Below are 144,179 nucleotides of genomic sequence, written 5' to 3' on the forward strand. Positions count from 1 at the left end.
AAAAAAGAAAAAAAATATAAAAAAAAATAATAATGGTTGTTATGAGATGTGGCATTATTAGTTAATGTTAAAAGTTAAAAGTGTAATAAGAGTAATAAAAGCGATCATTTCTATATGTGATAATATGGAAATGCAATTGATGTTATCTGAAGTTTATTGTTTAAGTTATTACTGTATTTCTAAATTGTATTGTATTTCTAAAACTCTTAGATTGTAAAATCTGAGGGACCACTATGAGGTAGAAATGGTGTTAAGGTAACTCTTGACCTACAGTGGGTCTTTTATTGATAAAGATGAGATAATTTGATAACTGTTAAATGCCTAGTGAGGTGTATTTGGTTATAAGACTATGATAGCAGATTTTATTTAAAATCTTGACTATTATAAAAATGTATGGTGGTTTAAAGTTATAGTCTCAACATATTAATGATGAGATGAATGATTTTCTGTACAAAGTGACTTAGAAGTACATCCATCTAAGTTGATAATGGGTCGTTTCAAAGTTTATTGCAATTGTGAAAATAATTTTATAATGTATGCCCTGTGGTAATGATGGGGTTGGAATCTGGGCCCCAGAAAGGAAAAACCCTGGACTTTCCCACGTGGCCAAATCTCTGGCATTCCCCTGAGGCTATAACTCTATCAACTGGGCTTTCATTGTGGCTACACCCAATCTCCCCTCCATTGTCTTGCCTCCCTGTGGCCCCAGACCACTTCCCACCCTTGGTCCCACCTAGGCTCCATTTCCCACCCTTGGTAATTCTATTCCCACATGGCCAAATCTATGAATAATCCCATCAACTAGCCTTTCATTGTGGCTACCAGTAAAAAGACAATGATGGGCTAGCATAGATAATAGGAAAAAAGCCAGTCTATAGGGGTGGGAATGGTCCCAGGAGGCTGTTGGACCGGGTAAAAGGGTTCAGAAAGAAAGAAAGATTTTTATTGGATCTGTTTCAAGTTTTAATATACTGCTTACTTGTTTCTGAATTTTCTTATATGATGTAATCTGGTAAGCAATTGTATTAGTTATGTTGCTGGAAGGGCAATTTCTTTTATAATCTACTATGTTGTTAAACTAATTGTGCCTTCAGGGAAAAGAGAAAAAGGAATGAATCCAGGCTGTTGGGGCATTCTATATGGTCCTGTTTTGTAACATTTCCTTTTAAATATTGTAATTTAAGAAATGAGAACTTCCAAGTTTTGTCTATGTTTAAAGGGAAGTTTTAGCTGGGATTATCTGGCTTTCACTTATGAAGTTTAAAATTGTTAACTAAGCTATTTGGAGTTATTGTTAAGTCAAGCACTGGTAAAAATATTTTGTATGTGCGTGTGAAAAGAAACCTGGTAATTATGCAAAAAGAGAGATTTTGTAAAATCTCATAATTCTTATAGGCACCTTTTGACTAGAGAATTTAGGTAATTAGGAATTTTAGGGTAATTAGGAAATTGTAAGCTGTTTTTGAGAAAGGGAGATACTTTCATAAAAAATATTTTGATAAAATCTTTGATATTCTTTTTGAGGGCCTACTAAATTTCTATTTTCAAGAAAATTATGTCCAAACCAACTACGAACTTAGAGTTTCATTCCTGGGTTTGTTGTGTCCTTGGACTGGACTTAACTGGGTGTTTTTAGAGAAATAGTCTCAATGGAAGCAGCATCAGAGATCTAAGGCTAGTGATTAATACTAAAGCATATAGGCTGTAAGTAGCAAAGATCTTACTGTTTTGATCAGAATTCATTCCATGGCCTAGCAATAGTTAAAATTACTGTTTGAACTTATCATATGCATAGGATTCAAGTCCTAAAAGTGTCTCATTCTTTCAGATTAAGAATGGTTAGAAAGGAATAAATATGCTTGACAAACAGGGAGGCAAATTTATTTAGAATAGCCACTTATGATCTCAGTGGAAACTTTGATTTACTCAGGACTAGGAATTTTACTTAGTTACTAGGAATCAGAACATGTGTAAGAAGTTATACAAACTACTTAGAACTCACTTTGGAGATGTTCCAGAATTAAACTATATTCCCACCTGAAAACACTGATGAGGGGAATTTGCTATCTAAGACCTTGGGGACTGTTAATGAACTATTATTCTGAGTCTAACTCCAGGTATGGTTAACAAGGGACTGATTGAGCTACTAACCCATGAAATCAGCAACCTACAAAGAGGTTTGTGAGCTGCATCTATGAGCTGCAAGAGGGTGTTCTCATGGGAAGTTCAGGAGAACAACTTTTCGGCATGGCTGAGGTAGGATTCTCCTGACTCAATTTCCCCACTATGGCACCTGGCAGACTTTAAGCCTGGCTCAATGCAGTTGGTCATATATGTATATATATATATATATATATATATATGTGTGTGTGTGTGTATGTATGTATATATATGTGTATATATATAGCTATACATACATACATACATACATACATATATATATATACATATATATATATATATATATATGTAACTTCTGCCTGGAGTTGACATGACTCTAGAGAAGCATTGTTCCCTTACTTTGGTTATGTTCTTTCATGGCAAATTCCTACAATCATAAGTTTGTAAGCATAAATATTGAATCTATTAAACAATAGATTGATGCAGGAACATCTGAGGCTATAGGAAGATGTAAGTATAAGATTGAGTTATTTGGCCTAGAATTTCAGAATTAAGTATTCAGTCTTGACATCTGTTACTAGTATATTCCTGTTTAAGTCAGGATCCTTTAATTTCTCATAATGGTTATAATAAGGTCTGGAGGTTTGGAGGTTCTGGGACTCCAGGGTCACAACACAAGGGTTCCTCCAGAAGGAGTTCAGCCCAGGTCTTCTTTCGACCAGGGGGAAAGTTTGTTGGAGATAAACCATATAGGCCAGTTAAGTGAAATATAAGGGTTTTCTGGGGTCTATAGACAAATGGGAGCCAGATTCTCTCTGGGGCCAGGGGCAAAGGTCTTGGCTTGGATCCATATCCCATCATTAGCGGATAATTAGCCAAGAGATTGTGGAAGTAGGATATTATTCTATTTCTTAGTTAATACTTAGTTAATATTAAAGTTGTCTCAATTTGTTACAAATTAATGTTAAAAGAGGAATAGCTTGTGACTTATCTTGTAAATGCCTTGAAAGAAGCATCCATTTTAATTAAGGATTATTTATTTGTACATGATCAGAAGTTGGGACTGTTTTAGTATTTGATATGTACTGGTTTTAAATTAACTATATATTGGAGTGTGTTAGTAATTACTTAGTGGAATCTCATCCTCCTGATGGGGAATATGAATAGTGAATAATGAACTAATGCAAGGTATGGAACTAGAAGTAATTCAGAGTGTAAGGCTAGGTTCTAATTTTTCTACTTTGAGTTTCTTAAAATATGGCATTTGGCCAAGGTTCCAATTTTGACCTTGTAATAGTGGAGACATGGGGGTTGAGTTAACTTTCATTATTTGCCCTAGTTATTGGCAAGATAATTTAAAATTGTGTTAAGATCAATCTTGTAGGAGAGAGAGCACACAATAAGGAGGATCTCTGCAGGAGGACAGTCTGCTGGACACTATTTGAATGGCACTTGAAACCAGAGGACTTCACCAGATGATGTCCAGAATGTCAGACAGCTGTAGGAGAAGAGACTTCTGAAGCTTCAAATGGACAATTTATTGTTACCTTTAGGTCTCTGTATCTGTACTTAATAAGGGGACTGCCCCCTTTATAATTTATCAATGTGTCATTCACTTTCTCCCATATTATTTCAAGTCCCCAAAATCCCCTGATGAAATGTTGCCCAGTAGCACAGCCCCAGATAGAACCATCACTAAGGCATTGCAAAGTTTAACCACTTTTAGCTGAGGAGTTGGCAGAGAACTCTGAGATAGATAATTAATTAAAGGGATGGTTAGAATATTAACTGCTGTAGGATGTTGTATAGTTCCATGCAATAAGGGACTAGTACAGCGATTGATAATCTCACTAAAGATTATCCCAGTAGGACCCACAGTGGGAGTTCAAAGGGCAGGCTCTGGAAATATAAAGATGATGATTGAAAGTACCAATGAGACTTTCCACAGTGATATGGCTTATTCTGAATCTGTTAAATTTAGGGTTTTAAGGGAGCAGGTTTCAGCAAATCTGGGGAATAATGATAGGGAAACAAGGACTATGAAAATGGGGGTGTGGTATGATAGTATAAAACACGGTGACAAGTGGGTTGATGAACTATATCGACAATGGTGTGAGAAGTCTTCAGACATTATGAAATGAGAGGGGGGACTGAATGAGATGTAACCTCTGTGAAGACTTCTCAGGGTGGTGATGAAAAGACTATCTCGAAACTAGAGACAGGCTCTGAGAGAACAAACAGGCCATAAGTTTAAATTACTTAAACCTATAGGAATTTGGCCCTAAAAACTCCCTCCTGATTGCCACTGTCACGTCAGCATTAGGTATACTAAATAAGGACATGTATGTTTGGATTGGCTATACCCTGTTTCCTTGTTCTTTTGGAATGGGAAAGATTTTCGTGCCTAGAATGTAAGCCCACCTCCCAGCCAATGGCAGTAAGGGATAGTGGCGGGGTGGGAGTTTCTTGTTTGCTGTTAAGATGTATAACCTTGCTTTGTCCTTTGTGCCTCGCCTCTCTCCTGCTGGTAGTGTACTGGAGGAGTAGATGCCCCTTCTCATGAGATTGTAATAAAGAGTAACTTTTTGCTTCCACCTTGAGAAGTCTCTGAGTTTAATTGTGTTAGAGTTGCTGTACCACACAACCCCTTTCCCTTTGGAGTTTTGTTTTTAGTTCCTTTTCCTTTCCTGCTTTTATCTGATTGTATAATAGTGAGTATGTTTTCTTTAATTTTTTTTTTTTGTTTCTCTTCTTCTAGATTGTTCTTCACTTCCGTGTAGTTACATTCCTAATGCATTAATTTTTTGTTTCTTTGGCGAGACTTGCCATTGCAGATTCCAGTTTCCTTTTCTGCCCTTTATTTTTGTTGTATAAGCAATAAATCTTGCTCTCATAATTTTCATTTCTTTTTTAAACCACTCAGAAATGGTGTATTGTATGGTTTCATGTTCTCAAATTCTCAGAGTCTTCTGTCTCATCAAGTATTGGATCATTTTCCTTTGTTTTATAATATTCATAGATACCTGATCTCATTTACTAGATCTGGAGATCACATTTCTTTCTGCTTTTAATATTTTCTCTGTTGAATTATTTTCTTATGTTCAAGGCCTTTGGATTTTCTTCTTCCTGAAATCTTTGGTAATTTCAGTTCTTTCCCCTTCCCAGATTTACCTCTATTGATCACTTTCTGACTCCCTCCTCTTTGGTGGTGGTTTTCTTGGCGGCTGAATCTCAAAGCTTTTCAGCCTAGTCCAATGCTAGGCAATTCACAATATGCCAGCCTAGATAGCCGCTTCAAGTGGCTTTTTGGTGAACAGAACTGACTTTAGCTGGATGCAGAGTACCTTCCCTCAGGCTTAGTTGAATGTTGTTCCCCTCCCCCTACCCCACACCACTGCCCACACACACACTACATCTTGTCCTGGTGTCTTGATTGACTTCTTCTGTTCTTCAGTTCTCCATTCTGGGAGAGCTGCCATGAGGGTATTGTGGGGTTAATTTTTATAGTTTGGGTTTCTGAGGCTCTGGGACAGACCTGAACAACTTGGCAGTATGGAGGGGCCAGAAATAAAATAGGCTAAACTTCTTTGGGTCATAGATAGGTTTTTAGCGGCTCACTTTCCAAGTAAAGGTATAATTAGTGATTAAACTATTTTGCAAATAAACCATATAAAAAAAGGGAAATTTCAATTAATATAAATTAATCACACTTATTATTTAAGATTTTTATTTATCATGAAATCGCTCCTATCAGACTAGAGGTATGGTTGGTTGCCATGTGCCACATGACAAACAGGAGGCAGTGCACGGCAACCCACCCGCCAAGTTACATGGTAGACACAATAGTAAGTAGTGTAAGATGGATTAAGCGGTGCATGGACAAAGGACCCATTACATCTTTACTTTCTTTTATAATCTCTACATTTTTCACAGGCCATCAGAGATCCTTTGGCGGGCCAGAAGTGTCCTGTGGGACATACATTGTGCAGGCCTGCTCCGGGTGGAAAAGGGAAAAGGGATATGGCATTAAGCTCTATTACCAATCCGGTTGTGTGTTCTGCCTCTTTCTCTCTGTTCCTGGCTGTCTTGCAGAGATCTTTTATAGCACAGAATGCTGCAGTGGTGTTGGCTGTTGAGATCCAGTGAGATTTGTAGTCTGTAATGGTGCTAAGGCTCATTAGCTATTTGTCCTGGCCTCAGCAGACTTCCATAGCCTGGAGCTGGAATCTCCATAACACTGGAAAGTAAGAGAAGAGACCTGCAGGTAAGGTTGGACTTTGTAGCAAGCTGCTATGGGTTGGCTAGTGCTGCCTCATTGCTGGTAGTGTGAGGTAGGGGTTCTGAGTGAGCTCAGTGTAGAAGTCAGTTTGTGGGTTTGTTTTTGTTTTTGTTTTACCTTCTTTTGCATTCTAGATGTCCTAAATCATGGATTCAGCTGAAATGTCTTCATCTTTGGTGCATAATTTCTATTTTGGAGAGGTTTCAGAGGTCAAGGGGAATCAGAGAAAATGTCTAGTCCTGCATCTTGTTTATCAAGCTATTATATTCACTTCTGATATTTTTTTGGGGATGTGTGTGTGGTTGTTCTTTTCATTTACATTATTGTAGTTATTGTATATAGTTTTCTTACCTCCACTTACTTCATACTGTATCAGTCATGTAAATCTTTCTATGCTTCTTTGTGTTCATCACATCCATAATTTCCTACAGCACAGTAATATTCAATTACTTTGAAGCACCACAACTTTTTTAGCTATTTCTCAATCTATGACCAAGGAGATGAATTCTTTACCAAACAAAAGATAGAGGCAATTACAAAAGATAAAATAAATAACATTGATTACATGAAACTGAAAAGATTCTGCATGGACAAAATTAATGCACCTCAGATAAGTTGGGAAGTAGTCAAATAGGAAAAAATCTTTGTGAACAATTTCTCTGATAAGAGTTTGATATTCAAGGCATGAGCCAGCTAGGTGGTGCAATGGATAGAGTGCTGGGCCTAGAATCAGGAAGATTCATCTTCTTGATTTCAAATATTGTCTTAGACACTTACTAGCTGTGTTACCCTGGGTCAGTCACTTAATTCTGTTTGCCTCAATTCTTCATCTGTAAAATGAGCTGGAAAAGGAAATGATGAACCACTCTAGTATCTTTGCCTAGAAAACTATAAATGGGGTCACAAAGAGTTGAACACAACCGAAAAATGACTAAACAACAAAATCTAAAGTATGCAAACAATTTATACATAGATATATCTGTAGACACAGATATATCTACATATAGATATACACACACGCATATATAAGTATGTATGCATACGTACACACACATACATACATATATAACAAATAACCATTCCCTGATATACAAGTGGTCAAAGAATATGAACTCATAGTTTTCAAAAGAAGAACTGCAAAATATTCACAACCACATGGAAGAATGCTCCAAATTACTAATAATAAGAGGAATGCAAATCAAAATAACCTTGTGGTTTTACTTCATACCTTGAAAATTGCCACAGTTGATAAAAATAGCAACAGTCAGTATTGGAGGGATTGTGGAATGACAGGCATGCTAATTCATTGTTGGTGCAACTGTGAAATGGTATAACCATTTTGACAAGAAATTTGGAATTATACAAATGAAGTGAATAAAACACCTATATCCTTTAACCATATTCCATTACTTACTGAACTTGTACCCCAATAAAGTCAAAAGAAAGTCCATATCTACCAAAATATTTATAGTAGCATTTTTTGTTATCAAAGAACTGGAAACAAAATGATGTTCATAGACTGGGGAATGTCTAAACAAATTGTGCTACATAAATATAAATGGAATATTGATCTTCTGTAAGAAATTATATATATATATTTATGATATCAGAGAAGTATGGAAATATCTATATGAACTAAAGTAGAATAACATAAGCAGAACTGAGAAAACAATATATATATATATATATATATAACTAATACAATGTAAATGGAAAGAATCACCACACACCAAAAACAAAAAATTCAAAAGGAAATGTAACAGAATTATGAAGATCAAGTATGACTCAAATGAAGAGATATGAGAGGACACCCTCCACTCTATTCCTTTGTGGAGGGAGGAGATCCACATTGTGTATTCACTTTGTGTTACACACTGCAAATATTTATGGATTTTTTCCAATATATTAGTGAGTTGTATTGATTTTTTCCCCTTTTTAAAAAAAATACAATTTGTTTTAAGAGATGGCTGTCGGGGCAGGGGGAGAGGCAGGGATACTTGGGATAACTATGATGATGCAAAAAACAGAAGACATCAATAAAAATGCATTTTTAAAAAAAGCGGTTTAATCAATAACAAATAGCTCCGTATAGTTGAATGACAGGAAAATGTAGAAGAAAAAATTCCTACCAAGATGATGCCATAGTTGAATGAATTAACAGCAGTTAATGTCACTGTAGCAATAATGTACTCGCAGTCATAATGTGCAGTGTTTTTAGAATCTTATGGAACATACTTGGTTGGTTAAAAGAGGGAATCTCAATAGGAATAGCATACATCAAATGTAAGATTTAGAAACAAATATTTATATGGAAGAATGAGTAGAAAAACCCTTAAAATGAAGATTATTTTAAAAATGCCCCCCCAAATTTAAAAAAAAACCTAGTAAAAGGAAAAGTCCTTAAACTTAAAAGGACTCACAAAACTTAAAAACTTCCAAGAGTGAGCTTCCAAATGAAACGTTTTGACGCATAGGAATAGCCTTCCTCAGTAGCTCTAGGTGACTGACTTGAAGTAGGTATTCAAAGTGATTACCTGGTTAAACCACCAGGTGGTGCTCTAGGTTCAAACTGCTCCAGATAGGCTCACGTTCAGTCCTTCAGTGGTGTCCGACTCTTCCTGACCCCATGGACCATAGTACACCTATGCTGTCCATAGAGTTTTCTTAGTAAAGATAATAGAGTGGTTTTCCACTTCCTTCTCTAGTGGATTAAGGCAAATGGGTTAAGTGACTTGCCCAGGATCACACAACTAAGAAGGGTCTGAGGCCAGATTTGAACTCAGGTCTTCCTGATTCAATAGGATCATATATGATCATAAATATAGAGCTGGAAGATATTTTAGAAGTCAGATAATCCCATCACTCATTTAATAAATGAGGAAACTAAAGCCCACAAGGTAGTTGACTTGCCCAAGATCGCACTACTATGTAGCAGAATCAGGATTTGATTCTAGTTCTGATTCTAACTCAGGACTTTTTCTACTTTTTTAACCTGACTCTTTTCACTTAGACTGTGCAGGTTTGCACAGTACTTCAGTGAGCCACGTGCTTAGTACCAACTGAGCATGCTTAGGCCATTCCTAGCTCTATTTGCCTTGTCCTGCCCCAGTCTGAGGGGAATGAAAATTCCTGTCATAATTTGTAACTAGTTTGGCGTGTTTCTCCCAGTACCACAAAACTATTATCTCTACCAAGTTCATATGACCTGAAAAGATTATACATTGACATGTAGATTAAGGAATATTCACTAAAGAAGAATCAAAATTAACATAATTCAGGGCTAGCTTTCCAGAGCAGTGAAGCATTTCCTGAGGAGATTCTGAAATCTCAGCTCCTCCAGAATCTTTACTACAGTGAAGATAAAATTAGGAATATAAACTTTAAAATCATAAGCAACATGTTTCTTATCAATCTTAGAAGGGCTGGGAATCCCAACTGCCCCTACCCATTCTTTTTTTTTTTTTTTTCCTCTTTTTGGGCTAGGCAATGGGGTTAAGTGACTTGCCCAGGATCATACAGCTAAGTAAGTGTCAAGTGTCTGAGGCCGGATTTGAACTCAGGTCCTCTGACTCCAGGGCTGGTGCTCTATCCACTGCGCCACCTGGCTGCCCCACCTATCCTTTTGCAAAAGGTGATTCTCTGGAATGACAAACTGGCATGTTGTGGATTGCTCCCTAAGGATTTAGGTCTCAAAAGTTAAGGATGAGGGAGAGTCTTTTCTCACCACATTTGTTTCCTACTTCTTTTCTGTACCTATAGTGGCCACCACTCAATGTATACAGCGGCTGTTCCATGTACTTCTTACAGACGGCTAGACAAAGCCTTGCTGGCTATCTGGTCACGGGAGGGGCCTCAAGCATCAGGCTGGTGTCTCCTACTGAAGGTCTCTGGAGTGTTTTCATGTGTCTTCCCTTGGAATCTTCTCCTTAAAGTATGATTCCTCTCCTTCCACATGTCCCTTTCATTCTGCAGCATTAGAATGACCTTAGGTGCTTTCTTTACATTGAATAACCTCAGCAATTCTTCTCCAAACTTTTTACTTTGAATGGAAAAAAAATACAAAAAAAAAAATCCCTGCCAAGTTAAGGTTACATTTGTACAGAACAGATTGAATTAAAACTAATTATCTGAAGGTTATTGATGTTAAAAATAAGCCATTGTTTAGGGATGCTGAGAGTCAGGCCCAAGTGGTTTGCCTCTGAGACAATGAAATTATGATTTAAGCATGACCTTAAGTATAATTTAAGGATGACCTTAAACATATGCACACACACATATGAGCTATATATATATATTAATATACATACTATATATATATTACATATATTTATATATTTTTATATATATATGTATGTATGTATGTAATAGGCAGCTAGGTGGCGTAGTGCTGGGCCTGAAGTCAGGAAGACCCATTGTCCTGAGTTCAAATCTGACCTCAAACACTTACTAGCTGTGTGACCCTGGGCAAGCCACTTAATCTTGCTTATCTCAGTTTCCTCATCTATCAAATGAGCTGGAGAAGGAAATGGCCAACCACTCCTGTATCTTTGCCAAGAAAACCTCAAATAAGGACATGAAGAGTTGGACAAGACTAAAAAATGACTGAACAACAACAAAAAGGAGAAGAGGGGAGAGAGAGAGAGAGAGACAGAGACAGAGACAGAGAGACAGAGAGACAGAGAGAGAGAATATAATGGGCTGGTTGTTCAATGAACTTGTCTCTCCAACTGCATATCATAGTTTAGAATATAGATATTCTTTATACATTTGGTTTCGAGAGATTATGTATTTAATTTCATTGATCTGCAGTGTTTCAGGTCAACATACAGTCAGCACAATGCCATGCACAAATACGGTAAGGGTAAAAGGGCAGAGGAAGGGAAGAGAAAGGAAAACAGAATAAGCATTTTTTTTTTTTGGTTAGGCAATGGGGTTAAGTGACTTGCCCAGGGTCACACAGCTAGTAAGTGTTATGTGTTTGAGGCTGGATTTGAACTCAGGTCCTCCTGACTCCAGGGCCAGTGCTCTATCCACGGTGCCACCTAGCTGCCCCTGAATAAGCATTTATTAATCACTACTAAGTGCTGTGTTAAGTGCTTTATAAATATTATTTCATTTGATCCTCACAATAACTCTGTGAGGTAGGTACTACTGTTATCCCCATTTTATAGTTGAGGAAACTGAGACAGAGGTTAAATGACTTGCCCAGGGTCACCCATCTAGTAAGTGTCTGAAGCTAGTTTGAACTTAGGTCTTGACTTCAGGCCCAGCTTTCTGTTCACTAATGAGCTCTGTTTTTGACACGTTGCATTTGTGATGTCTCTGGGACATTCTGTTCAAAATATTCAGATAATTGGTGACAAAGGATTGATATTCAGAGGCTAGGTACATAGATGTGAATCATCTGCAAAGAGATTATAATTAAATCCACAGAAGCTGATAAGGCTAGCAAGAGAATTATAAAAAGGAGAGGTAGTAAGAGAGAGCCTTGGGAATACACATAGTTAAGGGGTGTGATATGTATGCTGAGCCAGCAAAAGAGATGAGGAAAGAGCTCTTTAGATAGGAAGGAGAAGAATCAATAGAGTAGTGTCAAAGACAAAAATGCAGAGAGAAGATGATTTCCCGAAAGAGAGGGTGTTTGACAATGAAACATGTAGCACATAGATCAAGAAGGATAAAGACCTAAAAAAGACCATCAAATTTGGCAATTAAGACGTCATTGGTAATGTGGGGATTTTCAAAATTGTCTGATCTGCAAGAAAAAACCCACTGAGGCAGAGCTCTGAGTCCATGACACTTTATTAAAGGGTCCATGGTCCCCTCTAATGAAGTGGACCTCAGATCTTGCTCCCAATCTGAGACGTCCACTTCCTCCAGGGCCTTAGTTTTTAGTGTTTGATACCCACCCAGACAATACAGGTGGAATAACCAAAAATACAGATGTCCTTGACCCTCCAGAGGGTCTACATAAAATACAGAATCTCATTGGTTGACAAATAGGCTAGTGAGTAGACCTTAACAGAGCTATCTTGACCTTCTAGGAGGTCCTACCAAAGCCATTGAGCAGGTTCATGGGGTTGGGCTGATGAGTGGATGTTAAAATATCTACATGGGCTGATGGGCTGATGGGCTGGTTAATGGGCAGGCTGCCGTCTAGCAGCCCAAATGCTTATGGACATCTCCCCATGTTGGGCAATAGAGGGATCACAAGGGACAGAGGGACAGAAAAAGAGCTGGAGGACTTCCCATGTAATTGAATCACTTGATAACGCTGGGCTTGGTCATCATAACAAGGAAAAACAAGGGTGGAGGTTAGCGTCGTATGATTGAGCAAGTGAATTTACAATCTGCAGTTCACAGCTCTGAGGCCTACTATCAGCACACACGATCCCTACCCCTATGGAATCATATTAAACTGATAAATACTAATTGGAATAAAATAGGGGCCCAATAAATTATCTATCACAGTAATGTTGTATTTTAAAAAAGTTAAATAAGCTTTATTGATGCTTTTTGTATTAACATCGTAGTTATTTTTGGAAGTAACTCTTCCTCCTTACTTCCATACGTCCTAAAATACAAAAACAAAAACAAAACAAAACAAAAAAAGAAGGTAGCTAAGTAGAGCTAATCAACAGTGCCAACTGTGTCTAACAGTGCATATACCATTTCACACACACACCCCCCCTCTACCGCTCTACCAAGAGGAGGAAGATGACTGGTTATTTATCTCTTTTCTGGAGTTAACACTGATCTTTATATTTCAGAGTAGTCAATTGGGATAATCATTATTTTTACTCCAAATCACCACCTCCAGGACTGCTTATTTCCTTCAATGATTTTATCCTTCTGCTATTCTCCTAGGTTTGCAGCTATACTTGACTCCTCCGTCTCTTTTCCCTCGTCTGGTGAATCACCAGGACTTTTCTTTCTTCTTTTATAATGTTTCTCAGATCCATCCTTGTTACTGTCTGTGCCACTGCCACTGATGCTCCCCTAGATGGAGTCTTCTTACAAATCATTGATAACTTTGGAGAGAACAGTTTCAATTGAGTAATGAAATGAACAACCAGATGGCAAAGGATTGAGGACCAAGTGAGCTGAGAAGTGGAGCTGATGAGTATGGACAGCCTTTACTCATTGGTCACCGTGCTGGAACACAGAGCCCACCTTCTAAGGACCAGAGCCATTTGGTGCTCTTGGGCAAGGGATAGACATGGGGAGTAGAGGGGGATTTTCTCAATGGTACCTTCACAACTGCTATTATGGGTACCCGGGTCATGATTAGGATATGTATGCCTTGAGAGGTAAATATCCTATGCAGAAGGGGGCTTACAAAATTGCAGTGGGGGAAGGGAGGCTATTAGCCCTTTTAAGTTTCAGTCTTGCCCTAGTTGAACATATTCAGAAGAGGCATCTTGTTAGAGGACAGTCTTTTGCTCTGTTATCTGTCACAAACAATAGATACAATTCGATTCACAATTTCTTATTATCACCTCATTTCAGTCAGCTGTGTGACTATAATGATGTAGTGTGCTGTAGAATATACTTATCACTGTACTCTTACTCATCTTTTTTGGAGGTAATTATAAAATACAGGATCTTTCTTTTTTTAACCTTTAAACATTTTTTCTTCTAAACATTGTGAACCTAATACTCATTAATAAAGAAATATTCCAAGATACAAATGGTAGTAGTCATTGAATAGGGGTGGTGAGTAGGGTTGTTTAACCACTCTCTTTTTCCCAGACTCATTGTCTAGATGTATTTCCTGGTAATAACACTTCCTAATTGTGGAAAAAGGATCAAAGGATATGTAAAACTACTCTCTTCAAATTATCTCTACTTTTCAAAATTTTGAATCCTCAGTCAGAGACATCCTGTGGGAAACCTCAGTGGTGTATCTATTTTTTTCCTCTCCTCTGTGGATGCTCTGCCTCAATTGCCTCATTACTTAAATATACCATCAAAAGAGATGGAGAATTGAAAAAAATTTTCCTCTTTCCTTATTGATGCTTAGAGACTCTCTTCCTGGGCCCTAGTCTGACCCTTGTGATAACTCTGTCTTTCCATGCTATTCAGCTCCATGCAGCTCTTTCTAACTTCCTTTTCTTTAGCTTCATGTGTCTTCTACAAATCTCATCACAAGCTGAATTCCTTTTCCAGTCTGTCTTTTGGACTCATTCTAACTCATTTTTAAAAAATTATTTTTAAAAATCTGCAAAAATCTACCTTCTTTCCTTCTCAATTCTCCCACCCCTTCCCTTTGTCTCCCATATTGAAGAAGAAAAAAAAAAGCCAAATCCCTATTAAAAATATGAGTAGTCAAGGAAAAGAAATTTTTTCCATTAGCCATGTCCAAAAAACAATATGTCTCATTCAGCATTGAGTCCTTTAACTATCTGTCAGGAAGTAGGTAACATGTTTCATCAAGAGTCCTTTTGAATTCTAGCTGGTCATCACAGAGTTCCTAAGTCTTTCAAAGTTGTTTGTCTTTACAATATTGTTGTTATTGTATAACTTGTTCTCCTGATCTGCTCACTTCACTTTGTATCAGGTCATACAAGTCTTCTCAGATTTGAAACCATACCCTTCATCATGTCTTACAGCACAACAGTATTCTAACATTTATATACCATAAGTTATTTAGTTATTCTTCAGTTGATGGGCACCTCTTCTTTTTTTTTCTTTTGTTGGTTCTCTGCCAATATAAAAAAAGTTTAAATATTTGTGTATACTCCTAGTTTTTTTTTTTTTTATTTAGGACCAATCCCTTCCCTGATCTATCTTTTCTCTTATTCTTCCTTCTACCTTTTATCTCTTATTTCCCTATTGAGTGAAATGCATGTCTGTACCCAACTCTGTGTGTGTGTGTGTGTACACATCTATGTATTCTTTTGCCTTTGACCATTTCAGATAAGAGTAAAATTAATGTGTCAGCTCCTTTCCACAACCCTTCCTCCTTGCTTGTATGGACTTCTATTCTTGCACCCCAATTATGTGAAGTATTTTTCCCTAATATCCTTTCTCCCCCAGTCAGTAGATTACTCCTCCCTTCCTTTTCTTTAAGATCATCAAGATTTAACAGCCCATTCAAATGCCTTCTATCTAATTGGACTCCCTCTATGAATCTTGATGATGATAGGGTTCAAAGGCATATACATATCATCTCCTAGCTTATCTTTATTTAGTCCCTTATGATTGTTGCTCATGGTTGTCTTTTTATGGTTCTCTTAATTCCTGTATTTGAACTTCAAAGTTTCTATGTAGCTCTGGTATTTTCATCAGAAATGTTTATATGTCCATTATTTCATTGAAGACCCATTTTCCTCCCTGTATGACTGTACTTAGTTTTGCTAGGTAAGTTATTTTTGGTTATAAACTTATATCTTTTGCTTTCTGGAATATTGTATCCCAATTTTCCACTCCTTGATAGTGGTGGTTGCTAAATCTTGTGTGATTCTGAATGTAGTCTTTAGTACTTGGATTCTTTCCTTTTGGTTACTTGTGATATTTTGCCTTTGATTTGGGAGCTCTAGATTTGGCTGTCATGTTCCTGGGAATTTTCATTTGGGATTTTCCTTCAGGAGGTAACCAATGGATTCTTTCTATTTCCATTTTGCCTTCCAAGAGATCTGGGCAGTTTTCTTTTATGATTTTTAAAATTACAATGCTTAGGCTTTCTCTCTCTCTTTCTCTCTTTCTCTTCATGACTTTGAGGTATTCCAACAATTCTTAAGTTTTCTCTTTTCAATCTGTTTTTAGCTGAGATTCCTTACATCTTTTTTTCTTTTTAAAGTCTTTTGACTCTGTTTTAATGTTTCTTGTTAGCACATGGAGTCATTAGCTTCTACTTGATCCTTTCTAATTTTGGGGGAGTTTGTTGCTTGGACAAGGTGCTGCACTTCTTGTGCCAAGCTGTTAACTCTTTTTCCAATTATTTCATTCGTTTCCATTTTTTTCTCTAGTTTACTCATTTCATTTCTTAAATTTTTTTTTTGCTATTTTTTGTAACTGTTACTTCATCTATTGTAGGAATTCTAGTTGAACTAATTGAATTTCTGCCCATATTGTGTTTTTATTTGAGGCTCTGCTTGTCAATATTTTGGAGTCGTTCTTTTCTTCTGGGTTTGAGTCTTGAGTATTCCTGTCGTCATAATAGTTATTTATGGTGGGATTCTTTTTTTGTTTGCTCATTCTTCTACCTTATTTCCTGACTTTTGATGTGATGTTAGGGCCAGGCCCTGACACACTACTGGAGGGAAGGTCTGGGTTAATCCTTATTTTCTTGAGGTTTTGAATATTATGTTAGATTATTAGCTCAGGCTGAGAACCCGCAAGCTTTCAGTGCTTCCAAAATGGACTGCTCCAGGGCAAGATTTGCTTTTTGCTTCTCTAGTCTGAGTTCCGAAAGTTCCTGACCTGGGTTTGAGTCTGAACAGTAGAACTGTGAACTTGCCCTGTTTTTTGGAGTTTCAGTAGACTGCTGCTGGAATTAACCACGATAAGCAAGCTGGAAAGCTTTGTTGGTTCATTGACAAAACTTTAAGTTTCCCTTTGGTCTCTGGTTATTCCTCTACAAGCTTCAGACATTCTTGTGTCTATTCTTCCTGCTTTTAAGTAAAGGAGATGGCCATTGATCATGACCTTGTGAACTTCCAAGGGTCATGAGAGTAAGCTACCAAGGGGTCTGGGAGTGGAATCTTGGCCACCAAGTTTTGTAGCCAGCCAGTCTAGCATTAAAGCCCTGAAGAATGACCTTTGACCTTTGGGACCCAGCCAAGGGATAGCTGAGCTATGTACTCATCCAGTTGCTATGCTGAATTTAGACTTAAACTTGTTGGGACCACTGTTATGTAGAAATTGTTTTCAGTCTGAGCCTACTGTTTCCAAGGATTGAGGTGTTTAGGGAAGAATATGCCCCCAAGCATTGAGGGAAAGATTTGTAACTTCTTTGCTTGCTATATCTTTGAAGTAAAATACCTTTGTAAAAACTTTTTTTTTAAGAAAAGCAACAAAAAAGCAGCACACACACACACACACACACACACACACACACACACACACACACACACACACAGCCAAACCCAAATCAGTAGTCAAACTAACAAACAAAACCACTCTCTCTAACTATCCTGTGTTTTTATCTAGGGTCTTATTCTGCCCCCCCCCCATAACTTGGGGGATTGTGTATTTCTCTTCAAGCTGTTACAGCCTCTCAATGGGTGTGAAAGATCTATGGAAAGGATACACTTTACGTTTACTTTATTATCTATATTGAAGCTCCTTCTTTCACCTTGTGATCTGGGAACTGCAACCCAGTCAGCACTACCATTACTTCTAGAAATAGTGGATCGATTGACCATCTTATTCTGACTTTCCAGAATAAAACATTTTTTCCTGGTTACCACTCCCTTCTATGTGTTTTCTTCCCTTATTAAAATGTAAGCTCCTTCAGATCAGACACTTTTTTTTTACATTTGTATTTCCAGTGGTTAGTATAAATTCTGGTACATAGTGTGTAAAATAGATTTTATTCATTAATACATAGCCTGAATGCTGATGGAGAACTCACTGCCCCCCCCCCCCAAAATAACCCAAAATAAAACAAAACACCGAACTCCAGTGGCTTCCTATTGCCTCCAGGAACAAATACAAAATGCTGTTTGGTATTCATAACCTAGAATAGTCTTACTTCCTCAATCTTCTTACACCTTACTTCCCAGAAAGTACTCTTCAGCTCAGTGATACTAGCCTGCTGGCTGTTCCATGAACAAGGCAGTCCATCTCTCAGCTTCAGGGATTCTCTCTGGCTGGCCCCCATGGCTGGAACACTCTCCCTCATTTGCTCCAAATACTGATCTCTCTGGCTATCTTTAAGTTCTTGCTAAAATCCCACCTCCTAGGAGAAGTCTTCTCTAGCCCCTTCTTAATTCCAGTGCTTTCCCTTTGTTAATTATTTATGTATCCCATTGTGATCTCATTGATTCTCTTTGAGTATGAAGGAAAAACAACCTGCATCTTATAAATAGCTTGCTTTGTATATTTTTTTTGTGTTGTCCCCCTCCCCCCATTAGATTGTAAGCTCCTTGAGGTCAGGGACTATCTTTTGCCTCTTTTTGTATCTTTAGCACTTAGCACAGTATCCACCATACTAGGCACTTAATAAATGCTTATTGATTGAATAAGCATTTATTAAATGCTTACTATGTGCTAGGTTAAACCAGATACTTTGTTTGTTTTGACTTATAGGCAGTTCTTGCCCCCAAGTACAGCACCAGGAAACTCATTATCACAGAGACTGCATCAGCTTTGGTACTCATGCCTCAGTATACCTCTGATTGGAGGGCAGGAAGATAGAGCAAAAACAAACAAACAAACTACTTCCAAAGCCCCCATTCAAAGAGGACCCAGAAGCTCAGGCAACTCCTCATTTCCCACCAGTTGCACAGTTTAGACATGACTCCACTATTATGGCTACCTTTCACCTTCTCCTCACCTTCCCCTTCTTTCCTGCTTCCTTTTGTGCTTTGTCCTCCTCCACTAGATTGTAAATTCCTTGGAGTCAGGGATCGTTTTTTTCTTTTTATTATTTGAATCCCTAGCCCTTAGGAGAGGGCCTGTCACACACATAGAAAGCACTTAAATGTTTATTGTATTGTATTGTACTGTATTGAGGATACAAATGAGATAGACGAAACAATCCCTATTTGAGAGGAGGATTCCAATGGAGGCCAAGAGAAAGCTCTAAAACCCTAATTACTTAAGGAAAGTAGCTAAAGCTTGGTCCTTCACTGGCATTTGGGAACTGGGGAGAAGAGTTCATTTCCTCCAAGGGCATTACGAATTTTGGCATTCCATAGTTATTGTGGCTGGCTTACCATGTCCTTTAATTAGGGCAGCTAGGTGGTCTAGTGGGTAGAGTGCTAGGCCTGGAGTCAGGAAGAATCATCTTCTTGAGTCAAATCTGGCCTCAGACACTAGCTGTGAGATCCTGGGCAAGTTATTTAACCCTGTATGCCTCAGTTTTCTCATCTATAACATGAGCTGGAGAAGGACATGGAGAACCACTCCAGGATCTCTGCCAAGAAAGCCCCAAATGGGGTCACAAAGAGTCAGATATGACTGAAAAATTACTGAATAACAACAATGAAAATGCCCTTTAATTAGAGAAAGCCAAATAACTTGTTTTCATTAAAGAGCCTAATTGCCCTACAGCCTAGGTCATAAGTCCAAAACAATATGTGGAAGAGAAGGAATTTTGTCCTTGGTTAAAAAAAATATTACTTGAGATGGAAAAAAAAACTATCTTCCTTGGCAAAGAAACAGAATAATGCTATTGTAAAACAGCAAACCACCCAATTCTGTGTCAGGCAAGACAATAAGTCCTTCAAAGTAGATGGGGGGAGGGAGGATGCTCAAAAATAACAAGATATAAGTGGATTAACCTATATGTGATTATTTATCTGCCTTAAAAATAATAGGCTGGCAAATGTCTAACTAGCTTTTTTTTTCAGTATTTACTTAAGTCATCAAAATTGGATGGTGACTTATATAGATTTAAAGTTTACTAAGTGCTTTTTTTCCCCCACAACATTCTGGGAAAATAGTTAGTACAAATACTGGAGAAGCAGAAACTTTCATAGCCATCTCCACATCATTCTGCCTTCACTCTTATCATTATCCCAATCTTCAGATAGGATCTGTGGTATGGGAGAGGAATTCACTAGGATGTGAAAGTGTTGCTCATTAGCACCTCTAAAGTTTATTTCCTTTTCAGGAGAAGTAAAAATCAAAGCATAGCACTATGAGTCTATGGGAATCCACACAGAACTCTGTGGGAAGGAGAATTATGCTGATATAAGCAAAGGCTATCATGTCCTTGCTGCATTTTTCTACATTTCCTATGGGGTGAAATAAAGACTGTCCACTATCTCTTAAGTTCAGTTACTTTGAGTGCTTGTATGGAAAAGAGACCCTGTTATCCATATTGGTAGAGACCTAGACATTAAATAAACACGAACTCTTTTTGGAGATTTCCTAGATTAAATTCTGTATGGGAGATAATATAAGTCAAAGATATTATGACCTTTCTTGAGTACATCCCCAAGAGTGAGCCTGGACTGTATAAGCTCAGAATTTGGGCATCCTAGGCACAGGTTACCATAGGTTCACAGAATATTGATATGTCTTTTTAGTACAACTAAAAGTTAGAAAACTAACATTTCAAACTCTCAGCTTTATAAACAAGAATTTTCAGAGCAAACTTCTTGACCGACTTTTAGTTTTCTCACCTGCCACAAGCATGTCTCAGTGTTACTGACCACTGGACTATTTTTCATGTGAGATGAATTAATTTTTGATTTCAGTGTTTCTTGATTTCCACTAGGGGGACCAAGCTATGATATCATTCATTCTATTGTGTCCACAAGCTGTAGAAGCCAAAAGCCATTTCATTATTACCATCTCAATATCACCTACATTTCCTTCTATTTTCTATCTCTAAAACTCTTTTAAAAATTACCGGGATACAAAAGTGAATCTAGAAAACCCTGTGGGCCTATCTTAGCCTGAATGTTTGTATAGATGTATACCAAATCACATTAGATTCCGTGAATAGGCTGTTGATCCAATGTAAAAATGCGAAAATCTTTTTTGAAACCTCCAACTTCTTATTTTAGTGTGGAATGAATGCATACTTAATCTTACTGTAAACAACTTAAAAGTCTGTGACCCAATGATCCCATTGTGCATTTTGAAATGTAGTTCTACAGTATATTGAATTCAATTCATATATTTTCTAGATTTAAGTTTTCAGAGATGATTGCTGGGAATAATTTACCTTTATTCCCTTTGATCCCCATTTAAAATCATATTTTAATATATATATATGGAATATCTAAGTTCATATGTAAAAATTGCATCATCTTTTACTTAAAGTTCTGTGTTGTATCTCTATTGCATATAAGAAAGGTAAACAGGTGCCCCCAGTCTTCTGGTCTCCTCTTCCCACAAGCCTAGAGGAAAAGGCTCCCATGAAGGACCTCGAACACTGCCTGCAGGTGGGACTTGGCAGGAAAGGTGGAGGAGTAGGGATCTATATGTGGGGAGTTGCAGGGGGCAGGGTTTAGCAACACAATTTCTGTCCAGCTACACTCAGGCCTGGCCCCTTTCTTTAACAGTGGCTTCTTCTACCTGCCTCGTTTATCTCAGCTCTGAGTGGGTTCTTACAGGGTTCCTTTTTCCTTCCAGGTTCAAGCTTCTGTTACCTGAGCCTCGAGGGGGGGTCCTCTTGGAGTTAGCCAACTGACTTTTAAAGGTCACCCTGAATCTGGCCTATCCTAGGCTATTATTTTGCTCTTTCTGATTCATTTATGAAATTGATTTGCATTTCATAAAAGGATCACTTGCCATGGTTCCACCTTTTACAATTAGCTTATCACCTCCTTGTGGTCGTGTATCTTATATTAGGTCGTGGGCTTTCAAGGACCAGAACTTTACACATGTAAGTCAGAACCGTAACTACAAAAACAACCTACAGGATTACAAAGTGCTTTTCCTGAAATGACCCTGTAACACTCAGCTGTTAAGTTTTTCTCCATAATTAATAGAAAGACTTGCTTTGCTGGAAATTTTCTTCATATTATTAAATAATTTTTATTATTTTTTTCTAACAATTTTCTTTATTTTCTTAGAGCCCACTTATATTTTATGATTTTTGTTAGTGTTGCAGGAATGACTAAAAGAGACCTTGATTTGGCATGATTTATAAAGGAAGAATAGTTTGCATTTCAATTTTATTTTTCTTAATCCCAAATCAAGAGTTTTGAGTAGTCCGACAGAATTTTAAACACACCATCATTTGGCATTTCTTTGCCGATTTTGAGCAAGTCCTATTTTCATACCAGCAACTCCAATTTTAATCTTATCACATGAAGATAAAAATCACAGATTCATATACATTTAAAATTTTCCTTCTTAATAAATGGAAACCACAAGGAATTGTTTGTGAATCTATCTTTTGCTACTATGTTCAGGTAAGGTAATGCAGGAGCTGAATGTCCACTAGATGCCACACTTCCTTTGCAGAGTAAAGCATAGTCTGTACTTCAAGACGCAGCCAAGGTTATGGTATCCACAAGCTTTCAAGAGCCCTCCTGGCTGCTTCTTCCCCTTTATCTGCTTTACCACCTCTAACTACAAACAAAACAATTCGGTCCCAAACCTTGTATCCTATCAAGATTCTGTTATATTAATTAATAGCTTCAAGAAGCATTTCTAAACCTCCCACTGAAAACCTTTCTTTGCTTCTGCATTAGAAGCAGATATTTGCTGATCTTCTAAAAAGAAATTAAGGCTATGAAAATACCTCTTGGGACATGTACTGCTTTTGTCTTTAGCAGCTAAGGATACCTACCTCCTTCTTCAAAAGTCTGCCTTAACTCAAGTCAACAAATATTTTTTAGGTGCCTATTACACGACAGGCACTGTGCTAAGTTTATTGATTTGATTTGCTTCTTATTTTTCCTTTTCTATATGGTTTGTCCTACTTATTGACTTTTCTATTTTTAACTAGTAAAAATAATTTTGATAATCATTGCTTTATAGTATAATTTTAGACCTGGAAGAGAGAAGCTAGGTGGTTCTGTGAATGGAGTGCCAGCTATGGAGTCAGGAAGATTCATCTTCCTGAGTTCATGTCTGGCCTTAGATACTTACTGGCTGTGTGACCCGGGGCAAGTCACTTAACCCAGTTTGTCTTAATTCCTCATCTGTAAAATGAACTGGAGAAGGAAATGACAAACCATTCCAGTATCTTTGCCCAAAAAAAACCCTAAATGGGGTCACAAAGAGTCAGCCACGACTGAAAAACAACTGAACAACAGCAACAAAGGGGCCCAGAAGAGCTACTTCTTCTTATGCCTATATATTGTTTTTTAGTATTTCTTTTGCTATTCTAAACCAATGAATTTTGTTTTTACTTTGTCTAATTATGTAAAGTATCCCTTTGGTAATTGAACTGGTATTGCACTAAATCTGTAAATTGATTTTGGTAATATAATTTTTATTATATTGGCATGACCCAGTCATGAACACTGAATATTCCTTCAGTTATTTAGTCATTCTTTATTTCATTAAAGAACATTTTGTACTTGTAGCTCTACAGTTAAGTGTTCCTTGAAAGAGCAACTTCCAGATATAGAATGCATTTTGTAGTCATTTTGAATGGGATTTCCCTTTCTATTATTTCTTCCTGTGTTTCATTATTGTTATATGCAAATGCTATTGATTTTTTGTGAATTTATTTTTTACTTATTAGTTATCAGAACTACTTATGGTTTATGCATCAATGCCATGCTTCTCTAATAGAATGTTTTCCTCAAGTTCACAATGAAGAACCAAAAGGAAAATCATGCTTTTATTCAGCATCCCACCTTTAAAAGTCAGTGAATCTTGATACAGCTATCAATATAAACAATATCAATATCAATATCAATATCAATATAAACATCAGCATGTTTATATCACACTTTCTTATTTTGGAATGCTTTGACAAATTTTATCTGCTTGTATTTGTATTCCGAGCACAGTGTCTATGCTATAATACAGAGCAACCAGAAAATATGCACTTAATCAATGCTTGTGGACTTGACTCATTTAACCCTCAAAGTGACCCTATGGGGATAGGCAGTGCAAATCCACAACACATGTTGCAGGTGAGGAAACTGAGGCTTAGGTTAAGTGACTGCCCAAGATCACCCAATTACTATGTGGCAGAGCTAGGACTCAATTCCAGGCCTTCTGGCACTAGCACAGTGTTGCTCTCCTATATCATTGTGCCTTACAGATGATATTATCTCAAATAAGCATATTAAAGAGCAAGATTCCCAAATGGTGCATGCCTTTCCTTTTAAAAAATTCCATAAATGTCTTTGGTGTAGTTTTCATTTAATTATCATGAAGTTAGTTGCTTGTATTTTATTTTCATTTTATCGACTTTTAAGAAATAATGAAGGTCTTTTAATTATCTTTCATTCCATTTTCTTATGTAGGGATTCTAAACATAGAAGGAATCATGGCATCGTGAACCAAGGATGATAAGCCTTTAAAATAAGAGTCCTACACTCTGCTTTAAGACAAGCCCAGCTGAGCTACTGGGACTGTGAATATTTAGTTGCACTCAAAGTATTCAATGAACCAATGAATTATTGAGACAGTGCACAGAGAGAGAATTGATAATCAGTGTGTAGGATAGAAAAAGTATATAGCAATAATAATATAGTAATCATCTGATAGCATGGTGCCGTTAGCCTTACTCTATACAGATTAATTTTCACATAAAGAATTCTTATTTATAAAAAACTATACCTTTATTATCGTCTACCTCACTCTTTTGCAAAACCTGGAGAGGAATTGGTTACAATCTCAATAAGGTATATGTAGTAAGTGTGTTTCCTCCCTTACTTGACCTGACATTGAGCCAGACAGAAAAATTAGTGATTTGACTGTTTGTTCTGTGCAACGTCATTTCTAAGTTAATGGAGTAATTATGCTTGCGAGCCAACAACTCTTAAGGAGCAGAATATATCTTTGAGATTAAATTTTAAACAGTGTTTCATATATTAGGACTAGTTCCTCAGGTACACAGCAGAATACTCACATTGAGAATGCAGTACCTTTTGTCAGTGGCAAGATTGCAGAACAAAAACTTGCTAGCTCTAGCCCTTTCCTTCTAGCTAAGTAAAGCTAGAGGTATTTTGTATGAAACCAGGTAACGATCAGAGTTATGATGGAAAAGATAGATTTAAAGCATAACAATTTTTCTGGGTTGCTGTCTGGATCTGAAACACTGAAGAGATGAAATAGCTGTTGGGGCTAGAGGGTAAAATACCTGACTCTACTTGCTCCGTAATGGTTGGGAACCAGAAGATAGCAGTGGAGGCTGAGAGCCAGGCAGTGGTAGCCCAGCAAAGAAAATAGACCATCAGTGGGCCCTGGCAAATGGTCCCAGCCATATGCAGCACTAGAGAAAATGGTTTGTAGTATAATGACATCAGCAGCCAAAGAGATGACACTATGGGAAAGTAAGTAAAAACAATGGATGCAGAGAGACAGTTCAATGAGTTTCCGTGGACATATACATTCCCATGTCACATATACTCTTTATGTATTCTCACTACTACAGCTAGAGTGATTATGAAAAAGTCTGCTCCTATGTGTATGTAGGAAAATTTCCTTGTTATTTATTTTTCTATGCTGTTTAAATATCATCTGCTTTGAATGAGATTGTCCTCAGCTTATTCTGGTAAAAGAAAAATGGATGGAGGCCAATGGCTGTGGTTTTGAGTGGATGCTAACCATAAGCATACTTTGAAGCTGTGATGGCTTTCAAGGGTTGAGCAAATGAGAGACTCCTGAGTTAGACATAAGATGCGAAGGAGTTTATGAACTGGAAAAGATTCTGCATCATTCTAAAACAGATAACCATTTTAGCCAATTCAATTAAATAGCGTTGAATAACGGGTGACTTTTGTGTTCAATATTATTAAGGACTAGTGTTAACATTTTTTGCTGGTAATTTTATATACTTATTTTTATACATCTAACAAATGGGAAGCATACAAAAAAATTAAACAAAGGAAACCTAACAGAAATTTATTCTATGAGAGTTCAGCATCATTAAAAGGGGTTTCTAGAAACCTGATTAATAACTTCTCTTGCCTCTTTAAACTGGACTTTCTGAACTGAGAACAAAAGGAGTGGACTGAACCAATCCCAGTCTTAAGAGCTCTCATGCCTGCACACACACACACACACACACACACACACACACACACACACATACACACACACAAACCCGACAAAAATATTCTAATAGGATACAATATTTTGTTTCTTTTTCATATCACTCCTTATAGGCATTTTAGTATTCTTTAGAATATATTTAGTATTACTTTGCCAAAATGCTGTCGTTTATATTATCATTTATTTCTTTGTTGAGTAAGTAGACTCCACCCAAAAAGCAAACTTTCCATTTAGGTTTTTCACCTATATCAGATATTGCAGAAGCAGCATTGGTCACATTGTTTTGTTACCATAATCTTCTTGTCAACAAAATTTATTGAGCACTCTGTTAGGTATTGTGGGGAGTTGCAAAGAAAGGAGTAGGTATAGGTCCTTTCCTCAAAGATTTTCTATTATAAAGTGAGAAATCAAATAAGCAAAATGAGTATAGTGTATTTGGTAGGTGTTCATTGAGAGCCTCTCTTCCTTCAATAGAATGGACAATTATTGCCTTTAAAGGGGAGCTAGGTGGCACAGTGGATAGAGTACCAGCCCTCTAGTCAGGAGGACTTGAGTTCAAATCTGGCCTCAGAAATTTATTAGCTGTGTGACCTTGGGCAAGTCATTTAACCCCTGATTGCCTCCTCCCACCCACAATTGCCTGTACTTTGTTTAAATCTGTACCCTTTTTAATATATTTTGGAAATAATCTTCCAGTAGCTAACAAAGATATAATAAATAAAAATTATTTAAATATCTGTCTCTCTGGTTTTCTGTCTCTTTAGCTATAAAAAAATAGAAAAAAGGTAGCTTCACTTTGGACTAAAATGTTTTAATATGGTACTGGCAAGAAAAAAGGTAGATAAATGAGACTACTTCTCAAGATTTCTTCAACCTCTATAGTTCTATGATAGCTATTGTCCTTAATATGATATTTGAATCATGATCAAAATTTTAAAGGGATTAATATTAAGATCTATTGATCTAGTAATACTGCTGATATTCTGTCAGGATAGATTGCTGGGACTAAAGAGGCTTCACAAAGGGTCAGAAGGCCCTTTTATTTGGTGTGTTTATGGGAAGGCTCAAAAGTGACTGAAATGGAATCAGGAGAGCAGGATGCAGGGATGACAAGGGAAGGGTCTTAGTGCTATCCATTGATCCCCTCATATTGGGGCTGGAGCTGACACTTCCAGACTAAGGTAGTCTACTAACTCTTGTACCCTGGGATAGGAACTGACAGATCTAAAACAGGACTGGAAAACTCAGGGAAGGATATAACCTGGATATGACCATGTCTTTACTACAATAGTCTTTAGGTCATGGAGGCGAGAGTGAGTCTACCATGGTCTTGTAAATAGCTGTGTTTTAGACGAGATGCATGTTTACATCAACCTCTTTCTGGGACTCTTGGGTCAGACAGGTCAGGCATCTCAGGGAGCTGATCTGCTCTCTTGATCAGAATCACCTATCTGTTTTATAGTGAGGGGAAGAGTTCTGCTTAACTTTGATTGGCTCCCCATTTCTGAAGCCAAATCAGTTAAAGGGAGAGGGTGCTAGGGAAGGAGGAGGGGGAATAGTTGTGGAAGAGAAAAGCTAGATCAGAAAAGCAAGAGGTTTTTCTGGATCACAATATAGCCTAAGCAGTCCAATGGAAGAGGACTGAATTCTGGTTGATAAGGGTCCTAAGGTCTATTTTTGACTGCTACGGAAAAACTCCGTAACATCCTGTAAGTCATTCAATCTTTCCTGCCTTTCCTTCTTATGAATGTAAGTAAGGGTCACCCTGGAGTATATATATTCCAACTTGTTGGATTTGAGAATATAAGGGTGTTTGCTCAGTTCATATATAAATGGTCCGTTTCATCTTTAAAATTCTGACTATTCTAACATATGGTTTTGTAGACCTTTAGATGGGGATCATCTGGTCGTGGTGGTATAAATGTTCAGATTAAATGAGTTTAGTTTTTCAGATTGTGAGGTGAGAGAACATCTGTGGGAAGGAGTGTGAGCAACAGTCAAAATCATTCAGATGTCCTAGATATTGTTATTGTTGAAACAATGCTTGTAGATGAATATTTAGAGCAGCTTTGAATGGTTCCGCTTGCCAATGATACAATCGTAAGAATTGTCATTTAAGACCCTTTAAATCAAGCGATTTAGTATAACCTGCCTTTTGTCCCCACCCAACAGTTCTGGGAGTATGCCAGAACCTCTCAGCTGACTGGGAAGGTTTACCCAGGATTCCCCAAATGCCTCAGGTCTGGCCCCTGACTTTAAGCTCGAAATGGAAGCTTGTGGGGGAAAAGAAAGAGGATTGGCTGTAGGAAAGGTCACGCTTGACTAAAAGTGGGATTGAGGTAGCTCTTTCTTGAGGACTGTTAAAGATCAGGACTGAGGAGCTGAAGCAGAGCGATGGAAACAGACATGAGTAAAGGGTAGGTCTTGGGTCTGATAATATAAGCAAAACTTAACCCTACTTCCTAACTTCCTCTTCCTGTGGGAGTTGAGGAGAGGAATTTACAATTTATTGCTTGACTATTTACTTCCTTCTTTCCTTGTCCTTCTAGGCTTTTTGAATGGATACCTAGTTGGAAGCTTTCTTTTCTAAGCATTTATTTTAATTTTTAAGCTGTTTAAAATGTGATAAAACTTGTTGGCCAACAAAATCCGTGCTGTTTACTGTGTTTATTGAATAAGCATAAAGGGAGGAATTTCATCTTTTAGAGATTAGAGAAACACTTATTTCTTAGGGAAGGGGTGTGTGTATGTGTGTGTGTGTGTGTGTTTGTCTGTCTGTCTTGTCTGTCTGTCTGTCTGTAGGGGGAGGGGATGGCAATGGGCAAAATGAGGGAAGAGAAAAAGATCAGAGCTACCAAACAATCAATAATCATTTATTAAGTACTTACTCTATTCTAGATAAAGTGCTAAGCACTGGGGATGTGAAGACCAGAAAAAAACAGTCCCTTCCCTCTGGGACTTTAGATTCTTAATGGTGAAGACAGTGTTGAATATTAAGAATAACCAAGAGAGGGAGAGGGCTGATATTATTTCTAGTAAGTTTTGCAGAAGTTCTCAAGACCAATAAAAATACTTTCAGAGAGCACAAGCCAAGCAAAGCTCTGAGTATCGGGGAATCCTAAGTCCCCTTGTTTTCTGTGGGTTGAAAAAAATATACTGCCCTTAGAAAGGAGTAGTGAAGACCTTTCACCATCATGTAATTAATTCCTTTCTCTGAAGCTGTTAGACTTAAGACCAAATAGCCCTTAACTTGCTCACTAAGTTCTTCTCTGGTGGTTGCAAAAGAAATGAAAATTTTCCTATTTTGCACTTAGTGGATGGAATAAACAATGTACTCAAAGATTCTCATTTGATTACATACTGCACAGTATGTTGTTAAAACTGATGTTGGGGAAGGTTTATTGCCTTGAAAAAACCAATTGGGGGCAATCAGTTGATTAGCCAAACTACAAACGTTTGTGCCTCCTATGAGCTAGGCACGGTGCTAAATACTAGGGATAAAAATACAAGTCTAATGAGTGAAGCTAATGAAACTCTCTACATTTAAGGAGCTTACACTCTAATGGGAGAAATAACAAGGATATATATCTATATCTATATCTACATCCCCATACATACATATTGTTGTTGTTGTCCATTTTTGAAGAGGACCAAAATGACATCACTATGCCAGAGTCAAGTTTTAGTGTGTCTGACTGTGGCTGATCAGACCAATAGGAGCTCAGAATGTTCTACCACAAATAATACATAATTTAATAATAATACATATATACTTATATGGGTGTACACATACACAATACACAATGCATACACACACACACACACACATATATAGATAATTAATATAAAGAGAATAGATCCAAATAAATACAAACAAGTTAAATCAAGGTAGTTTGGGAAGGAAGACACTAGATAGGGGTTTGAAAAAGTCTTCATGTAGAAGATGGAGCTCAAACTGCATCTTGAAAGAAGAGAAGGGCCCTATGCAGTGGAGGTGAGTAGGAAGTGTATTCCAACTACGGAGGAAGGCCAGAAAAAAGGCCTGGAGATGGGAGATCATATGTGTCATATGTGGGAGACAGAAGAGAAGGCCAGTTTGGTTGGATAACAGAGCTGGATAACATGTGCAATGACAGTGGAAAAGGTTGAGGCCAGGTTCTTAAGGGCTTAAAAGTTAAACAGAGGAATTTATGTTTTATCTTAGAATCAATTCAAAGCGACAGGAGCTTGATGGGTAAGAGAATCACAGGATCAGAAAACTCAGTGCACTTAAGGAAGATCACTTGGGCAGCAGATGCAGGATAGAATTGAGTCTCCTCTTAAAGAGACTTCAAGCAGGAAGATCAATTAGGAGGCTGAAGGAAACATCTAAGCAAGAGCTGATGAAGGCCCTGAAATAAAGTAGTATCTGTGCAAGGAGATATAAAGGGTCTGATTCCAGTGATACTATGGAGCTGTCAAAACAGAAAGATTTGAGGAGTGATTGGATATGAGAGGTGAGTAATGCCAAGGTTGAAACATGGTAGACAGGAAGAAGGGTGGTTTCTTTGACAAAAATTGGAACGTTTGGAAAAGGGGTAGGATTTGGGGAAAAGAAAAAGAGTTCTGCAAAAAAGATCATTGGTATCTTTGGAGAAAGCAGTTTCAGGTGAATGATGACATCAGAAGCCAGATTGAAAACAATTGAAGTAAGGGGAGAAGAAGAGGACAAAGGGAAAGTTTATTGCTTAAGGAAAAGTAATAAGTGCACATATTAATGTTATTGTCAACATCTGAATAAGCTCATGATATTTCAGGACTGTTTCTAAAACTAAGTTTTTTGGAGATTTTTTTTATCAGGAAGGAACTTTTACTTGTGTCTTCCTAAAAGATTATTTGTTGCTTTTCATGTTTTTGTTTTAAAAGCTACAATATTTTTCTAAATAAAATATTTATTCCTACAAATAGCAAATATAAACATGATGAAACACATTTTGTTTAGATACTCATACTCAGGGCATGCTAATATGTTGAGTTATTTTTTTTTTCATTGATTTGATTTTTTGGCCTGTTGGCATTAGTTAACTATAATTTATATCTCTTTTGGAAGTTCTTTTGGAAATTAAATTATAGGTTAATTCCCTGCATAGAAAGGATACACAGCAGCCAGTGTGGCATGATTTCAGGAGTTTTTCCCCATACTGGGACATACTTTTTCCTCCTATCAATCTTTTCCCCACCAAGGCCTACCTCAGATGCCACTACTTTTTTTTTTTTAGGACATCTTTCCTATGTCTCCAGTTGAAAGCAATCTCTTCTTCCTCAACTTTCTTATAAAACTTTGTCTTGACTTGTCTTTGACTCTCACTTGATCACATTCTACCAAGTGTCATGTCAATTTTTGCACTTGTGTGATGACTCTGGTGGTGCTTTCCTGACTGAGCTTCTCTGACTTTCATGACACAGCTTCCTCCCCTCATGCATCTTGTTTGGCTCCAACTTCCCTGATGCAGCTTCGTGTTCTGGGAGGGCATAAAAGGTCCCAGCTGGTGTAGTCGATGCCTTTCAGACTGGGTGGGTACCCGAGACAATGTGAATCACTATACCCCGATGACTTGTCCTCAGACATATTTCCCTGAGGAGAGGCACACTCGGAAAGTTAAGTGCCGTTGTATCCTTGTTGTATATTCTTGCTCTGTTAGGGCAAAGTAAACCTCCTCCTTTGTTAAACATTTATCCAATTCACTTGAATGTCATGACATCACCTCCCTGATGTCATAGTCTTCTTCGAGAACAAAGGATAAACAATGACAATAACAACAGTAACTTGCAAGTGCTTCATTTCATGCCAACATCAAACCTCAACCAAGAAGGGTACTGGCTTCAGGATCATGCCTGTAATAAATACTTTTAATCAGATCAAGGACAGGGCTGTACAATTTCTATATTTATATTTCCAGAACAACAGTGTTTTGCACATAGTAGATATTTTAATAAATACTTGGTAATCTGAATTATGCTGACCAAAAATATCTCTGGTCTGCCAAAATAGTTGAAATTTCCACCCTTAAAATCATTGCTTTGAGTTTTGGCACTGTGTCCAAAAATATCTTTAGACAGGAAATGCTGTTATCTAGAATGGGGATAATACACTAATTTATGAGTACCCACGATTTCACTGGTAGAAATTAAGGCCCCCAAAAAGCCAGGGTAGACCAGTTTGGTTTGGGAATAGGGGAATAATAAGAAAGAGAGCTATTGGAATGGATAGTTCCTCTTGGGCTGAGTAGCATAAGGGTGTTGAAGTCATGGGATTGGTTGGATGACACTGAAAAGAAGAAATGACTGAACCAATATTGGAGGCTGTTGACAAATTTTATTAATTTCAAAATTTTTCCCGGAGCAACTTAGCATAGGTCATTTTCTGACCCTATTTGAGCTTCTTCAGCAAAGTTTTTTTGCAAAGTGGTTTTCTACCAATAATTCATGTTAGTGGCCATGAATTTAAAGTTGATCTGTTATTAGACAATGCAAATCTGAGCAATAATCAACTGAAGAGCCTTACTGGGTCAGAATATTAATTTCTAAATAAAGCTTACAGTCTTACTGTAATGCATGAAAAGCATGAGCTATACCAAACATGGATAAACAACTAAAAGTTGAGTCATTCAGTTAGAGTGATTATCAAAACAATATTTATTGGGTCACTTAGAGAAATTAAAAATGGGTGAACAAGCTTGTTCTGAGAGCTTTTGATACATTTGACTCTAACTGAAACACCTGAACACATTTTTGTTCTACTAACCCTGTTAGGTAGGTGGGACTAGTGACTCAATTCAATTCAACAAACATTACGATTCTATGTTATGGGCATTAAAGATACAAAGTAGAAAATGATAAGTAGTTTGCAATCTGCTACTGAAGTTCAGATATATGCATAGATAACTACAAGAGAGGGCACACTGTGAGGTTCATTCTATTCTATTCATATCTGCCACCCATTTATAAACATGCTTAGGTAAGGAGCAGTGTTTTATGAAATGCTGCCATTTGGAAAAGGTCCTACTGGAAATATGTATTAGACCTGTGTCATCAAGTTCTCTCGGTGGGCTCTTCTCACTCACCTGTTCTCCCAGCATCTATGTAGTATATACAAGTGAGGTGCCAGGTGACTGCATTACAGTGAAACCTCTACTCACTAGGAGTTACATTGCCTATATTGAGCAAGAAAAACTATCTCATAAATCTTACAAATAACTGCAACAGGAGGGAGTCTAGCTCAATCATAAAGCAAAGAGAAGGAACTCTTCACCTAGGCATGACTTTCTGACTGCAACATAAAAGTTGTGGGGTGTTGTCCTCAGCAGGTGAAATACAGTCAAATTAGACTTCTTATTTGAAACTCTCTCACTTAAAGTAATTCACCATTTTCCTTTCTGGTCACACAGATTTTATATTTGTGCAGAGTTTTCCAGGCTGCTCCTCTTTTCTTTTGGTAGGGTTAGGGTTATTCTTGAATGTAGAAGAGAAGAAGGATACTTACAGCGTCTCCCCACCCTCCCACCCCTCTGTGTGCTTTCATGAGTAAACCCCGAGCACTAACACTCTCCTTCAGTTCATGATAGTGATCTATCCTGGAGGCCATCACTAGTTGTCTTGACTTTTGTCTTGCCACTGGACTCTGATGACCCTGGAGGAGAGGGTAAGGCTGATGATTTTGCACAACTCTGCCTCACTTAAATCCAGTTCACTTGCAAGTCAAGATATCACCCTCATGATGTCACTGATCCTCCTCCAGAGTGATGGATGAGTAACAATCTATCATCTAATCAAAATCCTGGCAGTTGTTGTCCACAGATCCCTAGGCCATTCCTCTTCTTTTCTCAATGTTTGATACGTGGCTTATAATTCTCCTGTCATCCTCAACTCCTGCCCTCATGCTAGGAGACTTCAATGTGCATACTGATTCTCCCTCAAATACCCTAACCCCTCAGTTCCTCAACCTGTTCACCTCACATGGTCTACTCCTCCACCCACCTCAGCCACACACAAAGATGGTCATACTTTTGAACTTGCCATCACCCACTAATGTTCTGAAATCCCCTTGTCCAACCATAATCTCTCGGTTTTTCACCTCTCTCTCAGCCTTCTCTCACAAACCCTACTCTTCATTTGCACCATGACCCCTTGATCCCTCAGTTCTCATCCAGACCATCTCCCCTGCACTAGCCACTCTCTCCTCTTCTTCCCATCTTGACTCCTTGGTGAGCCAATTCAATTCTACACTGTCTTCCCTTCTTGAATCCCTAGTTCTCTTATACTATCACTAATTACGCCAAGCCAAGCCTCAGCCTTTGGTCACTCCCATCATTTGTTACCTTTATGCCTATACATGTGCTACTGAATGAAGATGAAGACGATCATACTGACAGGTCCAGTACAAATTATGTTACATAACCTCAAGTAGGCCCTCACTGCTGCCAGGCAATCTTACTATATCAATTTACTATTCCACTCCCTATAATGGCCCTCCCAAATGTTTTCATCCCTCCTTAAACTTTCCATGGCTCTCCTCTCACTCTCTCAACTGAGAAGCTTACCTCATATTTTACACACACATACAAAATTGAGGCCATTTGCTGAACTCTCTTTTCTCCCCTCTTCCTCATCTCCTATCACTCTGGTGCCTTTTGCCATTTTTTTTCCTTCTTCACCCCTGTCACATGATGTAGTGGCTTTATTTCTTACTCAGGCTAACCCCTCTACTTGTTCAAGTGATCTCATTCCATCCTGTCTCCTCCAACAGATTGCCCCCTCTGTCATCCACACTTTGACTTATTGTCGATTTCTCCTTCTTTACTGGCTCATTTCCTGTTACCTACAAAGGTACCCATGTCTCCCCTGTCCTGAAAAAAAAAAAACCTCATTTGATCCTTCCATCTCCTGTATTTATTGTCCTATATCTCTTTTGTCCTTTGTGTCTAAACTCCTCAAAAAAGGCTATCTAGAATAGGTGACCCCACTTTATCTTTTCCTCTCTTTTAAACTTCTTATAATCTAGCTTCTGACCTCATCATTTCCTCCAAACTGCTCTCTCCAAAATTACCAATGATCTCTTAGTCGACAAATCCAATGGTCTTTTCTCAATCCTTATTCTCCTTGATCTTTCTGTGTCTTTGACGTGGTCGATTCCTCTCTCTTCCTTGATATTCTCTCTCTAGGTTGTCTGGACGCCACTCTCTTCTGGTTCTTCCACTACTTATTTGACTGCTCCTTTTCTGGCTTCTTTACTGGATCCTCTTTCAGACCATTCCCTCTAACCATAGTTGTCCCTCCAGGTCCTATCCTAGCCCCTCTTCTCTTTTCCCTCTATACTATTTCATTTGGTGACCTCATCAGATCTCATTTATTTAATTACCACCTCTATACTGATGATTTTCGGATCTACTTTTCCTGCCCTTTTGTCTGCTGACCTCTAATCTCACATCTCCAACTGCCTTTCAGACATTTCAAACTGGATGTTAAGTAGACATCTTAAATTCAACACATCCAAACAGAACTCATCATCTTTCTCCCTAAACCTTCCCCACCTCCTACCTTCCCTATTGCTGTAGAAGGCAACACCATTTCCCCCATCCTTCAAGTTCACAATCTAGGAGTCATCCTGGAATCCTCACTATCTCTTGTCCCCCATAGCCAAGCTGTTACCAAGATCTATTGATTTTACCTTTATAACAGCTTTTGAATACGCCCCCTGCTCTCTTCTGACACTGCCACAGTCCTAGAGCTGGCCCTCATCACCTCATGCCTTGATTATTGAAGTAGCCTGTTGGTGGGCCTGCTGTCCTCAAGTCTCTTCCCACTCCAATCTGTTCTCCATTTAGCCACTAAAATGATTTTCCTAAAGTGCAGGTCTGATCATGTCATCCCTCTACTCAGTAAACTTTAGGGGTTTCCTATTGCCCCCAGAATCAAATACAAAATGCTCTGTTTGGCTTTCAAAGCCCTTCATAACTTACCCCTTCCTACCTTTCCAGTCTTCTTTCACTTTAACCTTCACTCCAGTGACACTGGCCTTCTGACTGTTCCATGAACAAGGCTCCATCACCAGGCTCTGGGCATTTTCTCTGGCTGCTCCCACCCCCTCCCCAGGTCTGGAATACTCTTCCTTCTTGGCTCCAACTACTGACCTCCCTAGGTTCCTTTAAGTCCCAACTATCGTCTCTCCTTCTACAAGATGCCTGCAGTAACTCCTCTTAATACCAGTGCTTTTTTTCACTTAATTATTTTCTGTTTCTCCTATAGATAGCTTGCTTTTATATATTTGTTTGCATGTTCTCTCCTCCATTAGACTGTAAGCCCCTTGAAGGCAGGGACTGTTTTTTGCCTCTTTTTGTATTCCCAGCACTTAGCACAGCACCTGGTATGTAGTAAATATTTATTTATTGATTGATAAAGATAAAGGAGAAGTTTAGGCAAAAAGCTATAAGAAAATTTGATGATAGAGATATTACTTTAAACTAGGATTATCAGGGAAAAGTTCATGGAAGGAAATAGAACATGACTGGGACCTCAACGAAAGAGAATTCAACAGGTGGAAATTGGCAATACATTCTAGGCACAGGAAGTCAGAAAGTTGCAGAGAACATCTGGGGGACAGGTAATAGTCCAGTTCAGTAGAAATGTGGAGGGTGAGGAAGGAAGTAGTGCCAAATAGTTCTGGAAAGGGAGCTTGGAGCCAAACCTGTGAACTGCTGTTTCTGGCTTGTCTGAGAGAAGACTTTGGGGAAAGCGAGAGAAAAAGAAAGGATTTGAGCTAATAATAAGAAAAAACATCGTGAAAGTGAATCACGGGAGTTTAGGTCTGTGAAAGGCAGAGATGGCATTTGGGGAGGACACATTTTTGGAGAAATTAATGGAAAGTTTGAGGGAAATAATCTGGTCCAGATTCTACTTTTAGGTTGTGTATGATAGACTGTAGAAAGAGCAAGAGAAGAGACAGGCACTTGGGTTGAATAAAGAGAAAGAAAGTGTGAAGGTGATTTTTGAGTTTTTCTATTTTTAGATTAACTTTGAGGGAAGAAGAAATTTGGGTAAAGTTGAGAACTGGCAGAAGGAGGATTGTACAATAGGAGTTACAGAAGAAAAGAGAACAGTGGTGTTTCCCTATTTAGGGATACGGAAGCAGCTTTTTGTCAGTTTGGTAAGAACAAGAGAAGATTTCTTGTCTTCTGGAGGACAGAGCAAAGAACTCCTCTCAAAGTCTCCATTTAAAGAGGTCTCCCAGCCTAGTCAACTTTTCATTTCCAACCAACTGCACTCTTTGGACTGGACTCCACCCTGTCCCTGACATACCTTCTTCCTTTTACCCTCATTTTCCAGTTTCCTTTTGTGTTCTGTCTTCTCCCATTAGATTATAAGCTCCTTAAGGGATAAGACTGCCTTTATTTTTATTACTTGTATCCACAGAACTTAGTATAGTGTCTGGTATGTAGTAGGCACCTAATAAATGTCTACTGACTGAATTACAGAGCATTTCCCAAGATTTTTCATAAAAAATGACTACTACCTAATTCGAGTGATGCAAGTGGGCATGTATTATGCTGACAGAAAGAACCTAGAACGTTTTAGCAAAGATTACAAAATCTTGAGCAAAAAAACGAAAACTATTGGGACATACATTGTATTTTTCTTATTGCTGCCCATTTAATGTAAGGGAAATAGAAGAGAAAAACTCATTTGATATTTAGGAAATGAACAATTGACAAGGAATATAGTGTCTAACAGAGGGATTTTCATTTCTGAACTGTGGCTTAAAATATAGGAGTGACAGGCCAGGGATGGAGTGAACCTAAAAGAGGCTATTAAGAATTTATTTTTGGGGTGTCTTGTAAATCTAATCAAAAGGGTTTTAAAATCAAAAGGATGAAAGAGGGAGAAAACTACTTATATATGCTGTTAGATACATAGAGAGTAGTTAAAACTGAAGGAGGAAAAGAAGCAATTCAGACACCCAGAAGGAGATAAAATCTAAGAAATGAGTCGGTAATCAAACCAATGGCCTTTATTGTCCCAAATTTAGAAAACAAGGAAGTTAAAGTAGAGGTTCTAATTCAAGAGGGCAAATTTGATATCCTTGAATAAAACCCATTACTAGTCAATAACTCTAAATAGACAGATCTTATTCAGAACAATGTAAATCTTAGAAAGTTTCCCGGAGAAATGTGAGGTTAAATGACTTCATCTGGGTCACACAGCCAGTATATGCCAGAGACAGGGTTTGAACACAGGTCTTCCTGACTTTTTCAGAGATACTTCTAGGGACCTGAAAATTTTCAGTTCTTCCAAGGTACTATGATAAGGGGCGAGGTGTTTCCTCTCCACCACCACAACAACTTCACCATACCAGCATTCCTCCTCGCCCCAGGACCGCCCCTCAGAACTGTGACCCAGATCCAAGCACTGGTGAAGCAAGAGATTCCTGCCTCAGCACTGGCAAAGAGATTCCTGCAATCCCAGTCTGATCAGCCACTTGATTCCCCCTCAGTCTGTGGGCCAGAAGCTCAGGAAACAGCCGCGGCCCCAGGGGCGGCTGGGACTTAGCTCCTTCTCTCACCACAGTCACAGACTTTTCCCACTGATCTTCTAAGTTGTCTTTGGTGTTCATGGGTTGAGAGGTCTGGAAACTGCCACAGCTGCCCGCGATTCAGTCCTCTGAGGCCTGCTCCAGGTTCTCTGAGGCCTGTGTGCCCACACCGAACTGCGCTCCTCTCCCCGCCCAGCGCGATACATCTTTCTGATCAACCATCCAGGCTGTCTTTGGCTGGAAATTTGTTTTACTCTGTCTTTTTGTGGGTTCTGTTGCTTTAGAATTTGTTTAGAGCCATTTTTTATAGGTATTTGGAGGGTTTGGGGGGGGAGAGCTCAAGCAAGTCACTACTTTCCCTCCACCATTGGTCTTCCTGACTGTGGCCATCTCTTGATGCCACCATCAGAAAGGGAAAGAATTGCTGAACTATACATATAAAGAGTGAAACTCTATACTACTGATATGAATTCAATAATATTAAGGTTTTAAATAGATGATCTTTGGCAATCCAATCTTTATTGCATTTGAAAACTTGGATTTAAAAAAAAAACCTAGAAAGTGTGTGTGTGTGTGTGTGTGTGTGTGTGTGTGTGTGAAACCTTTCTCTGCTGAACATTCTGGTGTCACCAATACAAAACAGGTCAAGGAAAAAGAGCCGATAACAAGAAATAAAAACCCAAAGGGTAACATTAATACTAGACTTTGGTCAAAACAGAGCTCATTTTCTTTCCCACCAAACCTACCCCTCTTCTAAATTTTTCTGTTATTGTTGAGGGCACTACCATCTTTTCAGTCACCCAGGTTAGCAACTTGGGGTCATTTTCAACTCCTCATTCATTCCACATATACAGTCAGTTGTTGACTCTCTTCATTTCTACCTTTATGGCTTCTCTTATATATGTCCCCTTTTCTTTCACATAACCACTATCCTAATTTAGGCCCTCACCACTTCTGGCCTGGATTTTTACAATAGCCACCTAATTGGACTTCTTGCCTCAAATGTCTTCCCACTCCACATCACCCTTTACCCAGCTACCAAAGTCATTTCCCTAAAGTCAGGTCTCGTTATGTCATCCCCCTACTTAATAAACTGCAGTGGTTCTTCGTTACCTCTAGGATCAAATGTAAATGCCTCTGCTTGGCATTTAAAGTGCTTCATAACCTTAACCGTCCCTCTCTTTCCAACCTATTTACATATTACTCTTCTCTGTGGTCTCTATTGTCCAGAAATACCAATCTACTTGCTTACTACTTACACATGCTGCCTCATCCATCATTTCTGTATTTTTGTACTAGCTGTCCCCTGTACCTGGAACTCTCTTCCTCCTCACCTCTGTCTCCTTGGACCAAGTACCACCTGGAGTAGGTAGTCTGTTCTGGTCCCTGCCCTATGTACCCCATGCTTTCCCCTTCAAGGTTGCCTTCTATTTAATTTAGATAGGGATGGGGTTAAGATTGGGACAAAACCTGCAATTTAACTCTTACAGGGAACTCTTTCTACACACAAATGATTTCAGTACTATGGAGAACATCTCAGTGAGGAAGCTCCCCCTGCCAATGCAGATTGGCACTTTTCTCTGCCATTTTTAGTTCAAGAGAATCGCTTGGAGCACTAAGAAGTTGAGTGATGTGCTCAGCATCACATACAACCAGTCACATAGCTCAGACACAGGACTTGAACCCAGGCTGTCCTGCTCTGAAGCCAGCTCTCCAGTCACAGCTGTATATCACATTGCTTCATTGCTTCAGTGCTTAGTATGGTGCCTGGCCACTTAAATATTTGCTGAATTGTTTGATTGAGGTCAAGAATAGATTTTCTCTTTCCTAACACCTGGTACAGCTTCTACACATAAAAAGCATTTAATAAATACTTGTCATTATTTTGAAAGTTGCCTGGAAATAGTCTAGGAAGGCTCATATATATTAAATGCATGATGGAAGTAGTTAGGTCACATAGTGAATAGAGCGTTGGACTTGGATTCAGGAAGCTGAGTTCAAATCCTGCTTTGGACACTTACTAGTTCTATGACATAGGAGAAATCACTTGAGGTCTCTCAGTCTCAGTTTCTTCATCTGTAAAATGGGGATAATAATAGCACCTACCTCATAAGATTATTGTGAGGATCAAATGAGATGACATAGGAAAAATGCTTTGCAAACCTTAAAGTGATAAATATTAGCTATTATAGAATATGTAAATATTGTTGCTGTTTGTCCTTTGTTCTCGAAGAGGACCATGACATCAGGAAGGTGATGCCATGATTTGCAGGTGAATTGGGTTTAAGTGAGGAAGGGCTGTGCAAAGTCACCAGCCTCACATAGATCGGGACGACTGGAGACGGCTCCCGAACATGTAAGTAACCAACTGACTGAAATATATGAAGGTGTCTTCCCTTAAATACATGAAAGTATATTTTGAACTGGATGTCTCCTGGATATTTCAAACTCAACAATATTCAAACAGGACTTTTTGTCTTCCCCACAAACCCATCCTTTTCCTAAGTTTCCCAATTATCATCAAGGTCACCAATACCCTTTCACTGGCTCAGGTTCTCAATTTTAGTGTCGTCTCCAACTCGTCACTTACTATCAGCCTACGTGTGTGTGTTGCAAAATCTTGTTGTTTCTGCCTCTACCTATGTAGTCTCTAGGATATTTAAGCTGTCACCACTCACTCTTCACTTTACAGGAGCCTACATGGTCGCTCTATCTCTCTCAACTCCGTCATTCACCATAGTCACCAAAGTGATATTCCAAAAGCAAAGATGTGACTGAATCACCCTTCTGTTCAACAAGTTCTTGTGGCTCCCTGTTGACATTAGGATCAAATAGAAACTCCTCTGTTTGGTTCTTAAAGCTCTTTACAAACTGACTTGATCCTACTTCTCCAGCCTTATTACAGAATTTTCTTCTCACTGTTGTGTATAATATGACCATACTGGTCTTCTTGCTGTTCCTCACCCTTGATACTCCCATCTCCTGCTGTCCTTTCTCCCCATGCCTGGAATGCTCTCACTCCTCCCCTCTACTTCTGGGAATGCCTGGATTTCCTTGAAGACTTATCACTTTCTCCATGAAGTCCTGGTCCCTGGTCCCTGCAGCTTCTCCCAAGGCCATTTTTATCTGTTTTGTAAATGTCGTGTTTTCTAGATTAGGATATAATGTCCTTGTGGACAGAGGCATTTCACACTTTACATCATGCCTAGCATGGTGCTGGATAAATGTTTAGCGATTGTTGGAATCTGGTCTTAAGTGAACTAGATCTTTTTGACTTCTGGGAGAAGATGGAGTAGAGTAGTGGAAGTGAGGATACTTTTGATCATTTTTCTGTGGAATTTTAAGTTATCTAATCTTTTCATGACTCAATTTGTATAGTTATAAATATAAAAAATTTTACATAGCTAATTGGTCCAATTTTGACCAACTTTTATTCCTATAAGACAATTTTAAAAATAAAAAAGTTCTTATGGAAGAAATCATGTGCAGAATGAATTTGTGCAACTGTATGTAAATATACATAGTACAAAAATTTTTATCTCGCTCAATAAGGTATCAGTTATATTGAACTTAAATAGAAATTTCAGTGCTCAATGAATAGCAGACTGATAAACAGAAATGAGTCCATTAGATATAGCCAGATTTAGGCTGTACCAAAAACTTTGCTTTAAAAAAAATTGTCCAATTAAAGCTAGCTCGGAAATCAAATGATGTTAAAATATTCTAATGGAACCAGACAAGCGGGATGCTGGAGTGCGGTATCCAAAGCCCATTCAGGTAACCAAAAAGGCACCAGCTGTAAACCCAGCTGCAGATGGAAGAAAGAACATTGCAGAAGAAGCATCTTGAAACTTCTCCGTACTGTAGTTTTTGTGAATGACCATTGTAGTGTCTCTGGTATGGGAGCACATTAAGAAGAAAAGACAAGATCAACACCGTGACCACACCACAAGCCTCAGGAAAGGCATTGTCAGCTTATTGTTGAAGGCACATTGTGTAGCATTTCACTGAAGAAAATGTCCCTTGGTATTCCAGGGGGCAAAGTTGCATCTCCAAAGCATGGTAAGCAGCCCACGAGCCTATAAGATAGGCATTTGGTTTAAATCATTAACATGTAGTATTGGGTTTGTTTTGAAAAAAAATGCTAACAGTCTCAGAATATAATTTTGTGGAAGACGGCACATTTAGAAAGCTGTTGATTTTAATAAGTTCCAACAAAAAGTAACTCTATTAAAAGATAATGAAGCCAAGTTTAATTAGAAGATAAAATGATTTTTTGTTCTAAAATTAAGAACACTATTGATGCAGATAAAACTTAAAAGCAGTCACTAAACCCATAATTTATTTTTGTGTAAATATTTATTTCGAAAGTGAGAGGTTATTTTGTTTTTCCTACTTATGTAAATGGAATTTGATACTTTAAAGGTGTTTAAGTGTAGAGATAAGGTCTCTCTTTAACCCTAGGATAGGTCCAAGGCACAATAGTAGCATTATTAGCTTTCCTTAAGCAGCCTCATCAGGGGGCTTTCATCTGGCCTTGGTGAGATCAGAATGAGATGATAGTTCAAATTCCATTGCCCATTCAACCTCCTGAGACTTCAAATGAGGGAACCAATTATGTTGGTGGATGTTGGGATGTAGACTTGTATTTCCAACTAATCAGACTGAGAGTACCATCAATTCATTTTACAAACACCACTGAGGGACACTTAAGTGATGATGACTTTCAGTCACTACTCACATAGACTGGCTTTGAACTGATAATCTGAAGGTCAAAGCTTGGTTCAAGCCTCTGAGTTTATCTAATTGTATCCCATTGTATCCCCTTAGACTGTTTGCCCAGCATCCACTATTTGATTTTATATTGCTTTGTCTTCTATCTTTTAAATAAATTTAATCTTACACGATGGCAGCTATGAAATTCACAAACAGAATGTGTCACTTGGGAAATTTAAGATGATACACCAAGTAACAGAATATTTTCTTCTATGGAAAAGAAATGAATGTTCTTTAATCAGATGACAGGGGCATCTGAAAAGTCATTGTCAAATACCAAGATCAATTAATATTTTTGTTATGTAATTAGAATGTCACTGCAAAGAAATTTGCTTACAAATTTCAATGATAGATATTCAACCATATCATGGAAGATACTTGAAACTTTAATTTCATTAAAGAAAATATCTTTATAACTATTGAAAAAATTATCTTATTAACTTGTTATCACTGGTCAAGTGAGCCATTATGATGTAATAACTCTTAACCAAAGCTGTTTTCTTACCTACATGGAGGATGATTCAATGGATGACTCACTTTTAAAACATGCCCTCTTTTTTTTCTAAGATTTTGAATATGGGAAGTTTCTTATATAACCCCATTCAGCAACATGGTAAAATGATGCTTTGCTTCTTCAAATTGAATTTAAACTTTAAGGAAAAATAAAGTCTGATACACGATTCAATTTATACTCAGTGGAATGTTTGAACTTCCCGTTTTGCCTTTTTTGAAATATATTGAACAATTACAAAAGGCTATAGTAATTTCTTTTTTCTTTTTCTTTTTTGCTTTTGCCCCTATAGTCTGTATATGTATTTTATACACTGATGACTCTTTTAATCCTGTAAGAATCACATCCAGGAATGAATCACATTCTTTGAGTCAATAATTCAGTCCTTGACGCCAACCTCTGAGGGAGAATATTATGGTCATGCTGTCTGAACAGTGCCGTAGCTATGGCTACCTATATCATTCTCAGCAATGGAAAAAAAAAGTGACAATGACATTAAATTTAATCCGGTTCCCCTTTTCTGTGGTTCCCACTGGGATGAGCCACTAGTGTCTTGCCTTAAATATTCAAAGCCTTCCTGAGTAGTTTGCATGTGTTCATATACTGGGACAATGTCCTGCTAATACAGAACAATAGATCTGTCATGTATTTCTCCTGTGAGTGGATGTGAGTCTGCAGCCAGTGAGTATGAGGGCTAGGAACTGATTTTACTTAGCAATTGTCTTTATGAGACACATTAACAGACGAATTGCAGTAAGGAAATGTCCATAGAGACTGAGTATTTATTATGAATTGGATTATCTGAGTTTACAAACCCAAATGGAAAGAAGAACTAAGTCCTTTATATAAATACATATGGGTTGGAGAGGGGGAGGGAACCTAGCTTTATTTTCAGTCACAGTTCACCAGATGTGAATGAAGCACTACAAAATATAACATGGTTGAATACATTCGGGAGACATGATTTAATATATATTGAGTGAAAGTAGCCTACATTCATTACCTTACTATTATCCAGAAAACTCAGGCAAACATACAGTTTCCTTTCCAATCCTGTTTGCGGAATTACAAAAAGAAAAAGAGATTTATGTTGACTACCAATCGGGAAAACATACACATCCAGTGAATGATGAACACTTTTTAGATCTTATAATTGTAAAATTAAAAAAGAAAAGTCCTTTATTTCTAAATAGTAAAGAATTTCTACAATGGCGTTTATGTCTAGGCATTTCAAATCCCTCTGATTCACTTGTCTTTTTGTTATTTAAGGACAGTTAAAAAGAGAATTACAAACTTATTTTTCTTCCTTTTAATAAAACTTAAGAGTAGTACACAAAAATCTTCCTTCTCATGTAGAAAAGTCCCTTCTTAGATGATGTGTGTGTCATTAATAACTGGCCTCACTAATCAATTTTAATAAGTAATGATATTTTATAATAATGATATAATATAATAATATAATAAAATAACAATGATAGTTATATGGAATATGAAATTTAAAAATATATAAACAACAAAGAGTAGCCAAAACACAAATAAACCTAAATATCTTCAATAGTTTCAATTTGTTGATGTTTTTCTTTCTATTATTATGACTATTATTATTACCAGAGATGCAAAGATAGACTCTTGTAAACCTTGGCTATTTGTCGTCCATCTACCTTGTCTCTTTTATTAAGTACCTTGGCTTCATGGTGTTCTATTGTCTGGTAGATATGCATGTGTAACTCCTATTACTGTCACTAGGAGTCAAGCACATGCATGGAAAGAAGAATGGGTTCCTTAATAACTTTATGTTTCCCTTCAGTAGGTAGGAAATAGAAGAGTCACATCACTGCAGTGTTTCTAATGTTAGGACCATAGACAATATGTGATAAATTTAAAATGTTATTTTTCTAATGACCTATTACTGGCTTTACATTTATAGTTATGGGATAATTCAAAATCAACTAACAAGTAAGCAATTCAAAGTGGCCACCTAATTTGGGCTGACTGACATTTGGTTTCTGACTTCAGTCATTGTATGTGATATAGAATGAAGTACTACTATATTGTGGCTTTGTAACTCAAACTTGACAGATAATGTATAGACTTTCTCTTTATAAAGAAAACCAATATTAAGGTGAAAAAAAGGTCAAGAACAAGCTGTAATGTTGGATTTTGGTTAGTAGAATAGAGGTCTATTTGAAAAAAGTCTTTCCAAATTATCCCATTCTTAAACTTTTATACTCAAAGTTAGTCCACCTTTCATACTTTTAATCACCATGGAACTAGTGTAAGCATTGCCAACCTGTGACCATACTGAACTTTAAAGAATGCAAACCTATTTAACAGATAATAAAGGGGAGGGAAGATATTCCAGACGAAGGGAATGAGCAAAAAGTGTATTAGAGAGAGGAGAAGTGTCCTACAAAGTAATTTTTCATGGCATAGCAGTACTGGTTATAGATTCTTACATTAATTAAAGTCAGGACTTATCCTGAACTTGTGTTAAAATAGTCAAAGTTTCTCTCTTGTGCTCTCATTTAACTAAAAAATCTTGTTCCTCTTTCATAGGCATCTTGCCACTAAAGTGTTAGTTCAGTTTTTGCATTTCATTAAATAAATGAATTAATGAAAATTGTCCAGGTTCCTCAAATCTGGAAACTCCTTCCGGCAGGTTCATGGTGGAGAAGGAAAAGTACATCCTCGTTCCTCCCTCTCCTTCTAAAAATCTATTTTTTTTTCTTAGGGCTCTGACCTAGGCTGAAGGAACAAGAGGCTTGGTGAACCCCTGAGGCATCCTTGACCTCCATTTTTACAATGAGACCAAGCATATGGGATTCCTAAGGGAGTCAATAAACTCTAATCAATTCAAGTTCCACACATTAAGATAACAGGTCTACTGAATACAAATTAATAATTTATCATTATTTCTTGCTTTGGGTATTTTATTACCTCCTATTTTTCTGTATATCATCTGGCATGAGAACCTTCTGTAATCTTCTAGTCTACTGAATACTAGTGAACCCATGACCCTAAATTCTATGGGTATACTCACCTATGGGTTCAACTATTATTTCTATGCAGATGACTACCAAATCTATATATCCAGTTCTACTTTCTCTCCTGAGCTGTAGCTGTTAATCACCAACAGCCAAATCAATATTTCCAGCTCTTCCTGGAAGTATCTTAAGCTCAGCACGGCCAAATAGAACTTATTTGCCCTTTTCTTAGTTTCCTAATTTCTCTTGAGGATACCACATTATCCTTTCAGACGCTCAGCTTTACAAAGTTGGACTCATCCTCTTCAATCTTCATATCCAGTCAATTACCAGGTTTTGTTGATTCTACCTTCACCTCTCTCATCTCTCTACTGGACTGTTGCAATAGACTTCTTGTCTCCATATTCTCCCATCTCTATCCCATTTTCTATGAAGTTGCAAAATCCTATTCCTAAAGGACAATTGTGACCATATCACCCTCAACCTCCTTGCTCAAGAAGTTCAGTGGTTTTCAGTTGCCATTAAGATCGAATACAGACTCCTAGGTTTGGCATTAAGAATCCTTTACACAATAACTCTAGCCAGGCTTGGTAGCACGTCAGGGAATCTGAGGCTGGGAAGATCACATGAGCTGGAGGATTCTGAGCTATAGTGGGCCAAACTATTTTAGTATCTGCATAAAATCTAGCACCAATATGGTCTGCCTCCAGGAGTAAGAGGCCCACCAGACTGCCTAAGAAGAGGCAAACTGGCCCAGGAATGGAGATCAAAGTTCCCATGCCTGACAATAGTAAGATTGGTCTACCATACTTCCAGCTTGGGTGAGATAGGGAGACCCAGTCTTTAAAAAAAAAAACAACAAACCAAGTTAAAAATGAAATAATCTAATTCCATCCTACTTTTCCAGGCTTGTTATTTATTACGGTCTATCATATACCCTGAGTTCTACCTAAATACTTAGCTGCTATTCTATATAGAAGACATTCCATCCCCTACCTCCACATCTTTCCCTACCCCGGAATGTATTGTCATTAGGTACACCTTGTAGAATCTCTAGTTTCCTTCAAGGTTTAGCTGTAGTGCCAGCTCCTTCACATCTTGATCCCTCCAGTTGCTAGTGCCCTTTCCTTGCAAATGCACTACTATTTACTTAGTACGCTTTTAATATTTACTTATTTGTGTTCACATTGTTCCCCCACATCCCCCCTCAAAAAAACAAACAAACAAACAACAAAACACAAGCTTCCTGAGGGTGAGGACTGTTTTGTTTTTGGTTTTGTATGTTGTTGGTCCCACAGCTAGTAAGTGTCTGAGGCCAGATTTGAACTCAGGAAGATGAGTCTTTCTGACTGCATATCTGGCACTCTATCCACCATGTCACATAGCTACCCCCTGGCATATAGTAAATGTTTGATAAGAACTTTGGGAATGAATGAAAAAAAGAATGGTCATTGTACACTCTTTTCCCTCATGCTTCAGTGCAGATAGGATGCATAGCAGGATATGTGTACATAGGCTCACCATTTATTACATATCATCCCCAAGTCATCCCCCCAAGGACTCTAGGTTTACAAAGACAAGATTCAAAACTGGGAGCCTGACCCCAAAGAATAGATTCTTTTAATCTGCCTTGTTGAAGAGAATCCTCACATCAGTGAAATAATGTCTATTTGACTAAACTAGGTGGGTAGATCAGGAGAATGCTAGATTTTAGCAAAGCTTAATTGAAAACTTCCTATAAAAATGATTGTTATATAAATGGAAAATAATTTGGTAATTATAGACATTTGGGAGGCATGGATCCAATAGTTTAATTTATCTGATCCTACTTATATAATAAAACAAAGAGATTTTTTAAAAAAATGACATATATGAGTCTTACTGTTCTGAAAATAAGTGTGTGTGTGTGTGTGTGTGTGTGTGTGTGTGTTGACTGCTATCACATTGATCAGAATGCTTCTCTGACCATATCCATCTGCTTTTACTTTATTTCAGCTTTTAACATGGAACATTGGAAGAATACTTCCATTGCTATGATGATTTAATGCAATAAATATTTACTAGGCATCCACTATGCACAGATTATGATTTAAGAATTAAAGAAGATACAAATTTTAGATGAGGTACAGCCCCTATTCTCAGGAGACTCCCATTCTATAGGGAGATAACTAGAGTTCAAGATATTGCACAATAAATACATTAAAGGGTTGTAAAACAGTGCTTTGTAAGGAGTGAGGGGAAAATAATTACTGAAGAGGATGGTGGAAATCAACAAAGGCTTGGTGGAAGAGCAACATCTGAATTCTTTAAAGAATGGATAAGAATTCAGTAAAAGAAGAGGGGAAAGTCTATTTTAGGCATAGAAAAAGGAGTGAGTAAAAGCATGGAGATGGGAATATGTAAGGTACATCAGGGGAAAGAGAATAGAACTATTTTTAACTAGAGCATAGATTTTTTTTCATGAAGTAAAGTAGCATGAGATAAAGATAGAAAGATAAGATGGTACTAGATTATGTAGGGCCTTGAAAACTAGTAAAAGTAGTTGGAATTTTTTTCCCACATTTATTTTATTTTTAATTTACAGAATAAAACAAGCATTTCCTTAACATAATATAACATAAAAGATAATTGCACATGAAACTGCAAAACTACTGTGCACAACTTCTGATTCCTTTTAAATATATAGTAGTTACCATGTAAATTTTTTTCTTTTTTTTCCTTTTTTTCCTTCCCTCCCCCCACTCCCCATTGTGGTATAAGAAATGATGAGCTCAATTACCTTTGAATTTTATTTGCTAAGGAAAAAAGATTTTTGAATAGGTTATTCTTTTAGTGGTATGAAGAATAGATTAGAGTAGAAGAAAAAAATCTATAAGGAGGCAAATAAAGAAGTCAGTATTAGGGTCTTGGCAGCGGTTACAGAGAGGAGGTGATGAGTTGAATATTGCATAGCTGGAATCATTTGGAATTGGATTTACTGATTGGAAATGAAGAGTCTCCTGTGTCTGTGTCTTTGTTCTGGCTGTCCCTCATGCCTAGACCGCTCTCTTTGTGCCTCTGCCTCTTTGCATCTTTGGTTTCCTTCAGGACTCAGCTCAAGCTCCACTTTCTCTAGGAGTCCTTCTTTTTTTGGTGCCCACACCTCTAGTGCCTTGCATTTGATTAGTGTATATTTACTTAGTTGGGGAAATTGGTCAGGGCACTGCTAATCAGTTGACTTCTCTATGATGAAATCACAGAACTAAGGGAGTAGGTATTAGAGACAACAAGGTGATGAGATTTTTAATGAAGTATTAAATAGCCCTGCAAAGAAGTTCCTGTCATGTCGATGGAATTAGAGGGCAGCTAACCACTAGCTCTGCATGATCAGCCTTGGCCTGGGTGACCTTTAAAAAAAATTAAGACAATATTTTCTAAGAGCACATTCAAGATAGGAGAAAGCCCCGAGAAGCATAAACTCTGGCAGCAGAAAAGGAACCAACTATGTAAGAAAAAACTCTACTCTTGAGAGAGGGAGCTGAGCTGCAGAGAGGAACAGGTCTAGGGAGCCAAGCTGGGCGACCTTCCCTGCACGAGAGCGTGATGACATCATGACCAAGGAAAGGACATTGAGGCTATACAGGGCTGGGAGTGTTGGTTGTCTTGGATACATGTGTTCCCTATGTATATACCCCTCCCCCAGTGTACTCCATGTATATGCTCACTTTTCCTATTGATGCTAAATGTATTTATGGGATAGCATGACCCAGGTTATGGGGAATGTTTTGTAGCTACTCTTCTTACTGTGGCATCTCAATCAACGCCTTTGTTTTGAGTTAATTGTGTTGGCTGGCTGGCTATTAAATAGTGATTTATACGCTATAGTTTTAGGAAGGCAGAGCCATAGAGTAACTTGAACCCTGAGCACCCAACTGGCCAGTGTGATTGTAGGTTGTGGAGGTATCCCAGAAAGGGTGCTAAGCCAAATTTGCTTGTGTTGCTGATTAGAATATAACTCCTAGAGAGAATGGAGACTCTTTTGTTTTTGTCTTAGAAAACATACCTGACACATAGGAAGAGTTGACTGTTGATTGAGGGGATAGCAAAAGAATCCCCATTCCTGCTTCCATATTTTTTAAACTGGACTTGTGATTTGATTGGTATAAAGAACTCCTGGTGAGGAATCTCTTTTTTACCGTTGGAGTTCATACAGATAGAATGTACAGAGTACTACGGTCTTTAGCTGCTATCAATGAATTCAAATCAAAGCTCTTTCCCAGGGCACTGAATGAACTGTCACTTTATTTATTGGGGAATGACTAAAGCAGCAAAAAGACACTAGCTGGAAGCCTTTTAAAAGGTCTCTTGAGTGATTTCCTTTTCTGGCTTGGGAGCCAATTAGGAGATTCTTAGCTATGAGTCTTACGTGGCCAGAAGTCTGTGCCCTACTCCCTCAGTCTCACATGGTCCACTGGAATATTTACTCATGTTCTGTACAAACACATTGCTCTACTAAGGTCAACTACATGAAAATATTGGACTCGTATCCCGGGAGTGTTCATTTATATTGTTCTATAGTTTTGTATTTTATGTAACAATCATTGTAACACTGTGCTTCCCATTAAACTTTGTTTATAGTTCTAAAAAAAAAATGTATGGTTCTGTGACTTTGCCAGGGTGACAGTTGGTATTTTTTGGAGGCAGGACTAGAGGACAGGTTTCTGTGACTTTGTGGCCAGCTCTTTAGCTATTATACCACATTACTTGTCAAAATATGTTATTTATTATCACACCGTAAACCAAAGAAATAGAACTGACAAAGGAATTAAAGAAGGTAAACAATAGGGGTTCACCCCTCACTTATTTTCAGAACAATAGGGCTCAAATATGTTAATTTTTAAAAATCTCTTTTTTTTTATTATACATCTATAAATTAAACAATGCTCGTCCATGTCTTTTTAAAAGTTTGGGAATCTACCCAATGTTTTGGGGTGGGGAGCTACTTCCTTGTGTATTCTTGATGTTACAGAGAAACCTATAGAATTCTTCTATCATCTTGGTCACTGTCACTTCTGCCATGACCCATTGTTCCTTTTCTTTTCTTTTCTTTTCTTTTCTTTTCTTTTCTTTTCTTTTTTCTTTTTTCTTTTTGCTTTTTTTGGTGAGCAATGAAGTTAAGTGACTTGCCTAGGGTCACACAGCTAGTAAGTGTCAAGTGTCTGAGGCCAGATTTGAACTCAGGTCCTCCTGACTCCAAGGCTGGAGCTTTATCCACTGCACCACCTAGCTGCCCCCATCATTTCTTTGGCACCCCAAGTTTTTATACCCACTTTGGCTGGGTCATTATCCTTGGGTTCACTGATTTACATTCTCAGTTCTGTGACTATGTATGTCATAGATTGAATGGTGATACCTCTGTCCTTAATGAGTCAAGCTTTGTAGGTGTAGGCACCTGTAATAAAGGAATGTAACATCACATAACCAGCTCATCTTTTCTACTACATTATTAAATAAAAATAGTTTTTTTTTAAAGGAAATAAGGTTATGTTATAATGATCTGTTCTTGATGAAGCCATGCTGGCCCTTTGTAATTACTGCTTCCTTTTCTAGATGTTCACTATCCAGCCTTTTATTATAGGGCCAGAAGTAAGCACCATTCATCTTAGGCCACCATCCACAGTCACAGATTGGGGAAGCCAGCCAGCAGTCTAGAAGATAGACACATAACCAGGATGGGTATAAAAATTGGGGATGTATTTACCTGATATCCTTTTCAGGGATTATACTTTTTTTTTTAGGGGGCCATGTAATAGAGGCACTGAGTAAAAGACTACATTTCCTGGGAAGCTCTAGATTTTAAGAACAGGCTTGATGGGACTTCTGGGCTTTTTATTCCTATGAGATTGTATGCCCAGGGCACAGGGTGATTATTTCATAAAGATGATGGCCAGAGGAGAGGGCAGATGGTGGCTGCATCTTGGAATTCACAAGGAGAGGGAAATCAGCCAGGATAATTCAGCAATGACCACAACCACATCGAGTATTTTCACATACTAAACAAGCTGAGAATTAAATCAATACATGTAATGAGAAAGGGGAGGACTGTGGTGGTCTGCCATATCTCTTTCTAATACAACCACATCTATTGAACCATGCTTCCATATAAGTATTAAAGCAAAGTTATTGCTACACAATGCTATTACACTCCTAATAAATAAGAACATTGATAAAAAGAAGCTAAAAGTGTTGAAAAAGGAGATAAATGAGGAATTTCTGCTGGGTAAGTATATCAAAGGTAAACTACTTCATCATATTGCCTAAAGTAGGCCCAGCTTTCACTTGTTTTATTGTTTCAGTCATGTCTGACTCTTCATGACTCCATTTAGGGTTTTCTTGGCAAAAATGCTGGAGTTGTTTGCTATTTCCTTCTTCAGCTCATTTTACAGATGAGGAAACTGAGGCAAACAGGGTTAAGTGCCTTGCCCAGGGTCACACAGCTATCAAGTGTCTGAGGCCAGATTTGAATTTGGGTCTTCCTGACTCCATGCCCGGTGCTCTATTCACTTGTGCCACCTAGCTGCCCCACATGGGCTTCCTATGGATCTTTTAGGCATGAGAAACCAAATGAATATTCCCAAGAGACAGCTTCAGGGGCTAAATTTTACTAGTATTTTTTTGATTGCTTTGTGAAAGGGCTCATCTGAATCCCAAGCTATATGGATGCAAGATTTTGGAGCCCATGAAAGGAAGAGCACTCACAGAATACATATTGAAGACATTTCTACTGGAAATTTTTATATTTTGTATTTTAGACTATGAAACATTACTGTGTAACACATAACTACTTATTGCTTATCAGTATTGCTGGCTAATACATATATTTTTTTTCATTCCTTGACCCTTCTGATTCGCTTAAGCATATTCTAACTTGCCTAATTCTAACGTCTCATCATGTTGTGCAACTAACCCTGAATTCTTTAATTCTATGTCAGTGGAGCATAAACTCTGGCAGTTTCTGTATTGAAAAGGTTTCAAGCATAATACCAGCAACAGAATGAGTTTAACAGGGTTTTAAGGATAATTACCCCATGTGTAGCCTATCCTTACCTTTCTCCACCTGCTATGGGCTCATTTCTTTATTTCTTCTTATTCTGAGCAATTGGATATATGAATTGATACTTTCTCACATGTTAGTAGAATTGTATATAATCTCTCTCATTAATTGATATTCAATTACATCTGAGCTCTCAATGCAGTTTATAGTTTATAAAGTAAAAAAATTCATAAAGTTTATAAATAAATGGAGAAATCAATATTTTCCCATAAACTTTGTCTTCCTTCTTTCTCCTTTATCTTTCTTTTTTCCTCCCCCGACCCACCAACCTCCTAGTCTCATGAGTTGAAAAAAAATCAGTGTTTCTGAGTATGTAATTTATTGACAATGTAATAAATGATACAAAACATTTAAATATTTCAACATTATATTAGCTGCGTGAAAAATCACAAGTCATAGATAGATGATAGATTAATATAGTATTTATTGAGCACTAACTCCATGCCAAGCACTTTGCTAAACATTAGAAATACAAATATAAGAATTCAAGACAGCTCCTTCCCTCAAGAAGGTTATATTCTAATTGGGGAAGACAATTTCTAGCATTGTATCAGATGATAGTGGTGACAATGAACATCCTTGCTTTACCCTTGGAAAGGCCTTCTTCGCTACAGATGTTAGCTCTCAGCTTTAAATAGGGACTATTTATCCTATTAAGGAGTGGCTTATTTATTCCTATGAGGTTTAATTTTTTTTTAAACATAAAGGGGCATTGTATTTTTTTCAAAAGATTTTTCTGCATATTTTGATTTAATCTGTCAATAAGTATTTATTAAGTACCTACCATGTGCCAATGTTAAATGCTGATAGAGATACAAAGAGGCAAAAGGTATTCCTTGCCCTCAAATAGCTCATAATTTAATGAGGAAGACAACAAGCAAAAAATATATGCAAACAATATATATACAGGAAAAAACAGGAAAGAATTAATAAAGGAAGGAATTAGAATTAAGAAGAGTTGGAAAGTCTTCCTATAAAAGGTAAGATTTTAGTTGGGACTTGAATGAAGTCAGGGAAGCCAACAGGCAGAGATGAGGAAGGATAGGCATTCTAGGCAAGAAGGACAGCCAGAGAAACTGCCTGGAGCCAAGAAATGAAGTTTATTGCACTGTGAGACATCCACATTTAGTGGGCATGACCTGAATGGGGATCCATTAAAGGAGACTGAGAAGTGGTGGTAAGATAGGTAGGAGAGAGTGGTGTCCTGAAAACCTAGAAAGAAAACATTATCAAGGAGAAGAGGGTGATCAATAGTGTCAATGACTGCAGAGAAGTCAAGAAGAATGAGGATTTGAGAAAAGGCCATTGGATTTGGCAAATAAGAGCTCATTGGTGGGGCTGCTAGATGGTACAGTGGATAGAGCACAGGCCCTGGAATCAGGAAGACCTGAGTTGCAAGCCAGCCTCAGATACTAACAAGTGTCTGAGGCCAGATTTTAACTCAGTGCTCTATCCATTGTGTCATGAGAAAGAGAACGAGAGGGAGAGGGAGAGGGAGAGGGAGAGGGAGAGAGAGAGAGAGAGAAATCATTGGTAATAGTCGGAGGATGAGGTTGGAAGCCAATTGTAAGGGGTAAAGAAGTGAGCAGCTAGGGGCAGCCAGATGGCACAGTGGATAGAGCACAGGGCCTAGAGTCAGGAAGATCTGAGTTCAAATCCAACCTTAGATACTTACTAGCTATGTGACCCTGGACAAATCAACTGTTTGGTAGAATTGTTTCTTTATCTATTTTTGCAAGTAATTTATGTCATAATTGAATTAATTTTTCTTTTAGTGTTTGTAACAATTCATTTGTAAATTTATCTGGTCCTAGGATTTTTTTTCTTTTGGAGTTCAATTATAGCTTTCTCTATTTCTGTATTTAATTTAATATTTCTAATTCTCGATTTCTCATTCTGCACACTTGTACAAAATAGTTTCTAATGCTTTCCTTTATTTCCTCACCATATGATTTTCTCTTTTTAAAAATCAGAATAGCTAAATAGTTTATTAGATTTAAAAAATAGTCACTAGTTTTATTTATCAATTAAATTTTTTTTTGTTTTCAGTTTTGTTGATTTCTTCTTTGACTTTTCATTATTTCTATCGTTGTGTTTGATTGGGTTTTTAAATTTCTTGTTGTTTTTATTGTATGTCCAGTTCATTGATTTTTTTTGCTCTCTTTTCTTTTTGAAACTGTTTATTTTCTCCTAAGGATTACTTTGGCTATATGTCTAAGGTTTTCATATGATATAACACTGTTCTTTATTGAAATTATCTAAGTCTATATGAGTCATTCCTTGACTCTCCATTTTTGATTAATTTATTTAGTCTCCACTTAAATGTAAACTTTTTTTAAAAAGACTCTTTATTCATTACAATTTTTATTGTGTTTTGATCAGTTTAATATTTCTAATTTTCTGCACTTCCTTGTGAGGTTTTTATGGTCCATTAGATAGTTTTTATAAGAGTGTCATGGACAGTTGACATATATACATATATATATAAATATGTTTATGTACGTACATATATACATTCATACATATGTATTTGTACATGTTAAACACACACATTTTCCTTTCTATTCCAATTCAGTATTTGCCAGAAGTCTTTTATATCTCACTTAAAAAAATTCTATTCCAGTCCATAGCTTCTTATTTATTTCTTTGTTAGATTTTTCTAGGTCTGAGAGAAGCACCTTAATGTCCCTAACAGTGATAGTAACAACATTTCCTAGGGTCCTGCCATGTAGGTTGGGTTAGCTTTTCCTAAACCACCCCCATACAGGCAAGGCTAGTCTCTATAGATTTTGAGGTCACTCAAGATTCAGGTGACTCAGGGGATTCTGGTTAAGGTCATTGATATAAATTACTGCTTTCCTGAGACAAAAAAAAAAATCATATGAAGAATAGTATTAACTATATCAGCATGGGAGAGTTGCACTCAGATGAAACAAGGATGTATATCTCTTCTCTCCTCTGAGTGCCAACCCCCTGTTATGACTAAATTAACCTCCTTTTGTTAGCTATTAGATGGACTATTAGTATTTCATTTAATTCCAAATTCAGAGCCTGAGTTACCTGACCAGCCTGGTCAGACTCGGCAATAGTGATGCAGTATTGAAGGAGAGGATGGATGAAGGAAAATGAGCCCTGGGTGGACTCCATTCTCCTTGTACAACCTTTGGAAATGGTAATAACTCACTAATCTGGGAAATTATTGTACAAACTATCTCTGGCCATTCAGCAACTAGAAGATGATGTGAATATGTTTAGTATTTTTTTTTCTTTTTAAGAAACTCAACTCAATATACTTTACACTTCATTGTGACACTATTGAAAAAGCACTGTTGGAGTTCAAACACTGCCCTTGGGAATTACTACCTGTGACTTTGGGGCTAGTCTCTTAATATTCCTTAGCCTAAGTTTTCTCATGAGTAGAAAGAAAGAGTTGGACTATGTTGATTCTCTACTCCCTGCAAAGAAGGAGGTTAATTTTCTCACTTTTTTTCAGAGCATTTAATTTGAAAATATTGGGAAATAGAAAGTTAAGAGAAGGAAGAGCTAAAGAGAAAGTTAGAAAAGAGAAGAAAGGAAAAATCAAGGGGAGGAGGAAAAGGAAAAAAAATCAGAATAAGCTTAAATATCAGGTATATAATATTTGACAGGCTATAGCTATGTGAAAGATGCATCTGTTAAAATGTAGAGCAATTATCCTAAAAAAATTAATTTTTTTGAATTTATTAAAAAAATTGGGAGTAATCAGTCAAATAACCCTGAGCAGGATGATGTAAACTACATAAGGCAGAAAGTCTTGTCATCTGAGCCTAGCATTAGATATCCTATTGTGCTTTATTGTCTCATAGGTCTGCACTTTATATCTAATCTTTCTGCATGTTATCTAATCTCTTTTTGAAAAATTTTCTGTGTCCCTCAACGACCTCTCTTATCTGACTAATTTTTCTTTCAGTTGTGCTTGCCTGAGTGACAATTTTTTCCACCTGTATTTGCCATAGTGTAGTAAAACTGTACCATGAAATGGCAATTGTCTTTATAAAATTATGTAGTGGAACAATTCCAGAGCTGCAGGAGATCTGTAAAGATACCTTTGGGTTGGAAGCATTGCTTTTTTAGCTATAAAAAAAAGCAAAACCCAACCTCATTAAAACTTTAAGTAATATCATCTCCTAAACTTCTAAGAGCAAAAATTTTTTTAGTTTTGGACCTGAAAGGAAAGGAATCACTCTTGTTTTATTTTCTACTAATATCTATTCCCTTGCCTGATATGGAACACTTTCTTCCTCTCTCATCTTTAGCTATTCAATTCAATGGTCATTTAAAAAGTGCTAGGTAGGGGATACCAAAATGAAAGATGATGGCACATACACAGATTGATAAATACAATACAAAAGTAGCATGCAATGGGAGTAAAGCAGAAATGGTGGGGAAAGAGAACTCTAGTACAATTTGAGGAGGAGGAGGAGAGATCCAGAAAGGTCTCCTAGTAGATGTGGCACCAGAAATGAATCTTGAGAGAAGAGAAGGATTTTACCAGCTGGAGATGAGGGAGGAAGGTTTTCTAAACATTGGGACTGGATTAGGTGAATATGTGGAGTCAGTGAATGGCAAGCAGAGGTTGAAGAAGGACTACTAGTTAAGTCTTGTTGGGAAATAGAGCACAAGAAGGGGAGTAAAATGAAATGGAGATGAAAGACAGCTTGGACTGAGTTCCCCCTTTACCCAAGTGTGACAGACCTTTTCTGCTGACCTTCTAAGTTATCTTGGGCTGGAGCACTGTTTCACCTTGCCTTTCTGTTGGTTCTGCTACTCCAGAATTTGTTTTGAGAAATCATTTTTATAGTTGTTGGGAGGTGAATTTAGGAGAGTTCAGGTGAGTTCCTGGCTTTATTGTGCCATTTTGGCTCTGCCTCTTCCTTTCTGTCTTTCAAGGCTCAATTCAAGTCCCATTTCTTCCATGATACCTTTCGTGATACTATCATCTGAAAGTAATTCTTCCCTTTTTAGAATCTGTCTGGCTCTTCCTTTTAACCTCTTCAATGCATGTTATTATTTTCTAATGTATATTAAAGTTATGTGTATGCATGTCTTATCCATAATATGTCTCATATCTATATACCCTTTCACCATTATTATTCTATGGCAATAAATTTCTAACTCATCTTTCTGCCTCTATCATTTCCACATCTGAAAATTATCTTTCATATGCATAGATTTTATAATTTTTTACCTCTGTTGAAAAAAATCTATCAGTGGCTCCATATTACTAAGTAAGGTTCAATTTCCTTCGCCTGTTTTTCAAGGGTCTCTACAATCTGGCACCATGCTCCCTTTACAGTCTTTTCAGCCATCACTCAGCTCAATGTACTTTACACTTCGTTGTGACACTCTTGAAAGAGCGCTGTTGGAGTTCAAACATTGCCCTTCGGAATTACTACCCTTGTGACTTTGGGGCTCGTCTCTTCCTTAGTCTAAGTTTTCTCATTGGTAAAAAGAAGGGGTTGAACTAGATGACCACTGAAGACCCTTCCAGCTCTAGCCTGATCATGCTATGACTTTCCAGTGTCTTACTGGACTACTCTCTGTCCTCCAACACTCCCGGTTTTCTCTCACTTCTTTACTCCCATTGTTCCCACGCTTAGATTATCCTTCCTCCCCTTTTCACTTCTTAAATTCTTGCCAATCTTTTAAAAGCCAACTCAAATGTTACATTATCCATGAACATTTTCCTTGTCCCACTTGACGGAAGTGAACTTTTCTTTAGATACTACATGACATTTTGAAATAACACATTTCTATGACAATTATTTTGGGGAAAAAACCTCTTTTTTAGGTCTAGATGTGTGATTTCATCAATGTGGGGCATTCCCAGTGTGGAAACTCCAGTGATCAAAGCAGATTAGCAACTCATCTTTAACTTATAGTCTTAAAGAGTTAGCCCTAGGCATTGAGAGGGTCGAGTGCCTTGTTCATGATATGCTGGTATGTAAGGTCTTCCTGACTCCAAGACTGGTCCTCTATTCACTATGTTGTTCACTATTCACTATGCAAAGGCTGTGTTGCTTCTTTCATACTAAAGTTTTCTGTGTTGGTGTCATTCTCTCTTTCTAGAACCCATGTTTCATGAAGGCAAGGTCTACCTCAACCTAAAAAAATTATGTTTTCTGTTTTTTACATAGCAGACATTTCTTGATCTCACTCTCCCCAATGACATCTTCCTGTATCACAAAGAAAAAATAGTTAAGCAAAACCAACCAACACAGATCATGTCTGATTGCATATGCGACGTTCTGCACTTACTTCCCTGTTAAGAGAAAGGAGGTATAGTTCCTAATCGATCTTTTGTGATTGGTATTGGCCATTGCTTTAAATCTGGGTTCAATTCTCCTTCAGTGCTGTTTTCATTTGAATTTTTGTAGTCATTTTTATATAATGTAGCACCTGAGGTTTCCCACACCCCCAAGTTGCACATAGATCCTCTCAGACAAGTTAACCTAGGTTCAAGATACTCGGTGAGTCTGCATTCATTTAAGACCATAGTTAATGAAGCTTCACCAATGTGTTTATTTGTGCTAGTCAGACAGAAGACATAATTAGCCCAAATCAATGGCATTTAATGAAGTAATATAGTAAATTATATGTTTCACCCATAAACCTGGGGAACATTTCCTCATATCTGCATATATCATTATTGGGTAGCCTAGGAAATACACATGGGAGAGCACTCATGAGTGCTCAGAGAGCATGTATGGAGGGGCAACTCACACCTGCAACACTGCGAGGCACTCACGTGGTCTGGTGATATCATATCGCTACCACTGGGCCTGCCTACTCTTTGCTGGACTGGCTTGGTGTATGATCTATGTGTCCCTCCATGCTTGTCTAGTGAGGGTGCTGTTGGAGACTATTCTGTTGGTCCTTTGGTTGCTGCCAGGTGTGGCTTCACTGGGTATGACACTATGGAACCTTTGGTATTTCTTTGCCTTTAGTTTCTTTCTTCAACTGGAATCTTTGGCTGGGATGCTTCCTCTTCCCTGCCAGAGGAAGAGTGGGCTCTGCCATGTTTCAAGACAAAGATTTCTCACACCCAGTATCAGTCATACTACGGAGAAACCTGTAACATGTGATGTCCTTGTATATAGTATGTTTAGTATTACTTACGCTAACTAGTAGATGGAAAAATTAATTAGACTTATACTTCTTAATGTATGTAATCAAACTTTATTAATCAAAGTGTACAAACAAATCACCACTCTCACATTTTATCAATTTCATTGGCTCCTTTCTTTCTATACTCAACAACCTTCCTTCTCTGCTAAGCCAGAGATCTTGTATCTCCCTCCCAGATAGCCATTTAGTAAATTTCCATCAATTAGCCATGCCTTTAAGTCAATATGGGCTGCTTGAGTCCCTTATGTGGAGGAATATAGGAACTAGCCCTTCTTAGGAACAAGCTGATGGCAAGTGCCTCAGGTACATTTTTAATACTTTCAGCTGTGGTCATTCCTTGTTGTTGTTTAGTACATGATTTGATTGGTAGTTTATTTCAAAATTACTGATACATTTGTTTATAATATATTTTCATTGATAGTCTGTCTTATCAGAGGGTCCATAGATTTTTATTGGTTATTTCAATAATACACCCATATAGCTTACTATATCATAAGCACAGGTGCTTATCTTATTTTTGAAAAATAATTTAGAGAAAAACAATTTGCTCAAAACATTTCAATCACAAAATAGAGGCTTAAAACAAAATGGAAACAGTAATACTAAGTCGACAAATTATCTCATTATGGTAATAGAACTTACTCTCACTACAAAACCTTCAGCTGTTTCTCTTTCATAAGAAAATCCATAATTTCTCAGGGCCTTTTCTATGATAGGCTTTTCTAAGCCAAAAGAGCTTTGATTCTAAGGCAAGGGTTCTTAACCTGGGGTCCGTGGATAGATTTCATTGGGTCCATGAACTTGGATGGGTTAAAAAAAAGATTGCATTTTTATTACAATATAATTGACTTCCCTTGTAATCCTATGTTTTTTAAGTTTTATGCACTTAAAAATATTCTAAGAGGGGGTCTGTGGGCCTTATGAGACTGTCAAATGGGTCCATTACATTTGAAAAGGCTAAGAATCCTTGCTCTAGGGGGCCAAGACAGTGGAACATTAGCAGACATTCAGCTTAAGTAGTGTCCACTGGCTTTGCCCATTTTTACCTGAAATCCAAGAGCAGAGTCTGTCTTGGGCCTCTAACCAACTGATAACTCCCATTCAATGTCTGACTGTCAAACTGTACCCATTTACTGTGCGACAGGGCCTTGGAACATGTCCAGATCACCTTACATGGAGGCCCCCTGCTTTTCTGTGTTTCCCTACCACAGAGGTGAGAATATCCTCCTGCAATTGGCTGTGTAGTGGGCAAACACTTTCTCTTGTACATTCTCTCTTCCTAAGTCTAGAGGGTGAGGATTACATATACTTCACCCACAGCACCACCATGAACTGGACTGGAAAGGTGTCTTCCCTTGGCTTGTGGTATTTCTGTGTCTGATCTGTTTTGTTTGTTCTCAGATTAGGGTGCATGCGGAATCTCTAGCAGACCAAGAGTTCAAGCCATGCTGACCTTAGAGCTAGGATTCCAGGTAGGATGTTGCAGCCAACCAGCCTAGCAGGAAAGCCCAGGTGCCTGGGACTTGAGCTCAAGGTGGAACTTGGAACTAGGACCGTGCTATGTAAGAACCGGGTTAAGTTATGAACCTAATCCTCTTTCCCTCCTCAGAGACTGAGGTGCTCTGGGGAATGGGGATTATGTTTTCTGCATGTTGGGGGATTTTTGTATATTTGTAAATATGTCTTTGAAGTAAATATTCCTTTGCAAAAACTCATCTATAGTGATTAAATAGAACTGAGGTACAAAGGATCCCAGTACAATTGAAGGAACACCATTGGTGAAGGCTAGAGCCGCTAGAAAAGAGCCTAGACACCTCCAAACCCTCTTAAGGGTGTTGGAGAACCCTAGGGAGGGGTGAAACATAACATAACTAGTGTTTGGGCAAATGGATGCTGTGATGTTTAGTATTATGAGTGCTTTTTTGTGGTGATACTTTCTTTCTTTTCTTTTCTTTTCTTTTTTTTTTTAGGCAATTGGGGTTAAGTGACTTGCCCAGCGTCACACAGCTAGTAGTAAGTGTCAAGTGTCTGGTCTGAGGCTAGATTTGAACTCAGGTCCTCTTGACTTCAGGGCCCGTGCTCTGTCCACTGCACTACCTAGCTGCCCCTAGTGATGGTACTTTCAACAAACCACCAAAGATTGTCTGGGTTTTTCTCAAACTTGAGATCCCTTTTTGTACTCAGATGCAAATAAAAAGGCATAGGTGGTGTTTCACCCTGCACCTCAATTGTTTTTTTTAAATTCCTATCTTTATTTTGTATGTATAATTGGCAGTAAGGATTACCACCTGTTTTGAGCTCTTGTCCAACATAAACTTTTTATCTCTAGCACAATGCTCTGCACATACTCAACCCAATTTGTTGAATTGAATTGAATTGTAAACTCTTTGTATATTCAGCACATAGTTCTTTACTTTGAAAAGATTTAATACTTGTCTATTTTATTGAATTCCCCCTTGGAGCAGTTCCTCCCACCTAAAAGGGCATCACTATTCCCTCTTCCCTCTGGTTCCATGTTCATTGGATTATATCACAGACACACATAGGACATTTGCAGTTTGCCAAACAGTGCCTCTTCTTCTGGCTGCCTGAAATTCCATTAACAGGAGGCAAACTTTTTATTTCACAGTTACAGATAATGCTTAAAAATTCTCTGGGGGAGAGGAAGCACACCAAATTGGGAGAAATGTGGTACAGTAAAAAATCTTAGGGTTCTAGTCTTTATTCTCTACTAACTCTTCTACTACCTAGTCTTGGGCAAATCTCAAGGTTCCTCATTGGTCAAACGTGGACTAGATGACTTCTAAATTGCCTCACTGCTCTCATATTGCTCATTTATTTTTCAAAATTGAACTGAATTTGTAATTAACCAAAATCTACTTTCAATCCCTCCTTCCTCCACTGCTCCCCCAATGAAAGAGAAACAAAACCCTTGAAACAAACGTACATGGTCAAGCAAAAGAAATTCCTGTGTTGGCTATTTCCAAAAAAAAAAAGTCTCATTCTACACACCCTGAGTTAGGAGGTGTTGAACTGGATTTAAATGAAGGAGGGTTGTGCAAAGTCACTAGCCTCATTTTGTCCTTGGAGCCATCTGAGTTCAGTGGCTAGATGCACATCAGGATGACTAGAGATGGCCTCACATGTGGTGAAAGACCTTGGCTTTTTAAAGCTAAGGTCTTTAGTAGGTCTCAGTTTGACTGAGAAAATGCCCATTCTTAGACCTCCTCACCCTGGTCTCTGTAGCCTTCTCACCCTGGAACATCTCTCTACCATACCAGCTCCCCTCTCCAATTGGTGAATTCCTCTTGGGGCCTCTATTTTGAGGAAGAGACAAGGCTGGCCAATCTTGATTCCCCTCCTGGCTCTGCTGATTTCTGGACCTTGATAAAGATATCCTACAATACACTTTTTATATAAATATACATAGTTACAATTATAGCTATATATATATATATATTCAAAACATATGTAATATATATCAGTATATATAGAAAATATATGTAAATATATAATAAAAAGATATATAAATGTAGTTAAACAAAATATATATAGTTGCAAGATATATACAAATATATATGTAGTTGCACAGCTGCAATGTGTAGGATGGACTGGAATGGAGAGAAACTTGAGGCAGAGAGACAATTAGGAGTCTGTTGCAGTGACGTAGGCAAGAGATAATGAGGGCCTGAACTAAGATGGTAGCTATGTGAGTTAAGAGAAGGTGTTAGGTGCAAGAGATGAGAAAGTATTTGTATTTAAGTTTTAGTATTTAAGTTTATAATATGTTTTTTTGTTTCTCTTTTCTTATTTTGCATTTAAGTTTTAGTATTTAAATTTAAAACAAATTAATAAAAAATGTTAAGGTAGAAACAAGATTTGGCAACTGATTAGATCTAAGGGTTTCAGGGAGAGTGCTAAGTCAGAATAATGCTGAAGTCTCCTCTTAATCTAAAATCTGTGATCCTACAATACTAAGTTGATCCTCAAAGAACGTTAAAAAACAGCTAATTCCAAAAGAAATTTGAGTTCAAAGAATGACTAGTAAATCCATCATAAGTTTTAAAAAAGTAAAAAGAAGTCTACAAAATTTAATAGGTCTGTAGAAAGCAGCTTGTAAATTGTAGCTCTTCAGAGGAGAATAGCCACTTAGATTTCCATTTTGACAAACTGCAACAGCTATCTTTTATGAAGAAAGAAATGTTTAAAACCCCATAAGAGTGGATTTCCTATTAGAAAAGTGGTAGCCTAATGTATTTCAATTTTCTTAATTCTTTAAGATTTTTCTTTGCTTTTTCCTTGATGGGAGCATCTTTGCTTCAGCCAGTGATGAGTTTTAGAGAAACTGACATGTATAATATATATACACATATAAAATATAATATATATATATACATATATGTATATGCATATGTGTGTATATACATACATATATGTATATGTATTTCATTTCAAAGGACAAAGTGCTGGATATAAGTGCTAAGAAACTCCAGTGAGTTTTAGACATAATGACTCGTCTTGTTACAAATTCTCTCTTTAATAAAATGTCTTCTACTCAAAGAATCCTGTAAATCATGAGATACTTTATTCTAAGATCAGCATACCCTGTACTTACCTAGTCCCTTATATGCCATCTCTCTCTTGCCAGGCATCTTACATTTAAATGTACTTTATATTTTTCCCAATTTAACTTGAGAAAGTTTTATTTCAGCTGCTCTCTTTGCAAACCTAACAGTGAATCTTCTGGTTGTGTTTGGAAGACAGTGATAAATGGTCCTCTTAAGAATTAGGTTCAAGTATTCCAATTCTTTGGCCACATGAATCTTCTCTCAGATGCAGAAGGAAGAACTAATGTAGGGAAAAGACATAGTTATCCCCAAGGGGCAATGTCTGACATTTAGAGCCATTACAATTAGTCAAGTGAGTACAATATATCAAAAACAAGTTCGGAACCAATTTGGAGTTAGATGAGTAGTCCCCTGGAGGTAAAAATCCGCTGCGGGAAGACTGAACAAAAGGGAGAGAGGTAGTGTATACCAAACATGGAAATACACAAAGGACCTGGATAGCTAATACAATCTGACTGTCAAGTTCTTTAGCTTGAGAAAGGTAATGGCCCAAATGATAAACAATAATCTTGGATTCCTTGCATATCAAGGCCTTTAAACAACTCTAATTACATCTTCCCCAACTCTCATTATTATTGAGTTTATGTATTTGTGAAAAAGGCTAGGAGCTATGTTAATGTGGGAAATCTACCATGCTACAAACATTTTCTGTGGCTACCCAATACTGGGATTAAACTTAATTTGGAATGTAGTTTGAACTGAAGATCCAACCTTGGCCTTCTTCATGAAAAATCAACTTTAACTGCAAGACTGGCCTTTCAAATGATACTTCTGTGCTTGCTACTCAGTCTTGCTTACTTAGCTAATTATAAAAAGTATAGGAATTAACAACTTGGAGCCTGGCTTGGGTGACAGCATCTGTCACTCGACCCTCCTCAAGGCTAAAGGAAGAATATCAGTGTCCCCTTTGGGAGAAGAGACCAGGTGTGAATAATGTCTGCCTGCCTGGTTTTGGCTAGAGATAGTAGGATTTTCTATAGTCTAATCACATTTTCTTTCACTTCATAACTTTCTCTCAATCCAAGTTATATTTCTTCTTTTCCTGTTCATTATTTGTATGTTTCTTATTAAAATATTTCATAAATTAATTAGTATGATTATACATGCCCTACAATTTACCGATAGATCATTAACTTATTATTTTTTATAGTTTATATTGCAAGATGGGTCCAAATTACTGAAGTAAATGGTCTAGTTATTTAGGAATGACTATTGTTCAAAGCAGCTTGTTCAGAGAGCAGGATAAATAAGTAAAATGGAAAATTAGAAGAAATTTCCTGACCTTTATATAATATTTAACTTTAACATTCATTTCTTCCCTTTGGTTTATGTCTTCCAAATAATATTGAGGGGTTTGACGTGAAGGGTTCGGCCTTTAACATACAGGGTACAGGATTATTGGAGAATAGTGCATAATTCAGCTCCAATGAGATAGTATTTGTAATGCTCCTTGCCAACCTCAAAGCATGATGTAAACAGCAGCTATTATTATATACTTCATGAGTCATAGTACAGATAATTTAATTTATTAAAGAATTGTAATCAAAAGTGTCAAAGCTGGCTTGAAACTTAACACAAAAAAAAACTAAGTCCTTGGCAACTGGTCCCATCACTTCCTGGCAAAAAGAAGGAGAAGAAATGGAAACAGAGTTAGATTTTAGATTCTTGGCCTTAAAGGTCACTGCAGATGGCAACTGCAGTCATGAAATTAAAAGATGCTTGCTCCTTGGAAGGGAAGCTATGGCAAATCTGGATAGCATATTAAAAAGTGGAGATATCACCTTGCTGACAAAGGTCTGTATAGTCAAAGCTGTGGTTTTTCCAGTGGTAATGTATGGCTGTAAGAGTTGGACTATAAGGAAAGCTGAGTGCCACAGAAATGACTCTTTCAAAGTGTGGTGAGGGAGAAGAATTTTGAGATCCCCTTGGACAGCAAGGAAGTCAAATTAGCTGATACTTAAAGAAATTAATTCAGGCTATTCACTGGAAGGTCAGATATGGAAGCAGAGGCTTAAATACTTTGGCCACATAATGAGAAGATGGGAAATAAGTACTTTATTGGAAAAGACCCTGATTTTGGGAAAGATTGAAAGCAAAAGAAAAAAAGGAGACAGCAAAGGATAAGACGGATAGATAGTGTCATGGAAACATGGAATACGAATGGACACACTTTGAGAGATAGGAGGATAGAAGGGGCTGGTGTGCTACGGTCCATGGGGTTATGAAGAGTCAGACATGACTGAATGACTGAACAAAAACAACTCAACAGACAGTTATCTAAGAATGATTTATCCATTTTGTAGATTATCTTCTAATACTTGGAGCATCTACTCCACTCTTCCTGGAGTCACTGATTTCACAATAGGGCTATTCTAGAAAAGGATCAAGTTTGGCCATGATATAGAGTGCGTATCTATATGTTTTAAAATGTATGTATGCGTGTTTGTGCACGTATGTCTCTGACTGTATTCTAGAGTCATGTGGTTTATCTTTATGTCTGTTCTGAATTATTAATGCCTCTCATCTCTTACATGACTTCCTGTACCTACCTTGTATAAATATATTTCCATATATTCAAAATATGTTTCTATCATTTTTGCTGTTTTGACTTAACATTCTGTAGAGATGTGTCAATTGAATTTAGATATTACCTTATAAGGTCGATTGCTTTTATCGATGGTTAGAGAAGATGAGGTTGCGAAATGATTTCTCAGCAGGCAAGTTATCATAGAGTATCGTACAATATATGTTCTTCAGAGGCGGGAATGGTTGTGTTTTTCTCTTTATACACAATGCCTTAAACTTAATAGATCCTTAAAAAATGTTTATTGAATGGAACAGTAGAATGGAAAATTATTTTAGCTCAGGCCTAGTCTCTGAATCCTTTGAATGAACAAAGGGAAAGGGAAGGGTGGATGGACAAGGCAGATAGAGGAGTTGAAGGACACCAGGACTTTTGGCAACTTTTGTTACATGACCAAGGAAATATTTTCAACAGATGTATAGAGCTTAACTGCACTTTCCAGAGGATACTTTGAGACCCTTCTGTAAATTTTCATTGACCTTTGATCTGGATTGGGAACAAAATACCCTATGGCAAAGGTTCACAATTTTTTTTTCTTTTTTTGGCTCCTGCTCCTTGGCTTTTTATATACTTTCTCATAGGTCCTAATCAAAACTAAAGGTCAATTTTAGAGTGCATGTAAAGAAATAAAGAAATATAAGAAATAAAGAAATAAAATAAAATATATAAGAAATAAAATATAGTTATTTGCCAAATATTCTCCGTCCCCCTTTGGCAGTCTTCTCACATACCCTGGGGGTATATACACTCCACGATGATCACCCTTGTTCTATGGAAGCTGCATGCTGTCTTTTTGTTTTTCTTTCTTTGAAAGTTGATAACATTATCTGATTCCCAAATTTGGAAGCCATATTTTGACCCAAATCAAATTTGTAAAACCTCTTAGAACTTTGCCCAGCCAATTAAGCAGCAAGTTTATTAAGTACCACTGTATTCCAGGAATTGGGTTAGGCGTTTGGCATACAAAGATCAAAGTGAGATATTTCCTTTCCTCGAGAAGCTTATTTTATATACATATACCAAATACACAGGTAAGTATATAGACAAGATATATGCAGAGTGAATATAAAGCAATTTAACAGGGGCATTAAGACCCTCATGAGTCAGAAAAGGAGATGGATGATACTTAAGCTGAGGATTAGACAGCTGAGGGTTTCAAGGAGTAGAGATGAGGAGGGAGAGAATTCCAGTCTTGGAAGACAACTTTTATGAAGGACAATAGGAAGGGATGAATTGTAATATCTAAGATACGCTAAATGGGCCAATTTGTCTGGAACATAGAGTATTCTTGGCTTTGAAGCCAGATTTCTCTGCTTAGTCTATTTTTTTTTTTTTTTTGCTTTTTGGTGAGTTAATCAGGGTTTAGTGACTTACCCAGGGTCACACAGCTAGTAAGTGTCAAGTGTCTGAAGCCATATTTGAACTCAGGTCCTCCAGAATCCAAGGCAGGAGTTCTATCCACTGTGCCACCAGCTGCCCCTGCTTAGGCTATTTTCTAACTTTATTTCTCTTTTCTTTTTTTCAAAGCCTGGGTGCATATTATAGCAAATCATTAAGACAGAAGATAGATAGTAGATAGATAGTGTCATGGATAGATAAGATAGAAATAAAAATATATTATGTATGGTAATATCTAGATAGTTTCATTTTCCACTTTTTACCTATGTGTATTTTAAGGAATTACATAAAATGTACAATTTTCCACGAATAATATAAAAAGGCATGTGAATCTAAGAATGAAAGAAAGAAGGAAAGTAGAGATCAGCCGTGTTGGAAAGGCTTTCTTAATGCAGAAAAAAGTACAGTTAGAAGACATTCCCTGATTCACTTACTCTGATACTTTTGTGAATCTATAATTTCATTGGTCCTAATTTCACAACATATAAATATGTTGGGTCCTTGGACACATATGACAGCCCCTCCACACCTCCTGTGCCATTCTTATTTGGGGAATATCCTATTTCCTTCCTTCTAGAGGCCTTTTTTCTGTTTCCTTTAATAACTCAGAGAATTGATGTCTTTCATTTTGCTATGTGACTGATCCACCTCCATTTCCTAACCTACATCTGCTTTTAGATGCACTAAGATGCAAATTACTGAAGCAATGATTGGTTAAAAATAAAATGAATGTTCTTAGATAAAACCATTTTCATTTCTAGCCATTGGAGGATTCTAGGGTGGGGAAAGGAAGGGAAAAGAAGAGGAAGACATGATGCTGGAACAGAAATGAACACAGGAAAATTTCACAACAATTATAAAGGCGGTTCATCATAACAGTGCTTCACTAGCGGGATGAAAATCTGCCATGTTACCTACCTTTTCTTTAACACTCCTTTTTTGGTTCAGTTGTTTTAGTCATGTCTGACTCTTCGCAACCCCATTTTGGGGTCAAGATACTGGAGTGGTTTATCATTTCCTTCTCCAGCTCATTTTTTATAGATGAGGGAATTGAGGCAAACAAGGTTAAGTGACTTGCACAGGATCACATAGCTGGTATGTCTGAGGCAGGATTTGAACTCAAATCTTCCAGATTCCAGGTCTGGTGCTTTATCTATCGCACCGTTTAGCTGTCCCTATTTAAATATATTGTTTAAATAATACTTAGTGACTGACTGCTCTCTGCAAAGAAGAGAGGGAGGTATATTTTCCCATTTCCTTTTTGGGGTCAAATTTAGATATGAAAATTATACAGTACTCAGTTCCTTTTGGTTTCTTCCTTTCTTTCCCTCTTTCCATTTACATTGTTGTTGTGATTGCATGTATTTTTATCGGGTCCTGTTTATTTCACTGTTTATCAATTCATATAAGTCTTCCTGTGCTTCTTTGAATTTTTTAATAGTCATTTCTTACAAATGTACCACAGTTTGTTTAATCATCTACTTTGTTTCAAGTTTCTTCCTATTTACTACAAGAGTGCTGCTATGAATATTTTCGTGTGTATGGGAAAATTCTTTCTGATTTTGAATTCATTGGATATACAAATAAAACTGAGATCTCTTGGTCAAAAGGTATAAATGTTTAGTCATTTTATTATTTATAATATTATTAACACAAGTCTAAATTAATCTCCAGATTAGACCAAATCATAACTTCACCAACAGTATATTCTTCATCATTATCATCATCATCACCGTCATCATCATGATCATCGTCATCATCATCATCATCACGGCTAGCTATAATTACTGTATTCCTAATCTTTTCTGCTTTTTAAATGAAACCAGAAAGTTAAGCTATTAAAATATACCCACATTGTTATTTGCTGACTAGTTATCACATCTTAAGATGCTGTGGTCATCAGACTAGGCCTGTGTTTTGCATTTTATCCACACATCCTCCCACCTCTACATGAGTTGGTGGTGTGGCATAGAGGAAGAGTTTTAGATTGGGCTTTGGAACACCTAAGTCTAAATTCCAACTCTGATTCTTACTATCTGTGTGACCTTGGGCAGGTCACTTAACCCTTGAAGGTCATGTTTTCCTCACCTCTAAAGTAAGGGAGAAGAAAACTCCAGATGGGATCACTAAGAGTTGGATATGACTGAAACACCTGAACAAAAACACGATGTGCCATTTACTGTGCTAAGCACTGGAAATACAAATAGGAAAAATAAGAAAGAGCTCTTGCCCTCAAGGAGCTTACATTTTAATAGGAAAAATAACATAAAAGGAAGCTGAAAGGTGGGGTAGTGGAGGGAGCCAAGGTATCCACACAGGGCATGCATAGTAAAGAAGTCTGAAGAGTGGTCCAGAGAGAAATGAAGGAGGGAACATGGCGGACTCAGATGTTTCCTTGAAATGGAAATTCAGTAGGAACTGACAAATCAGAGGAAGGGGCTATGGAGTGGAGGGATCTTTCAGGGTGAGAAGGGCATTGGATCATGGAGGTAGGGGCAATGGGTACAAAATATTGCATATAGTCTCAGATTCAGTTGATATGTTGTTTAGTTTTGTCGAACTGTTTTTTCTTTTTACTTGTAGTAGAAGGAAGAGAAATGTATTTGGAAATAAAGGTAAATGAAAGATATTAAGATATTTAAAAAAATACTGCTAATACTGTGCTATTAATATCCATTCCATTTGAACTTATAGTAAGAACTATTTTTTGTTTGTGTAGCAGAGAGAAGCACCATGTCTGGGAAATAGTGGCAAAGGTTGTTCCACTAACAAAATAATTTGTCCTTTATATTATCTGCCTGTGAAAAAGAATAGAACGGGAAGAAGAGAATTTTTAGAAAAATAACCATAGTGTAACTTCATTTTTCTGGTCAGAAAATTCTTGATTATAAGGATTTTTATGAGGAATGAGTATCATTTTCTAAATCTGAAATATCTTGCTCCCTCCTATCTTCACAGCTTTCTCCCTCTCTTTTTCATTTGGTTATCCATATTCTGGACAAATCTAAGCTCCCTGATCTCTTGTGGTACAAGTATACTATTAAAGGAATTTTATAATTATTCCTTTCCCTTTAAGAGCCACTGGAGAAACTGAGGCACAAGAGTTCTATCTCCGGGCAAAAGTGACAAATGGCCATTCTTAAAGCAAAGATTGAAAGCTGAGAGAGTAAGGTCAGATGCTTTACACGATACCCAAGCGACCTGTCAGTTCTCAGCCTCACCAGCCAATGACAATGAGGTGACATCGAATACCAATCATCAGGGTGCCATCCCTGGCATCTAAGTGGGCCATAGTCATTCCAGCATGGCCAAATTATTTGAGATCTACTTGCCATTGTCTGATGAGTCTCTTTGTTGCTTTCATACGTTGTTTCACATAGGTATTCAAATCCATCTAAATTGGAGCAGGTAGTAAAAATGCAATAGTTCTATAAATTTTGATTTTTCCTATTCTAAAACAGTCTCATGAATTAATAAAGCACTCGAAGATAAACAAATAGTCATCAATAATGCAAGAATTTTTGTGTCATTGAGTGTAGGGGGGAAGGTAACCTCACGACATTGTTGAACAGGAGCTCCAGGGAAATAATGTCAGGCGTATTAAACTCTCACCGAGGATCATTCTGGATCATTTGAAGCTTGAGAATTTTTTGGTTGCTGGTATTTCTTTAATGCATTTTTTTTTCCTTATTAGCTTTTACTTGAACTTATTATTATCCTAAGTTCATTCTAAATTATGACTTTCTGCTTGGCTTTTCAAAGCTAGGTATGAATATGCACAATGGCTATTGAAATAACCAGACTAGATGAGTTTCAGGGAAAGCTGAATGTGTCCCCTCAAATTAACAATAACTCCCAGAGGCGTTTAGTTGGTCTTCCAAAGTGACCACCTTCATGTTCCCCCCTAGCCCCCATTTGTTCCCTATAAAGTCTGCTGCCAAGGGCTCAGGGCTTTCTTTGGATGGACTGATTGACAGCCAAAGGCTTGCACGGTCACATTGTCATTTGAGAGACACTACACTTTTTTTCCCAGGTTTTCTAAAGTCTTTCTAGTGTCACAAGGGGACAAACCCCTGTGGAATGGCCAGGCCCCTCTCTGTCAGAGGGCTAAGACCTGGACTAATTCATTGCAGTGAGGTTTAATTAAACTGCAACAAAGTTGTTTCCCTGGTAAAATAAGTGTGGGAAGAGAATGTGTGTCAAAAGGGACATGCCCCTTACTGTGTGTGCTTTATTGTTACACCACAGCTAATATATTGTGGGAATTCCCATGGAGTCAATGATAAACTGTATTATCGAGCGCCATAAAACAGGCATTCTTGCAGTGCAGGTTACTGTAGCTAGCAATTTCATTAATCCTTCTAATTTATTATATTATAGCTGTATGTGAGGTCTCATAAATTCATTATACCCCTTTCATCTCAAAAAAAAAAAGCTTGTTTCTACTCTCAAATAAAATCCCTTATTATTTGTTGTGTCTGTCTCTAAAAATGTAATAGCCACTTGTAAGAAAATATAATTACTGGCTGAAAAATGTAAACTGTATTTGACATGTCTTCTACCATAAAATTAAAGAATTTTATTAAAGCTTGCTGGATGAGTACAAATATTGGTACACAGTGCCCAACTGAATTTTTATTTACTTTTCGTTTTCCAGCAATAAGTCCACATTCATGATACATTTGTAATTCTTGCTATTTCGATCCATTGGCTTATGAAAAAAGGAACTTACGTATTTTTTCCCCATTGCTTCTATGAATACTTGATAGGCCAATATCTACTATGGAAGAGTTTGTATTTATTTTAAGAGCAAAGCCTAGCTGTGTAAACTATTCATTTCATTATTAAATAAATTAATAACAATTGTTTACTATTCATGACCTACAATTATAATTTAAATTTAGGATGAACCCATCTATTTCTAGGTTACCACATTTAAATATATTGCTGAGAATATTTTTATTATAGCACAATATTCTTAGATGACGATCACAGATTACATATCTATTCAACTTTAGGTAACTAACGTCCTTCAAAGTGAAAGCCATCTTAGGAGCAGAGATTTAAACATTTTGGTGGGCTGGTCACACCATGATAATAAGAAATGTGATTTGAGCTACCACACCTGTGCCACACACACAGAACTTTTAAATTATACTGAAGCACTCTTATCTGAGTAAGGTGAAAAGGGCAAAGATTAGAAGTAGCATAGAATGACTATTTTCTTTAAGTTGCCAGTTCAAATTCCAGTTGAAAATGAAGCAAAGTCTTTTCAGCAGCTATTGCGAACAAAACCTCTCTAAGAAATGCAGTAGTGGTTAGTTTCAATCTGAGTAGAAAGCAGTGAGTAAGTAACCCAAAAGATTGTTCCTACAGAGCGTACTTGTTGGAGACTTGAGCAGATTGCTTGAAGTGCAAAATGAAATTGTTCACTTATCCTGGTAGTAGAGGTTACATTAACCTAAAGGGGTCATCCCATTGGAGCATGCCCCGGGTTTCCATTCCTGATTACAGTTCCATAAAGGGGAGTGACTCCTCCCTCAGCTCTTACTTCTTTGCTGGCTGTGAATTTTGTTTGGATTGTTTTGAGCCATTTTCTAGGAGGGGGAAAAAGGGAACAGGAGGTGTGCCGCACTATTATCATAGGCTCAGTTTAAGCTTATTCCTCCCACAGATGCTATGTGTGTTTGTGGGAAAGAATGAACCAGGTTTTAGGAGAACATTTGGTATTAACTGTCTTTACCATGTTATCTGAATGTAGTAGTAGCTGTCCTCTGGGGACCTAACCTGCCAATTCGAGTAGAAGTTGGGGAATGCTACTATTTCTCCTCCTCTTCCTCCTCCTCCTCCTCTCCTCCTCCTCTTCCTCCTCTTCCTCCTCTTCCTCCTCCTCCATATAACTTTGGGGTTTGGGGCCTAGATTTTTAAGAAGTTTTTATTTCTATTTTTTTCTAAAGGCCGAGACAATTTGCTTTTTGTCCCGTACAAATTTCATTTATGATTTTTTGAAATATTGCTCTGGAAAAACAGACATTAATTTTCAAATAGAGCTACTTGACTATCTTTTATACTCAAATAACTCTGGTTCTCATTGAATGGTCATTAATAGCCCCCAACCCAAGCCTTTGTGGCTCATTGTTTAGGTTCTGATGACTTACAATGAGTGTAAATAGCTATTGCTTTCTGTTCTGGCCTGAAAGTCTAAGGGTCTTCCCCTCCTAGATTATTAGTTTTGTGATGGTAAATTGGGCCATCTTTTGTCTCAATTCCTACCTAGCCCTTAGTCATTGAATGGGTGTTGTCTCAGACAAACTGAGACCTGAGAAAGACCTTAATTTAGAAAGGCCAAAGTCACTCACTGCATGCTGGGCCATCCCCAGTCTTCTTGACTTTTGTCTTGTCACTGGACTCCAGTGATTATGGAGAGAGTAAGGCTGATGAGTATGTATAGCTCTGCCTGACTTAAATCTGTTTCATGTGCAAGTCAGGACATCACCCTCCTGATTGACCACATTGGTCAAGTGGATGTGTGATCTCTCTGATTCAGATGCTCCCTCTGATGATACAGATTCTGTGCCTTTTCACAGGTTGGCCCAGGCCTGGAAGGCCCCCCTCTTTCCGACTACTTCTTAGAATCCCTCTTTTCTTTCAAAGCTCAGCTTATGTGCTACCTCATTCATGAAGCTCTTCCTGATCATCCCCTCAGCTACTATTGTCTCTCCCACCACAGTATTATCTTTATTTATTTTGTATGTATTTTGTGTTTACTTATATCTAATAATAATAATAGTAATAATAGTTAGGAATTATATAGCACCTACTATGTGCACTGTGGTAAGTGCTTTACAAATATTATCTGATTCAATCCTCCTATCAACTCTGGAGGTAGGTACTATTATTATCCCCATTTTGTAGTGGAAGAAATGGTGGCAAAGACAGGTTAAGTGACTTGCCCAGGGTTTTATAGCTAGTAAGAGTCTGAGGCTGAATTTGAGCTCGGGTCTAACTGACTCCAGGCCCCATGCTTTGTGCACTATAGTACCATTTTACTGCCTATCGATGAGTTATTTCCGTTGATAGAATATAAACCCCTCAAGGGGAGTTTCTGTTTCATTTTTGTCTCTGTACCCCTACTGCGTACCACAATTATTGGCATAAAGTTGATGACTTTAAATCCATCCATATCTGCCTGCCCAATCTGTGTGATGTTTGTCCATTTGTTCCCATAAGGTAGCCTGAGGTCCACCTAACATTCTAGAGCCTTGTTTACTTTCTCCTGACATTGGGAAGAGGCCAGGGAAACACTCAGGCTGTCCCCTTGTCATTCCTTACTCTCTGCACATGACCAGACCATCTTTTTCCTTTTTCAGTTCTCTGATGATATTCTTTACTTCCATTCTTTGAGATTCCTTATTTGTTATGTGTTGCAGTTATCATGTCTCAAAAGCTGATACAGAGCAATGCATTAAGTTGCAAAATAAAAATATTGATTTAAGGGATCTAATAACAATCCTGATAATAACTAACTATGTGATCTTGAGCAGGTGCTATTACTACATCCATTTTATAGATGAGAAAATAAGCTTACTGACTCTTTCAGGGTCACATAGTCAATATCTCAGGCAGGATTTGAACCATATCTAGTCTTTCAAGTCACATTCTCTATCCATTATACCACGTGTCTCTTGTTACAAAGTGTTTTATATACATAATTTCTAATTCTAATATCAACTCCATGAGGAATGTCACGAAAATATTATTATTCCCAATTTTAGAGACAGGAAAACTGATTCTCAGAGAGGTTAAATAATTCTCCCAAAGTTATGTAGCAGGCATTACTAGCTATTGTGATACTAGCTACTATGGATTTCTAGCTATTGTTTAAGAATGGTAGGAATTGGGGAGCTGTTTGGAAAGCCAATTTAAGAGATTAAATGGAGGTTGTGTATAAAATTAATTAATTTCCCTCTATCACCATTAAAAGCATTTATGGAGAGCCCACAAGAGGCTAGGTAGCTGTGCAAGATTTTTGTCTGCCGTGACGTAAGACATTCAGAATGTGCTGACCAAAACAATAGAAAACTGCTAATTGAAAAAGTTAGGAACATGTACCAATGAGTCATGACAGAAGTGGAAATTATACAGAAAATCCCTTGGGCGCTGAGGAGGTTTGGAGAGGAGAAACTAATTCCAATTATTAATTTAAATCAAATGGTCTATTTTTAGTAACTTGAGAATTAGTGGTATTATCATTTGTTGACTAACATTAGCTGCGCACCTATTACATATAAAGACTATATTTGACGAAAGAATAGATGAACACTCCCCTTGAAGTAGTTTGGAAAATAACATGCGTACATGAAAAAAGGCCATAATTAAACAAGTTCAGAAGTACTTAAAAAGGGAAACAAAGTAAGGGAGTATTCACAGAATTATAGAACTGGAGGTGCCCTGATAGTTCATCTAATCCAAATCCCTCATTTTACAGATGAGGAAGCTTGGTCCCCAAGAGGTTAAGTGACCCACTCAAGGCCAGATGCTGCAATTGGCAGAGTAAAGTGTCAAACTAAGGTCTTCTAACTCCTGATTGTGTTAATTCTGCTACACTCTACCACGGATGGTCAAAGGCTTACATATCTGTATACACAAAACTTTAAGCAATGTGACCTAGAGGTAAATTGTATATGCAACAATCTGAGGCAAATGGATTCTTCTAGAGTAACAGCTCTGTCTACTGGTAGAGTTCATTTTCAGATAACCAAATGCTGAAGAAAAGTTAATTCATTTCACAGGGCTATGCACCTTATTCCCAAGTCAATGGCTTACTTAGGGTAATATTCAAATTTACATTATTATATTCACTAGAGAGTATAAGAGTAGACTTCTAAATGATATTTCTTGTTCTCTCTTACCTTCTTTGAAAAGTCAGGTAGATATTTCTGAGAAGACCCATAATTATTTTTAGAGAACATAAAGCAGAAGATATGAGTACACATTTTTGATTTTTTCAACAAATATGGTACTTTCAAAATGCTAGAATGAAACAAAAATATTTTGACTGGGCTTCCCCTCTCTCTCTATTTGGCCTCCTTTAGGGCCCTGATAGACAACTTCTATATCTATAATATCTTCAGTCCTTGTTTCTCTCCTGGCCTTCAGAGCTATATTGCCAACTACTGCTAGATATTTTCACTTATATGTCTTATCTTATAAACAATTCTAAAAATATCATCATCCTAATAAATTGCCTTCCTCACACGTTTCTGTTAATGATACAATCATTCTACCAAGCAAAAAGTATTTAATGGACAGGTGCTGTAAATGGATCCAGAAGTACATGGCACAGTCTTTTGTATTCCAGATTACAGCCTTTTTTCAGGAAACAAGATCAACACCGTGGTACAACATGAACAATGCAAGATGGCATGTAATTAGTGAAGCTGGGTTATAGATCATAGGATCATCAGTCCAGATCTGGAAGAGATATTATAGGTTACCTAGTACAACTCCGCAGATTTTTACAGATGAGGAAGCTGAGACCCATAGAGGTAAAGCATGTTTCTCCATCCCCAAGAAGTGGGTCTGCAGTGGAACCTAGAAAATTGAGAATTTGGATATATAGTCAAGGGATATGTATTTTAGGCAAGACAATAGCGCATTTATGGGACAACGAGGAGACCATTTGGAGGAAAGGGCATATGTTGGGAAGAGGGAATTATCTGGGTGGGTACAATGGTTACTGAGGAACTTGAAAGCCAGCCAAAGGAGCTTGGACTAGATACTATAGGACTCATGGAAGATTTTTGATATAGAATAGACATGATGAAAATGGTACTCAAGCAAGATTAGTCTGTCAGCACTATATAGGATGGATCGAAAGTCAGACCAGCTATATAGAAAGCTGTCACTCATGGCATGAAATCTTAAATTCACCTTTGATAGTTCTTCTTCCTCAGATCCCAACCTACATGTGAATCCCAGCTCTGCCACTAACTATGAGTCCAGGGACCTCATTTAATGTCTCCGAGTTTCCATTTCGCCATCTGTAAAATTAGGATGGTAAAACTTGTACTCCCAGGGATATTGTGAGGAAAACATTTTGTAAACCTACAAGTGCTATAAAGATATACATCTTTATTATTGGTATCTAGTCATCATATGCTGTTTGTTCTTCCTTGAGAAGGTCTTTTACGTGTTTTCTTTTTCGTGCTCAGTAGACCTTTGTCCTCTTATACTTAGATATTCCTTGACTTCATTCTATGAATGAAATTTTATTTGGAGTATTCAGTCATCACTAGACTTTACAGAGTTGAAAGTTTTAGTTTATTTTTTTCCGAGGTCCCAACCCAATAGCTTTATTCTATGACAGGAATTTATCTATACTCAAAAAAGACAGAGAAGGGTCTTAGTTCTCACAGAATCCCAGATATTCAGTTAGGAGAGCCTTCACAGGCTATTAGACTAAACAACACCTAACTAACCCACATCCCATCCCTAACAAGCCCAAGAAACAACACTTGCCAGGGAAGCGTCAGAGATCTCTGTCCTTGGTCTTGTCATGTCCAATATTTTTACGAATAACCTGGCAGAAGGCTGATGGAATGGTTATCAAAGTTATAGTTGACATAACTCTGGAAGGGATAGCTAGTACAGTGAGTGTCAGAGTCACTCAAAGAGATCTCAAGAAGTTGAAAAACTGAAATGAAACAAATGGTAGGAAATTGAACAGTAATACATGTAAAGCTTATGCAGCTAGTTTAAAATAACCAATTGCCCAAGTAAAGGATGTGGGAGACCTGGTTTACCAAAATCTCAAGTTGATCTAATGGTTTGATTTGACTACTAGAAAAACTTAATAGCATCAAGGAAGGAAGGAAACCAACATTTATTAAGTGCCTGCTGTATGCCAGGCACTGCACTTAGCACTTTACAAATATTCCATTTGATTCTCACAACAACCTTGAGAGGTAGGTGCTAACATTCCCATTTTATAGCTGAGAAAACTGAGGCAAACAGAGGTTAAGTGAGTTGCATAATATCATATAGCTAGTAAATATCTGGGGCAGGATTTAAACTTAGGTGTCAGAGACTCCAAGCCTATTGCTCTGAGCACTGTGCTATCCAACTGCCTCCCAGAAGGCACTGTACTGTACCCTACCCTGGTATGACCCCATAGATAGCATTGGGTTCAATCTTGGACATAAAATTTCAAGAAAGACAATATTAACTTCCATTGCTTACACAGAAGGGCAACTGGAATGGTGAGGGGTGTAAAAATCATTACATGAAACATAGTTAAGGGAACTCAAGACATTTAGCCTGAAGGAGAGAAGACTACAGGGACACACAATAGCAATCTTCAAATGTTTGAAGGTCTGAGACTAAGAAGAGGGCAAATAATAATTTCACTTTGCTTTCAATGGTACATGCATTTACCTTTTTCCATTCTTCCTCCAAAGGTGCCATACTCTGTTGGAATTAAATCACAAAACCTTGCCGACTGGATCCATTGTAAATTCATGCTATTTCTAATTGGCTGGGTCCCAACTACTGCAATCCTAATATTATCTTTGACTTTATCACACTCCCCATTACAAATTTTCCAAATTTCTTCTCTCTTCAAGCCACCAAGCCCATCCTCAGACTCTTCTCTTTGTACAGATGGCCTAGACATCTTGTTGATGGCTTTTATGAAAATTGAGATCATCTGTTATGAGCTCTTTCACTCAAAAGATGTAATTCCTTGCCAAGACTAATATTTCTATTTCTACTTTCTGCCTTTGATTGCATCTTTCCTCTCCATCCCCCCATTCTTTTCTGGAATCTTGTTCCATTCATCATTCCTGCTTTTTTTCTTAGCTCCCTTCTCTGCCTCTCTACTGACTCATTCCTACTCCCAAGCTCAGTTCTCTCCTGTCCTAAAAAAATCCCTACCACTCCCTGCAGCTGTTGTTCTTTATCCTTCCTACCTCCTTTCTGCTAAACTCCAAGAGAGAGTATCTATAAAGCAACTTCCAAATTGTCCAACCATGGGACCAATCAATAATAACACCTACCTCCCAACCAATGGACTTCTTATCCTTATCCTTAATTGCTATAAAATCACAGAAGTTGAGACTTGAAAGGGATATCAAGGTTGGGTCTCAAGGCCAACCAATACCTGAGAATGAGTCCCCTCTACAACATGCCTGACAAGTGATCTTTTTGTCTTTGCTTGAGGAACTCTAATTAAGAGCAAGCTACCATTTCCTGAGGCAGGCATTCCTCTTTTGGTTAACTCCAACTGTTACAAAATTTTTCTTTATATTAGATCTTGATTTGCCTCTGCAACTTTCACCTGTTGCTCCTACTTCTGCCTTTTGAGGCCAAATAGAAGAAACTGAATCCCTCTTCTTTGTAGGAGCTCCTCAAATACTTGAAGACAACCCTCCCTGAAATCTGTTCTTCTCCAGGTTAAACATTCCCCCAAACCTCAGTGGCTTCCTAATGTCTCAAGGATGCAACACAAATTCCTTATCGTGGGCCCTGACCTTCTGGCTGTAGCCTAAGCTTCCACTACTGAGTACCATTATTCCCCTTCACAAACTCTATCAGGTCAAACTAGACTTAGATTATCAGATTCAACATGCCTGCTGCCTCTGTGTATTTGAGCAGACTTTCCCTGTGCTCGGCATGAATTCACTTCTCATAGTCACCTATCAAATCTCTCTCTTCCTTCAAAGCTCAGCTTATATGCCACCCCTTCTGTGAAACTTTCCATGATGCCTCCAGGTAAAAGTGTTCTCTTCTTTCTCGAATTTTTCTAGAGCACTTTGCTTTGATATCCCCTTGGTCTTTATCACATTCTATCTTATGTCATATTTATTTGTGTACTTTTGCACAGTAGAGACAGTATAGAACAGTGCTTAGAGAGATAGCCTTGGACTCTTTCTGAGGTTCCAGGACTGCATCTGCTATCTACTACATATGTGACTCCTGGGAGGTCACTTAACCTCTCAGGGCCCCAGGTAACTCCTTAAAATCACCCGCTGACAAGCATTTGCAGAAGGAGGTTTTCAACAGTCACCAAGCACAGGCCTAGTCCAAAAGAAAAATACCCATGTCATGTCTCTCCTTACTCCCTTCCCCCAGACTCTAACCTCTTTGAAGGAAGGAACTATTCAGTGTGTGTTTCTAGATCAGGCTGCAGTGCCCAACATACACTTTGATGACCTATACATGGTAGGGACTAAATAAATGTTTTGAATTGACCTGGAACCAGTATGTGGGAGTTCTACCTCAACACAAAGAAAAATTTTCTATCAGATAGGTCCAACCATGGAGCATGTTGTCCCCAAAATAGTGAACTCTTTATCACTGGAAGTATTCATGAAGAAGATGGATGGCTATGTGACAGAGATATTGTAGAAGGGATTCTTGAATTGATTGGGAAGTCCAAGTCTTTGGCCACTGGAGTCCATCCCAACTGTCTGGTTCTATGACTAGAAAAAGGTTAGAGAAAAAGATCAGATTCTATGGTATCTGATTCTATACTATCAAGTTGAATAAACATATCCAAGCTTCAGACACTGTCGAATGGTTTCACCAGACTACAGCAAAGTACAAATGTATGTATTATGCGTTAGAGCAATGATTCAATGCTTGAGTCAAGCGCAGCTAAAGAAATTGAGTGATGAAAGATGGGGTACCTTTGCCTCTGTTGGGAAATCATTGTGTCAAGTTATATGCTCAATAATTGTTTTTGAGCCTCATCATGTTATGTTAAAAGGTATTTAGAAGGGTTTAGGGGAGAGGGAGTATGGGGAACTTTGAAACTGCTGCTCAACTTTATTTGTTTGTTTGTTTGTTTGTTTGTTTTGGCAACTGGGGTTAAGTGACTTGCCCAGGGTCACACATTTAGTAAGTATCCCTACCTAGCTGCCCCAAAGCGACTTATTTTGTTGTGAATTACTATGGTACATGGTACAATCAGGAATCTTCCTGACTCCAAGGCCAAATCAAGAGAACATTTACTGGGTCCATTCTAGAGTGAGGCACTTTTGTGGACATAGAGCAGTATGAGACAGAGATCCCATCCTCAAGTGATGAAGTTCCATTCTGGAGTTAAGCAATACACTCATGAAAAGCCAACCCTACTATGTGTTAAATCTATACAACTAGAGTAGTACACGGTTCACATGCTGTAGGAGTAAAGAAGAGATGAATGGAGAGAGGAGAGGGCCTTTTCCAACAGGGGCAACCAGTGAGGTTTTCACTGAGAAGGTGAGACTTGACCTGGCCTTGATTGATAGGTTGGATTCTGATGGGTGAGGAGAAGGAAAGAAGAACTCCAGATACAGAGAATGGCATAAGTAAAGTTAGAGATGAAAGTTGTCAACAACTGTCCATTTCCCATGCTCATTCCAGACAGAGATGGATATTTCTCAAACCTGAAACTGGTGTCCTTTAGGACAGAGGTTCTTAATTTGGGGTCTACTGATACCCAAAGGATCTTTGGATAGATTTTAGGGGGCATGCTAACTTGGATAGGGAAAAATGGTATTTTTTCCCAGTATAATTGGTTTCCTTTGCAATCTTATATATTTTATGAATTTAAAAACACTCTTCTGAGGCTTCCACAGGCTTCACCAGACTGCTGAAAGGCTTCCATGATACAAAAAGATAAAAAAAAAAAAAACCCTGATGTAGGGAAAAGGGACAGGTCTTTCCTGAATAGAGAAAATCATCACAGGGAAGATGGCCTTTTGTGTCAACATAGGCAGCTTGGTGGTGCAGTTGATACAGCACTGAGCATGGAGTCAGGAAGACCTGAGTTCAAATTAGACCTCAGGCACTTATTAGCTGTGTGACCCTGGGCAAGTCACTTAACTTCTGCCTCAGCTTCCCCAATGGAAGATTAAATAAGACAATATTTGTAAAAGTACTTAGCATGGTACCTGACACATAATAGGTCCATATTTAAATGTTTATTCCTTTCCCTTCTCCCAAAAGAATCTCCTTTCATTAGGAACAACAGTCTAGTTTAGGGGAAGAATGCTGAAAACAGCCTGGAGAGGCTCCTGTTTGGAACCTTGTTGGAGGGAAGGCAGTTCAAGATGTAGGTTCGAATAGAGTTTGGAGGAGACTAATTAGGGAAAAAATATGGTAGGTAGAGTGGATAGAGAGCTGGCCTCAAAGCCCATAAGACCTAGGTTCACGTATTGCTTCTGAAACACACTGGTTATTGACGTTGAGTGAGTTACTGAAACTTTTAGTGCTCTAGGCAACTCTACATCTTTGAGAAGCTGCTGAGCTACATTGCAGAGGCAATTTTCCTCCCCAAGAAATGCCTTATAGCACTAAAATGTCAGCACTAGTCCCTATTCCCTAATTAGGGAAGCGCTTACTTGAAAGCTTAGCTCCGAAGGCACTTGCAGGGTTCCATCTGTTGTGTTCATGATCTAGAACCCTGAAATACCATAAGCAAGCAGCTTGGAGCCCTAAGTGAGATGAATTGGGAAATGGGAAAAAAGACTATTTGCAGTTCCGGTGCTAGTTAAATAGAGATTGAGGGACAGTTTGAATTTGTCTGTCAGACATTTAAAAGGGTATATTTATAAATATAGCATATAAAAACTGTAAGTGGTGCTTCATGCTTTGTTCTAGAACATGAGATTTATGCTTAAATACATACTGTATGTAGCTATAAAATAATCAACAATCGTTAGAGACAATATAGCATAGTGAAAGAGAGATGCTCTGAGTATTAGAAATCAATCACAGTTAATCAGTCAGTCATTGTTTGTTAAATGCCTGTTTTGAACCAGGCATCGTGCTGAGCACTGGAGACACAATACCAAAATGAAATAGTCCCTGCCTTTGAGGAGTTTCCATCCTAACGGAAGAGAGAGTATGCACATATACAGGCACATACAGAAGAAATTAAAAAAAAACCTTGGGGAGAGGGAAGGAACCAAGCGTTAAGGGGATCAAGAAAGGTCTCAGGCAAGAGGTCACACTTGAACTGATTCTTGAAAGAAATCAAAGATTCTCAGAAGTGGGGGCAAATAAGGAGACATTCCAGACCTGGGAGTGTGGGGAAAGCATGGAGCGGGACATGGAGTGTCACGTGTGAGGAACAGCAAGGCCAGTTTGGTTGTGTTCATGGAGTAATGCTTAATAAGACTGGAAAGATAGACTGGAGGGACAGCTGGAGAAGAGTTTTAAATGCCAAATACGGGAGTCTTTATTTCATCCTAGAGGCAATAGGAAGCCACTAGAGTTCTTTTAGTAGGGTGATGGAATGATTAGATCTGTACTTTAGGAAAATTACTTTCTGCAGAGAATAGATTGAAATGGGGAGACCCATTCAGGCCACTGGTGTAATCTCACAGGCTAGGTGATGAAGGCCTGAACTAGGGTCATGGTGGTGTGAACAGAGATAAGGGAAAAGGTGTTACAGAGGAAGAAATGACAAAGATCTGGCAGGTGACTGGGTATGAGAAGTGAAGGAGAATGAGGAGTCAAGGATGACATTGGGCCTGGGTGCTTGGGTGAATGGAAGGATGGTGATGGCCTGGACAGAAACAGGGAAGCTTAGAAGAAAGGTGAATTTTGGGGGATGGGAAAGGGCAGGGAATAAGTAAATAGCGCCCTCTTCGTGCCCAGCACTGTACTGAGCACTTCTTAAAAAACAAATATTATCTCATTTGATCCTCACAATACCCTGCAAGGTAGGTGCTATTATTATCTCAGTTTTACAGTTGAAGAGACTGAGGCAAACAGAGATTAACTGACAGCTAACAAGTGTCTGAGGCCAGATTTTAACTCAGTGCTCTATCCATTGTGTCATTAGGTAGAGAGAGAGGGAGAGAGAGAGAGAGAGAGGGAGAGACAGAGAGAGACAGAGAGAGACAGAGAGAGGGAGAGACAGAGAGAGAGTGAGTTCTGTTTTAGACATATTGAGTTGGAGATGCCTTTGGGACATCTAATTTGAAGTGATCAATAGTCAGGTGGTGATGTGGGATTAGAGGTTAGGAGAGAGACTAATATAGACATGGAAATTGTCTGCAAAGAGGTAATAATTAAACCCCTGGGAGCTGATGAGATCACTAAGTGAAACAGCATAGAGAAGGAAGAAAAGAAGGACCAGGACAGAGCCTTGGGGTACAATCAGATCTGTGGTGTGTGCTCTCAGTGATGATCCAGCAAAGGAGACCGAGAAGTGGTAACACAGGTAGGAGTGGAATCAGAAGGGAGCAGGGTTCCAAAAAGCCAGAGAGAGTGAGAGAGGTAGAGAGACAGAGACAGAGACAGAGAGAGACACACAGACACACAGAAAGAGACAGAGACAGGAGTGGAGAAAGAGTAAGAGAGAGAGAGGCAGAGACAGAGACACAGAGACTCACAGACACACAGAGAGACATACAGAAAGAGAGACAGTGTCAGAGACGGGAGGGAAAAAGGAGTAAGAGAGAGAGAGGGAGAGGAAGGGAGGGAGGAAGGGAAACAGAAAGAGGGAGAGATAGATAGAGAGAGAGAGGCAGGCTATTTATGAGAAGGTTAACAGTGTCACATGCTGCAGACAAGTCAAGATGAGGACTATTGAGAAAAAAAATCATTAGATTTGGATCTTAAGAGATCTCAGTAAGGGATGAGGGTGGATCATGAGCTGAGAGAATGTGGGGAAGGGAGAAGTGGGAGGTTTAAGGAGAGAAGAGAAGGTCTGGAACAGTAGCTGTGGGCAAAGGGCAGGGTTTAGGTGTGGCCTGTGGCACATATTGCTGGGGTCACCGGGTCAGTTCCTGAACTTTTCCAGATCCCTTGAATACTCTTGGACATGGTAGAGCAGATGTGGAAATGCTTTGGTGGAGGGAGTTTCCTCACCAGGAACCACTTCTACACCAGTGAAATCACAGGTATGGACAAAATACTAACTAAAAAGATAGTAAGGCATAAGTCCTAAGTAAGTAGTCTATGAAGTACATGCTATATATGAAACATGCCATGTATGTGAAACATTGCTCTAAGGCAATGAGAATACAGGGCATCACTCCTGGGCCCCCGCTATCTGAAATGGTATACCTCTTGGGTCACTGAAATGAATACCATTTCCCAGAGATCACCTTAGTGATCTCAGGCAATACCTGCTCCTTCTGGGACCAATGGATATCTCAGCCACATTGGCAGCTCTATTTTGTATTTTACGTCTGCCTCTTTTGCTGAATCCTCGTGAAGTCAGATATTGTCAACATTTTTCCGTCTTCTTTACTTACTACAGAGATGGAATATTCCACAAACCTGAAAGGCTATGGAAGAAACAAAGGAAAACCATGTGGTAGATGAGAAATTAGGAATCTTTTAGCTTTATTTTTAAATTCTGCTGAAATGTCTTATTTCTTTTTTACATTCAATTATAGTATTGTTTGCTTACAGAGCTAATTTGACCATTTTAACTTGTCAAAATGTTGCTCTGACAAAATTATACGGTGTAAGGTTAAGTATCTCATCAGTGTGGCCTCTTTTAGCATTTGACACACAGACTACAGAAGCTAAGTACCGGGTTACTGTAGTTCTTTTTCTAGCATAGAACCACATACATGAAGACATTTTAATATTCAGATGGTGGTAACTGATACCAGGGCATCCAAAGGATTGCATTTCTGTCCGGGGAATTAATCATTTTATTCACCATATTTCTGCAGATAAGCAATGTGGCATTGCAGATGAAGAGCTGGTCTTGGAGTCATCCATTCCAAGAACCAAGATCTTCCTGCTAGTATATACTGTAGGCAGGACTTGAACCCAGATCTACTGGCTCTTTATCTATGAGGCAGCTGCTGCTGCTGAGAACGTGGGTTAAATCCCCACTTTTGACACATACTGGCTGTGTGACCCTGTAGAAGTCATATAACCTCTCAGAGACTTAGGGTACTCTCTAAGACTTGAAGTGGCCAAGTAACTACATGAGTGGAGAGAGTTTCCTTAGTGGGAATTCTTTATACCAACGAAATCACAGGTCTAGGCCAAAATTTTAAAATGCTTGTGAATATTATTTCAAAACTCATGGATCTTGAAGAAAGTATGTATGGCCCTCAGCTTGTTCCTAGTAGAATCTCCTGGCTGAAGGATGCTCCAGGGCCCTTCCCCACCTGAGGAGCTTACCTTTACCATTTGTTCTTTATTGCACCATAAGCCACACTATGCTCCACGCTGTCACAATGGCGGCACTGAATTTGCTCCTGAATACTCTTCCTAAACTGGCAACGTCATGCTGGCAAATGGGAACTGAATAAAGAAAATACAAAAATAAAGATAAAGAAAATACAAAAATATGCCCCAAACTTCTTTTCTGCTCTACCTTTCATCAGAATTTTGAAGAAGTTACAAAACTGACAACCAGGTTTCTTTCTCTCCCATTCAATAAACTAGTCAGGGACAGGGGAAAGAATGCTGGACTGAATGTCAGATGATCTTGCCTGGGCCACCTGTGTGACTTTGGGTGACTAACTGAACCTCCCTGGGCCTAGTTTATCTTTAAAATGAGGGACCTCAAAGGTTTTTTTCTAGCAGTAACACCATGATCTATTGCCACCCGCTTGTACAAATGTTTAGTGAAATTCCTGAAATGTAGAGCAGACCAGAAGAAGGCTGGTTCAGTGCAAAGAGCCCAGGATGTGAAGGCTGAAGCCTTTGGCCAGTACCCTGCCTCTTCCTGCCTGCTCTTTAGTGAGTCGGCGACCTTCTTTCTTGGCATCGGGTTTTTCATCTGTAAAAGATGGAGACAGGACCGCATGATTGTCCATCCTTTCTTCCCTGATTTATGAGTCTAAAGAACAGAAAGAAGGAGTTGGAGTGACTGAAGGCGAGAGTGGTCCATACTCATAGAAAGTTGCAGAATGCCAAACTCATTTTTTGGTAGCATCTGCAGCGGCATTCAACAGAGAACCAGAAGATCTGAATTAACATGCTGGCAGTGTGACCCTGAGAGCAAGCCACTTAACTTCCCAGGAGACTCTAGACCAGAAACTGCAGAATAGATGCTGCTGTGCTTTGAAAAAGGGAATTTCCTCACCAGAAGATTCCTATATATACACCAATGAAAGGATAGAGCGGGTCCAAATAAGTAAACACATGGGAATTTTCCAAACATTTTCTTAAATACCATGGCTATAATTCAATTGTATCCAGAGTTATAAACTACCAGTAGGAGTAAATTGGTAGATTGCTAGGGAGAGAAAAAACATGGAATTAAACAACATTATCTATAATGAATAAAGGTCAAAAGAAGAAAAAGGGACTCCCGAGGCCAATAAACAGCCTGCCCAGAATAACAATTTCCATGGTGAAGAAGTTAATGTCTCTCATTTCCAAAAGCACCACACTCTGGCGGGGAGAAGTAGGAAAAAACCACAAGTAAAACCAAAAACAATTGGGCTCCATAAATAGGAAACAAACTCAAGCACAAAAGCCCTGCATTTTTCTTCCTAATAATATTTTTATTTATGAAGGCAGTATTTCTGAAAATTAGGAAATTAGGAAAAATAAGTTAACCACTTTAACTCAAGGAAGGAGTGAGAAAAGAAATGCATTTGTTGGAGTAACTTGAAATATTAACCCCTTGGAAACTGCAGATATCTATTTAGTAAGAGATGGAAAAGAGCTATCAGATCACCAAGCTGGGATCACTTCTGGGAGTCTCAGGGATAGCATGTAGTCCCCAGACAGATAACACACTTGCTCCCAGCCAGGAGGCCATCATCCTAAGTATTCATTTGGCAGACATCCTGGAAAATAGTAGTGTTATAAGGGTTAAGTTACTCTTCTCAGATCCTTATTGGGCATGATAAAGAAAAAAAAAACAATTCCTCAAAGCACAAAGTGTATATATGCTAATGTACATTTTAAAAGATGTACTATGTAGTATTTACATAGTGGGTCAGATTTGCATTCCATGAGATTCAAAGGGAAGAAAAGAGCTCTGTGAGATGAGAATCCAGCTCATTGTCTTCTGTGATAGAGTTTGGAGACAAGTGATCCAATAGCCATTACTTTCGGAGATCGTGATTTTATAAGCAACAAGGGTTTCAAATATCAGCTAGCCTGTGTTGCACTGGATTGAGTCAATTGTCCGTAGTAGGTTACAGGACGAAACACAGCAAACAACCCTTCATCCCAATTTATGTGAAAGAATATTTGATATGAGCATTGCCGCCTCGATTGAAAGAGCAACCTGGAAGTAAGAGCTCTTAACTCCCCTAAATTCACATTTGCCTTTAATGTCCTTTAGTTTTAAAAGAGGAAAAATACAAAATGAAATGCTAGTTTCTGTGAATTATGTAAGGGAAAGTCTTTAAATCTTTAAAGCAGACTCTTGCCCACTCAGCATGACTAGTAATTATTCAAGGTTATTTTATATTGTCAAAAAAAAAATCAAAATCGAAGTAGTCCTTAAAATGGCAGGTCCCCAAGTATACTATTGATTAATTTATTCTGGAACACTCATATCTTCAATACTCTCATACCCCCACAGAGAAACAGTTGTATTATTCATGCCAAATGAAAAAAAAAACAACATATCATTCCAGATTTTTATTAGGGGTCAAAATGACTATTTTAAGTGCAACTTTTTAATTCTTTAGTAGAAATGCAAAAAAAGCGCCCCCCCCTTCTCTTTCTTTCTCTCCAACTCCCTTTTTAAAGTCTGACTCTGGAGCTAGGTTTACATTTCTGTTCTGAGAACATCCTTATTCTGGGACATAACGATTTATTTCTATACCTGGAAAAACATAACTTTAAACTGAAAATGTAAATTTTTTTTCTGTAAGAAATGTTTGCCCAATGGAAAAACTGAGAAATATGAGTCATTTTTATAGACCATCTCTTTCTTAACCTTTGTTGGATATCCTTCTTAAATTTGGTGGTCAAAGGTCAGATGGAGCCAGCTCAAAAATTGTGACTAGCTGTTGTTGTTGGAAGATTCTTGGTCTGCTCTGAATCATGACTCAGAGCAAGAGGTCATTCAGAGGAGACTCTTTGCCTTCTAGATTGGGGGTGGGGGTGGGGGTGGGGGAGGGGGAAGCATCTGCTCGAAGGAGCAGGTCCCCTGCCTGCTATGTCAAGATTCAGAAATATAGTGGCTGTAACTTATGATCTGACTGGATACTAGAAATTGAACTTCACACATGATCAGGACAGAGCTCAACTTCCCAGTTCCCAACCCCGGGGTTGTGTTTGAGCAGTGGTCAAATTGTTTTGGCATTTGGCACGGCCAAAGGTCTGCCCAACAAGAATACAGAACATAAACATCTTATTGCAAAGTGAGGCTAGGAAGTCATAAAAATTCCACTGTACTTTAATCTGTAGCACATGTGTCTAAGCAGAACAGGGGTTCACTGTAGATAGATTTCAGGGGTACAATGAGCTTGGATGGGAAAAACTTACATCTTATTTCAATATCATTGGTCTCCTTTATAATCCTATGTATTTTATTCTCCGCATTTAAAAACATTATTTTGAGAAGGGGTTCCTAGGCTTTCCCAGACTGCCAAAGGTGTCCATGACACCGAAAAGGGTAAAAGACCAAGAATTAGGTTAACATTTTTCCAGCTTTCAATTTCCAAGGGAAGAAAAGTAAGAACTTTTTTTCTACAACAGGAGAAAAATGACTTAACTAACTGTAATATTACTCTTTGGTTACACTTCAGAACATGAATCCTATTCACTGTTCAAAAACAAAACAAAACCCAAAAAGCAATTTAATGAGAAAATACCTGTAATAGTTGTACTTTCTTTCTTTTGCTCTGATAATGAAGCTCCAACCCTCTCCCTCTGCCCCCTACTCTAAACCACTCAAAGCGTCCACAAACTGAATATTTTAGCAATGACAGCAATTGCTACATGTTAAGTATAGGATAATTAAAAAAACAAACAAACCTCCTTTTCTTCTGACCTTTTCACATTTGACTTTTTAATCAGTATCACATTTAATTGGTATAAAATACCTTTGTTATAAGAAATGAATCATCTATAGTTACAAACATCTCCAAGGAAAGGGAGAAATATAGATTTAATCAATTCTGCTAGGTGAAGTTGGTTATATATTGATTATACATAAGAAAAAGCCACTAATTACAGCTGCTAATTGCTTAGCTTTTGTCCCTTTAAGAATACAAAGTAACGATGTTTTCTACTTCATGTAAGAATGTAAAAGGTAGAAAGAGGCTAGGTCATTACTAGCAAAATGCTAAGTGCTAGTGTACTCTGAAAAGATTAGTTGTTGCTGATTTTTAAACTATCTCTTAGATTTGAGCTGTTTCTCTGAGAACTTTTTAAAAAGTTCTCTGACGAAGCTATGCAAATTAAGGCAAGCTCACAAGGCCAAAGAGAAGGCCAGAACTAAAAAAAAATAGGTTAGTGAGAAGATCTGGTCTCTACTTCCAGCTGGGCCCCTAGGTAACTGGGATGGCAGGCAAGTCATTTCTGCTGTTTGAGACTCGGTTTCCTCATCAGGAAGTCAGGACTAGATGACTTCTAACAGCCTTGACAACTTGAAAGTTCTGTGAATCCTTACGTTGTTGGCAACTAAGAAAGTTACTAAGCATTTGATTTTTTTCCTTCCTTCCTTCCTTCCTTCTTTCTTTCTTAATGAGGGCAATTGGGGTTAAGTGACTTGCCTAGGGTCACACAGCTAGTGAGTGTTATGTGTCTGAGAGCAGATTTGAACTCAGGTCCTCCTGACTCCAGGAGCAGTGCTCTATCCACTGTGCCACCTAGCGCAGTAACCTGATACTATTAAGCATTTGAAAGCACACTCACAGAGCTTACAGGGTAGCTGGAGAAGCTGTGGGAGGCCCTGTAAAAGCATCTATAATACTAGGATGGCCAGGAACAGGGGATTTGTTATTTTAAATTTTATTGGTGTACTTGGTTTTCACTTTGTAAACATTTACAGATTACTCCCACTTTGTGAGAGATTTTTTGTAACAAAGTAAAACAGGTTAGTAGAACTAATTATTAGTTTAGGAAAACTAATAATAAAGTCACCTTATCTGAAAGTAGAGGCAAAATTTCACATTTATTATACCTTGTTTACCTCTCTCTTAAAAAAAAAAGGTAACAAATCTATTTTCTCACCTTGTCACCCATTGACCCCCTGGGAAAAACAAAAAGAAAAACTATTTTCTTATAGTCAAGCAAGACAATTCCCTTAAGGATATATTCAAAAACATATATGTAGTTCTGGATCCTAAATCCTTCACTTGTCTGTAATGGATAGCCATCATTGGTCCTCGGGAATAGTCAATGGTCATTTTATTGATCATAGTTCTCATAACTTTCAAAGTTTTTATTTTACTAGTCTTACTAAATAAATGATTCTGGTTCTGTTCATTTCATTTTTCATCAGTTTATAAAAGTTCTTAAAATTGTTCATTTTTATAATATTGATGTTATACTATAAATTGTCCTTCTGGTTCTACTTTCTTACTCTGCACCAGTTCGTGAAAGTCTTTCTGTGTCTCTTTGAAAGCATCTATCTCTTCCTTTCTTACATCACATTCATATGCCATAACCAATCCAGCTGTTCCTCAATTTGTGGACATTCCCTTAAGTTTGCAGTTAGTAAGAGATCTGTTCAGGGAACACCCATTTGCCTGATTTCTACTGGTGCTCACCTGCCTTTGGTCATGGTTTCTTATGACATTTCAGAGGTACATATGCTAGAGATACTAATACACCCGTAATGCATACACATACTGGAACAGGCGAAACAAACAGACACATAATTCTAAGATGGAGAGCCGGGGCAAGGGGTGGTGGGAAACTAACTACTTTGTTTTATTATTGAACCCTCAAGTTAGCAATCTGAGCAATACTCAAATTAGTTATCATGAGACACAAAAATGATGACATAACACCAGCTTTGAATAAAAAACTTAGGGTGTAGTGGGAGAAAAAGTCTCCAGAATGGATTGTTTTAAGATTTACAAAGGAAAATGCTTTCCTTGGTTTGTAAGTTGACATCTAATTGAAATATCCAAACCAGCCTGCTACTCAAAAGAAACAATGCAAAATAAATGCTTGCGTAAGAAACCCAGTGACATCTTAGAGCTGCTTGGTTTTGTAAAGTAAACACAGTTTAAGCAAATCTTAATAGAAAGTGGGTGGGCTTGAGAGACAAGTAAACAATCTATAGACTCGACAGAACATAACTTTTACAGGCAGAACACCTTTTGCAAGGCAAGTAAAATTACCCAGTGTAGATAACACACTGGTGAAAAGCCTTCCACCTGTTTCATAAAGAATGGATTTGAAAAGTCAAATGGCAGAACAATAAACAGTTTACTATCCTACTTGATGCTAAACCAGGGGTGGGGAACCTGCAGCTTGAAAGCCACATGTGGCCTTGAGGCTATAGGTTCACCATCCTTCCTCTAAACAAACATAAGACAGATATATGGTTGAGGCTTCTGCCTCTCTCCACCCCTCCCCCCCCAAAAGTGAGTAAGCATATTTCAACATCTGTCAAATATTTTCAGGCATTTAAAAAATATTAGACTTGTGAATTCATTAACGTGAAATTCCCAGGGAACTCCATCTGCCAATGTATAGTCTCAGAGAGATGCCTGGCGCAGCCCAGCTAGTATATGGGACACACAGCTTGGATTTGAACCCAGGTTTTCTTGCCTCCAGGGCCAGGCCTCTAGCCAGTACTCCATGCTGCCTCTCAACATATTCTTTTGTTGTCGTTGTTGTTGAGACAATTGTGGTTAAGTGACTTGCCCAGAGTCACACAGCTAGTGTCAAGGGTCTGGTCTGAGACCGGATTTGGACTCAGGTCCTCCTGACCCTCTCAACATATTCTTAGCCCTATTGATCCTAAATGGAGTAACAGATAAAAAGATAGTTTCTGCAGGAATATAAAGGATAAAAATGAGCATATTGGTAGAAAAATGATACCGGAAAAGTAAATAGATTTTTAAAATAACTACTTCAGCTTCTGTAAGGTATTATCTGTTAAAAGGGTGTTCCTTTCATAAGACATCATTACTCAAAGACCGGAGCTTGCCTAGCACCACAGTTAACATCTAGGTATTACTGGGTGCTGGACATTATTCTAAATGCTAATGTGTCCCTACAATATATGTTTTTCCTCTTGCTTGTTTCGCTAACAGGATTCTCCTGTAATGGTTAGTTGACAAAAGCAAAGCCCCGCAGGAAAAAAGATAAGCCCAAGCAGATGTCAAAAGAACCTGTTGTAGAACAAGGAAATAAATGAAAGTATGAAAACGCAGCTGAAGCAAACCCATAGCTATCAGCTAAATGTGGTGCTTTTAGATCTAAAGAACCCATATATGTGGCTCTTCAGGGCTTACTAGGGGTCTGAACTTAATTAATTTGTTTTATTCTAGCAACAAAAAAGCCTGAATTCATGATTGATCATTTAAGCATGTTTTTGCAGGGGTCAGCTCTGATTTCTGGTAGAATTTTTCCCTTTATTGAATGAAACCATTACAAGAAGAAAAAACCATGTGACACATAGCACTCATGAAAACCTTGTTGACATTTTTCAGCATATATGCAGACTCCAGAAAGAATCTGGAGTGTACCTGTTGTAGACACCTTGCATTTTTCCCATTGAAAGACACAATCTTTTCTGTCTCACTATCATGCACAAAGTTTTCTTTCCCTTGTCCTTCTGCACTCCAACCTCCTCTCTCTCCAATATGAAACCAACCCATAACAACAGCCACATATCTCTTCTCTGTAAATGTTATTCTCACATTGCCTCCACCCTGCTGCCAGGGCTGGTATGAGCCTTCCAGGGGGTGGTGACAGCTCTCTAGAAAAAAGCAGCCCATGAAAGAGGTACATGACAGTGGCTTCTGTCTGACGTGGTCCTTAGCAGCATGGGATGGGCTGACGGAACGGTTGGGGCAATGAGCACAGCCTGGCAGGGGGACCGGGACAGGCCACATTAATTCTCACTAGCAGACAGAATCTTCTACCAGCAGAAGGAATAAAAATGAAATATGGAGTATATACTTAATTATCAGAAAGACTTAGGGAGTGAAGAGGCAAAGCTAACAAGCAATAATTCTATTCAAGAGCTTCATAAAGCTGGGGGTGAGAAGATGGACGTATCATTTACTACCAACACTTGGTTTTTCTTTGAAGGTCTATATAAAGACAACAAAACAACAACAATGATATTAATGTAGCACTTTAAAGTTTCCATAAATTATCATTTCGGACAAGAACATTGTCTTCCTCTCCCTAGTTCTGCTATAAGCCTGGGTAAGAGAGCAGTGGCAATCTCCGATGAAGAGGAAGAGACCCTGTCAGCCCCAAGTCTGACAGGAGTTGAGTGACTGTCTCCTTTTGTGGAGCCAAATTGTTTCAATGGGAATCAACTTTCAAGTGTATAAATTTCAGTTTGGGCATCATTTTGTGTAATATTTGCTTTCAGAGTTTTCAATGATTCTTTCCAAAGGTAATTAGTTCAATAAATCTACCAAGAAACACAAAACTTTCCTGCAAAATAATATGATAATTTGCAGAAAATGTGACTGAGTTCTGAGACAGAAGACATAAAAGCAAGAAAAAATGAAAAGCCAAAGAATCCATAGTATAGTTAGTTCAAAATATGAATTAGAAAATTCTTCATTGTCTGATATTAAAAAAATGTAACCTTTACCCTCCCCAAACAGGCCATTTCTACTTCAGATGATTTGCTACATAGAGTTTAATTTGTTCTTCTCAACTTATAATCAGTATTAATTTCCTCCTTCTTAAAGCATTTAGCTCACTTAATATGGAATTCCATCATGTAATGGAAAGGTAGCAAGGGCTTTTGGAAAGGATGCTGGATTTGAAGTCATATGGCTTGGATCTGAATCCCAACACTCCTGCTTACTGTAATGTTGCCTAACAACTGTGGGTCTCAGTTTCCTCATGTGAAAAATGACACACTTGGATCAGATGATCTCTACTACAGATCCCTTCTCTTTCTAAGTTCTATATCATAACATCGTAGAGAAAATGTAGTTGACTAACTTTTAGGATATAGAATAAGTCTCTTCATTTTAGCCTAACATTTTTGTTTGTGAAATATCACCATTACAATATTAATAATCTCAATAATTTGTCCAGAAAAAGGAAAATGCAGGTATATATGCAGGAAAATGCAGGTAGAGTTCCTCTCTGTTTCTGTCACTGTTATCTCTCTGTCTCTGTCTGTCTCTCCTCTCCTTACCTCCAAATTTCCTCTCCCCTTGCCTCCCCCCCCCTTTCTCTCTTACCCCATCAACAAAGCATTTATTAAGTGCCTATTATGTCAGTTGCTGAACTAGGTCCTGAGGAATATATAAACAAAAATGAAACAGTTTTTACCTTGCTTACATCTACTGGGGATAACACATAGATGTAGTGAGTACTCTGGTCTCAATATCCCAGAGTCAGACTGGATGAATCTCACCCTCAGGATTCTAGGGGTGTCTTTGAGAAGTTGGGGGTATTTTCTCATGCTATCAGCTTAAGCCCCCATTCCAATGTGGTCTCCCACACTGTGAGTCACTAATGACTAGCACTACAGTTCTATTTGACCAATTAATGTCACTTAGCCTTTATAATGGGAAACTTACTTTGAAGATACATTAAGAACATAAGTACAAACATCCCTCCTCTCTCCTACCCCAATACCCAACGGACATACTCTCCCTTCTACTACCTCAGTCTCTGGGGAGAGTGGATTGAGACTTTCTATGTAATATTACTCCCACAAAGTTCACAGCTTCAAGGATAAGACCCTGAGCTAGGTCCTAAAGTTCTTTCCTCACTCTTTGGGCCTCAGTGCTGGGCTTGTTTGAAACTTGGCATGGACTCAACTACTGGACCTCCTGGTAGCTACATGGACTGTCCTGACCTTTTGAAACTCACAGTAACAGAGACTCCAATCTCCCTCACCTGAAATGAAAGAACAAATACCAAGGCAAAGAACTGAGGTTTGGATCCATGTCGGTTGTGGATGGGAAAAGCCCTCGTACTTTCTCTTTATGGCATTGTCTCACTGGAATGCCAACGGACTGGAAGAAACCAAACAAACTAAGAGAAGGGCCAAGACTCTGGTCAGCTAAAGCTTTTTGAATGATATCTTTAGTTCTAGTTATGCAGTCAATCAAAAAGGCCCCTCTTTCTTACATAGTGAGGCCATCAGAACTAGCTATAAAATGTCTACACATGCTTCAAAGTCTCTTCAAGGCATTCGCATTATACTTTGTTATGACTTTTCAGAAATAGGCTCTCCAAACATTTCTATATAGAAGATTACATCAGAGGCACTCTGGTTATTGGCTCAGAGCTCTGCCTCAGTAGTTCTTCTTGCAGATTGGTCAAATTTGGACCCCACAAACAGATTCAATAAGGTTAAACTATTTGCATTCCTATGTGGAAAGATCATACTTGTAAGAACTTTATCATTATTAGGGCAATTAGGAGTCTACATAGACAGAGGGCACATGTTTAAATTGAATATGATGGGATAATATCTTTTTTTGTGTGTGGGGAAATTGAGGTTAAGTGACTTGCCCCGAGTTGCACAGCTAGTAAGTGTTATGTATCTGAGGCCAGATTTGAACTCAGGTTCCCTTGACTTCAAGGCTGGTGCTCTATCCACTGCACCGCCTAGCTGCCCCTAGATAATATCTTTAAAAAAAAGGAGGTAAGAAAGAGAAATGAATTGGGAGAAGGGGGGAAGGGAGAAGTAGAATGGGGTAAATTATCTCAGATAAGAGAGGTGCAAAAGAACTTTAACAATAGAGGGGACAATGGGGGATGTGGGTAGGGGGAGCACCTGAACCTTTGGAGAGGCAGTAGTCAGAAGCAAAACACTTTTCAGGATGGATAGGGTGAAAGGAGAAAGAGAGTAGGATAAATGGGGAAAATGGGATGGAGGGAAATACACAGTAATCATAACTGTGAAAACATTTTTATAGCAGGTTTCTCTGATAAAGATCTCATTTCTCAAATATGTAGAAAATTGACTCAAATTTATAAAAATAAGATCCATTTCCCAATTGATAAATAATCAAAGGTTATGAACAGGCAGTTTTCAGATAAAGTAATCAAAGTTATCTGTAGTCATATGAAAAAATACTTTAAATCACTATTGATTAGAGAAATGCAAATTTAAGAAAATTCTGAGGTACTGCCCCACACCTATCAGATTGGTTAATATGACAGAAAAGGAAAATGACAAATGTTGGAGGGGATACAGGAAAATTGAGACACTAATGCATTGCAGGTGGAGTTGTGAACTGATTCAACCATTATGGAGAGCAATTTGGAACTATGTCCAAATGGTTATAAAACCATGCATACCCTTTGGCCTAACAATGCCACTGCAAAAAAACAAAAAGGAAAAGGACCTACCTATACACAAATATTTATAGTGATTCTTTTAGGGGTAGCAAAGAATTGGAAACTGAAGAGATGCCCATCAACTGGGGAATCACTAAACAAGTTGTGGTATATGATTGTGATGGAATACTATTGTGTTATAAGAAATAATGCGGACGATAATCTCAGCAAAAGAAAGACTTACATGAACTGATGCAAAATGAAATGAGCAGACCTAGGAGAACCTTGTACCAGTAACAGCAAAATTGTACAATGATCAACTGTGAATGTCTTAGCTATTCTCAGCCATACAATGATCCAAGACAATGCTGAAGGACTTATGATGGAAAATGCTGTCTCTAGAGAAAGAACTGATGGAGATCAAATGCAGATCAAAGCACACTTTTAAAATTTTTTCTTTGTTTTTCTTGTTTTGTGTGTGTGTGTGTGTGTTTGTGTTTGTATTGTGTTTTCTTTCACCACATGACTAATATGGAAATATGGAAATGACTGTACATGTATAACCTTTATCAAAGTGGGGGGAGAGCAAGAGAGAAAGGGAAGAAAATTTGGAACTCAAAATTTTAAAAATGAATGTTAAAAATTGTTTTTATGTGTAATTTGGAAAAAATAAAATATGAAATAAATATATTTTAAAAAATAATGTAAAAAAAGAACTTGGTGCGATAAGATTGTTTTTAGAAATGAATTAAGTAGCAGGCTGAGGGATGGCCTACACAGGTTGACCTGTAGAACTCTATTACACTGGGGTAGAGAAGATGAAGCATCCTTGCTATATGTTAAAACAAGATTTTTTATAAAATGATGCTTTTACCATCAAGGGTAGACAGTAAGGCTTTGGATTCTAATATCACAGTTCTTTGTTCTTATGGTGGGAGTAGAAATTACAAACAATCACAGTAACAACTACTACCACCACCACTACTACTGCTACTGCTTCTATTACTGTTTCTACTACTACTACTACTACTACAAGGATGGGAATAAACATCCAGATTAGACCTAGTGTGTATAAAACTGACCCATGCTGAAAGTGACATAATGATAAGGGTCCTGAGAAACCAATTCACAAAGCGTCCAAAGACATGAAAGATTCCAAGGCATGGTAAAATATTAGACCTTAATATAATAAGGTTACCAAGAGAACGCCAACAACTTCTAATTCATATATAGCTAAAAATTTTTTAAGACTTATCTCCTCATACATAAAGGACATCTTAGTGAGGGTATTAGTAGGGAACAAGTTGGCTTTTATAATAGATATTCTACAGTGCTCCAATTTATCCTCCATTTCAAAGTGATTTTCATAAAGGGCAGATGTGACCACATTACTCCCTATCTTAACCTCTGGTGGCTCTCTTTTATTTCTAGAATTCAATATGAACACTTCTTTTTGGCATTTAAAGCTTTTCATAAGATAGGAAGCCTTTTCTGATGTTTCCAGATATCTTACATGTGACTTCCTTCTATGAACTTGATAGCTCCACATGACTTGCTGTTCCTCACTCATGGAGCTACATAGCATGGCTCTATGCCTTTGTATTGATTGTTTCCCATATTTGGAATGCTTTTCCACCTCATCTCATAAAATACCATCTTCAGGTCTGTCAAGGTCTTCCTGGTTGTTAGTGCCTTCACCAAAAATGTACATTCAGTATACATTTTGTATGTCCCTATTTGCATGCATTTCCTTCCATCCATTAGAATATAAGCTCCTTGTTTCTTTTTCATTTTTCTTGTTATCTCTAGTCCTTAATATAGTTCATAGAATACAGTAAACACTTAATAAATGCTTATTCATTATTTGATGTTCACCATTAACAGAAAGATTTTAGAAAATACAAGATCCTATTGTGAATATTGTTTGTTGATTAAAAAAATTGATTTGATGTAATAAAATACCACATCAAAGACTTTTCTGGTAAGTCATCTCCTATTCACACATAAAAATCCAATAAGATTCCTTGGGACATAAAACAACAAAAAGAACTGTCCTCAGTGACTTGAATGATAAATCAGTCCATCAGCGAACATGTATTAAGCATCAACAATGTGTCAGGCATTTTGCTAGGCACTGGAAATACAAGACAAAAAAGAAACATCCCTGACCTCAAAGGAAAACAGCAAGTACACACACACACACACACACACACACACACACGTCTCTGTGTGTATTATGTGTGTACAAAATAAATATGAGGTAAATGGGGAGAAAGAAAGAGTAAAAGCTTTGGAAGCTGAGAGGATCAGGAAAGGCTTCATGTAGAAGGTAGTATTTGAGCTGAGTCTTGAAGGAAACCAAGTATTCTAAGAAGTAGAGGTGAAGTGGAAATATATTCCTGGCATGGAGGAGAGAGCCAGTACAAAGATGTGGTGATGGGAGATGAAATGTAATGATAGGAACAGAAAGAAAACCAATTTGACTGGGTTATAGAGGGGGATTACAGGAAGGGGAATAAATATAAGGAGAGGTATAAAACAGGGAGATGTATGCTTGCCAGAGTTGTTCAGCACAGTCATGGCAGCTATCTAACGCAGAGTCTAACTAGAAGAGGCATTTCCTATTTTCTTGTTTGTGCATGACATTGTGCTGTTGCATTAAGTCTCTCTCTGTCTCTTTTTTTTTCATCAAGTCTCCTAACATTGGAGAGCCTCCAGAAAGAGATCTGTAAGCATTCAAAAGAATTACTCTGATCATCCACACAAGAAACGCTACATGAATAAAGAATTGATTATTTAACCTATATGATAGTAACCTATTGCCCAGGTTATGACATGCAGTTATAGAGCTTGATAGACAAAGAATTCTCCTCCCCACTCCTACAACAATTCATTTATGGCTTGCTTAATACTCCTGTGATTGGGTTGGTTAACATCTTTCTATGTGATTTTGTTAAGTTAAGTACATTCTCATCCACAACTTCGAATTCTCAGTTTTGCTAATGCTGTATGTCATATAGAAGCTTCTTAGAAATAACTTTATTTCTTCTGCTTTATTTTGGAATTCACCTTGTTAATTTTTTATTTTGGCAACTTGATTTTCTTCTCTGTTCAGTTTAGCAAATATTTTAAAGGATAAGATACCAGACACTGAGGTCTTTTCTTGAATTAAACTGCAAAGCATTCAAACTCAGCTTCAGAGAACACAAATCTGACGGGCTGGCTATGTTCGAATGCAAAACGTAAGCTTGCCAAAAAGACTGTTTTATGGAGACTCACACAGGGCAAGCATTCACATGGTGGTCAGAAGAAGTGATACAAGGACAGTCTCAAGGTGTCTCTTAGGAACTTTGGAGTTGATTGTGTGACATGGGAGACACTGGCACAGGACTGCTCAGCATGGTGTGCCCACATCAGAGCTGTGAGCTGTGAGCAAAGCAGAACTGAAATAGTTCAAGAGAAACGCAAGATGTGCAAACTTAGACAATCCACCCCAAATGTTCACACGGTTATTTGTACCTGACGTGTGGTTGAACAGTCTGAGCTTGTATTGGTTTGATCAGTCACAGTCAGACACACTGAAATCTGACTCTAGCATAGTGATGTCATTTTGGTCCTCTTCGAAAACAAAGGACAACAACAATTTCAAAGGACAATTTCATTAGTCTTTAAAAAAAAAACCTAGTTTTGCTATGTTTTCTGTAATTTCTTTTTAAGTTTAATTTAATTTTCAAGATTTGAAAAAAATGTGATAATGGGTTTATTTTCTAGATCTCTAAACTCTATACTCAGTTCATCAATTATCTCTTTTTCTATTTTGCTAATATGTTGTGAGATCCTCTAATTAATTTCTAATTCTACATTCCAAGAAATAGTTTTTATTTATCCTTTTCCTGATTTCTTTCTCTTCTGTTGTGCTCTAGAACAGAATCTTTCATTCGTGGGTTGTACTTACATATTTTTTATCTGTTTGTTTTTTTGTGGTCCTGATATTGATTGGGGATTTTGGATAACATAAACTTTGTTCTTGCTTTTAACTAGATCTTCTCTTCTGCTCTTGCCACCTCCCCACTCCCACTTTCTCATCACCCCAAGGTTAGATGAGAAACTGGAAATCTTTCATCCACATCTCATCTTGAGTCCCAATATGTCTTTTGGACTCCAGTTTGGCATCTTGCCTCTCCCTACCCAAGAAGCATTCTTCTATGCTAGCCTATTATTTCCAACAATATTGCTTTACTGATGGGAGAACTAACATTATCTTTTGTCTCTCAAATATTAATTCATATCTTCCTCCTCTTCTCCTGATTTTTTTTGCCCCCCCATATGTTACTTAACTCTAGATTCTTTTGTGCTTAGATGTTCTCTCTTTGTTTTCTGAATTTTGATTAGTGTCCTTGCTATACTGGTACTTTTCACCATTTAATCCTTTGTCTTCCTTAATGAACTCTCTTAACACCTTTCGTTTCCCAAAGAGGAAAGGAAGAAAGAAAAAAAAGAAAACTCTAAACCCTGAAGCCCATTGGTGAGATCCATGGCCCTCAGTGGGTAGGGATGACTAGTTTATTAAGGAAATTCAAAGAAGTCACTGTAGCTGAGCCTTTTCCAAATTCATGTTCCTATGTTCTATGTTCCCCTCCTTTTAGAAATCAATTCTCTTTCTTCCCAAAGCTGGTTGCCTTCTTGTGTCTCGTCCCACAAAGGGGTGGGGGGATCCACTGGGACAATGCTATGGCAAAGGCTTCTCAAGTTTCTTCTTCATTTCCCCCCTCAATCTTCTTGTCATTTTTTGCCGATCCTATCCCTGTACTGTAGTACAGGAAGATGGCTGCATTATATCATATTGGCAATATTTTATAGTCAGTTTTTTTTGGTCCTGACCTGTGATTCCATTTGTGAAGAAACTGTACCTTGACTTTCAATTCTTCTGGTATTGTGGTATTCCATCAGTTATAGTCAAGTGATTTTAATGCACAACAATGCTCCATTTTATTTACTTGCAAATGAAACTCAGGGAGTTTAATATAGGTTTGTAGTTTTTTTTTTCTCTTTAAAGTCTAAGTCATTTGGTCTTATATGTTTACTTTTTGTCCTTCCCTCCCTTTGTGGCCCACTCCTATTTAGCAAACATTTCCTCAGAATTATTTATCTGGAGACAAAACCTTTGATAAAAATAGAGACAACAAATAAACAAGGCTCAGAAAGATTAGAAAGCTCCAAAGGGTTGGTTCAATAGGCAGAGAAAAGACTGGGGAGGAGGAGGAGGAAGTGCAAAGTGGATAGATTCACTAGGTCCCAGAATCATAAGGAGGCAGGCACGGTCAGCCCAAAGCAGGCTCTTTCCCGGCAGATCACTGCTTCAGTAGATCAGTGAAGCTCTGCTCGTGACCAAGGACAATTTGGGGTAGCAGCTAGAACGCTTCATTTGCAATCAGCCTCCACCAATGGCGTGTTCCTCCTGTAGGGTTTCTCTTGTTTCTGGGGGTCCTACCTCTTAGGATCTTTTGGTCTCCTCTTCTAGTAGAGAAAAACTCAATTTCCCAGCAGTCTTCTTTGCTAATATGGGGGTTACATAAATATTCATTTCTGTTGAAGAGATAATAAAGCTCTGAAATACTCAGTGTAGTAATTGCAAAGCCATGTAAGAACAGGGGATTCTGTAAGTCCTTGCTTCTATCTGGTCTTGGGGAAAACATCAGTCGTGATACTGAGCGTTGTCTGTTTTATGCCTCAGATAATGTTGACTTTCAGTGAATCTGAAGGGTGTTCCTATCTGTTTGCATTTGTTATTACATCTTTTATGGTTTTAACACGATTAGGAGGTACCTTGTTTAATGACAGCCTTTACGGTGGCATTTTGTTCTTTTGAAGTCATATGTTAAAAAAATCAGCTAACAATAGGCTCCATATCGTATGTTCAGTAGGACATTGTGAGGGTAAGCTTATGATTTCTCTTCTAGTGCTTTCATCAAGAATACCCTTGATGTTTGCTTAGACCATCCTCATTAAGACTTTATAAAGACAAGAAAGGAGAGGTAGTATGGTATAATTGGTCTCAGTGTTAGGAAGGATGAAGTTCAAATTCACTTCACGCACATTGACTCGTGTGATACTGGCCGAGTGACTTAATCTCTTGGTGGTCTAGAACAATGCTTCTTAAACTTTTTCCACTTGGGACCCTTTCTCACCCAAGAAATTTTTACACGACCCTGAGTACATAGGTATATAAAATGGGTATACAAATCAAACATTAACTGATAATCATAAAGAAATTTATTTTAAAACAATTCTTTGGTATACATATAATTTTACTATTTATTAAAGATGAAAGCAAATTTGTATACTAATGAGATGGATGTGCTTATTTACTTTTACATAAAGAATTAAATCTTGGCAGAATATTTGATACTGCAGAACGCAGAGCATCTTCAACAATTTTCCGAGTTGATCGATATTTTGACTTTATAATTGTCAATGCTGTGTTCAGAACCAAGGCTGCAGTGAAGTCGTGTGATACAACACAGGCAAGCACTGCCAGAAACACTTCTGATTCATTACATGCTTGATTTTGAATTAATCTTTGGTCATTGCACATTCAGAAAACTTTTACTGTTGCCAAATTGTTCACAACCCCCACACTCAGTTATATGACCCCATATGAGGTTGCAACCCACAGTTAAGAAGGGCTGGTCAGGCAACACTCTAACACTCTACCAATTTGCATAGGTAGAAGAAATTTCCTCATTCAGTAGTTGCCTATATCAATGAAATCACAGGTTTAGTTCATCTCCCTAGAGACAAGAAAGTGGGTATATAGATAAGTAGTTGCTATTTTTTTTCTCCAGCTTCTCTCCTCTAGTTTTTGAAAATAGTAACATTTGTGAAGTTTCCATTCTTTTGGAATCTCCACTTTGAAATACATTGAAAATTGATAGAGGAGTACCTTTAAAATTGTATTACCTCTAGTGTGAATTGCTCTTGTATGTACTTAGTAAGTTTCAGCAACTCTTCCTGACATTGTGTCATTTCCACTGCCCATACCACGTCAAGAACAAATGTGATGCATCCGAAGAAAGAATTATGGAGTTTGAATGCAGATCAAAGCACACTATTTGCTGTTGTGTTTTGTTTCCTCTTTCTGGCGGTTCCTCCTATTGGTTCTAATTCTTCCTTACAACATCACTAATGTGAAAATGTTTAATAGGAATGTATATGTATAGCCTATATCAGATTGCATGCCATTTTGGGGAGGGAGGGGGAGAAAAATTTACAACTCAAAAGCTTATGGAAGTGATTGTTGATAAATCAAAATAAATTAGTTTAAAAAAAAAAGAAAAAAAAAGAACAAATGTGATGGCATCCAAATGTGATGGTTCCATTATTATTGGTGATAAAAATAGATCATTACAGAAATGACAGCAGATATGTTCTACTTTGCATCTGTTTGTTGTTAGTAATAATTTGCTAATGCTAAGGAAAATATATCCACAAAATATATCCACAATACCCATTCCTTTAGTCTCATGGTCTAATAAGACTGTCAAAAAGGAGATAGAGAGTTAGTCTGGAATGACTTCCTCTTGATGAAGCCATGGTGGCTTCTTGTTATCACTACTATCCTTTCTAGACATTCACCAATCATCTCTGTAATGATTTGCTTTAGAATTTCCCACAGAATCAGTCCTGAGCCTAGTGGATCACTTGATCCAGTTATGAGCTGCAGTTGACTAAGCTGATTGAATATACAAAATAAGACTGTGCCAATATGGTGATTCCCCCAGGAAAGCTACCAAGTTTCCAAGGAGGGGCAAACCAATCTAGGTCAGAAACAGAGTAGGTCAAAGCTCTTCTGCTTATTCATGATGGGATCATGGCTGTGAGAGGTCACAGTACTTTTAACTTGGGTTGGAGATAGAAAGACCTAGTCTTAAAAAAAAAAAAAAGAAAGGAAAAGAAAAGAAAGAAGAATGAGAACATTTGCCCTTTTCCAATTTTTTGATCCTTCTCTAATTTTCCATGATCTCGCAAACATCCCTGATAGCGGCTTTGAAGCTGCATCTGCAGTTTTTTCAGAACCTGAAGATGTAAATTATCCAGGCCAGGCGACAGCTAGGTGTTCTTTTATATCTCTTTACTTATCTCGGGTATTACCTCCCTCCTAGTCATTTTTTCTCCTCTATTTAATATTTTATTTTCTCCCAATTACATGTAAAAAGAATTTTAACATTCAGTTTTTTTAAAAACATTGAGTTCTGAATTTCTTTCCTCCCTCCTCAAGAAGATAAGCAATTTGATATAGGTTATACTTGTACAGTCATGCAAAACATATTTCCATATTAGTCATGTTGTGAAAGAAAACACAACCCCCCTACCTCCCAGTTCCCACCCCCCTAAAGCAAGAAAAATAAAGTGAAAAAATATGCTTTAATTTGCATTTAGATTCTATCAGTTCTTTCTCTGTAAATGGATAGCATTTTTCATCACAAGTCTTTTGGAATTGTCTTAGATCTTTGTATTGCTAAGAACAGCTAAGTCATTCACTGTTGATTATTGTATAATATTGCTGTTACTGTGTACAGTGTTCTCCTGGTTCTACTCAATTCGCTTTGCATCAGTTCATGTAAGTCTTTCCAGGTTTTTCCAGAGAGCTCATCATTTCTTATAGCACAGTAGTATTCCATCACAATCATACACTGCAATTTGTTTAGCCATTCCTCAATTAATGGGCATCCCCTCAATTTCTAATTCTTTGTCACCATTAAGAGAACTGCTATACATATTTGTGTGCATATAGGTTCTTAACCTTTTTTTAAAAATCTCTTTGGGATACAGACCTATTAGTGGTATTGCTAGGTCAAAAGTTATGCATGTTTTAAAGCCCTTTAGGCATAGTTCTAAATTGTTCTCCAGAATGGTTGAATCAGTTCACAACTCTACCAGTAGTCTTTTTCTTTTCTGTCATATTAGCCAATCTAATAGGTATGTGGAGGTTACCTCAGAATTTTTAGAATTTGCATTTTCTCTAATAAATATTGATTTAGATAATTTTTTTTCATATGACAATAGACAGCTTTGATTACTTTATCTGAAAACTGTATGCTCATATAATTTGACCATTTATCAATTGGGGAATGACTTGTGTTCTTATAAATCTGACTCAGTTCTCTATATTTGAGAAATGAGGCATTTATCAGAGAAACTTGCTGTAAGTTTTTTTTCACAGTTACTATTACTGTGTATTTCCTTCCATCTATTTCCCTTCCTTTTTATCCTACTCTCTCTCTCTCTCTCCTTTTACCTTGTCCATTCTCAAAAGTGTTTTGCTTCTGATTACTATGTCTTCCAATCTTCTCTCCCTTCTATAAGCAGTCCTGCCCTCTCCTCCTTTCCTATAGAGTAAAATAAATTTTTATACCCAACTTAGTGTGTACTCTCATCAGAACTGACTCAAAGGAGAAATAACACATAAACTCAGTTGGATATAGAAATATCTTTTACTCTACCGTATCACATCACATTTCAAGAAATTATCAAGGGAAACTTCCCTGATATTCTAGAAACAGAGGGTGAAATAGAAATTGAAAGAATCCACTGATCACCTCCTGAAAGAGATCCCAAAGTGAAAACTCAGAACCTTACCTTCATTAGAATTGGCTCAAAGGAGGAATAACATTTATACTCAGTTGGGTATAAAAATCTATCCCTGGGGTAGGTGATTCTTGGTTGTAATTCTAGCTCCTTTGCCTTCTAGAATATCATATTCCAAGACCTCCAAACCTTTAATGTAGAAGCTGCCAAATCTTGTGTTATCCTGACAATGGCACCATGATACTTGAATTATTGTTTTCTGGCTGCTTGCAATATTTTCTCCTTGACGTGGGAGCTCTGAAACTTGCCTATATTATTTCTGTGAGATTTCTTGACATTTAACTTTATATTAAAGTTGGGATCTGCTCCCAGGGTTGAGGGGACAACCTACCAAGCTTCCGGGTTTTTTTTATGGAGCTACTTTTAGAGCGAGTCCTGGGGGCCTATAAGTTTTCATTTCTTCCAAGGTAGTATGATCTAAGGAGAGGTGTGTTTACTACTCTCCTGGCCTGTGCTCTGGTCTGTGAGTGACTACAAGTACTCTTCACTGCCCTGGAACTATGACCATGATCCCTGCTCCCCTACAGCAGCAGGCTCTGGTGTGCTAGTGCTCCTCCTCACCCTGGGACTGTGACCCAGGACTGACACCTGGATCTGTGCATGGGCAGCCCAACAGAGTCTTGCATATGGTGCCAACAAAGGGACCCCCTAAAATCTTCTTCTGACTCAGTTGTCTGACCTCCTTATTGTCTGTGGGCTGAGAGCTCTGGAAGCTACTCTTGATTCAGTTGCCCCCAAGGCTTGCTGGAGCATTTTCTGCACTGGATTGCACTCCACTCTCACCCTAGTGCCATAGACCTTTCCTGCCAATCTTCTAGGTTGTTGTGGGCTGGAAAATTGTTTCATCCAATCCTTTTATGGGTGTTGTCACTCCAGAATTAATTTTGAAGCATTATTTTTAAGTTCTTTGGACAGGAATTTGGGAGAACTTAGGTGAGTTCTTGACTTCTCTGCCATCTTGGCCCTGCCCCTCTCTAATCCTTGCCTTTAGTAGTCATTTCTGTTCTGTATTTCCAATATAAAGGTCAATCTTCTTTACAGGCAACACAGGAGCAAAACAAAAATTGAACCATTCTGCCTTTCTCCCATTTCCAGTTATTATCACCCCATCTGCCCCAAGTATAGGTCATATTGTTTCTTTGATCCTCCTCATTCTCCCAATATAGCTAAAAAGCTTCTCTTACAACCTCAGCTTATTTTGAGCTTTATTCTTCTTGACATTATTTTTTAAAGGACAAAATAAAAACAAGGCCAAGTAATAGAAGGTGAATATGAGTGTGAACTCAATATTCATCTTCTATTACTTGGCTTTGCTTCTATTTTCTGTACATTTCCTTTTAAAGTTGCCTAAGTTGTTTGTTGAGCTCCTCATGAATCCACATTGGCCTCTTCAGACAAATCTCTTTTTGTCCTGTCATTGGATTTGTGCCTTCAAAATTTGATGTGAGTGACTCTCATGCTTCCTGGGCTGAATTCCTTTGAAGCATTTTAATCCATGAGATGCTACCTGTCTTCCCTCTGAACTCTTTGAAATCTGTTTTCTCCAAATTTGAGAGTACTATGTTCAGATTTCCTCTCCTTTTCTATCACAAACTCTAGTCCAGAAGGAATCACTTCTCAATCAATCAATCAATCAATCAACATTGTACTACGTACCCTACTATGTACCAAACATTGCAGTATGCAAAATGTTCCCGACATTTCCATCATAGCAACCAGTTTAGTGAAAGATCTTGTTAGTGGAAATCATGTAGAAAAGAATTTGTTTTTCTTTTCCACCTCTTGAAGGATGAAATTACCAATAAAGCACATCAAAAAGTTATTAGCTTTTTTTGCTTTTGGGAGAGATAGATAGAGAAAGAGAAAGAGAGAGAGAGAGGGGGAAAGAGAGAGATAGAGAGAGACAGAGAGAAAGAGAGAGAGAGAGAAAGTGAGAAAGAGAGAAAGTGAGAAAGAGAGAAAGTGAGAGAGAGAAACAGAGAGAAGGAGGAAGATAAAAACAAAGAGGAAGAGAGAGAAAGAGAAAGGGAGAAAAACACAGACAGAGACAGAGACAGAGAGGGTTCTGACAGATATCAGGATAACTGAAGTTCTTCATTCTTTACTCTGTCAAGCCTCCATGGTAGGCTTGTGATTTGTTTCCCAAACTCCTCATCCATTTCTTCTCTCTTTTCAGGTGGTCTCAAGTATACTGCATTGACAAAACCACTTCTTTTTCTCCTTCCTTTGACCTTCACTCTGATAGTTTTCTCTTCTGTCCCTTGGATTTCCTTACCTGAATATAACTTCTTAATATGCAGTCCTACTCCTTACCTGCTCCAACTCCCTTTTCCATATTCTGTTTCTTTTGAATGAGGTATACTCATCCAGAACCATCATCTAGTCATGCATTTCATCCCACTGAATTTCAGTGATACCTATGATGTCAAAATTGTCCTTTGCATCAGGATTTTAGGTCAAAGTAGTCACCTCTTTATAGGGTCAAAGAAAGGAGAGTGCGAAAAGTTGCACTTTTTTTATGTATGCCTAGTTATAGCTCAGGTCAATTGGATTGAAACCTGGCAGGGAATATCTGTGCCTGCTTCAAGGCCTGGTTTTCACAGGTCTGTTCACCCAAGCTTCATTAGGAAGGACACTGATAAACTTGATAGCATCCAGGAAGAAGGGGTCCCACTAATGTGGTTCTAATTGTCATCCCCACTTCTGAAGCCACAAGTAGGAAGCATCAATCAATAGGCAATCTAGAATTTTCTAGGTTGGAAGGTTCCAAATAGAGGATTCAAGAGATGAGTGGTTCCAAAAAAAACCGGGAAGGGTAGAGACAATTGATTGGAGAGAGAATGACTCGATAAAAAACCTCGAGGTTCTTCTGAACTACAACAATATATATTGATTTTGAGATGCTGGTGGGACTCTCAGAACTCATCAGGCCATTGGTAATGCAGTACTGGAATTTAGGAGAGAGATTATTCTTGGATATAGATGTATGAATTGTCTGAATAGTGGATGTATTTTGAACTTACGGGAGCTTATGAGGTCCCCTAGTGAATGTAGAGACAGAAAAGGGCCCAGGACAGATGCTTGGGGGGCACTCAAAGTTACTTAATCAATGCTAGATGACCCAGCAAAGGAGGCTATAAAGGAGAACAAAGACTGAATGATATCATAGGAGAAAAGGAAGGAAGAAAGAATGGTTGACAATGTCAAAAACTGCAAAGAAGACAAGTAGAATGAGGAATGAGAAAATCTCATATTTAGCAGTCAACAAACAGAGCAATTCATTCAATTGATCATATCAGAATCCTCCCAAGCTAGCACCTATACTTTGTTAAATTCTCCCTTTCTGAAGCTCCTAGGGTCCCAAGACTTCTCTATGAACACCTGTACTTTTTATATTGATCAGGTATCAATTTTAGTGATCAAGTTTTGTTTTATGTTTAGTTACATATTTTGGTTAATTGTTGTTACTTTTATAAGAAATTTTGAAAAGAAAATCATGCAACCACAATTAGAACAATTTTGTATTCATGATATAAGATATTTCCTGGATTCTCAATTTTGCCCCCTTTTCACTTTTCCTTTCTGCCTCTGATATATAATAGCTTTGTGTCCCTGGGCAAGTTACTCAACCTCTCACTGTTCTAAGCTACTCTAGAGAGTTACAGTTTACAAGGCTACAAGCCTTGTCTTTAAAGCCTTTAAATTGCAGAAAAGATTCTGAACTGCTTTGGTGGAGGGAATGTCCTTAGCTGGAAGTTCCCTATACTCTACATCATAACTCTTCATAACTCTTCTCTTCAAAATTCTTACTTCTTATTCTATCACCTTTGGCAGCAGTTACAAATATTTCCTACTTTCCTCAAGGGCCCAATTACATTTTATATCCATTGTTTTGAATACATTATTGAGAAAACCAAGGCCACATTCCTTGAATCCCCTCAACTTCCCACAAAATTTTTCTGTATTTTCATTCATTCTCTGTTGTGTTTTCTGTCTAAAAGAAAAAAGGCATCCTTCCTTTTGACTAGTTGTCATTCTCTTTTAAATCTCTACTTCTTTTGAGACTTTGTTCTAACAATACTCCCATCTTTCTTTCACCTTCAGTATCCCCCTCTCCACTAATTCTTTCCTCTTGAGTATACCCAGGACTTCCTTTTGTTAAAAACAAACAATGTTACTTTTCTACCTTCTCTAGCTTTCTTCTTCTTTTCAAAGTATAATCTGTATTCATTGTTTCTATTTTCTCTATATACACTTCCTTTTTATTTCCTTATAATTTGGTTTATCTCTTTGCCACTGCTCTATTGAAATAACTTTCTGAAAAGTCATCACTGACTACCCAACTAATATTCCTTTTACCCAATCCAGTGTCCTTTTCTGTCTTCATCCTCTTTGGCCTCTCAGGAATATTTGATTCTGTTGACTATCCTTTCCTTTAAAATTCTCTACTCCCTAGATTTCCATGACATTTCACTATGTGTAACTCTTCCTAAATTTTTGATTAATCTTCCCTATCGTCCTTTTAGACTATTTCCCCACCTCTGGTCTCTAAAAACAGGTATTTCCTAAGATTCCCAGGGCCTCCCATATTTTTTATAGCTGAAAGGGACCTCAGACATTATTTAGTCTAACTCCTTCATTTTATAGATGAGAAAACAGAGGTCCTAAGAAAGTCTGACTTGCCCAAGGTCACACAGAGAGTAAGAAGCAGAAACATGATTCAAACTCAAGTTAATTGATTCCAGAACTGGTGAAGATTTTTTCTCTTCCGTGAGTATACTCATGGAAAGGTAACTCATTTTGGAGTGAAAAGACCTGGATTCAAATCCTGACAAGTCACTTCACTTTTCTAGGATTAAGTTATCTCACCTGTAAAATAAGGACATTGGACAATATGGCTTGTGAGGTTCTTTACTATTCTGATTATATGAGCACCTACCCATTTATTGAGCACATTGACTTCCAGGCAACTGGCTTTCAAATCCCTAGGAGCCATTGATTAGCCTTGCATTTCATCCTTCTTCCCTGTTATAAAGTAATAGCAATAACAACTGCAAACTGCAGTAGGTGAGTATGACTAAGTCTGGGTGCTTTCTACAAAGTACTAGCCTAAGTCTTAGATTTTTCTTTCTTTTTTTGTCCAGTTCTAATTTTACCAATGTGAGACATTCCAGGTATGAACAGTATAGCCTAGTCTTAGAGCAGGGGTGGGGAACCCGAGGCCTCGAGGCCACATGTGGCCCTCTAGATCCTTAAGTGTGGCCCTTTGACTGGATCCAAACTTCACAGAACAAATCTAAAAGGGGAAGTTTGGATTCAGTCAAAAGGCCGCACTTGGGGATCTAGAGGGCCATGGCCTCGAAGTCGTAGGTTCCCCACTCCTGTCCTAGAGGGTTTCCTGGGAAACTGAGAGGTCAAGTATTTGTCCAAGGTCCAGTATTTGCTGGAAATCCTAGATCTCCTTGACTGCCAGGCTGTCCATTATGTCTCTTGCCCCAGATTAATTTTTCTAATTGAGGGTTGTTGGAGAAGCAAGTCCAGCAGATCGGCAAGTGAAACTCAGAGCAATAGAACTAGAATTGAGTTAATGTGAAAGTGAAGCGTAGGTAACAGATTAGTCAGGAAGGATCCAAGAGCAGGTCAACTCTTAAGAGTAGGATCTAAGTGGTAAACCAACTACAAGTTGGTACTTAGGGCCAGAGTTAAACTGTTAGAAACTTTTTCATATGAAAATCATTTACCTTTTCCATCTGTTAACTGATCTGCCTCTACCTTTTCCTCCTTCTCTTTGTACATTACCCTTGTAGTGCTTTGTATACAATTACCCTTTCAAAACCTAAAACTTTGAGACATCTGAGAACAGAGGACAGTAGGTCTCCCCCTTCCCATATATACTGGGTGGTAGGGAGCTGAAGAGAGCTAGGGGGAGTGATGGTGACAATCCACTGGATGCTGGTGTCTGGCTGGCTGGTACAAAAAAAGTGATGAGAGATGAGGTGTTGGCAAAAGTATGGTGTGCCGGCCGCGCCTTGCACTCTCCTCCTATAAGGAGCAGGCTGCCAAGGTCATACTTACCAGTCTTCGGTGCCCACACGGATAAACACAGAGATGAGCCGATCAGGAGGTGCAAACACTCGAGCTTTATTCAGAGGCCATCACAGCAAGGCCAAGCAGGAAGGCCAGAGCAAGAGAGCAGGAGCAAAAGAGAGCGAGCTCCGATCCCTACTGTTCCTAAGTACCTACTTCGCCCCTCCTCCTCAGCCCACCTACTAGTCATTGATTGTAGGATCAGATACTGGAAGGGGATGTCTGGGTTTAGCGCACCAAGGGAGAGCAAGTGACGCAGGAGGCTAGGACCGGATACAGGAAGGAGACGTTTGGGGTTAGTGCATAGACAAAGGGAAAGTACGTGACCCAGGAAGTCAGGAAGGAGACGTCTGGGGTTGATGTTGTACCTAGGGAGGGGACTAGACAAAGGAACTCGTTCTCTGCCATCCTACTCCCACGTGGCACAACCCCCTGCCTCAGGAGCACGTGCTCTGGCTACTTCCTTGTATCCTGTTCCTTCTCCAGCTTATCACAGCTCCACATAGCACTGCCCACTGCCTCAGGAGCGTGAGCTCCGGTTACTTCTCCGTATCCAGTTCCCATCCCAGTTCACCACAACTCTGCCTAGCACAGCCCCTGCCTCGGGGGCGTGAGCTCCAGTTACTTCCTAATATCTTGTTCCTACCTCATCTTGCCACAACCTTCACGTGGCAGTTGTCAACATCAGACAATCCCTCACAGTATAGTGTGGGTGTCTTGATACACCTGAGTCCTGCTGATCCACATTGTGCACGTCTATGGGCAATGGAGGTAGGCATTGTTGGATCCATCTTTATCATCCATCTTTAGTGCTTGGATATGGGAGCAGAAGAGGGTATGTTACCTGCAAGGCCTGGGCAGCTGCTATCTTCTCAAGATAGCCGTCACTAACCCTTGGTTAGGTGGGGAGCACTCTTTCCCTTCTCTTCTGCTTGAATATATCTCTCTTGTTTTTGTCTGTTTGCTTTTGGAGTGGACCTGTGATTTCATTAATATAGGGGTCACTCCATGAGAAAGTATGCAGTACCAATGCAAATTGGCCCCTGCTCCCCAACTTTTAACCTCGGAGAGTTGCCTGTGGCCCTCAGAGGTTTAGTGATTTGCTCAGGGTCATACAACCAGTATGTGTCAGAGGTGGGATTTGAATTTTCCTGATTCCCAGACCTGTTCTCTAGCCACTCTTCCATGTGGCCTCTCATTCTCCATTATACTACGTTTATTTGTGTACATTTCCTACTTCACGGAATTGATAATAATCTCATTTAGGGTGGGAACTACCTCTTATTTATCCTTATATCTCTGATGGTCATTGGCATAGTACTTTGTACATAGTAGGACCTCAGTAATTGTTTATTGCATTAGAAAAATACTGGCTTATATTGCTTCCTATGTAAAACAAAAGTCTTTAAGAGAAAAAAGAAGGAAAATGTTTATGAGAAAGTCATGGAGCATTGATACAAATCACTTCAGCCGTAACTCTAAATAGTATCCGTTTAGAAAAATGCTTGCTGTACCTTCTGCTTCCTTAGGTCCTGAGCCTGCTTGGGGATGCCAAACATCTGTAACTTTAAAAGCATTTCAAAGGAGAAAAAGCAGAAAAGAAAATCCACTTAAAACATCCCAGCCTGCCTCCCGCTGCATTGAACGGGTTTTGAATGCGATTCGGATGCCAACACTCCTGACTAATCTTTGTGTGAGGAAGTGAATGTTAGATTGAAATAGGAAACTGAAGCAGGTCATTCCTCTTTTGTTTAGCTTCTCCTTCTTGTCAAACCTCTGGGTGCACGTTGTATTTCTTGTTTGTCACTGATAGCCTATCACAATGCCCCTTCTGTTAGGATGCTGGACCTGAAACTCCCACTAGCCAACAGAGCATAAACACTAAGGTGCAGCTACCTTCCAAAAAGCTCTGCCGTACAATGGCAGCTGCTGTCACAGCAGGACAATCAAGTGGATCTTATGGTACTCTATTTTTTCCCATCATATACATGACAGAAAGTCTAATGGACCTTGTTAGTTTCTTTAGTAGCTTTTAAGACCCTATAAAATGACCTGTTATCAGTCCCATCTGTGTTCCCAAGATGTCTACCTAGATGTCAGAGATCATTGGCATTGGCTATGTTTTTATTCCTTCAACGAGCATGGAGAAGATGAGAAACTAGAGAGGGAAACTATTAGCCATGCAGAAGGAAAAGACTCCCATTTATGAAGAATCAAAATTTCTCCCTCATTGCATCACAGGGGTTTCACAAACTTCTGAAGCTGCAAGGCAAAAAGGAATGTATTATTTTAGACTGGTCATTATTGATTAGGCAGATTATGAATGAATTTGGATCAGTGGGTTAAGGATTTTGAAGTACTTTTTCTGTGTGCCAGATAGTAATAATAATAATAAGTTATTATTATTATTTTTCCATTTATAGGGGAAGAAACTGAGGCTCAGAAGGATTGAATGACATGCTGACAACTCACACAATTGTTAAATGTAAGACATTTAAGATCTCCTGAGATGAGATTAAGCAATCTTTCCATTACACTATGTTCCCTGCCTCCCTTTGTTATATCATGTTGGAAGTTCAGGAGTCATTTTGTAACCTTTCTACTCTGTAATGCAAGAAAATAATGTAGCAAATTAGAAAATGTCTGCATTCTTGGAAAAATTCCCTGACTTTGTTACCAATATTTGACATAAATTAAAGAGAAAATAGAATTGAGGTATGTTCATATTTTGGGGCCAGGAAAAAGTGAAAACCCAGCAGAGTAGTCAGAGAGGAAGGGGGAAAACCATGAGAGAGCCCAGTGCCATGGAAGTTAAAGAATGAGAAAGTATTGATTAGGAGGAGGAAGGACCTTTTCCATTTTGGTATGGCCCCAAGGGAGTTTTTCCCAGCATTGATTCTAATTTGCCTCTTTCCAATTTCTACTCATTGCTCCTATTTCTGTTTTTGAAGGCCAAGCAGAACACCTCTCTTCCATGTGATAGTTCACATGTCCCTGAATCTTCATTTCTCTATGTTAAACATTCCCAGTTCCTTCAAATGAATCTCCTATGATGTGGACTCAAGGTCCTTGACTACCCGTTGCTCTCTTCTGGACACTCTCCAGCTTATTAATGTCTTCAACTGTGGCACCCTAAACTTGACACAATATTCTGGGTGTCATCTGAGCAAAGCAGAGTAAAAGGGGATGATTACTTTGTTTCTGCAAGTGGTTCCTCACTTAATGCAGCTTAGCTGTCCATTAGTTTTTTTGGCTATATCTTTTCTTAGCCACATCATGTAGTTGACTCATGAGTTCATAGTCCACCAAAATCTCAAGACTTCTCCAGACAAATCACATCCAATTATGGTTTCTCTTACTTGTGAATTTAATTTTTTGAACCCAAGGATAAGGCTTTACATGGGTCCATATTGGATTTCATCTGATTCAATTCACCCCAATGTTCAAGCTGTCAAACTCTTTGGATTCCAACTCCGTCATCGAGTGTGTTAACTGGCCCTGAGGGCATACATGGGCAGTGAGGGAGGGAGGGGACCAATGACACGCTCAATCCTGCCCAATTCAGCCATCATCAGTGGAGCTGGGAGCAGTGCCTTGTACTCTGAGCAGCTCCCCTATCCTGTCCCTCAGAGGCTATTGCCCTTGGATCTACTGCTTCCCTGGGGTCTACCCTGATTCACTACAGCAAGACCACAGCTCAACTCTTTATTCCTTCCTTGCTGATACCATGGCAAGACCTCTGTTGTTGAACTACATCTGATACCAAAGCTTGTTTCACCTCTTGGTAATGCCCCAAACCTGACCCTCAGACACCAGGTTCCTGACTTACAGGATCTAGCTCAGAAGCAAAGGTCTTTTGCTTCCGGGGCCTTACCTATAGGAAACGTGAATAAAACCAGGTACAATTTCCCTTCTTCCCTAGGACTTGGATGAAAACCAACTCTGCTCTCCGCCATTCACAGAACCCTTAAAAATGGGGGCCTCAGTCAAAAGGCACATCTTTATCTTCTGGCTAACACACTTCCACCTCTTCCTCTTCCAACTCCAGTGACGCTGAGTCCCGAAGCAAAAATTGCCCCCTTTTCCTGCCACCACCTTCAATTCCCTCGTCCACCTCAAACCTTTAAAAACCAGTCCAGCTCTTCTCATCTCTTCCTTATTGGCCTCTGGGAAATTAACAGACTTCCTATTATCTTCCTCTCTTGCTCATTGCATCTCCTGGTGCTTACAGACACCTGGCTTCCCCTCAAGACATGGCATCACCAGTCAGTATTTCTAGTACTGAATATACCTTCTCTAATGCACCACAACACAGTTGTCCAGGAGGAGGAGGAATACGCAAACTCTTTGATTCCCATGGCCACTTCAAGACTGTCCCTCTGCCACTATCACCCACTCAGTAACCTCTCCTTCTTTCTAGATTACCCTGTACACATATATCACTCTAGACAGATCCTTGTGGCAATAACTTACAGGTCTTCTCCCTTCTTTCTCAAGGAGTTTAATACTGAGTCATAGTCTTCCTCTGTACCCCAACTCCTATCTTTATACTAGGGAACTTCCACATACAAAGCGATAGATTCAGACCCCCTAACCTCTCAATTCTTCAGTGTCCCTTGACTTACTCCTCCACTTTACCTGAACAATACGGAGGTGGTCATGCCCTTGATCTTATCACAGTAATCACAAATATTCTAATATATGATCAAGAATTTGGAAATTCCTCTATCTGATTATATCCTTCTATCATTCCATCTGGGACAGCAAGGTGGTGCAGTGGACAGAGCACTGGACCTGGAGACAGGAAGATCTGAGCCTTAGATGCTTACTAGCTGTGTGATCCTGGGTAAATCACTTAACCCCTATTTGCCTCAGTTCCTAACCTATAAAATGGGGACACAATGGAGAAGGAAATGGCATATCATTTGATCTTCACAACAACCCTTCCTGGTAGTGCTGTTATTATCCCTAGTTTACAGTTGAGGAAACTGAGGCAAACAGAGATTTTTTTTTTAAGTGTCTTTCTAGGGTCACAGAGCTAGTAACTGTCTGAGGCCATATTTGAACTCTTCCTGATCCCAGACCAGGCATTTTATGCACCTATCTACCTTTAATAATTGGTGGGAAGAATGCAAACACCTTTTCATATGTCTGCATAAGAGGCAGACTGGGGTGCAAAAGCCTAGAGGGGAGAGATCTTCATTCCTTCTTTGATGTTATTGTCATTTTTATTATATTGGTTTGACCTAGACATGAGTAATTAATATTCTTTTTTTTTTTTTTTTGATGAGGCAATCAGGGTTAAGTGACTTGCCCATGGTCACACAGCTAGTAAGTATTGTGTCTAAGGTCAGATTTGAACTCCTGACTCCAAGGCCAGAGCTCTATCCACTGCACCACTTAACTGCCCCTTCATTCCTTCTTTGAGAGAGACACTTGTGAGTCCAAACTAGGGGACTGACCCTAGAGACATGGAGAGAGACAGCCAGACCTTGGAAGCTGCAGAGATGTTAGGGAAGCAAGCTGCTCAAAACTGACCCGATTGTCTATATGCCTCCCTAGAGACTTTAGGGTCTTTCTCCTGGTTGAGTGAGAACTCATCTTGCCCTCATCTGAAGAGCTCTTTCCCTTGTGGATTTTCTGATGTATTCTAATCCATCAGACTCCTCCAGTTTCTGCTTGCTGTCTGCTTGTATAAATGGGTTTTCGTGCTCTTTGCAATTTCTGGTGATCTTTAGTATAACTTCCCTTAAGAGGGAAGGAGTTAAGCCTATCAGCATAAGCCTAGGGTGAACTTCCCCAGAAGTGATCAGGTAAAGTGGCTTTTTGTTTGGATCTAAAATTGTTCCCCTAGGCCAGCAAGTTTAGCGGGGCTGTTAGATATTCCTCAAACTCAGGGTGGGGAACCTGTGGCCTCGAGGCCATATGAGGCCCTCTAGGTCCTCAAGTGCAGCCGTTTGACTGAATCCAAATAGACTAGATTCATAGGGCCCACATGTGGCCTCAAGGCTGCAGGTTCCCTATCCCTGTTCCAACCTGATATCCCTCTCTCCTCCTGCTTCCTTTGAGGAAGAATCCTGCCTCCCTTGGGAAGGAGTGGGCAAGATTTTAGAGGTATCTATCAATCCTTGTCCTTGCATTTCCAGTCTATATGTTTAGACATTCTGGCTGATGAGACATCCAACATGGCCACATCCACACCTTAAACTTCCTTGAGGCTCTCGTGCCGATAGAAGAAGGATGTGACTTGGGCCATCTCTGTGAAGGATAACTGTATCTTTCTATTCACCTAGGTTTTCAACCTCATAGTAAACTTTGCTGTATTCCAACATCTCATCAATTGTTAGGTCTTATTGATGCTATCTTCTGCATAGCTCTTGACTCTAGCCCTTCTCTTCATGTGGGCCACCTCCCTGCCCTTGAATTTAGGCCCTCATCACCTCTGACCTAACCTATCCCAGTGGCTCCAACTAACCTCTCCCCTCTCCAGACCATCATCTTCCACACAGCTGTCAAAATGATATTCCCAAATCACATTCCCCTTCTCAATACACACTACATTCTCTAGGATCAGAGAGAAACTCTTCTGTTTGGTATTTAAAGCCCTTCACAATCAGCCTCCAGTCTATTTTCTCCAAACTCATCGCATACACTTCCATTCATATACTCCAAATGCAAAACGTCCAACCAAACTGGCCTATTTGCTTTTCTTCATGTACACCATTCCATCTTCCACTTCTGGACGTGTGAGTAAGCTGACTTGAATGGCTCACCTCTGTCTCTTCAAATTCTGACCTTCAAAGTTTAGGTCAATTGTTACCTTCCACCTGAGGCCTTTCCTCGTTCTCACAGATGCTCTGAGTGCCTCCCCCTGAAATTGCCTGGTGTTCACTTATGTGTACATGCTGCTATTCCTGCTAGAATGTAAGCTGACTGAGGGGAAGGACTATTTTGTTTTTGTCTTTGTATCTGTAGTACCTAGTCCAACATGCAATAGACATTTGGCAAAAATTTGCTGATGGATTAAATGATTAGCTATATCTACTAGCTTTGTGTCATCATAGAACTTATACCTCTTTACCTTTTCTACAATAAAATTGAGTGTCCCAAAAGTCTCAGTGCAGTTTTAAGCTATTAAAGCTTAAAACTTTTGGGCCATGCAGTAGTATAAGTTACTTTATTAAATGCTTTTTTGAAAAAATGTTTTTTGAAATTGAAATGAACTATATTTACAACATTCTCTTTCTGTTTAGTAACCCTGTCAAAAAAGGAAATGAGGTTAGTCTATGCTGGTTCTTACCACTTCCATTTCTAAGTGTTCCTTAACCACCTCTGTAAACATACATTTCCCCTCCCAGGAATTGAAGTCAAACTCACTAGTTAATAGTTTGTAGATACTACTCTCTCTCTCTCACTCTCTTTCTCTCTCTCTCTCTCTCTCTCACTCTCTTTCTCTCTCTGTCTCTCTGTCTCTCTTTCTTTCTCTCTTTCCCTCTCTCTGAAAATTGGGACACTATTTGCCCCTTCTCCCATCCTGTGGTTCCTCAAACATTCTCCATGATATTTCAGCTCTCATTGTTGGTGATTCAGCAATCACTTCTGCCAGTAAATCTTCTGAATTCTTTAGGTGCAGCTATGTGTTCCCTTAAAGTGTTTTTATCTTGGGTATCAACACTCTGCTAACCTTCTCTGTCCTGTCATTTCCTTTGCAAAGGTCATTATTTTTGACAAAGAAAATAGAAGTAATATAAACTGGAACAGCTTCAGAACTTCTTTCTGTGGAGAGTTATCTCCACGCTGTCCACACTAAGCAGAGTCCTTTCCCTTGTCTGATCCTCCTCTTTTCCCACTAGAGCTAAAACCCCTCTTTTGGTTGTCCCTGGCTTTCCTTGAAGCCTCAGCCCATTCTGAGCTTTAGTGCTTCTGATAGATCTTATTGCTGCTGGTCTGGTCATTCGTGCTTTGTAATCCACCCTTGTTCTGTAGATATATTAAAAAAAAAAGTCCATGTTGATTTGTGAGTTACTTTGCATTCACATCAGTCTCTTCTTCATCCTCATCCTTGGAATTTTTTTCTTTTGTGTCTTCAAAATCTCATTCTTGAAAGTTTCCCATTCCTCTTGGGATCACTTCATTGACAGAATTTTAGTCCGTGGGATCTTACTAGCCTTCTTCTGAAGCCCTTGAAGTATGCTTTCCCAAAATCCAGGATGCACATTACATAGGGTGTCTTTAACTCTTCCAAATATTCTTGTTGGGCTTGTGCCCATTTGAATTTTTCTTTGAGGCTTTGTTTATAACTGTTTTCACGTTGTTGTCTTCTTCTGAGTTGGTGTCTTGGTTTTCTCTGCCACCATAATAGCTCTTTATGGTTAAGTTCTTTTTGTTGTTGTTTGCTCACTTCTCCAGGCTATTTCTTGACTTTGAACTTTATGTTAAAGTTGGGCTCTGCTCACCTTGGAGGTGGGTAGGCTGTATCTCAAGCTTTAGCTTTTTCATGCTGCTCCCTTTAGAGTTAGTTCTGGGGGTCTGCAGGTTTTCACTGCTTCTGAGGTGGTAAGATCTGGGGAGAGGTGTGATCATTGCTCTCCTGGTCTGTGCTCTGGTCTACCTAGGAAAGGCCCTTGGTTCCCTGCAATCACCAGCACTAGTACTCCTCTTGACTCCTCTTGGAGCTATGAGTAGGTCCCCTGCTCTCCTTCAGCCATAAGTGCTAGCTCTCCTCTCTGCCTTGAAACTTGTGATCAAGATCCTTGCTCCCTTGTGACTAACTAGAAGTGCTTCTCTCCACCCTGGAACTGTGACCCAGAACTGTGTATGAGCAATAGTGGTGCCAATCAGTGATGGCGGCAACCAGTGTCAGCAAAGGATCCCCTGTATTCTCTTCCTGACTAGTTGTCCAACCCCCTTACTAGCTCTGGGCTGAGAACTCCAGAAGCTGCTGATGCTGCTGCCACCACTTCTCTGCTGCCTCCAAGGCTGCTGCTGGTGCTGCTGCCAGGCTCTGGGCCAGTTCCCACCCCAATGTCACAGATTCCTCCTGCTGACCTCCTAAGTCGTCTTAGGCTGCAAAAATGTCTGACTCTGACCTTTTGTTGACTCTGCCACTCCAAAATTGGATTTGAGGAGTTATTTTAAAGTTGCTTGGAGGGAGATACTAGGAGAGTTCTTCTGGGTTGCTGCCTGTACTCTGTATCTTGGCTCTGATCTCTAACAGCCGAATCTTAATTACCAAATGGCGTCTTCTCAGTTTTCATCTTTCTTGAATTCTCTACAACATTGAACACTATTGACCGCCCTCTTTTCTTGGATACTCTTTTGTGACATTGCTTGCTTCTCCTCCTACCTATACCACTGCTTCTCCTCAGTCTTCTTGGATGGATGACTACCCATATCATGCCCCTAATAAAGAATTTACCCCAGGACTCTGTCCAAGGTGCTCTTCTCTTTATGCACTTTCTCATTTGGTGATTTAATTACATTTAAATATTATCAATTAAATTATTATCAGTTCTCAGATCTATATACTCTAATTCCTCTTCTGAGTCACCAACTACCTATTAGGCTTTTGCACTGGATGTCCCATAGATACTTCAACCTCAGCATGTCCAAAATGGAAGTCATTGTCACCATCCACACCTCTCTTCCAAACTGCAGTATTTTTTCAAGGGAACCACCCAGGTTGTTTTAGGTTGTTTTAGGCATCCAATGGATGCCATCAGCTCCTCACTATCATCCACTCCACATATTTAATCAATTGCTAAATTCTGTCAATTCTTCTGTAATATCTCTTGCCTCCATTCTTTATGTTCACTGATCTAGCTACTGTTCTATTTCAGGCCTTCATTACCTCTCAGGTGGACCATTACTAGTTCCCTTGCCTCCAGTCTCTCCTCTCTAATACATCTTCCAGATGGATTTTCTTTTTCTTTTTCTTTTTTTTTTTGTTAGGCAATGGGGTTAAGTAACTTGCCCAGGGTCACACAGCTACTAAGTGTTATGTGTCTGAGGCTGGATTTGAACTCAGGTTCTCCTGACTCCAGGGCCAGTGCTGTATCCACTGCACCACCTAGCTGCCCCCAGAGGGATTTTCTAAAAGCTTGGATTTGACTCTGTCATTCTTCTTTCTCAGCAAACTCAAAGATCTCCCTATTACCTGCAGGATCGAACATAAACTCCTCAGCTAGCATTTAAAGTCTTTCACGCTGTGGCTTCAACCTACCTTTCTAGTTTCACTAACATCCCTCTCCACACACTCTATGATCTAGTCAAATAGGTCTTCAAAACAGGTCTTATGTCCCAGATTCCAGATCTCCTATTTTTTCCATCCCCCTAATGCTCCCAAATCACCTTGTATCTCTATTGTGTAGACACGTGCATGTTGTTTTCCCTGATTGAATATAAGCTCCAGGAGGGTAGATCCTGTAGTAATTTTCTTTTCATCCCTCTTGTCTAGCATAGTGCTTGGTTCATAGTAGGTGCTAAATAAATGTTTATTGTTTGATTGATTGGATTAAAAAAAAAGTTCTTCCTCTCCTATCTTTTTCATTTTAGAATCCTCTTCATTAGATTTCTTAGAGGCCAATGAATTACATTCTTATCAGCCTTTGCTGAGTGTAAATCTCTAGCTAAGAACCTATAATTCCTATATTTTAAGTTGTGGTTTAGAACATTCTTTTCCTTCTCTTATTCCTTTGAGTGATATTCTTATACTCTCTAAATTCCTGATAAAAACTAAGTTTTCCTTCTGCTATTTCAAATTTTTCCCCCCTCCACATTGAAGCCCACTTTCATTGTTTTTAAAGAACGTATCTTTGTTCCTGATAACCTATGGCACAGATGGGCATTCCTAGAGGTCCTTTGCCTTCTTTTCTCTGGGGGTGTTCCGCACCAGCAGAAATGGGAACATCATATACTCAGAACAAGTCTGCCAAATTTTTCTTGCTTTTCATGCTAACTGAGATTGTCAGCCTTATGCCTTGAACTCTTTTGGCTCCTTCTATATTACTTCCTCCCATTGGTGCTTTGGAGAGATTAAAGAGAATGAGAAACAAAAACAGGCCAAATATGGTGAAATTATACATAGCATTTTAGACAAAGAGTCAGGAGACATGAACTACTTGAATGATGTTAGGCATGTCAATTTACTCTTATCTTTCTCAGTTTCCTCATTTGACATCCCCTTTTCCCTACTTACTTTATCAGGGATCACAGAAGCCTGTGTTCAGAGCTGAAAGAGTCCTCAATTATCTAGTTCAATCATCTCCTTTTATTTTATTTTGTTTTACATCTTTAAAAACTTTTAACATTCATTATGTCCTCTTTTTGCTATAATATTATTTTTAAATAATTTGGCATTGAGTTCAGAAGATATTGCAATATATTCTTTAACTCTTTATCGTAAAACCATACTTTACTGAATGTGAAGCATAACTTTGAGAATCCATTTTTACCGAGTCTAACCGTCATTCAAGTCATAGGTTTTCTTTTCTTTTAAAAAAAACTCTTTATATGCACATGTATACATATACATATAACTTTAAATTTATGGAATAAAACACATTTCTATAACATAATATAGAAAAAAAGATGATTGTACACAAAACTGCAAATCTATTATGTACAACTTGTTATTCCTTTTAAATATATAATGAAGTTATCATGTAAATTTCTTTTTTTTCCTTCCCTATCCCCACCCCTGCTCTAGAGATGACTACCGTTAGACATAAAGAGGCATATATATGCAAAATTATTCTATATATACTTCTATTCGTCAGTTCTTTCTCTGGATGCAGATAGTATCTTTCTTCCTACATCCTTTATAGCTAATTTGGGTATTTATAATAGTCAGCATTATTTTTTTTTTGCTTATTTGCTCAAAGTTTTTATTTTTTATACATTTTTTATTAATTAATTTATTTTTAGTTTTCAACATTCACTTCCATAAGCTTTTGAGTTTTAAATTTTCTCCCTCTCCCTTTCCATCTCCCTCCCCAAGACAGGGTGCAATCTGATATAGGTTCTCTATATGCATTCCTATTAAACATATTTTCAAATTAGTCATGTTGTAAAGAAGAATTAGAGCCAATAGGAGGAACCACAAGAAAGAAGAAACAAAACAAAACAGAAAAAAAGAGCAAACAGTATGCTTTGATCTGCCTTCAAACTCCACAGTTCTTTCTCTGGATGTGGATAGCATTTTCCATCATGAGACCTTTGGAGATGTCTTAGATTCATGCATTGCTGAGAAGGGCTAAGTCTATCAACGTTAGTCATAGCACAAAGTGGCTGTTACTGTGTACAACGTTCTCCTGGTTCTGCTTAAAACTTTTTCTTAAAACAGATGAGAAAACCAGCAACCGAAGAAGTGAAAAGTCACATGACCAGCTAAAGCCAGGGTTTCAACCTAGGTTTTCTGTCAAGCCAGAGCTCTTTCTATTGCACAAACTGCTTCTGGATGTAAGACTGCTCAAATTATTTGGTTAGAACAAAGATGTAATGAAATCCAGGCTATTTGGTTAGTATTTCCATAGAAACAGAATAAATAGATTCTGACTTATTTGTCATTGGTCGCCAGACAAGAATATCTGAATGAACACAAACCCTTCACCTCTATTAGAAACAAATACGTTTCATTGATGCCATCGTCATAGGAAGACAATATGATTATCTTAAAGGAAAAAAAAAATCTATGAAGCAGTTTCAGCATGTATTTTTAATGATTTAAGCCGTGCTAATTTTATGCATAAGGAAATGCAATTAAGACATGGTGTAAATTAATGACTATTGCACAGTCTAATTTATCATGCAGGATTTGAATTTAAGGATCTGAGAGAAAAGGAAGTAGAACCAGAACAACAATGCATACAATGACTGAATAAAGTAGACAGAACAATATCAACAACAACCCCTTTCCCTTCCCCCCCAACTAAAACTGAATGCTGTATAATTGTACAGCCAAGGTAAACCTGAGAGAGTTGAGGAAATATAGGTGGGGCGTTATAGATGTGGAATGCTCCATACAGGACCTAAACGACTGATGTGCTGGTTGGTTGGGCTTTTTTCTTTTCTTTTTTTCTTTCATTTTTTTTGACTCAGTTTGCTGAATAGGGGAGGGTGGAGAGATATTAGAGGTATGTAAGAGAGATATTAGAGATATGTTTTAGCATCATTTGGTTAACATTTCCATAGATACATAGAGATATTAGAGAGGTATAAAAAACATAAATAGTATTAAAATTAAGAAAAAATAGAAAAAATAGGGAATTTAAGTACTTTTCTTTTTTATTAATTTCATCTATAAAAGCAAAAGAGCACAATAGTACCAATCCACTTTATTGATGTGTTTGAAGAATACTTATTGAGCAAATAGCATTTGGAAAATATCAGGAACTTTGTCTGCGGGATATATTTCAGTGAGTGGGAGACAGCCCAGCATCTTGGAGCATGTGTGCAGCATTGTGGTACCACGTGAGCCTAGTAATTGAGCAGATTCTCCTGTTATTGTATTATTATTCATCATTTTTGCTCTATGAATAACTTTAACCCACAGTAATGCAACCCTTCTTGCTGCTACCTGCACCTGAAGATAAATTGCGTCTGTCTCATGCAAAAATGTTTTCTATAAGGACTCAGCACTTTTAATCAAAGAATTTAAACCATACAGAAAATAGACTAAAAAAAAGGAAGGGAGGGAGTGAGGGAGAGAGACAGACAAAGACATAGAGAATCAGAGGCAGAGAGATAGAGAAAGACAAAGACAGAGATGGAGACAGAGACAGAGAGAAGAGAGAGAGAGGAGGGAGAGAGACAGACAGAGGAGAGAGAAAGAAGAGAGGAGAAGGAAGAGAGGAGAGAAGGGAGGGAGGGAAGGAGAAAGAGAGAGAGAGAGAGAGAGAGAGAGAGAGAATCAATATTGGGAGCAAAGGATTTCATTGTTCAGTTTATTTTAAAAAGAATATTGGTGGGTGTGTTACAGTGAAAAGAGCACTGGCACCCTGGATTCTAGACTTGGTTTTGCTCCAAACTGGAAGTCCCTTCACCTCTCTGAGTCCCAATTTTCTCCTATTAAAGTAAGGAGTAATCTCTGGGGGCCTTTCTAGGTCTTGGCCTTGATAATCCTTTCATCAGTGGCCAGCAGAAAGTCTGCATTCCATAGCATTCAATGCAGAAGCCAAACTAAATTCACTTAGAGCCCTGGATGGCACACTAGTGTTTACTATGAGCTCGATGCCACCCTTGAAATGGGAGCCTAACACAGCCTGGTTCTGTGGTTGTACCCCAAAATGAGGAATATGTCAACACTTTGTCTATTTTCCCTTGGTTTTGAGACAGACACGTTGTATAGGTCAGTGAAGTCAACAGCATTTTAATTGCTAAAAGATTTTTTTCAGAGCCTTCTGGGAATGGTAAAACAGGATACTGCCTTTTGTTCTCATTTCCCTTCATGAAATGTACTCTTTTCTTTGTCAGTATACATGATAGTTGCTGTGCATACAGATAGAGTCTTAACAATGCTGGTCTGACATTTAAGTATTTCAGCTTCGATGTGATACAGACTGTTTGTCCTTTTAAACTTGGCTACCAGGCCAAATGCAAAGGAAGCACTGTGTGGCTGGCGGCTTATCTCCTGTCCCCAAGCCTCCAAAGTTAGTGCTTGGATGTGTCAGGTATCACCTAGGGACTGAAGATTGAGCCTTTCTGCTGTTAACCCAATCCTGTGATCTGCGCTGCTTTTGATTTGAAGGCAGTTTTGTTAACTACGAAGACTGCCTATTCCGTTAACTGGAATCAAGTTCACCTGAAATGTAGCACACAATAACTCTTATTTTGCCTCATAATGGCTTTAGGCGTACTTCATTACATCCCTGTGTAAGCGTGCCAGTCAGTGGGAAGCTGGGAACATTTCCTCCTTGCATTTTCTTTCTTAAATTTCCTTGTCTTAATAGATTTATAATGCTGCAGAAACCATATGATTTAATGTAGCTTCTGCTCAGTCTGGAGCTCACTCTGCCCGTGGCTTTTGAGCAGGACTTTATAGAAATCATCCAAAATAGATTTTCACACAGGTGAAGACATGAATGCTCCTGAAGTTACTTATGATGCTTTCCAAACCGATGCAATAAATATAGCAAATTCAGAAGCTGATTAATCATTTTACCTTATGCTTTATGTAAACCAAAGTCTCATTTTACCCTCTATAAATAAATCCTGTGTGAGGAGGAGAGGTCACCTGCAGGGCTCCAATTTAAATCCATGATGCACTGTAATACACCTGAAAGCTTTCAAAAAGGAAAATAAATAAACTTCTCTGTTGAGTGCCCAACAGGGAGCTACAGAAAACATAATTTAAGAACATATTTAAGAACAATGTCACTGTCCTTACAGGGTTATCAGAAAAGTTCTGACCTGCAGGGATTACTGAAATGTCTTTTCTCTAGGGCAGGACTTCTACTCACTATCCTATATCTGACCTGAAGATTAAAAAAAAAAATAAATAAAGACTGAATTAACATACTGCCCAGAATATTTTAGGTACTTAATAAATGTTTGTTGAATTGAATTAGTGCATGAGGGATTCCAGTTTTCAAAATTTCATAATTTCCATGAATCAATTTCACTTTTGAATACACATCACGATTTTTAGATATTATTATGAGATTACTGAGAAGCAGCATGGGGTAGTGGATAGTATAACTGGGCTAAATAGCCAGGGAGGCCTTGGTTCAAATTTTGCCTCAGACACTTACTAGCTGTGTGACCTTGAAGAAGTCATTTATCTCTCTGTACCTCGGTTTTCTCATCTGTAAAATAAAGGGGTTGGATTTGTTGTTTCTGACTCTTTGTGACCCCATTTGGGGTTTTCTTGGCAAAGATACTGGAGGGGTTGGCCATTTCCCTCTCCAGCTCATTTATAGACGAGGAAACCAAGGAAAACAGGGTTAAGTGACTTGCCCAGGGTCACACAGCTAGTAAATGTCTTAGGCTCAATTTGAACATGGGAAGATGGGTCTTCTTGACTCTAGGGTCTGGAATAAGGAATGTTGTTGTTAAGCTGTTTTTCAGTCATGTCTTACTCTCCATGACTCCATTTGGGGTTTTATTGGCAAGGATACAGGAATGGTTTGACATTGCCTTTTCCAGCTCATTTCACATATGAAGAACTGAGGCAAACAGGGTTAAGTGACTTGCCCAGGGTTACACAGCTAGTAAGTGTCTTAGGCTCAGTTTGAACATAGGAAGATGAGTCTTCCTGACTCCAGGCCCTGCACTCTATGTACTAAGGAGCCACCTACTTGCTTCAAAACTGAGGCTTAGAGAGGTTCAAACATAGAAAAGCCTAGGCCAAAGTTCAGTTTGAGTGTGGTACAAATTAAGCTCATAAACTGAAATGGGGAAGTAAGTAAGGACATTGACCATGCACGACAGAGGAAACCCTGTGTTCAAATCCCACCTCTGACACTGTATGATTATGCTCAAGTCACTTAACCTCCCTCTGCTTAGTTTCCTCATCAAAAATGAGGCTAACACCTTGTTATGAGGATTAAGCGATATATGTACTTTGCCATTCTTAAAGTGTGATATTAATGTTGGCCATCATTGACTTGCTAAGACCCCAGTTTCCATATCTGTAAAATGGGGTGGGGCAGGGGGAGCTAAATGACCTCTGAAGCATTTTCCAGCTCTAATGAGGGAGGGCATGACCATACCCGAAGCCGTGAGGGCAGAACCAGAAGAAATGACAGCTGACAGCATGAAATGATGCCAAAGGTCTAGAGCTTTATCTGGCTGACAAGAATTGGGGGAAAAGGGAAGGAATCTCCCAACTACAAATCAAACAGGCCACATGAGCTGGAAATTATTTATTTAAACCAGGAATTAATGGGAAAATACATATATTTGAGAAATTTTAAATCCTTCAAGATCCAGTTTGAATGTGACCTCCAGGAAGCCTTTGTTGATGTCCATAATAGAAAATCATTCTCTCTACAAAACTGTTGTAATATTTTGTGTGTACTCTTGTACTCTCTTATTTTATTTTTTAATCTTAAGTTTTAATGTACATGTGGTATCTGCCCTCATTTAGACTTTGCTTCTTTGAAGGCAGGCACTTATTTTCCTTTGAGGCTCTCTCAGTGCTCCTGTGATATTTTACAGAGCTGAAATGGGATTGGTCCTTTCAGTGATTTAGACAGTCCTTCCAGCTGTGCTTATTGCAGCCCATCCACGCCTACCCATCTCATGTGACTATTGTCCATATCTTTCCGCTGGTTCTCCACACAGGGCCTTTGCTTTCTCTTGACATCTCAAAGACACCATTGGAGCACTTGCACCAGCCACCCTGTGACCCCCGGCCTATCTTCTTTTCTTATCATAATTTCCCTGATACATGGAGCAGCTAGGTGGCGCAGTGGATAAAGCACTGGCCCTGAAGTTAGGAGGACCTGAGTTCAAGTCCAGCCTCAGACCAAACACTAGCCACTTACTAACTGTGTTACCCTGGGCAAGTCACTTACCCCAATTGCCTAAAAAAATATAATAATTTCCCTGATGGGATCTTTTATTCTCTTACCTGTTATAGTATGGCAACCTGTTCAGTCCTACTATGCACCTTGACCTTGCCTTCTGCGTGATATTTACTTCCCACTATATTGACTGTCCTACTATCATAGAGGCTATCCCACAAGTAGGCACTGAATAAATGTTTGATTAAAGTGGTGGACTCCACAATGTGGTGTTCAAGATTCATAGGGGATTCAACACATTTAGAAATATTCAAATTTCTCTTTATTTCTATGTAGAAATATAAGATGGAAGTGAAGTTTGGTTCATATTATATATGCAGATCAATGCTGGTGCTTTCAGTGTGGTCATACATCAGCAAATCATGTGTCATGTATGGATGATACACCATAAAGATGAGTTGACAATGACCAACAGTGCATTTGCTATGAGTATATTATAATGTGTTGCTATTCTGTGAGCCTGGTTACATGCATGTATGGATTATATTATGTAATATTGGCCAAAATAACCTTCTCAAAAGATTCCCTAAAAGAAACCACAGATCAGGGGCAGCTAGGTGGCACAGTGGATAGAGCTCTGGCCTTGGAGTCAGGAGTATCTGAGTTCAAATCCGGCCTCAGACACCACATTTACTAGCTGTGTGACTCTGGGCAAGTTACTTAACCCCATCACCTAACAAAAACAAAAACAAACAAACAAAAAAAAGAAACCAGAGATCTAAGGTAATGCTAATAATATGAGCCCAAATGAACAATAAGAAAATCATAAAGCTGACCCTTCCCTTGCTCCTAGCATGAATTTTTCTTAAGGCACATTACAAGGAAAAAACAACGATGACTCCATCACATCTGACAAAGAAGTTAGTCTCAAATACTCAAAATTAGCAAGTAGATTATTTGAACCATGGATTTATAGCCATTCTTGTTAATTATTCACCCTGAAGTGTGGATACGTGCCAGACCAAATCATGGTTAAGAAATCCAATGAGAAAGCACAATGAGCAATATCTCCCACCCCAGAAAATCAAAGAGAGGCTGCCAGAAGCCATGCAACGAGAAAAGGGGCAAGAACAGCCTCCAAGGATCTGTCTCCAGAGGCAGTAATTAATAATAACATTGGCTAGCATTATATGGTGCCTACTGAAAAGATGACTTTGTCTTACCAGCTTTAAAGACACAAAGTCATCTTTTCAGTTGTTGGCCTAGATGGTGCCCAGCATGGACACCAGGAAAGGGACTTAGCCTTCCCTTGTTTTCCCTCTTTCACTCCAGCTCTGAGAAATGGGCCTGGAAGTTTCAGTTTTGTGTTATTTGTACTCAGTTTCAGGTGACTAGTCTCCAAGCGAGCTGAGCTAAATTATGAACTTAATCCCCTTCTCCATCGCTTGAGACTAAGATGGTAGAGGAGAGGAATTATGCCTTCCATGTAGTGGGGGGAGTGTCTTTGTATATTTGTGACATAATTTCTGAAGTAAATATTTCTTTGTAAAAGCTCCATTGTGTTACAGCTATATATGCCATATGTGTGTATATGTGTGTGTATGTATATGTGTATATATTATAAGCACATAAATAATATATATGTGCTAGCTATTGTTCAATTTTTGGGGGGGGTTGGGTTAAGTTCTCTATTTCTTGTACTGTTAGTTTTGGGTAGTTTATATTTTTATTAATATTCATTCATTTCATTTGTTATCCATTTTGTTCACATATAGTTTGGCAAAACATTTAGTAATTCCCTTTATTTCTTCATTTGTTATGAAGTCTTTTTCATTTTTTATATTGGCAATTTTGTTTCTATTTCTTTTTTTGTTTTTTGGTCTAGGCAATGGGGTTAAGTGACTTGTCCAGGGTCACACAGCTAGTATGTGTCAAGTGTTTGGTCTGAGGCCGGATTTGAACTCAGGTCCTCCTGACTTCAGGGCCGGTGCTCTATCCACTGCGCCACCTAGCTGCCCCTCACTTGAGTTTTTTTTATGGTATGTGTTACAATGGGAAGACCACTGGCTTTGGAGTCGGAGGACCTGGGGTCAAATCTCACCACTGACGTTTACTTCCTGTTTGACCCTTCACCTCCCTGACCTTCAGCTTCTTCAATTTATAAGGAAGAGCATGAACTAGATGACCTCTGGGGAATCTTCCAGCTCCAGATAAATGATCCAGTGGAAGACTGCCTGACTTGATCATGCTTAATTAACTGTGCAGGCTGACGGCCGCTTCGGTGGAAAGCGGTATTTTAATTTTGGAGAGTGGCAACAGATTTGACAAAGGAACAAAACAAACCATTATTTAAATGATTCTATTAAGTTTCTGCCCTGAATCAAACATAGCCATTGTAAAGGTAAATTACCAATGGTCTTGGCTGTGTAGTCGTGTGTGCAGAACTGCCGTGGAGGCCTCTCATTTCTAAGTTTGAAGGCAGGGTCAAACTCTTCTGATAGTTTTGTTTGTTCATCCAAGATGATTTGCTTCCGTAAACTTGGACTTGAGTTTTCCACGATATTGTTGTGTATTTTTTTTTTTGAAGTGATATAGCAGAGGGCCTCCTGGAACATAATGAAAAAGAGATCAACAAAATCAACAATTTTAGAAAGAGAGAAGAAAAACACCTGACAATGTTCTCTCCGCTTACAGCTTATCACTTCATAGAACAAGTGCCGAGATTGCGTGTAAAGTCCTCCGTTTCGATTTCAGAACAAAGAATACGAATTTAAAAAGGTAAAAATGAAAATATGCCCTGTTCTGAGGCCATGTAGCTGGAGAGTTACAAAAGGTTCTTTGAGCAATATTGAGTTTGTGGTAGGACAATCACATCACAGAAGATTTACCTTCACTCTGCAAACTCAATATAGGGCAATAACAGTCTATTACAAGCACAGCAATACAACATCAAAGGAATGTTTAAAAGAACTAGACAGAACCTTTAAATCAACACAATTGAGTTATCCTTCCCCAAAGGAAGCACCCCTGGGAGAACTCACAGCAAGGTTTTTCAAGAGGTGTTACTAATTTACCATAAGTTATATTTAATATGCTTTAAAAACATTGTTTGTGATCTCTCTCCACTTTTTAGAACACAGAACAATAAATTAAAAGGGAAACACTCCCCAAAGAGTAAAAGACCAGAAAAAATGACAATAGTTTTGTGTCATTTGGGTTAACACTTTAAGCAATGCTCCACAACCGTGTGATAGCCTTAGTACATCATTTTTTTCCCCTTATTTTCTTAAGTTCATATCAGGAGAGGAACAAAATATTATATCAGTGTAACTATCTGATTAAGTGGCTTACACGCTGAGTTATTATAATGGCCACTATCACTAGTGCATTAAAAAAATTCTCTCTTTTTTTGGCCATAACAGCTCTCACAAACCATCTACTGGCTTTATGACCTATAGCAAGAAAGGGAATATTCGCGCCAACAAAAGTACCAGGTTATTCAACTTTTCCAGCACTAAGACAAAATGACATTCATTGTGCCTTTCTATGAAATGTTTTGGAATGCTTTTTCAGGTTCCTCTATGTCAAATACAGAATTGAAATTTCAACTGCTTGGCTATAGTATTATGCTTTAATTTTCTTCTATCCACTTATAATTTTTCCATCAATTCTAATTTAAAATGTAGTTGTATTAATTTAATTATCTATTATAGCATTAGTCTCAATCATATTGAAATGTTCCTATACTTGTACTCTAGAGAATTTTGATCAAATGCCTGTTTTACTGTTTCAAATCAATCACTCTATCAACAAGCATTTATTTAATGCCTTTCATAGACTGGGCATCGTGCTAAGCATTAGAGGCACAAAGATAACAATGAAAGTCTCTGCTCTTAAGGAGCTTACATTCTATTGGGGGAGATAAGATGGGCATATATAATTATAAGACTTACTGCCCTGGCCCCACCCCCCCCACCCTCCTGAAAGCCAGGTTGTGAATGGCCTGAAGGCCATTTCTCCTCCCTGCTCCAATATCCTTAAAGGGAATTATGGGATACCTATGGTTCTCTACATAATGGTTCCATCCCCCACCTATGATGTTCCCCCAAGTGTTCAGGTGGGTCTCCTGCATCTCAATTCCATTTAGCCACCAACTGTTGGATTCATTTTGTCGTGTTTGACTCTTTGTCACCCCATTTGTGTTTTGTTTTGTTTTGGTTTTTTTTGGTAAAGATACTGGAATGGTTTGCCATTTCCTTCTCTAGTTCATTTTACAGAGGAGGAAACTGAGGCAAACAGGGTCACTTGCCCAGGGTCACACAGCTAGTATCTGAGGCTGGATTTGAAGTCAGGTCTTCCTGACTCCAGGTCCTGTGCTCTATCCACTGTGCCAGCTAGCTGCTTTTTATAAAGGAATATTTACTTCAACAGGTACAATCACCAATATTTAAACTTACTCCCCAGCATGTGAGAAGCTTAATCCTCCTCACCACACACACAGCCTTGGTGGAAAGAGATCAGGTTCACTATGTATCTCAGTTCCTATAGAGACCATAGTCTCAGTTCCACGTCCCAAACCCCCTCAGCCTTGAGCCTCATGCATCCTGACTTCTTCAGCCTTCCTTCCTTGAAGCATGGCTCCAAGGTCTCCACGGTTAGGGAATTACCCCTGGCCCCTGAAACTGAGAAGGACAAATGAAACAGCTCCCCTTCTCCCCTCCCCTCACCTCCATTACTTATAGCTATTCTTTGTCCTTCATTCTTGAAGAGGACCATGACATCAGGGAGGTGATACCATGCCTTGCAAGTGAATTGGATTTAAGTGAGGCAGGGCTGTGCAAAGTCACCAGCCCCACTTTCTCCTCCAGAGCCATCTGGATCCAATGGCAAGATATAGATCAGGACACCTGGAGATGCCCTTACCACCCCCTTCCACGGTGAAAGAGGAAGGGAAAGAAAGTCCTTCCCCTTGTACCAGCTCAGTTCATGAAGAATGAACTGTAATCTTCAACCTCTGGACAGAGTTGAAAAAAATCTGCAGCAGGAAAGAGCAGAGGTGGAAAGAACCAATTTGTAAAATGTCGCCTATTCCAGTTATGAGGCCAATCAAAGGAGGCTACGTTTACCTCCATGGTAAGGGATGAAGAGTGCCTCCATTTTAGGGGATCTAGACATGCCCAGACAAGGCCAGGTGACACTTGTATGTACAAATACAAATAAATTTTTGGTTAGTAGCTGGAGGGATCAGAAGATCATAAAGGTAGAGATGGAAAAGCCCTCAGGGTGTATCTCACCCAACACTCTCATTTTATACATGAGGACTAGGAGGGTGACCTGTGTCAGATATAGGATTTAAACCCAGGTTTTCTAACTCTTGTGTCATGCTGATCAAGAAAGATCTGCTATAAGTGATAATTATTTTTTAAATTAGTTTATTTTGATTTATCAACAATCACTTCCATAAGCTTTTAAGTTTTACATTTTTCTCCCCCTCCCTTCCCATCTCCCTTCCCAAGATGGTGGGCAATCTGATATAGGCTATACATATACATTCCTATCAAACATATTTTCACATTAGTGATATTGTGAGGAAGAATTAGAACCAATAGGAGAAACCACCAGAAAGAGGAAACAAAACACAACAGAAGAAAAAAAATAGCAACATAAGAGATGATTCTTGACCTGAGCTTGGAAGGAAGAACAAGAGGTGATGAGGGGTAGGTGCATTCCAGGTGTGAAGAAGGGATAAGGGAGATGGAATGTTATCTGTGAAGAAATACCATCACTTAAAAATAGCTTACATTGCTAGTACTTTAAGTGTTCTCCTCACAAGAACTGGTTGACCTACTTGGTGTGAAATGTTATTCACCCCATTTCACAGATAAGAACACTGATGCCCCATGAAATCAAGTGATTTTTCCCAAGCTCACACAGCTGCGAATGGAAGAAAAAACAAACAAACAAGCAAACTTAAATCTATGCCTACTTACAACAAAACTGGCGATTTCTCTATTAGGCTATGATAATTGATTTTTGTTATATATAACTTGCTAATATAAAATGATAGCTTTTCAGCATGATCCAAGGCCAGCATGTTAGCCACCAGTATGTCTTTAGCTGTTTTGTTTTTAGCTGTTGCTTTTGTTGTTTCTTGCTCTCCCAAATCTACCTGCAAAGATGACTAATCATCAAAGGGCTCTTGAGTATCTAAGTTCACATTATCAACAAGAATTTTTAGTACGTGAGTCTTTGGAGCTGGTGATGAAAACCCTCCCACAGCAGGTGCATGGAACTGCCTGTTTACACATGGCATTAGGTGGGTGGGTGGGGGGAGTCCTAGAGTTTATCCACATTGATAGAGAATTGTTTTATTGGTGCCATATTGCAAAGTTTTGTAATAAATCAGATTGTTCCTGGATTTATGATTTTGTATCTGCGGTCAGGACACATTTTTTGTTGATTTTCATTTTCAATCTGAGTTTCTAAATTCCTTTTCTTTGGGGTGTGGGTGTTTTTTATGCTTTTTAAAAATATTTAAATATTTTTCTTATTTTTATTTTTATTGTAAGGTTTTACTGTATGGTTTCATTCCTAAAAATATCCCTTCACACTTCCCAAACTAGAGAATCATCCCTTGGAACAACAAATATTTTTTGAAAAGAGTTGAAAAAAATCAGGTTAGCCAAACTACGTTTGATCTTGTCTGCCAGCATATTTGACTGTCGTTGTCCTAAACTCCTTTTCAATTTGCTCTTTTGACAAGACTATTACATTTGAAATCAAGTTTTCTGATCCGTAAGTATTTCAGCTATCTTGCTTTTATTCAAGAGACTGTCTTGTTTGAAACATTTTAAACTATTATTTTGGTTCTGCGACCATCTTTACACAACACATTTTTCATATGGAAGAATTCAAAAGATAGGGTGCTGATTTATATCTAGTAAACTTTTTAGCCCTAAAAATAGTCTTTATTAATTATATACTTACTGGTATACTAACACTGCATGTTCCCTTTAGTAACTTTGTCTAAAGTAAATACTATGCATTTTATATAAATTCTTATTGTTTAATGATCACTCTTTAAAATCTTAAAGAATTTTTTTACCAGTTTAAATATACATATATATATGCAGATGATTTTTTAATATATTCAACATACCTTCTTGTTTTCAGAGAATTCTCAGGTTTCATAGCTGGAGATTCTTACCCATTTCCCCTTTGACCAACCTAAGTTTAAAGGATTGTTAGACTATATATAGAGATGGAAATAAGAAGCAGAAACAGGATTTGAACCTGGGTCTGCTTTCTTAGAGCACTTTCCCCTATGCCAGGCTGTCTCTCTCAATATCCTCATTTTACAGACAAGGAAATTGTGATTCCAGAAGGTGAAAGCCCAATGTCACACAATTAAGAAACATGTCTAGGACTTGATCCTATAGTGATTGATTGATAGATAGAATAGATAAATAGATAGATAGATGGATGGATGAATGGATGGATGGATGGATGGATCGATGGATGGATAGACAGATGAATAGATAGGTAGATACATAGACAGACAGATAGATAGAAAAATATGGCCAAGGTGGGGCATAACATTGAATAGCTGCTCACATGCCTGCATTTAGGTCTAGCCTCAAAGGACCAACAGAACACCAAAGGTTGCTTATGTTGTTTGGTGTTATAATTGTTGCACAAATATAAAAACAGGAAATGATATAAGACCTTTTGACCCTCAAAGTTTTAGGGGCGTGAAGAGGTACATCTAACAAGGGCACTCCTTGGCAGAACTGTAAAACAAAAGAGGAATGTTTGCTTTTAGGCCACCAGAGATTATATAACCAACACCTGTTACCTGCCAGTTTAATGGAAGTTATACCAAATAACACTGAATGAGTAACCACATTAAACAGCTATCACTGTTGAAAGACAATTAATCCTTTAGTCTAGACCTGCTCCAATATTTAATGGCTTGTGTTCCGTTCTGGAGGAAATTATATTAATTTTAATGGCTACCCAGGAAAAAGCAATAAAGTTTAATGTCAGTTTTTATTTCTTCGGAAATATCATCACCTGCTGGTCTGAAGAATAATCCTTTTCCTACTTTTTGGTTAGTGTTGGTAGGATATTTTTGTTATAATCTTACCAGGATTTTAGCAGCCAGGAATCTAGTCCCCTCATTTCTGGCTTCTGAAATTTTGACTGGTAGTAAAACTTTAATTCACTGAAGATCTAGTAACTAGTAAGCTCCAATTAATGAGATTTTTTTTTTTAAATGGGAAACAACATGATAAAGTGGAACACATGGAATAAAGGACATGGACAAGGAATAACAATAACGATAGCTAGCGTTTACATAGCATTTTAAGGTTTGTAGAGCACTTTACAAATATTATCTAATATTTAATTTAGCAGTTAATAATATTTAAATATTATTTACAACCCTATAAGGTAGATACTATTATTAGCCCCCTTTTTACATATAAGGAAACTGAGACTAAGTGACTCACCCAAGGTTAGTTAATGTTTGAGACAGGATTTGAACTCAGGTCTTCCAGATTCCAAGTCTAGAACTCTATCTGCTGTACCCTACCTACAAGGTTTGAGTGCACATTCTGGCTCTGACTGATACTATGTATGATCCTAAGCAAGTTACTTAAATTCTCTGAACCCCATCATCTGGAAAACAAGGATCAAAGTATTTGTGTACTTGTGCTGGACAGACAGACCTTTGGCCTCAGAGTGAAGAAGACTTGGGTTCACATACTACTCTTGACAATATTACCTGTATTAACATGGATAAGTCATTATGTTGCAGAGAATAAGTGAAGGGGAAAGCAGGAAAGGGAGTATTTATTAAGCACCTACTGTGTGCCAAGCATATCGCTAAGCACTTTATAAAGATTATTTCATTTGATCTTCACAACAGCCCTGTGAGGTACGTGCTCTTGTTTTCTCTCCATTTTACAACTGAGGAAACTAAGGCAGAGATTAAGTGACTTACTCAATGACACATAGCTAATAAGTATATTTGAACACAGGGCTTTCTGATTCCAGGCCCAGCACTCTATAGATTGCACCATCTAACACTCCAGAGAAGCACTGGTGTATATCAGTGAGAAAATTTCCCAAGAGTTTCTTAGACCAGTGAAATCACAAGTATGGTGTTTCCTTACCCTCCCAAAAAACCCCCCAAACCCAAAACACCCTATAGCTGGCTCCTTCCTTTGTCCTTCATGACTGCAATAAAAGCACTACAATGAGTCCAGCACATTGTCAACCTTTAAGATTACAAGACTAGGCAATGTTCATGCACTGGGATTTTATCAGAATGGGACCAATTACAATAAAACCAGCCAATGTTGTCATTTAAAAAAAAAAACAACTTTTTTTTTTTAATTTCCAGGAAAGATCAGGGATGTGGCATCGGAAAAACTCCAAAGATCAAGGCCTGGTTCTACAAACTCTTCATGGTGCAACATTGGACAGGTTATTTGGCATCTTTGAATTTACTTTTTCATCTATAAAATGAGGACAAAAATTCTAGCAGTTAATGTCTATGTCACAGAATCATGTTGAGAATCAGAGGTAATGTATGTAAATTGCTTTAAAAACTTATCAGAAACTTAACAATAATTCAACTTGCTTCGTAGCTATTTGCATGAAAACAAATGAAGCTCAATTCACTAAATGTTGATTGACTTAAATTTAAAGATTTTGACATATAAAATGCCATTACTTTAAAATATTTTTAAGCCATTGTCAACCTATCAACCAACAAACATTTATTAAATGCCTATACTACATGCTAGACATTGGGGGTAAAAATATAAAAGTGAGAACGTCTTTGATTTCTGGAGCTTACGTTCACCTAGAATTCATCAAAATTATTCTTTTATTCATTCCCATACACTTTTGCTCTTACATGGTTATAGTTCATGAATATCCTATTGTACTGTTTGATTTTTTTGCTTCCCCAAGAAATGGAATCCTTGATTACTAGAGTAGACCAAACAGAAATCAATGACCCCATGAGACAGTGAAAATTATTAGAAGAAAACCAAAGAATTGAAAAAAAAATAGAAATGTAAGATAATGCAGATCTGCTCTCTGTCTACTTCATGCTGCCTCTTTCATTATTCACTAATTGTCAAAGATCTATCATATTTAAATTTTCTAATATTCTGTTCTGATGCTTAAGGACTTTTTTCTGTTAGATTTAAGTCTGAAAAAGGCACATTGAAGTTCCCACAGATTTTTGTTTTACTGTCAAGTTCAAATGCAGATAGGGTGAATGAACTTGACCCAGAGAGGAGAGAAAAGGTTACAGGTGCAATGTCCATGCTACACTTTGCAAACGGGGTGCAGGGCATGAACGATGCCAGACACAAGAGGAATATGTCGGCAATGAGACATCAATGAAATCTAAGAAGCCGAACCTCATAGGGTCACAAAGAATCAAACACAACTGAACAACTAAGCAACAACAACATATCTGTATTTAGTTTTCAGGAAGTAAAATCTGGATTGCTCTTTACCAGAAATATTGTGAAGATACTCCTGTTTCTTTTTTTTGTTTTTTGGTCTAGGCAATAGGGTTAAGTGACTCGCCCAAGGTCACACAGCCAGTAAGTGTTATGCGTCTGAGGCTGGATTTGAACTCAGGTCCTCCTGAATCCAGGGCCAGTGCTCTATCTACGGTGCCACCTAGCTGCCCTGAGATATTCC

Source organism: Vombatus ursinus, unplaced genomic scaffold, assembly GCF_900497805.2.
Source record: "Vombatus ursinus unplaced genomic scaffold, bare-nosed wombat genome assembly UNPS02014821.1, whole genome shotgun sequence".
NCBI lineage: Eukaryota > Metazoa > Chordata > Mammalia > Diprotodontia > Vombatidae > Vombatus > Vombatus ursinus.